At 55.3% G+C, this 114,715-nt stretch overlaps 29 protein-coding genes across 29 annotated transcripts; 13 read left to right on the top strand and 16 right to left on the bottom strand.

Annotated features, from left to right (window-relative positions):
* Nucleotides 1-1,685: 1,685 nt before the first annotated feature.
* On the bottom strand, nt 1,686-2,711 carry ISF_03949 (hypothetical protein; the record flags this gene model as incomplete). The annotated part of the gene is made up of 1 exon (XM_018847555.1): nt 1,686-2,711. One exon carries the CDS (start codon nt 2,709-2,711, stop codon nt 1,686-1,688), a length of 1,026 nt encoding a protein of 341 aa, XP_018705135.1.
* Nucleotides 2,712-13,494: 10,783 nt separating this feature from the next.
* ISF_03948 (Carbohydrate/purine kinase) lies at nt 13,495-13,728 on the bottom strand (the record flags this gene model as incomplete). Its single annotated transcript, XM_018847554.1, has 1 exon — nt 13,495-13,728. The coding sequence occupies one exon, from the start codon at nt 13,726-13,728 to the stop codon at nt 13,495-13,497; it is 234 nt and encodes a 77-aa protein (XP_018705134.1).
* A 112-nt stretch (nt 13,729-13,840) lies between these two features.
* On the bottom strand, nt 13,841-15,004 carry ISF_03947 (hypothetical protein; the record flags this gene model as incomplete). Its single annotated transcript, XM_018847553.1, has 5 exons — nt 13,841-13,958; nt 14,050-14,105; nt 14,198-14,356; nt 14,482-14,952; nt 14,990-15,004. 5 exons carry the CDS (start codon nt 15,002-15,004, stop codon nt 13,841-13,843), a joined length of 819 nt encoding a protein of 272 aa, XP_018705133.1.
* Nucleotides 15,005-15,904: 900 nt separating this feature from the next.
* Nucleotides 15,905-19,148, top strand: ISF_03946 (NAD+ kinase; the record flags this gene model as incomplete). Its single annotated transcript, XM_018847552.1, has 5 exons — nt 15,905-16,024; nt 16,097-17,336; nt 17,392-17,833; nt 18,247-18,875; nt 18,958-19,148. 5 exons carry the CDS (start codon nt 15,905-15,907, stop codon nt 19,146-19,148), a joined length of 2,622 nt encoding a protein of 873 aa, XP_018705132.1.
* A 268-nt stretch (nt 19,149-19,416) lies between these two features.
* ISF_03945 (glucose repressible protein Grg1) lies at nt 19,417-19,686 on the bottom strand (the record flags this gene model as incomplete). The annotated part of the gene is made up of 2 exons (XM_018847551.1): nt 19,417-19,504; nt 19,565-19,686. 2 exons carry the CDS (start codon nt 19,684-19,686, stop codon nt 19,417-19,419), a joined length of 210 nt encoding a protein of 69 aa, XP_018705131.1.
* A 3,289-nt stretch (nt 19,687-22,975) lies between these two features.
* Nucleotides 22,976-25,103, top strand: ISF_03944 (hypothetical protein; the record flags this gene model as incomplete). Its single annotated transcript, XM_018847550.1, has 4 exons — nt 22,976-23,256; nt 23,317-23,477; nt 23,537-23,913; nt 23,973-25,103. The coding sequence occupies 4 exons, from the start codon at nt 22,976-22,978 to the stop codon at nt 25,101-25,103; spliced, it is 1,950 nt and encodes a 649-aa protein (XP_018705130.1).
* Nucleotides 25,104-25,503: 400 nt separating this feature from the next.
* ISF_03943 (dolichyl pyrophosphate phosphatase) lies at nt 25,504-26,289 on the bottom strand (the record flags this gene model as incomplete). The annotated part of the gene is made up of 2 exons (XM_018847549.1): nt 25,504-26,148; nt 26,230-26,289. The coding sequence occupies 2 exons, from the start codon at nt 26,287-26,289 to the stop codon at nt 25,504-25,506; spliced, it is 705 nt and encodes a 234-aa protein (XP_018705129.1).
* A 746-nt stretch (nt 26,290-27,035) lies between these two features.
* Nucleotides 27,036-29,237, top strand: ISF_03942 (RING finger protein; the record flags this gene model as incomplete). The annotated part of the gene is made up of 2 exons (XM_018847548.1): nt 27,036-27,621; nt 27,682-29,237. 2 exons carry the CDS (start codon nt 27,036-27,038, stop codon nt 29,235-29,237), a joined length of 2,142 nt encoding a protein of 713 aa, XP_018705128.1.
* A 17,220-nt stretch (nt 29,238-46,457) lies between these two features.
* Nucleotides 46,458-48,342, top strand: ISF_03941 (acid phosphatase phoG-Penicillium chrysogenum; the record flags this gene model as incomplete). Its single annotated transcript, XM_018847547.1, has 3 exons — nt 46,458-47,272; nt 47,326-47,691; nt 47,745-48,342. 3 exons carry the CDS (start codon nt 46,458-46,460, stop codon nt 48,340-48,342), a joined length of 1,779 nt encoding a protein of 592 aa, XP_018705127.1.
* A 2,190-nt stretch (nt 48,343-50,532) lies between these two features.
* On the top strand, nt 50,533-51,471 carry ISF_03940 (hypothetical protein; the record flags this gene model as incomplete). Its single annotated transcript, XM_018847546.1, has 2 exons — nt 50,533-50,558; nt 50,655-51,471. 2 exons carry the CDS (start codon nt 50,533-50,535, stop codon nt 51,469-51,471), a joined length of 843 nt encoding a protein of 280 aa, XP_018705126.1.
* A 555-nt stretch (nt 51,472-52,026) lies between these two features.
* ISF_03939 (HAM-2, protein required for hyphal anastomosis) lies at nt 52,027-55,499 on the top strand (the record flags this gene model as incomplete). Its single annotated transcript, XM_018847545.1, has 4 exons — nt 52,027-54,021; nt 54,071-54,365; nt 54,428-54,557; nt 54,611-55,499. The coding sequence occupies 4 exons, from the start codon at nt 52,027-52,029 to the stop codon at nt 55,497-55,499; spliced, it is 3,309 nt and encodes a 1,102-aa protein (XP_018705125.1).
* Nucleotides 55,500-55,776: 277 nt separating this feature from the next.
* Nucleotides 55,777-57,029, bottom strand: ISF_03938 (hypothetical protein; the record flags this gene model as incomplete). The annotated part of the gene is made up of 2 exons (XM_018847544.1): nt 55,777-56,500; nt 56,563-57,029. 2 exons carry the CDS (start codon nt 57,027-57,029, stop codon nt 55,777-55,779), a joined length of 1,191 nt encoding a protein of 396 aa, XP_018705124.1.
* Nucleotides 57,030-61,552: 4,523 nt separating this feature from the next.
* On the top strand, nt 61,553-63,511 carry ISF_03937 (Phosphate transporter; the record flags this gene model as incomplete). The annotated part of the gene is made up of 3 exons (XM_018847543.1): nt 61,553-61,631; nt 61,703-63,157; nt 63,213-63,511. The coding sequence occupies 3 exons, from the start codon at nt 61,553-61,555 to the stop codon at nt 63,509-63,511; spliced, it is 1,833 nt and encodes a 610-aa protein (XP_018705123.1).
* A 162-nt stretch (nt 63,512-63,673) lies between these two features.
* ISF_03936 (FAD-dependent monooxygenase) lies at nt 63,674-65,053 on the bottom strand (the record flags this gene model as incomplete). The annotated part of the gene is made up of 1 exon (XM_018847542.1): nt 63,674-65,053. One exon carries the CDS (start codon nt 65,051-65,053, stop codon nt 63,674-63,676), a length of 1,380 nt encoding a protein of 459 aa, XP_018705122.1.
* A 1,133-nt stretch (nt 65,054-66,186) lies between these two features.
* On the top strand, nt 66,187-66,486 carry ISF_03935 (hypothetical protein; the record flags this gene model as incomplete). Its single annotated transcript, XM_018847541.1, has 1 exon — nt 66,187-66,486. The coding sequence occupies one exon, from the start codon at nt 66,187-66,189 to the stop codon at nt 66,484-66,486; it is 300 nt and encodes a 99-aa protein (XP_018705121.1).
* Nucleotides 66,487-67,023: 537 nt separating this feature from the next.
* Nucleotides 67,024-67,335, bottom strand: ISF_03934 (hypothetical protein; the record flags this gene model as incomplete). The annotated part of the gene is made up of 1 exon (XM_018847540.1): nt 67,024-67,335. The coding sequence occupies one exon, from the start codon at nt 67,333-67,335 to the stop codon at nt 67,024-67,026; it is 312 nt and encodes a 103-aa protein (XP_018705120.1).
* A 29-nt stretch (nt 67,336-67,364) lies between these two features.
* On the bottom strand, nt 67,365-68,380 carry ISF_03933 (Protein kinase-like domain protein; the record flags this gene model as incomplete). Its single annotated transcript, XM_018847539.1, has 4 exons — nt 67,365-67,772; nt 67,796-67,991; nt 68,066-68,208; nt 68,267-68,380. 4 exons carry the CDS (start codon nt 68,378-68,380, stop codon nt 67,365-67,367), a joined length of 861 nt encoding a protein of 286 aa, XP_018705119.1.
* Nucleotides 68,381-69,003: 623 nt separating this feature from the next.
* ISF_03932 (Fungal transcriptional regulatory protein) lies at nt 69,004-71,427 on the top strand (the record flags this gene model as incomplete). Its single annotated transcript, XM_018847538.1, has 3 exons — nt 69,004-70,439; nt 70,568-70,667; nt 70,726-71,427. The coding sequence occupies 3 exons, from the start codon at nt 69,004-69,006 to the stop codon at nt 71,425-71,427; spliced, it is 2,238 nt and encodes a 745-aa protein (XP_018705118.1).
* A 245-nt stretch (nt 71,428-71,672) lies between these two features.
* ISF_03931 (ABC transporter, transmembrane domain, type 1) lies at nt 71,673-75,410 on the top strand (the record flags this gene model as incomplete). The annotated part of the gene is made up of 8 exons (XM_018847537.1): nt 71,673-71,967; nt 72,619-73,239; nt 73,384-73,729; nt 73,917-74,182; nt 74,244-74,475; nt 74,524-74,714; nt 74,751-74,916; nt 75,155-75,410. The coding sequence occupies 8 exons, from the start codon at nt 71,673-71,675 to the stop codon at nt 75,408-75,410; spliced, it is 2,373 nt and encodes a 790-aa protein (XP_018705117.1).
* Nucleotides 75,411-75,748: 338 nt separating this feature from the next.
* Nucleotides 75,749-76,663, bottom strand: ISF_03930 (hypothetical protein; the record flags this gene model as incomplete). Its single annotated transcript, XM_018847536.1, has 1 exon — nt 75,749-76,663. The coding sequence occupies one exon, from the start codon at nt 76,661-76,663 to the stop codon at nt 75,749-75,751; it is 915 nt and encodes a 304-aa protein (XP_018705116.1).
* Nucleotides 76,664-77,527: 864 nt separating this feature from the next.
* Nucleotides 77,528-78,190, bottom strand: ISF_03929 (hypothetical protein; the record flags this gene model as incomplete). Its single annotated transcript, XM_018847535.1, has 1 exon — nt 77,528-78,190. The coding sequence occupies one exon, from the start codon at nt 78,188-78,190 to the stop codon at nt 77,528-77,530; it is 663 nt and encodes a 220-aa protein (XP_018705115.1).
* A 3,266-nt stretch (nt 78,191-81,456) lies between these two features.
* ISF_03928 (Carbohydrate-binding WSC) lies at nt 81,457-83,568 on the top strand (the record flags this gene model as incomplete). Its single annotated transcript, XM_018847534.1, has 3 exons — nt 81,457-81,739; nt 81,796-82,545; nt 83,330-83,568. 3 exons carry the CDS (start codon nt 81,457-81,459, stop codon nt 83,566-83,568), a joined length of 1,272 nt encoding a protein of 423 aa, XP_018705114.1.
* Nucleotides 83,569-85,105: 1,537 nt separating this feature from the next.
* ISF_03927 (serine family amino acid catabolism-related protein) lies at nt 85,106-86,177 on the bottom strand (the record flags this gene model as incomplete). The annotated part of the gene is made up of 2 exons (XM_018847533.1): nt 85,106-86,039; nt 86,089-86,177. The coding sequence occupies 2 exons, from the start codon at nt 86,175-86,177 to the stop codon at nt 85,106-85,108; spliced, it is 1,023 nt and encodes a 340-aa protein (XP_018705113.1).
* A 3,745-nt stretch (nt 86,178-89,922) lies between these two features.
* On the bottom strand, nt 89,923-90,777 carry ISF_03926 (ATPase, AAA+ type, core; the record flags this gene model as incomplete). The annotated part of the gene is made up of 1 exon (XM_018847532.1): nt 89,923-90,777. The coding sequence occupies one exon, from the start codon at nt 90,775-90,777 to the stop codon at nt 89,923-89,925; it is 855 nt and encodes a 284-aa protein (XP_018705112.1).
* A 1,170-nt stretch (nt 90,778-91,947) lies between these two features.
* On the top strand, nt 91,948-93,496 carry ISF_03925 (DNA polymerase delta subunit 2; the record flags this gene model as incomplete). Its single annotated transcript, XM_018847531.1, has 3 exons — nt 91,948-92,154; nt 92,234-93,185; nt 93,276-93,496. The coding sequence occupies 3 exons, from the start codon at nt 91,948-91,950 to the stop codon at nt 93,494-93,496; spliced, it is 1,380 nt and encodes a 459-aa protein (XP_018705111.1).
* A 246-nt stretch (nt 93,497-93,742) lies between these two features.
* Nucleotides 93,743-95,799, bottom strand: ISF_03924 (hypothetical protein; the record flags this gene model as incomplete). The annotated part of the gene is made up of 3 exons (XM_018847530.1): nt 93,743-94,420; nt 94,495-94,890; nt 94,933-95,799. The coding sequence occupies 3 exons, from the start codon at nt 95,797-95,799 to the stop codon at nt 93,743-93,745; spliced, it is 1,941 nt and encodes a 646-aa protein (XP_018705110.1).
* Nucleotides 95,800-96,432: 633 nt separating this feature from the next.
* ISF_03923 (Mis6 domain-containing protein) lies at nt 96,433-98,859 on the bottom strand (the record flags this gene model as incomplete). Its single annotated transcript, XM_018847529.1, has 7 exons — nt 96,433-97,391; nt 97,450-97,567; nt 97,629-97,892; nt 97,956-98,126; nt 98,179-98,302; nt 98,380-98,692; nt 98,805-98,859. The coding sequence occupies 7 exons, from the start codon at nt 98,857-98,859 to the stop codon at nt 96,433-96,435; spliced, it is 2,004 nt and encodes a 667-aa protein (XP_018705109.1).
* An 888-nt stretch (nt 98,860-99,747) lies between these two features.
* On the bottom strand, nt 99,748-104,420 carry ISF_03922 (tuberin; the record flags this gene model as incomplete). The annotated part of the gene is made up of 2 exons (XM_018847528.1): nt 99,748-99,864; nt 100,044-104,420. 2 exons carry the CDS (start codon nt 104,418-104,420, stop codon nt 99,748-99,750), a joined length of 4,494 nt encoding a protein of 1,497 aa, XP_018705108.1.
* A 1,996-nt stretch (nt 104,421-106,416) lies between these two features.
* Nucleotides 106,417-109,616, top strand: ISF_03921 (chromosome segregation protein Cse1; the record flags this gene model as incomplete). Its single annotated transcript, XM_018847527.1, has 6 exons — nt 106,417-106,486; nt 106,559-106,701; nt 106,782-106,949; nt 107,002-107,172; nt 107,234-108,933; nt 108,989-109,616. 6 exons carry the CDS (start codon nt 106,417-106,419, stop codon nt 109,614-109,616), a joined length of 2,880 nt encoding a protein of 959 aa, XP_018705107.1.
* Nucleotides 109,617-114,715: the final 5,099 nt, after the last annotated feature.

Raw genomic sequence — 114,715 nt, 5'->3', positions numbered from 1 at the left:
GGGGGGGGGGGGGGGGCGTGTCCCTTTTTCTCACGCGCGCAGTGGCCGTCGCCGGCTTTGTTCCCCCTCAATTGCGTGGCGCAGCGACAGAAGAGCATGCATGTCACTTGTGTATAAATAGGAAAACTACCAAGGCACACACGCAATATGCTGCTGCTGCTGCCGGCTGCCGTTCCCCCCAACAAAAAGCCTTGATTCGCCTACCCTGACCGATGAGACCGAGATCAGCTCTGAGCGTGAAGGAAAGGGGTGCAGGTATCCTTGCAAGAAAGTACCATAAACCCCCCCCCCCTTTTAACAAGTAACACATGTCTTCCAAAGTCCCCAAGAAGAAGAGCCAACTCTTTATCTTAGGTTGCACAACTTTTGACCACTCCAAAGTTGTACCGAGCCTAGCAGCAAGTTGAGAAACTTGTACTTTCGGCGTCATCGCCCCCCTCCCCTTCCAGGGCTGTCTGTGCCTGTATCAGACAGAGAGTTTTAAGAAGTCTCCTCATGATATCTGTCACATTAAGTTTTTGGTAGACTTTGACTTTTCAATTTAACCAAGTCTTTCTTTTTTTCTTTTCTTTTTCTTAATTACGGGGTTGAGCGGCTCAAATCCTATTCTTAACCAGCCAGTTCCAAGGGCCAAACCAGAAGCAAACTTCGAGTTCGCTTCCCCGATCACCTTGCCGCTACTATACAAGAAGAAAAAAACGAGCCGTTTTTTCCCTTGTCACAGGGCTGGTTTGAGAGAGGGCCGGCGGGGGCGTATGCGTCACTTTTGCTGCTTGGAGCTTCCCGACCAACTAACTTACTCAAAAAAGGCAAGTTCCTCGTGGTTCTTGTTATTGCTCATTAATAATAATAAAGAGGTTCCATCATCCATGGCAATGGTAGCCCATGGTTATTCGTATAAAAAGGCAGGGCCACTTTGCGGTACCTGGTTCTCTCGGCAGGGGACGGGGGTTCAGTACTGGCCCTATTCGCCCCCCTCCTCCTCCCTTTCTCTCACAACCCCAGGTTGGGTCCATATGATGGTGAGCAAGTCTTTCTGCGACCTGGAAGCGTGCTGAAGAGGAGAGACGGGGGGGAGACTCTTGCTAGTGAGCGAGACGGGAAGCTTGTGCACAATATTCTCTTATTTCTTGTCATCTTGAGCTGCGTAACAGCAAAGATGCCTCGCGTTTTTTGTTGCGTTACGGAGGGGCGTGTGAGTTCAATTTGGGGAAGGGGGTGCCGAAAGGAAAACGCCAGCCATCTCCAAATTGTTACTTGTACTAAGGAACTCTGTTAACAACATGCAGCCACAGTCCAATCACTCACACTGCAGCCGCTTCTCCCGTCGAATAGGCAGAGAGCCCCTTGCCGTCAACCGGTGCGAATCACTTGAAGTTTAGCATCCATCAGAAGAGTTAAGAGAACAATCGGGCCATAATCGCCCGTTTCCAGAATTTGGTATCTAATATTGCTCTCTAAACAACAGCAAAAGAATAACAACACAAAATAATTCTGTGGCTCCTGTTTTTCAGCCCTCAGTACATAAAACTCCGTTCCAAATCCCAAAATATGCTATGCAAGTGTCCCCCCCCCCCAAAAAGCAACGCTTGATATCCCAAAATTATCTGCCCCCGGCAATGCCGCCGAAGGAAAGTACTGTGCGTGTAAATAAAACAATTGAGAATAGAACGGTGGCTTTCGCTTCAAGCAGTGCCAGCTGCTTCCTCTTCCCCTTCAGCATCCAACTCGTCGTCCTCGTCCTCGGATTCGTCATCAGACTTGGGAGGCTCCCATGTCTCTTCAAGTTTCAAGCCCTTGCCGACAGGCTCAGGGTAGCGAAAGGTTGAGCCGAGGAGCGATGTCACAGTTGAGTGATAGTTGTTGAGCTGCGGGTCCTCCTGGTGTTTGTCAGGTGTGTCGTAGAGACCCATGCCTACCAGAATCTCGCCTTCTTCCTCTGCAGGTTCTACCTGAGGGAAGGCAGCCGGTCTTCCTTGAGTAGGCGGTTGTTGCTGTTGTGGTGGCTGAAGGAATGCCTCTGGCGTAGGAGGTGAGGTTCTGTTGAAGCCGTGCATGATGAAGTTGTTCCACTGAATGTTGCCGCCCTGCACTTGCCCGGATTCCATGCTGGATGGGAGAGAGTTAGGGAACATCTGACTCTCTTCATTCGGTGTGTACATGGCAGCGGGCTTTTGTGGCATCTCCCAGCCCTCCGTACCAAAGTACTGGTCATTCTCCAAAGGGGGAAAGGCGGCAGGAAGTGGTGAAAAGGTGGAAGCGGGAGACGTATTCGTTGAGTACGACTCGACCATGGGCGAGTAGTGAGGGCCGGCGCCAAAATACAAATCTTGATAGTCGGAATACATGTTTGGCGTGGAGAGAGGGTTGGTGTTGGGGGTATGTGCGAAGTTGGAAGGAAGAGCGAGGAGATGCGTAGAGGGATGCCAGCTCACTGGCCGGCCCTGGCTGAGCATGGCATCTTGTCTGGGAACAAACGGGTTCTGGGTTTGCGCGGGGTTGAGATAGTCCAGGACCTGCTGCTGTCGGCGATTGTTGCTGCTCTCATACATCATGGTCCTCCTTCTGGCGGCCAAGATGGCGGCTCGGGGGCTGTTGTTGGCGCTGGCTGGCTTCATAACACGCATGGCTGTGCCAGCTCGTTGTCCTGTAGACCCTCGCGAAAGTCGACGGCCGGCTGCTTGGCCCATATAGAAATCGTCGTGGTACATTTGCTGAGGATAGGCCGCAGTATTCTGCGTGGGCATCATCCCATAGACAGGATGCTGCATCATCTTGCCGTCTCGATGTTGTGATTGGTATTCTGGCTGATGGTGGGGGTGTACGTAGATGGGTGCCGAGAAGCGAAGTAAGAGCAGTTGGACGTGAAATCCCCGAGGCTCTGTCTGAATTGCAACTGCGTTTCTTTAGAGGGTATGTTGTTGAATGGTGCAAAAGACTTTGGTCGATGTGAAGAAATAAAAGCAAAGGTCGAGGAAGGAATGGATCCAGCGTGGGTTAAGTATGGTTGCAAGTTCATGGCCACGACAAGGAGCCAAATAGGGCGACATCGAAAGGGGCGTTATTAGTCCCATGGGGGTGTCGTACGGAACCACAGCGACAGGCAGGGGCGGGAGTTGGTGACTTGACGGCGTTCAAACAGGAAAGAGGTCGATCAAAGCCCAGCGTTAGGTTATAGAATGAAATGGTTAGGTTGAACTAGTGCAACGCCAGATCCAATTTGAAGACATGCAAAACGCATGTATGTACACCCCCCATCAGGCTTGCAGGCTTGCAGGCTTGCAGGCTTGCAGCAGGCCGTCCGTCTGGATCTTGATGTGGGCCACCCAGCCTTTGCGGCCAGGAGCAGGGATCTATTCGTAGTCTCTTTTTGCCTTTGTCGGACGGGCTTGTTGATGGCTTGACACCGCTGCTGCACCACACACACACACACACAGCATGATACACCACAGGCTGCGCCGACCGTGCTGCGCTAGCGGGCTTTCTGTGCCTGGAGCACGCTCGGCGGTTGGTGATGGATGTCTGCATGCATGCATCCTTGGAGTCGCCAAAACGTGTGAGTGGCTCGCCTGGGGAAAGACGCCGAGTCCATGAGTCGCCAGGGTGCTCCCTCTGGTAAGATTTCGTACTGAGCACCAAAGCGAGCTTACCGGCTGTCGCGTCTTTGTGCAAGGTATGGTCAGTTGGTCATTGCTTCCCTTTTCTTTGCTTTTTTGTTATGAGATTTCCTTCCGCATCTTAGCTGGAGCGTGGAAGCCTTCTCTCTTTCAAGTCCATTTCTCCTTCCACCTTCCGCGGCTCAACATTTCTTGTGCCTTTGCGTTCCCATGCAGTGGGGATGTTTTCCGAGCCGCCCCTCCAAGAGCCAAGGATTGCCGTCCATGCCTCCTAGTATAAGTTGGCTCGTGTGGGCGCTGAATGAGAGAAGGGGAGCTGCGTCATGGGGCAGTCGTGCAAGGGGTGTCTCATCAGATGGATTCCGGTGCAAAGACCTGTTTTAATGGATCAGAACCAGAAGGGATGGAGAAGAAATAGCCTCCATCTGAGCGGCGCCAATGTAGCCTGGCAACCTGGCTGGCGGAGAAGCAGGCAAGGATAACGCAGCGCCAGCCGAGTCTTAGCCATGTCGATGGCGTGTCGAGAAGGTGTGGCGAGCATGTGGAGCTTATTAGTCGCTTTTTCTTTTTTTGAAATCCTTTTTTAGCTGGCTTTGCTTTGCATCAGGACGGTAACACAGCCGCGCAGTTGCGAGCGGCATCGTGCTCCGAAATGCGTTGTGCGATGCAGTTTTGCACGGGGCCATGGGTATCATATCAAGGGTGTTCCTCTCATCACAGGCAGAAATTTCGCGTGACGCTCCAGCCACCGAATTGGTTCCGCTCGATGCGCGAATGCTAGACGATATCCGTATTTGACTTTGGAGCAGGGATCGGGGCTTAGGGGTAGAGAAGTCACGGCTATTGATGGATGGTTGCGGTGGCGGAGGTCGGGAATGCCAAAGATGAGTGATTGTAACCTTGGCGGATGTCAACTACAGCCTGGCCAAAATGATATTAGTGTCAGTGTCGAGTTGGCGGCAAGAAACGACAGCCCAGTCGGCTGTGAAGAAGCCTGGACCAGTAAGCAATATGGAAGGCTGATCCCCGCTCCAACCACTTGAAGCCAAGGCGAATCAAATAAAAGAGTCAAGGGATACTGGTACGGTAAAGTGGTTGCTGTGGGCACACTGCGGTGTTGGGATAGCGGTGACACAGACAGCGCGTCAGCCATTGGCGTGCTGCGGACGAGAGGCAAGAGGCCCGAATCTGGAGGGTGGCGTGGGGACGGGGGGCGTGAGCGCAGACCCTGTCGAAGTTTGGGAATTGAGGATTCAAACGCAACAAGGCTTGTGAGTGGAGAATCTCCAGCTCCCGAGAGAAAGGTTGAAGGGGACAAGCAAACCGGTGCTCCGTTGATGTCTTGAACTAAGAGCGGGTGCTGGTGGGGATGAAAGTTGGTCGTCGTTGCAGGGCCGCCGACATCTGCCCAGGGTAGTTAGGAGGTAACTGGAGTTTTCTCCGTATGCACATCACTTTCGCTCTCACCTTTCCTTCGGCTCAGTGCTGATAGACGTTGTTCTTCTCTGGTCCATTCGCTTGTACCTTCTTCCCCACAGCCTCGAAGCCCAGCAAGCCCAGGGCGTGGAGATGAGGTGGGCGTTGGCGTAGCAAACGAAAGAGGGCAAAAGCCAGCAGCAGGGCAAATGTCGGACCTAGGGCCGTGACGAAGCTGATCTCATCAGCTTTTTTCACACTCTTTTTTAGTGTCACTGGTGAGGAGAAGGTTGCTCCGTGCTGTGTACTGCGTACGGAGGAATTCGCTCGTGCCGATGTGGAACGGGGGTAGTAGAGAGTTCAGGCAGGACGAACCACAAGCCACGACGGCCGCATGGCGAGACAAGAGCGAATGTCATGGTTCAGTATTATGGGGAAAGCAAGAAGCTTTTCTTCATATTGGCAGTCGTTTCTCCACGGGTTACCCAACTTATGTGATGGGTAGGAGTGGGATGGAGTGTGGCGGCGAAAGGCAGCAGGAGGCACAGCTACTCCATCTGCAGTATCTCTGCATAGGAGGACGGGCGTCAGCCCATGACCATCATGACATCGATGACTGACGATAATGTTGATGGTGCTGGCTGACGTGATGGCGAGCGCATCCTTCGTGGTGGTAGCCATGACCGGTTTGACAGGCGATTTGAGACTGTTGGGGCAGGTTGGGAGGAGGGAAGAGGAAGCGGCGCGGGCTTGCTCGTGTGCAGATTGCACGCTTGTTGCTGGCCTCTCAGGTCATGCTAATAAGGTAATTTAGGCACTTGCCCGCCAAAACACTAACAACTTTGCTGGGCTGTCCAAGCTCCACTGTCCACCGCAACACACCGCAACAACAGGCCTGCCTGGCTCAGCGGCTCGGGCTCAGTGGCTCAGGTGGTCCAGCGCCTTGTGTTGCAGTGGGGCATCAGGCAGACGGCGACAGCGAGAAGCTTTTTTGTCAAGCCAGCCAGCAACAAGCAAAAAGCGGCGGCGCGAGCGATCAAGTCAGCTAGCAACACGCCATCGCCAAACAGCATACCTGGAGCGAGGTGTTTATAGATTTCCAGCCAGAGCTTGTTTTACTCTCTTATTAGTGGCCCCGCCCTCGTGACGGTCGCACCGCAAGTCGTGGTGCAGCACAGTTTTCTGGTGGACGTTTGATACCCCTCGGCGCTGCAACTCTGTGGCCTGAACTCTCCCTTCCTAATAACGGTGCGACTTGCAGGACTGCAGTAACTGCTGGCTAGTAGTACAGCGTCTACCACCCGCCAAAAATGGAATCCACCAGAGCCAGCATGTCCACGCCTTTGCGTCTCTGCTTTTTGTGTCATGTCATTATCCGTCCAAGGCTTACATGTGCCTCAGCGGTGCATCAATATTCCTTGGTTTATCGTTCTGCTCTTCTATCCGGTATTTTTCTTTTGCTAAATCTATTTACTGCCCGTGGCGGTCAGCTCCTCCTCCTTGCCTTGTTAGAGCCTCTCACAGCGGAAGTGGAGCCCCGCCGGCCGCGGCGCAGCGCGAAACCTTGCCAGTTCCCTTCCCTTTCCCTCCCTGCACAGCACCTTCACATTAGCTACGGATACATGGTTGCATGACATGCTGCCCTCTTTGTTTCATGCTCCCTACGAAGTAGACACTGCTCTGTGCAAGCTCTCGCGTCCTACCAGCACGCGCCACGATGTCTACCTACCTTAACGAATGTCCACCATGTGGCCCGCCACTTGACCACATACATGGTGCCGCAGAATGCCACTGTGTATCCGAAAATTGCTGCATGTTACAGCTAGACGAGCCAGCGCTCTCGGAGATATCCAAGCCGTGATATAGGTCGCCACCGCCGCCGCCGCCGGCATGGCCGTGTCACCACCCGCCGGCCTCAACACTTGTCACTCTGCAGGCTCCGAACCGGTACCCTCCAACTCAACCTTGTCCCTCCAAGTCGATGGTGAGGCGGATCCTCGCATCCAACCCCTGGATAGCGGTAGCGGAACAGCAAGTCCATAGTCGGGCGTCATCCCCCTTCAACCACGGCTACCCATCACGCCAGAGAGCAGAGCCATGCTCCTCATCCAAAAACGACTAGCAATGCAGCTCGTCGGCTCAGTCCGCAAACTACACCCTGCGGCACCACCCTGGCACAAGATTGTGATGCGGGTTTCGGTTGGTGGCGCTGTGGTCGCTCCTCGTGACAGAGGCTACGTGCGCTCTGCAGCAGCCGCCCCCTGGTCAACCCGAACATCAACTTTTCGGTAATCAGAGTCGCCATGTACGAATGCTGCAGCACGCCTCCATCCTGTACTAGTTGCATGCTGGGGGATGCTGTGTGGTGGAGGTTGGATGGTTCAGTTCAGCGCCGCCAACTGATGACATTCGGAATTGTTCAAGCGACACTAACTCGTCAGGCCTCCCCTCCCTCCTGGGCTCCGCCACGGACGCGAATAGCCCACCGCATTACCAGTATTCTCTCCAGCAAGTCGAGCGGGGCGACGCAAATAGCTCGCTGGTGGGCTGAGTTTTGCAAGCTTCTCACAAGTAATAAGGGACCCCCTACTCGTCGTCTCTGGTACTTCTTATCAAGCTGCCGCTTCTTGTGTGCGTTTTCGGAAGGGCCTACATGTGGTGCTACAGTGTAGTTACGTGTGTTGCCTACGGAGTACTGATCCAGCAAATAAGGTGAACGAGAAAACTCAAAGCACGCCGTTCGAGGCTGGCGCATGGGGCCGCCGAAAGCCGTGCCCTGCCTGCAATATTGGGCAACGCGGCTACAGTGCCTCAAATGAGTCCAAAGGTACCAGTAAGCAGGCATGTCTGGCTAATGATAAGCCCAGTTACAGGTGCTCTTAACATGCCTCCATCCAACTTCTTTCATACTTGCTGAAATGAGTTGTCGGTCGAGAAGTTAGCTCAAAATAACACCTCTCCTCGTGGCTTGGCGCTGCAGACGCAAGCAACCCCTCTAACTGATAGTACAACGCCCAATTCATGACACGGACAAAGGGACCATAAAAACAGCAATGCCGAGCTGCTACCTAGTCTCTACTACTAACATACTAACAGCGTGTGGCTTGCTTGCTTTTTGCATAGATGAATGCCATGCTTGTTACGAGTACGGAGCGCACAGGACGTTGCGATTTCGCTGGGCTGCAACACAAATCGAGATGAACCTGTACCATATCTGACTTGGACGCCCCCCTCCCCCCCTTCACAGGGGGAGCCGCGATGTGAGACCCGGTGTCCAAGCAAAACGGCAGAAAACCATCGTTACTCTTCTGTTCTGGTGCACGATATGGATTCGCAATGTCTGATCCGCCATCCAGCTCGGCAAAGTCCAAGCGAAAGCTCTCAGTTGGCCACCTCTTGAACCTGGCGGGTTTTACCAACAGTCGTCACATCCGAAATGTTTTGAAACAATTTCTGTACAGGTACGTGTAAGAAGAGAAACTCAATGTGCAAACTACGGCGGTGCTCGTTCCGCACCGGTACCTCTGCCTCATCTGGACAGGGGCCCTTTTTTTTTTTTCCTTTATTCCCTTCTAGTTCCACACCACCGGTCGAGTTGGCTGTCGCAGGAGCCGCTGGCACGCCCCTCTTCCACGACGGACGGCCCCCTGGTCGCGCGGGACTGACTTTGTTCTGTACCCAACCACCGCTCTCAGTTGCTGGTACTGAGGCATGAGGCCGGCTTACCGAGTGCAAATTGCGGGCTGGCCTGCGAGGTAGTCCCGCCTATTGGCGCCTCCCATGGGCATGTCAAGTGAGACGCTGTGGGATCACTTTGGATACGACATGGGCGAGGGTCCAAAGAAATGACGGGCCTCCTTTACAGTATACTAACGTAGCTGTACTCCGTACAAAGTATCAACGCTCGCTTTTTGCAGGATATCATTCTAACTTAGTTACCGCTTGTACCCTGTACGTGCAGGAATCTCGGCTGCCTCCCATCTGCTTGGACTGATACGATCAACATTCAGATGCACACTCATCAGAGGCACTAGTCTTGATCTGTCCCTGTCCACGGGGTGAAGACGAAGAGTGCTTGGCGGGTCGGAGGAAAAAAGATGACGAAGGCCAATATCAATCATCTCGGTCCCTAGACATGTTTGCGGCGCTGCCCAAGGTTTCACAGCTCGCGAAACTCACCAACACCGCCATTCTATTTTTCCGGGTTCTTCTTTCATCGTTGATGAAGGGGGTGTAGCGAGGTCTTGTCAAATGCGCCGCAAGATCCTCTTGTCTAACTATGGGTGGCTTCAACCTCCAACACGTCTCGTCGCCACAGGATGCTGTGAGACCATCCGCCCGTCTGCCTCTCGGGTAGCCTTGACTTTTGGCTCTGCTATCCCTTTCCCTGCTTCTTTTGTTGGGCCAGCTCACAGTGGACCTGTCGCCCAACTCCGTCACAAGTACCACTCACACGCAGGTCTTTTTTCTCATCTTTCCTTCCCCGCCGCCGCCGCCTTGCTAGTAGGCCTGAGACAGGCCTGGCGGCTCTACGAAGCATGTACAAAGTGACGACGCCACCAAGAGTGAAAAGCAGAGTCTGAACCAGGACTGCATAATCCCGGCCTCCTGGCTCGCTTTGTTCTCTTTCGCCCTGCCCCCACACGCCCCCCCTCCATGTTCTACCCCGACTCGGCTAAAACTCGACCTTCCGTTGTTACCGTTGCGTGGTTTGTGATACGACTTGACTCGTCATCAACCCATGATGTGCTCTCTGGCTCTCTGGCCATGCTGGGCATGTTCCCGCCCAGCAATAGTTAACCAGTGGTACCGAAGTCGCCGCCGAGGCAGTGATAGGCATCACTTGTTCAAACAGGCAAAGCTAAAGCAACCGATTCTACGACGTACAGCCTCAGCAACGAGCTCAACGCGGATTACATATCTGCCTTGCTGGACTCTTCCTGCAAGAAGGCTGGCTGCCAGGTATTTGGATTTGTGTGCCAGTATGCACCGCAACAGCATGACGGAGGATGAGCCTTGATGGAAACTCAATGCTCCATCATCGATAGGGCGCCTAATTTTAGTCACCCGCATTCTGTGCTCAGCCGAGTTGCAGGAGCTCGCCCGAAGAAGCAAGCTTCACGGCGCCACCGCACTGCCAACTCTTCGACCCTCATCGTGCTATTGATGAAGCAGACCAGAGCCGCCCTTTTCCCATGTGGTTGTTTGCCCAGCTGTGACGCCTTGCCCATGTTGTGGGCCGGTGTGAATGCCGGGGATGCCTCTGGCGACGATACCAAGTGTGTTGATCTTGAGAAGGATTCTCACTGCAGTTACATAGCTAACTAGCAGTACGTACGGATACCCACTACCTCAATGCTGGCATCCACGGCATCCTTGTCGACGGGCCTTGAGCTGCCACGCACACGCACCCGCCCGCACTCACTCACACATTCCTGAGTCGTCTGTCACAACACAACTCACTGATCAGGGACCTGCCCAGTTCAGAGTCGTTCCCACACAAGACCGGAGCCCAGCCAGCCCATGTCCCGGCCACGGACGATCCCCCGTCGGTACAGGTTCCCACACGAGCGGTAGCGGCCCCCCCGATGGCACCTCTGTCACTTTCTTCTCCATTTTGCTCGTTTCCACCCCGGTCGTCATCGTCGTCCGGGTCTCGTTCTGGGCATCGGCTGACAGTTGGAAATTTTCGGCTTGGCCCCAGCAGCGCTATTCGAAGTTGATGATCAATAGTCACATATTCGCACTTTGGCCCTCACCGCCCGCTCAACACTACAGGTAACTAGAGGCTGAGGCTGAATCCCACCAATCAACCCTGCCCCCCTGGTCTAATCTCCTAGACCAGGTTGTTGCCATGACACGTTTGGATGCTTTCTTTTTTTTTTCTCTTTAATGAGAAATACATTTCATCCATTAATTTCCATTCCCGGAAAGAGGGACCCCCGACTTTCGAACCCATACCGTTACGCAATGACCACAAAAGCTTCTTCGATGCTCTCACTCCCGTCTAGCGCCAACATTTCTAGTCACACGGCGTTGCTTTTTCTCAACGTGCATTGCATCGGGCTGCAGCGACGGCATGTGAAGTCTCCAACTTCTGTCTTTGTCACGGAACGCGAATCACAGGGCGCCCAGAACCAGAGGCGAATCGGGCTGTGTAACTCTGGGTTCAGCCTTGCGTCCAACGCGCAGCTTGAAACTGGCCAGCATCACACCTGATGCTGAGGGACTTGCATCTTGCCCATTATTAATTTAGTGCTAAGACATCTTTGAAGTTCCTGTCTTACCCACACCAATAAGAGGGACGGGCTCCCCTCCCCGACGTCACTCGCTCCTTTGCCGAATTTGATAATCATCAAGAACATCGTGGTAAAAAGCTACCAAACCTGGCTCAAATTGATTCAAGGAAAATAAACAGTCGCCCCTTCCTGACCGATACACGAAGAGACAACTGAGCGAGAGAGATTAGCCATGTGGCAGTCAGTCTGTTCATCTTCCATCCGATGGTGGGCGTGTGGTATATAATTGGGATTCATATGTATCAACCGTCATGTACCTTGCCCTTTTGCTTATTCGCAGACGGACTGTCTTGGGCGACAAAAGCTGCGCACTTCGGCCAGTGCACGAACAAAAGGATTGAAACCGTGTCATGTGGGCGCGCGGGCGAGAGCAATCACACTGCACCACCAGGCACGCAATAGGCATACGGCTCTTTTCTTCCTTTCCTTTTTTTTTTCTTTTTTTCTCAAAAAAATTGGCCTTTCGTTTTTCCAGCCTTACTGGGTACCCCCCCCCCCCCCATCAGCGACGATCCAGAAAGGAGACGGGCATAACAGGGATGGAAAATGCGCGCCTTCCAGACGGGATATGTCTAAAAGCGGGAACATGTTCAAGCCCAGTGGCCAGGGTCTCAACCAAAGGGCCTTGGGGCCTTGCTCACCACTTACTACTGGTACTGGTTAATAATACAGCACCAGATGGATGTCCTGGGGTACAATACGGAGAGCTGAGACAACACACCCGCGGGTCCATGTTCTGGCCAAGGAGCCGACAGCATTCTTTCTCTCTCTTTCCTCGATAGTTTGGGAACCACCATGCAACTAATTTGGCCGCTTGTCTTCCTGGGGTGCAGAGAACTCGGCTTTCCTCTGCGATCATGATATGGGGTACCTAACTACTTACTGAGTACATAGTAGTTAGCAGCATCCCCTTCGGAGCAGACCATGTGGTCAGAGACAGGATCGGCTGCGAATGCCCCTTTGCTGGCCTCTGCTGGCAAGTCTCTTTTGGCTGGTGCAGCTCACTTCCCAGCGTGCGGCGTTTTCCTGTTTGGCAAAAAAGGAACGAATGGGCCCTCGCAAATCATATCATCGTCCGCCCGCCCAAGGTGTGACCTGTACCTGTCGGCAGGTGCACTTTGTACATCGCTGACATGTCACTTTTTTCATACTTTCTTGGCCGTCGTTTGCCTTGCTGCTGCTCGTTTTGCCCAATTTTGCTTTGTCGCGACGCCACGATTCAGGTGGGAGAAAAATAGCGAGCGCACCAGATTGATCTTTTTTCTTCCTTCCGCGCAGCTTTCTCCGGCGGCCCTGGCAGAAACAAGGTTCCCCCCGGGGCGAAACAAGAGATGACTTGGAAAAGCAAGATCCCCGAAAGCTTTGGCTCTGGGGAGACACCGATGTCCCCTCGTCCGCGTCGCACCAATGAAAGATGGCCGAAACAGGAGTACGTACGTACAGCTCATTTTCGTTTCTCGCTCTCTTTACGATACAAGCCCGTACGGTCCGGCGCTCTACTTCGGCCAATACGATGAGTTTGCGAAGTTGGCCGAGACTACTCGACGAGAACGAGGCATCAAGATGACGGAGGTTTTGACTTTTGTCCCTGGCGTCCCTGATCACCAGGACTTGGCACAAGAAAACGCACCAGCGAAAAGAAAGCTACTGGGATTTGCGAAGTACATATTAACTGACATGTGGGCGCCCAAAAAACATGGCCGACTGGCATGCTGCTACCTGACACCACACTGAGTCACCAAAGTTGCGAAGCAAGCCCACAATGGCTGCAACTTGCGCCGGGTCACCACTCACCACTCACCACTCACCACATTCTCTCTCTTGTCTTGCGGGAAACCGTTTTGCTTTTCGCGCTGTCCAACAAACTTGGTCTCCCTTGTCTGTTTCACCCCTTTTCCAGCCCATTTCCATTTCGTACCATGTAGCACACAGGCCGCATACCTCTCCCCTCATCGCATCGCCTTTGGACGGGATCGCGACAAGAGAGCTTCCTTGAGAATGTCTCAAATTTTGGGCGTTTTACAGAGTGCCAAAGAAGAAACCACGGGGTGGAGAGAGGGGACGGACCGGGAAAAAGGGCGCACTTCCATCAACAAGGCAATCACATGGGAGGGGGTGTGTTTTATTTGTTTTTCCGCTGCCGCCGCTGCTGCAGCTGGCCATCACATCGTCGTCACAGGCCAGGGCGCTTCTTGCGTGCATGATTCAATATCGACGCCCAAGCCGGCAAACCCTTCGCGCTGCACTTTGAGCGTGGCCAGGTCAACGGCAAAGCGCACGCAGCGATGCGCGTCCCAGGCTGCATCATCCCCATCGCCACCCGCCGTCGTCAGTCCGAAGAGCATCCCGGCAATGAATGTGTCTCCCGCTCCCACCGAGCTGGTTGGTTTGTCCATGTTAGCCTGCTGCGATTTTGCATGTCTGGGTGGTCGTGTTCTTCTTTATGACAGACACCCCCTCCTCCGGGAATGCGGGCAAGAACAGGATGCTGGTGAAGCAAAAAGTGACCTACTCGACCACGGTAATTTGTTCGGGCTGTTGCTTGACAGGACAGTGAATCTGGTCCCCAGATACGTGAGATATTGCATAGGCGCCGCCAGCTCCCCAAGGGCACAGGGACAGGGATCTAATAAATTTAGCCACATGGTTAGATTCGGGAGGTGCTGCAGCAGGGGGGGGGCATTTCTTCTTCTAAAAAAAGGAAACACGGAACGCACGCTTGCCCTCTCGGCTCAGTCGTGAGACAAGCCATTGCGGAATCATATCCGTTATCCTGTAGGAACAAGTTAGTGATCAGCCTTGTCTCGCAAAGGGTAACCCGTTTAAATTGTCTGTTTCTCGCCAGACAGGATAGACAAAACATACCTCTGTCCACGCTTTGGAGTAGAAGACGACATCTACCTCGGCGGCCAGCTCACGCAGCCCCTCTCTGCCTGGCTTCTCGACCTCGACGCTGATTTTACATCCCGGTAAGACGCTTCGCAAGATGCGAATGCATTCCAGCGTGGTGTCCGGTATGCGGCCCTATAAGTTGCACGAGATTTGATCAGACGACGCCATACATCTCACTCCGTATTCCCGCGTCTTCCCTCGCACACGCGGCAAGTCGTATGTGTGTGTGTGTGTGTGTGTGAGTCGCCCTTACTTACCTCAAAGTGCCACCAAGACTTGCCCTCGGGTGGAAAGTCGCGGGCGATGATTTCGAACTCGGCGACCGTCATCTCCGCGAGCGGGTTGTAGTTGACCAGCGTGCGGCTACCTGTGCGGTCGCTCCGTATGATGTAGCTGCTCGCCGCCTCGGTGGCCTCGTCGCGGTAGACGCAATGCCGGAAGCTCACGGGCGTGGCGACGCGGCCAAACGAGCGCATTACCTGCTGCGTCGCCAGGCTGTCCTTCCTGGGCAAGCACGCCACCAGGTGCAGGCGGCGGCCGTCGCCAGGACGTACGATGAGCTGCTGGAGCACCTCTAGCGAGTTTGCGCCGTTGCCACCGCGTCTGACTTCCAGGCTTGACGCCCGCAGCTTGGTGTCCTCGTCTGGGTAGTGTGGCACGCTGTGAGCGAGAGAGAGAGAGAGAGGGTCAATGAGCGACGCCCTGAGGTCGTGCGTGGGAGGGGAGGACTTGCGTCAGGATGGTGTCCAGGTAGCAGGCGCCTACCATGACAATGTCCATGTTTGCGGGATCGGGATGGCCTTGCAGTGTCACCGGGTGCGACGGGGAGCTGAAGACAGCTTCTGGCCGTGCTTGGTTGGTTTGGGTGAAGTGCGGTGCGAGGCCATTGGCTCCATTAAATCCTTATGGCCACAATGCTGCGAAACAGCCACACAGGCTACGTAATTTCATCACACAAGAACGGCCAAAGGGTAGAGATTGAGAGCCCCAGGCTTGTCGTTCATTGTGTCTCTCTCTCTACCTTTCTCCTTTGTCGCTTCGAGAGCGTCGGTGTGACGTCACCTACCCTAGAGCTACCTACTGACATCATCATAGGCGGGTGGAAGCTGCTGTCTCCGGTACTGTGAGCAGTGAGCACGCATCCGAGTGAGTTGGGTGGTATTGCATGCGACTTTTACACGGCGTGGTTATCTATCATCTGAGGATCAAAAGCAATGGTGAGGGGTGAATGGTTGTCGGTCCCGGGTGCTGACGATGACGATGAGACTAATACACCCGCAAGTCCATATAGTGCAAGCGTTCCGTTCCGGTAAATGTCAACCGTGCTAGGAAGTTACAAGTCGCATCAATCAAAACATTGCCATCAGTTTACTGTTAGCACACCGTGAATTTCCGAACCTCTGGCAATAGTTAGTCAATCTAATCCCACGAATGCCCCGCGGCGGAAGAGAGCTTTTTTGGTGGGGTTCATCAAGGCGATACGGATAACCTCAGCAACCGGACTTTAGCATCCAGCTTAAACTGCGCCTGACAACAAAACATTCGAGCATCGACAGCAGAGATAGACAACAGATATCGGTGACATCTGCGCGATTGAATTACCTTGTCTCCAAGACATACTGAGCGACAGCGTGACAGCTTCGAGGAAGCCCATTGCTGGCCGCTGCGGATCCAGCCAAGATGGAGGCGGACCGAGCACCCTCAAATGAGGACGACAAGCTGAAGCCGGCCGACGAGCGGCACGGCACGGTCTTTGACGACTGCTCCGATGGCAGCGACGAGGACTGCAAGCCGGTAGAGGTGTGTATCTCTTGTTGACCTGGCCCTGTGTGCGGCGGCGCGATGCTAATGCCGCGAGCCCGGGGTATATAGGTCGTCTTTGATCCCGCGAACCCATATAGACGAAAATCGTCCCTCGTATCATCCGAGTACCCGCCGCGAGCGGCCATAGCCGTGCAGCGCAGACAGGGGATGGTGCAGCAGTACCTCGAGAGCCAGCGACACGGCAGCGAACCGGCGAAGTCATACCGGGCGCATCCGATCCTCGGCAGCGCCAGCCCCCAGATTGAGGGATTATCCACGCTCACGCCGCCACCGCCGTTGTCTGCCGCTCCCGGGAGCGCGTCGCCCGGCGGCCTCACGGAGCGTCGCCACTCCCGCGCGGTCGTCGACCCGACGAGCCTCGATAGCGGCGAGATCGGCCAGGCCGACCAGCAGGACTGGGCGCGCGAGATGCTGCGCAGCGCGTCCGAGGTCGACCTGCAGCAGCACCACAACCACCGCCAACAGCAGCCGCCGACGGGCGAGGCGCCGTCGCGCATGTTCACCAAGAAGCAGCTCAGCGACATGGCCTGGGGCGTGCGCGAGCTGAGCCGGCGGCTCAGCAGCATGCGCATCCGCGTGCGCGTCAAGTCGATCCTGATCCTGACCAAGCTGCACGACCAGGACCTGATCCCCACCACGCGGGAGCTGGCGGCGTGGCTGCTGAGCGCGCAGCGCAGCGTCCGGTACGTCGTGTACGTCCAGGACAAGCTGCGGGAGAGCAAGAAGTTTCACGCGGAGAGCCTCGTCGCCGACGTCGCGGCCGAGGACCCGAGCCTGGACGCGGACGAGGTCCGGAGGCGGCTGCGGTCGTGGGACGAGGACATGTGCCGCACGCGGCCGCACGTGTTCGACTTCGTCATCACGCTCGGCGGCGACGGCACGGTGCTGTACGCGAGCTGGCTGTTCCAGCGCATCGTGCCGCCGGTGCTGAGCTTCGCGCTCGGCAGCCTCGGCTTCCTGACCAAGTTTGACTTTGAGGAGTACGCGCCGACGCTGACGTCGGCGTTTACGAGGGGCGTCACGGTGAGCCTGCGGCTGCGGTTCGAGAGCACGGTGATGCGCAGCATCCGGCGGCGGAAGACGGTGGGCGGGCGGTTGGACGGGCTAAAGATTAGCGAGAACAGCACCACGACGAGCGAGGAGGAGGAGGACGAGGAGATGATGCACAAGAAGCGGGATCTGGTGGAGGAGCTGATTGGCGAGGAGAGGGAGGACGCGCACACGCACCGGCCGGACGGGACGTATGAGATTTTGAATGAAGTGGTCGTGGATCGGGGGCCAAACCCGAGTACGTTGTTTGATGGGAAAATTTGGCGTCTTAAGCTAACAAAAATTGTGCGCAGCCATGTCTTTCACGGAGCTGTTTGGCGACGACGAGCACTTCACGTCGATCCTGGCCGACGGCATCTGCGTGTCGACGCCGACGGGCTCGACGGCGTACAACCTGGCCGCCGGCGGGTCGCTGTGCCACCCGGAGAACCCGGTGATGCTGGTGACGTCGGTGTGCGCGCACACGCTGTCGTTCCGGCCGATCATCCTGCCGGACACGATCGTGCTGCGGGTGGGCGTGCCGTACGCGGCGCGGACGTCGTCGTGGGCGAGCTTCGACGGGCGCGAGCGCGTGGAGCTGAAGCCGGGCGACTACGTGACCATCAGCGCGAGCCGCTACCCGTTTGCTTCGGTGCAGGCGGAGGGAAGGCGCAGCGAGGACTGGGTGAATAGTATTAGTGGTAAGCTCGGGTGGAACACGCGGCAGAAGCAAAAGGAGTTCAAGGAGTGGAAGAAGTGAGGTTGGGCGGTTGCTGTACTCTCTCTGAACTTGGGTAGAGGCGAGGGGATGGATATCCAAAGATATAGAAGGGAATCTGTTGCGACAACGATAACAAGGGCAATGAAATTATTTCTACATGGGTAATGGCAATCTTGAAGGGTGCGTCGTTGGTCTGGCTGGGAGCCTGATGACGCCAGAAATACAAAAAGTGGTCTGACAACGCACTCCCTGGACAGCCGTCGAGTATTTCTCGACCTCTCCTGGTTTGCCTACTGCTTGACTAAAACCCGTAGCGATCAAGAGAAAACACCTTTTGCATCTCGTGCTCTGGGCATCGGGACCGCGATCGCCCGCGATGCTAGCTCCAATTAGCGTCCCGCGAACGAGATGACCCAAGCTCCCCCCCCCTGAATCTCTTCTCCATCAGACCGACCCCCGATCGCCTTCCTCCTCCATTCGCATCCCGCTTCAAAGTGTTCCTCACCGAGCGAATTGCGCCCGTATCTGCCCAACATGAGCTCGCCCACCACCGCCGGTGCCCCCGGCGCCTCCTCCCTGCCGCCCGACCTCTTCGACACCGCCACGCTCCTCTCCTCGCCTTTGCCGGCAGCATCGTCCTCTTCGCCTACCTCGCCTCCCGCCGCTTCCTCGCCCCCTCCACCTCCACCGCCCTGCGCTTCCTCTTCGTGTGGCACCTCGCCGACGCGCTGTGCCATTTCATCCTCGAAGGCAGCTTCCTGTACCACTGCTTCTTCTCCTTTGTCGAGTCTTCCACTCCCGGGCTGGTGCCCGGCGCGTTCAACTACCTGGGCCACGGCGCGGAGAGGACGTACGGCCCGCAGAGCGGGGGTGACAACGCGCTGGCGCAGCTGTGGATGGTGTACGCACGCGCGGATAGGCGCTGGGCGGGGGCGGACTTGGGCGTGGTGAGCTTGGAGCTGTTGACGGTGTTTTTTGATGGCCCGGTGGCGTTGTATGTGGCGTGGCTGATCGCGAGGAGGGACTCGAGGGCGAGCTTCTGGATGACTGTGCTGGCGACGTGCGAGCTGTACGGCGGTGAGTTGCGGGCGTCCCCTTTTGCTGTCCGCTGCGCTGTTCGTCGAGGCGCGGGGAACGACTGACGTTGATCTTGTTTTAGGCTTCATGACGTTTTGCCCCGAGTGGCTCGTCGGCAACGTGAACCTGGACGGCAGCAACTTCATGTACATGTGGGTGTACCTCGTCTTCTTCAACATGCTGTGGGTGTTCATCCCGCTGTACGCCCTGTGGTACTCGTACTGCGACTTTACCCACGCCTTTGCGGTTCGGACGGCGAAGAAGGGACAGTAAGGTGAGAGGGCACCCCTCGGCTGTTGGTTTAAGGGTTGGAGCACTTACAATGTGAGAAGCGGTTCTCACAACAGGAAAACCTGTCATGGGTGTGAACAAGGGTTGCCCACATCCCACAACAAGGAATCTTCAATCACGATTTGCACATGGAACTCGTTTGTGCCAAAAATAATTTTGTCATTTAGACTAAGGTAGGGTATTCATATATCTATAGCAATCGAGGACAAGTTCGTTCCTAGCAATCTCATTGATGTCTTAAGCATCCAGCTTAGATTTGCTGCTTGTGAGCCTCGCCCTTGGCACTGTGACCAGACTCGTCGATCTTGTCGCCGACGGCATCCTTGGCGGCATTCAGGCTGAAAGCGAACGTTAGCAAAGCTGCATTTGCTATCTCATAATCCAAGGATCTTGCTTACCGAGTGCCGACGTTGGCGTTGTTGTCCTTGGCAACCTCCTTGTTGGCTTCCTTGCTGGTGCCGGAAGTGGCCTTCTGGACCTGCTCGGAGACGTAGTTGGCACCCTGCTTGAGAGAATCCATTGTGATTGGGTTGTTTGGTGTGGTAGTGAGAGTTTGGGAGCTTTTCAAGTTTTGATTTGGTAGTAGTGGAAGAGAGCTGTGTGATGAAGGAAGATACGAGATGGGATCTGGAGCGTGAAGATGGGAATATATATAGACAGATGAAAATAGAAGTGGGCTTGAAAGGGGTTCGTGGCAATCTACCCCTCACGGGCAATTACGTATGTGCTTCTTTCTTGTTGGGTATGTTAATTCGCTCGTGATGCTCGCAACTGAGCAGTTTCTAGCCGCGCAAACGGGAACTGTCAAGTCCTGACGTCATGGGAATTCACAGAAAAGGCGGCCGAGCTGCAAGGGGGGAAAACAAATAAGCTCGTGATAATCCCACAAAATCCGCACTCATCAGCCAATGCCCACCACGGCAAGGCAATTTACCGATGCCGTGCCGGCTCGTTTTTGTCGCCATCTTGGAAATCCCCATCATCTTTTGGTGATGTAGCACTAAGCCACAGAAATGGGCGGGTGAGAACGCCACAGTGTGGCACAGAACCCACCAGCCCGTCGCTGGCTGCATTTCTACTCGCCTATCCAGAACTCATGACGGCTCACTGACGTATCCGCTACCTCACCAACAAACGCGTAGCCACGATGACGCTGCGCCATCGAGATGTCGCCGGACACTTGGCTCCGGACGGCGAAAGGGAGATATCTTTGTGTCACTCTCTTCTCAACTGTCAATGAGGCGTCCATGACGGTGTCCACGACATTGCGCCAAATTTGGGCTGCCCATGTGCCACTCTCGTTCGGGGACAGCGCGATGTCCGGTCGTTTATGGCATGACTAGGCCGTTTTGTTTGTTCAGGCAGTTCAGGCCATCGACTGCTTTCTTTTCGACGCGAACAATACCCTGGCGGCTGGGTTGCGGCATTGAGTCACGACATGCGCCCGCGACGCATTATCGTTATTACCTGCGATGCTGGCAAGCCAAACAGCCTGATTGGCTCCTAGCCGGGCCTCCGTGGCCTCTTCGACATGCGCCATGCGAACTGAGGGTACATGGTACTCTGTCAAGGATTCCGCCAGCGATTGCCGCAATAACACACTTTTCACGTGTAGCATCTGCATGACTGCCTCAGAAAGCGCTTCAGAAGCTCTGGGGTCCTTGATTATCGACTTATCGTGCGAGCCAAAAGTTGCAGCCCAAACTCTATCATTTGGCCTGCGCCCGCCTGCAAAGCGTATCAAACAGGGCACATCTTGAAAGAAAGACCGTCTCTCATTCTTTCATCTGCTCTATCAGTGAGACGCCGGCGACGCTCTCCAGCGTCATACGTCAAATCAAATTGGCTGGCGTCCAACGATTTTGCGCCATGACAGCCCAGCGGCCGCTAGCTGATACCCGCCGTGCCTCATGGCTTCCAAATCGCCTACACCCTTCCTCGCACAGATCTTCTTCCCCTTCGAACAGTTGACTAGCGAAACGGTAGTGCGGCAGGATCAAGGGCACACAGGCAGTCTGCCATCTCGAGACGATACAGTCTGATTCAGCCCAGCCAGCCATTGACGACGCTGCTTGGCATTGCTGGGTTGCTCAATGTGAGATGGCTAATTGTTGCAGCGCAACAATTTCCCCAGCGATTAATCTCTCAGATCAACTACCGATGGCGCCATGTCACGCTATTTATAATTTAGACGAAGCACATCAATCTTGCAATAGTTGATCGTCTTGTGCCTTGGTCCCTGTACCGTTCGCTGCGCCGCCGCCCTTGACTTGACACCCGCCACTTGGCTCGATCTGACAGGAACAAATCCGCAAAGAGCCTGGCAAGTTCTTGAAATGGAATTCCTCAGACCCTGGCGGCCAGGCCACAGTCGCATCGGCCAATCCAGTGTTAGTGCGCGCCACCATCTCCAAACCTCAAACTGAAATCGCCAGGGACCGTCACTCACCCGAAACTGTAGAGTGTAGCATCGCTGCTTCACAACTTGCCGCCACCCACTTTACCTCTCACGAAGCCGTTGTTACTGGTAGCAGTAGAAAAAGATGCATCGGACATTGCCGCGGCCGGGTCGACAAGGAAGAATTCCAGAAATCCGGAACTGGGATAACTGGGCGTTTTCTTCTTTCATGCATGGTGGCAAGTTGTAGTAATAATTTGGCATGCGGCGTTGTCAAGCGCCGCAGTGGCGCATCCAGTCTATGAGGGGTGACTTCTTGTGGCTTGCATGCAGGATACAGGAAGCCACCACCTGTCCTGTTCATTATTTCCAAGGGAAAAAAAGAAAAGAAAAAAGACAAAGGGCTGGATCGGGTGGTTCATTTGAAATTTTTTCATTTGCAATTTCGGCGCATTTCTTATTCCATGCTCTTTATGAAAGGCTGCCTGTTCGGTGATGGCGATGGATGGGGGGGGCCCAACATCGTCTTTCTTGGCTACCACCTTCCGTGACTCGCCGTGTTTCTTGGACTCCCCCGGGAAAGCCCCGACCATTTCCTGCACCTTGCGTGCTAACGAGCACGAAAAATGCCATGCCTCAAGTCAGTAAAAGTATATTGGAAAAAACGAAGGAAATACCCCATCTCATTGGTGTGGGGTGCGAGGGGGAGAGGGAGGGGGAGACGGAGAAGGCGAAAGGCGGCGCCTAGCGACGATGCAGGCAACAGGCTGGCCTTGGTGTGTTTTGGAGAAGCCATGTTCGGCCCGGCTGAATCTGATGCCGAAGCAGAGATAATCTCTGGGTAAGATTGGGCGACATGAAGGGCCAGAAAGGAAAAAGAAAGGGTGCCATCCGTTACCCTGAGGGCTTGCTTTGCCGTTTATGCGTGGTGGACCGGCCTCTCCATACTGGCAACGCGGGAGGCGACATTGATCCCCGCGTGTCCCTGATTCAAGGGTTGCGCCTCTTGATTCTTGTCACGTTTTGTCGAGGTTCCTCTGTCTAGTATTTCTCTCTTTTTCCCGTCTTGTTTGTTTCGCTCTTCCCCCGAAGTCTCATCTTTCACATATACGCAACAAGTCACTTGACACGAACCACATCACATCTCTAACGGGACAGTTCGTCGATTGCCTGAGTATACACCACCGAAGCAAACCATCAACGACGAACCGGGGAATACAGAGAGATACAGACCAACAGTCGCAAACGACCTGCTGTCGATGTCGGCCCATACCGAGTAATCATCTGGCCAGGCCAGCGTGCTCTCTCGCACTTCCTCCCCTCCCCTCGTTGACGACACTCGGCCGCGCCAGTTATTCATCCTAGCCTTGTACAATCCGAAAAGAACCAAAAAAAATAGAAAGACGAAATAATGAGCCCCAGAAGCCTTGCAGCGCTCGGTGCTCGGGCGCCGGCGGCGAAAGGAATCATTGGCAATGGTTCCTTCACCACCGACTGGACCGGCTTCCAGTTCCAAGCCAACTCGACCAACGCAGTCATCAACGAACTACGATTCGCCTCCTCCAAGACGATACGGCAGTCGACCATTATCCTCGCCAGCTTCAATGCCGTGGTAGGGCTCGTGCTTGCCGTGGGCATCTTCTTGGACTGCTATTGGGCTGCAAAGAGGGCCGATCCCCAGATGAGGTTCAGGTATGAATGCCCGACAACGTCAATGGGAAAGTGAGTTGCCGGACGCTAACAATTGGCAAGAAAATCAATGTATACGATAATTGGGCCCATGAATATCTTTCCATTCATCTTGGCGATTGGAATCATTGTTCAAGGGACCATTACCGCTGTTGAACAGGCCAAGGGCATGCAAGGGCTGTTGATCCTTGGCTGCCTCCCCATTTCACAAGTTATGCTGCCTAGTGAGTACTTTCATCCATTGGCTGGATGCGAACAAAGCTCGTTCGCTAACTCCCCATAGCCATCTTTATTGTGCCATATATACAATTCGTCTTTGGCATGGAGACTACCGTGCGTGCCTTTCGGCGACGGGCCTTTGACGGCTTCGGCAGATGGACTGTCTCGGTCTGCGTAGCCCTCGTCGTCGTTGCTCTCGCCGCCACATATGCAGTCACCCGTGTGGTTCAGCCGCCCAACTTTTGCTTTGCCTCGCTCTTCTGGTTTGTGCAAAGATATCGGGTCGAGTGCTTCGGCCTGTTTACCGCCATATCCGGCAGTCTGCTGCTCGGCAGTCTGATCACATTTGTCAGACTGTATAGAAGCTCGACAGGCAGCGTCATTGAGCGAATCGCGGCCTCACGCATGGTGTACTACATGGCCATCGGTGCCATTACAAATGTAAGAGACAAATACCACTCGACTTGTGGCCTCGGGAACTTGGACTAACGCCTCAACAGAGCATTGTGGTGCCATTCTTTGCAAGTCTTACGATACGCAACGACATGGAAGTGTCGCAACTGCGTGGCAATCTCTCCATGGCTGCCATGGTGGCTACAAATCTAACAGGCCTGACCAACGGCGGCCTTTACGTCTTTTTGCGGGCCTGCCAGAGCAGCAACATCGGTCGCAGGGGATACCTTGAGATGCTGGACCGCGAGAAGCGGAGACAGCTGTCTCGGAAGCAACTAATACGCAAGTCTCCCATGACGGAGACGTACGCAAACCAGATCGAGCAGCCCGTCTCCCCGCCTCCACGCGTATACCGGGCCTTTTCGCCCGGCGATGAAGACGCCGAGAGCTTGATCGCCGAGAGCCAAATCGGCCTGGCCAAGACGTCCAGCGAGACCGCATCGCAGCGAAACTATGCTAATGGCTCGCCGCGCAAGGTCGCCCACGTCCGCAAGGCGTCGTACAGCGTGTTCCCGCAGCAGCAGTCGGCGCCGGCGCTCAACCCCAAGCCGCTGTCCATCCTGCCTGCCGCCACGTACACGCCGCCGACGCTGCTCCAGCGCGGCCCGAGCGCCGAGGTCAACGACGAGGACATCCAGGCAATGGAGATTGACATCATGCGGCGCGACATATCCAGCCTGCTGCCGCCGCCGCGGCTCGTCCCCGGCGCCTTCGTGCCGGGCCACCAGCGGGACTCGTCCATGGCGTCTTCGGCCACGGTGCAGATCGGCCTGCGGCTGTCCAACGTCAACGACATGCCGCGCGTCGGCCCGCCCTCGTTCCTGCAAGAGCGGCTGCCCACGCCGCGGCCGACGTCGTCCGTCTACCCCAAGTCCATGATCGTCCCTGCGGCGAGGCCAACGTTGCAGCAGGAGGAAGAGGAAGCGGTGTCCCCGCGCGGTTCGGTGCTGATTGGCAGCACCGTCTGGCTCGACCCGACCAAGGAGCTGCCGCCGGCGCCGCTGCAGCCTGTCAAGAAAGACAAGGGCAAGGGCAAGGAGCGCGAGAGCCAGATGCTGCTCAGCCCGCTGGCGTACAGCCCGGACGGCCCGGGGAACAGCGTGACGATGGCGAGTCCGTCGGACAAGGACGCGCGGCTGTCCCCGGCGACGGAGAAGCGGCCGTCTGAATGGATTTGATCTGTCTGGTCTTTTACATAGTCTTTTGGACACGAGGATTGGGGAAATGAATAGGGTCTGTGAGACGTGTACTACACTGTATCAACTGGATTTCATAGACGGGATTTAACGGGCTAAAGGGGGGAGGTTCCGCGTGCTTGGATTTTTATATAGCGTTTTTTATGATTATATGATGTATATTTACGGTTACTTGGTTCTAAGTCGGCTTCGAACAAATCTAAGCATGGTTAATTTGCTACTGTACGCGGGGTATATCTATATAAACAGCAGAATAGCGTAGCAGCGATGTAATTTCTTGGCAGAGATGGCCAAAATTTGTACCGCCGTTCTTCCAACGCCGGGGTGTGCCCCCCCCCCCCCCCCCCCGCTTCGTGATGCCCATGGGCTTTTTTTTCCGATCTCATTGTGCCTTGGGGCCCTTCTTCTTGCTCTGCCTAGCCAGCCGCCTCTCCTCCCACCGGTCCCAGCCGGCGTCGGCCAGGTCCTCCTCGACCACCAAGTCCCTCACCCGCAGCGCCCTCGCCAGCGGCAGCTCCAGCGCCCACGCCAACCACCCCGACGCGCGCAGCGCCGCCGTCACCGCGAACCACGCCACCGCCGAGAGCGCGCCCAACGACGCGCCGACCAGCACCTGCCTCGGCGTGTGGTAGTCGAGGTAGACCCTGCTCCACGCCGTGGCCGCCGCGACCAGCAGTCCCGCCGCGCTGACCACCACGCGGGCGGCGGCCGCCACCTTTCCGGAAGAGTTGTTTGGTCGGTGGCGGATGAGAAGAAAGAGGGCGAGGGCGACGCTCCAGAAAAAGACAAACTGGGCGTGGGAGGAGGGCATGCCGTAGCCCTTGCCGAGGATGCGGCGGCGCGGGCGGTCCTCCTTGATGAGGCGCTTGAGGGCAAAGTTGAGCGCCTCGCAGGCGAGCTGGCCGGCGAAGAGGAGGGCGACCTCGACCTCGCGCGAGGCGAAGATGAGGGTGAGGTAGACGACGCCGAGGGCCTGCGGGAGGAGGGCGAGGTAGGCGCAGAGGAGGGAGAGGCGGTCGTTGGGGTCCTGCCGCGGGGGGATGTGTGGTCAGGCACGGATAGCGAACAGGAGAGGGGGAGGAGAGAGGGCGTAGGTGCTAAAACGTACGTAGTAGACGTGTGTGATGGAGAGCGACGCCAGCGGCGCGGCTGCTTCGTCGTAGCCCATGATGGTGAGAAGAGGATGTTTGACGGCGTCGAGTGTGTCGGTTAGATTCATGGCATGCTGCGTCTGTAAAGGGAGGGATCGGATCGGATCGGAAACGCTGCAAGTGCGTGCCACGAGAAATGGAGAGAGTCAAGAGTAGCCGGCAGTGTTTGCTGCCCGGACGGCTTGCACTGGTGATGGTGATGGTGATCCGCGGGTGGTGGAAACGGGAATCGCTGTGCCTTTATTACCAGGTACAGGTAGCAACAGACAGGCCAGCTGGGGCGGACATTCCCTTGTGGGAATGGCGGCGGGCGAAAAAGTGGTGCAACCTACAAACGCCAGCTAAACAGAACGATTTCTAACCAAGAAAAAGAGTCATACCGTTGTGCACCAAGGCGAAATCGATAAAGACCCCCAAGTACAAGTGGCATAGAAAATTTCCTTCTCCTTCTTTCATCATCATCATTATTACTATTACCATACACCACCGGCCGTTACTTTGACCCCGACTTCCCCTCCAGTCTCGCCGCCGTGATACAGCTGCCTCCGCACGCCATCAACCCCAGTCGCCACCACATTGCACAAAATCCTTCCTTCTTGCTAGTTACTAAGCGCGCAACCAAACCGCTATATTTTCTAGCTTTCTGCTTCGCGAGAAATAAGAGCACCGCAGAACTTTCAGATGACATTGTGATGCAAGAGGCGAGCTGAGAAAAACACACAAAGGATAATGACGCGTGCGCGCAGCAGCATACATGACGACCATGGATCCTACCGATGACAGCGACGACGTGCGTCGCATCGAGCTGGAGACGCTCGAGGCCATCTTCCCGGAGCTGCGTCGGCCGGAAAACTCGCCGTTCACTTTTGAGCTCGAGATTCCCGTCGAGCTGGCACAGCCCCTGACCGTCACCTTTCCCCCGGCTGGGAACGCCGTGGAGGAGCCGCACAACGGCCAGTCAGCGGCAGCAGCACCACCACCGGCCCTTGACTCTCTCCAGGTATCGCACCTCCCGCCCATATCGATCCTCGTCACCCTCCCGGATGGCTACCCGGAGTCGCAGCCCCCGCGCGTCGCGCTCAAGACGACGCTGCGCTGGCTCAGCGACGAGACGCTCGCCCGCCTGGAGCAGGACGCCCCGCGGCTCTGGGAGGAGGCGGGCCGCGACATGGTCGCCTACGCGTACATTGACCACGTTCAGCGCGGCACGGAGGACGTGTTTGGTACCATGGGGGAGGATGGCACCCTGGCTGTCGACGCGGAGCACAAGGTCGCCGTGTTAGATTACGACATCAAGGCGAAAAAGGCAGCGTTCGAAAGAGAAACATTTGAATGTGGCGTCTGCTTGGGTATGTTGGATTGCGGCCGTCGGGCCCCCGAGACTGAACTTGCGCTAACGACATGGACAGATCCGAAAAAGGGCACCAACTGCCACAAAATGCTGGACTGCGGGCACATCTTTTGCCTCCAGTGCCTCTGTGACTTTTACGGAGATGCTATTAAAAACGGTGAACTCCTCACTGTACGCTGCTTGACGCCAAACTGCGCCAAGGAACGAGCGTCAAAAGGCTCTACAGACACGGCTGGTCGTCCAGTTAAGAAGTTGAAGACGTACATCAGCCCGAGCGAATTACTGCAAATCGGCCTCTCGGAGGAGCTCGTCAAGAGATATGTCACCCTCAAGTACAAGACGCAGCTGGAATCCGACAAAAACACCATCTATTGCCCGCGACAGTGGTGCAACGGCGCCGCCCGCTCCAAGAAGCACAAGAAGCCCCAGGGCCTCGAACTCGTCGACCTCTCCGACGAGGAAGAGGACGACGATGACAGCGAGGACACGGTGGTCGAGGACGCCACCGCCGCCAAGAAGAAGAAGAAGAAGGAGAAGGCCGCTGCCAAGGCTAGATTCAACCCGGCGGACCTGCTGTGCGTCTGCGACGACTGCGGCCTCGCCTTTTGCAGCCGGTGCCTGCAGTCGTGGCACGGCGAGTTCGTGCGCTGCACAGGCAAGAAGACTACGCAGGAGCTTACGGAAGAGGAGCAGGCGTCCATAGCGTACTTGGAGCTGCACACGTCGCCGTGCCCGACGTGCTCGGCACCGGCGCAGAAGACGCACGGCTGCAACCACATGGCGTGCTCGCGCTGCGACACGCACTTTTGCTACCTATGTTCCGCGTGGCTCGACCCGACCAACCCGTACAAGCACTACAACATGCAGCCCAATGGAAAGGTCACGTCGTGCTACATGCGCCTGTGGGAGCTCGAGGGCGGTGACGGTGACGACGTCGGGCTCGGGTTCGATGGCGGGCAGGGACAAGGGCAGGCACCGGCTGCTGTGGAAGCGCCGGCGGAGGAGGAGATACTGGTCCTGCCTGCTGAAGAGGACGAGCAGGAAGAGGAAAGCGATGACGAGGGGTCGGTGCTTGGTGAGAATAACGGGAACGGTGCTCACCCGGCGGGAGAGCCGGCGCCTCGGGAGAGAGGGCCGGCCGTCGCGCGGGAAGCACCTCTTGTGCTGCGGGTCATGGACGAGCCGGCACAACGCCCAGCGAGGAACGACGTACCAGCGGCGCCTGCCCCGGGAGACGGGCGACGTGGGCGCGGCGGCGGTCGTGGCGGTGTCAATGACAGAGCAGCACGCCGAGGCGGCGGCGCCCGAGGCGGCGGCGCCCGCGGAGGAGGAGCAGCAGCGGCCCGAGGTCGAGGGCGCGGTGCTGCCGGACGCGGACGAGGGCAAGGCCGGCAGAATCAGCACGACGAGGGCCGCGCGAGACAGTTGCAAGCCCTCCGGGAACGAGAGAGACAAGAAGAGGAGTTGCAGATGGAGATCGGCGAGCTCAACCCGCAGCAGGAAGCGTGGGTCAGGCAGTTCGTGGCGATGGCGTTGGAGGACGCGGAGGACAACATACACGACTCGGACGAGGACGACATTGAAAATATGATCCACTGGAATATGATGAGGTAGAATCCGCGACGGGCCATGGCGAGCAGAGCGGGCTATTAGACGGACCCGTTGACGGGAGGCTGGGGCTGATGTAGAATGAATCCAGGATATTCACGATGGCAAGCGACACCAAGAAGCATACGGAATAGATAGTTGCTGATGCATTGCAATACGACATTGAACTGGAATACTGTAAGTTGAATCTAGATTGGATGATGGACCAAGCGGCATAGTCGAGCGGTTTGCATCTTGTAGCCAGCCACGCTCCTGGAGGCTGCTTAATATATAGACGAACCACACTGCATTTGGGGAAGCAATATATCCAGAGGGCGTATTTTCTCAGCCCCCAGAAATTACGAACATGCCCGGAATTCCTCGGTCTCATCATTCGGGCCCCTCTACGTTGTTGTTAAGGGAAGCGACACCGTGTCGACGATTCATTCCTAGGCCAAAAGAGAGATGAAGTTTGTTTTCGTCTCAGAGGCAAATCGATCAAGGCATTTTTTGCATCAAGCGATCAACCCATGTTTTTTAATCCACTTGAACTCATACCTACCTCGCCTACCTCCAGCGGAAAATAGGAGGGCAACAGCAGCAGGTGACGAGGAACGACTGGCTTGCAGACGAGAGAGGGAGAGGGGTGTTGCGTCATTTGCTTCCCTCCCCCTGAAAGTTCTCGGTCAAGTGGAATACGGGGAGGGGATGGCATCCGTGGGATTTGGATGGGGGTCAATATAGCGATTGCGTCGCCGTATTCTGCCGCCGCCGCTGTGTGTGTGTGTTTGTGGTGGTGGTGTCTCTGAGCAGACGAGGTGGGTGCCCAAACGTTGCATTTGGCATCTGCGAGATGGGAAGTAGCGTTCGCTGGTGCTGCGGCAGCCCTTGCTCTCCTGGCTCGAGGACTCGGAGAAGAAAGCAACGCCATTCTACGAAGAGACGCAAGGGAGAGAGAGTGTGTGCATGCTATTACTCGGTTAGATGGCTCTGCGCAAGGCGGGGGTTTTGGGAAGAGAGCTCAAATTGTGAAAAAAGTGAATACACATGCTCAGGTTATCAGATTCTAAAGCTCACGGAAAGCACGACAAGCTAAGCTGCGCAGCGAGAATGTCGGAGACATTGACCCTCCCTCCATCCGTTCTCTCGGTACCGTGATCCCCTCCAATGTAACGCCTGCGGTAGGGTGAAGAACATGTATGTTGCAGTACACATGTACTTGACTTTTTAGAAAGCAAGGGTCAAAACATGTTTCCGCCGCCTTCTCAGCCTTTTTTACAATCGGTGTGTTGATTGGCTCTCAACTTTCTTTTTCCTCGTTGGTGCGGGCGGACGAAGCCTGTTGCGGGCGGGGATCGACACGCGACAAACTCGGCAAGCACGAGAAGAAAAAGAAAGCATTGAGATTTTGATGGAATTAGGACTCAAGATACGAGAGAAGGTGAAGAGAGAAATCCGCCTAGGAGAGGAACAGAAAAAAAAAAGAAAAGAAGAGTAGAGACAGAAAAAGTAATGGCGGGGGAGACAATCATCATCATCAACATCATCATCGTGGATGGCCGTGGACCATGTGCCCAGGTCACGACCACAACCACACACCCTCTCAAGATACCCTTGTCCTTATTCCCTGTGTACTATTTTATTTGTTTATTTAGTTTTGCGTTTGCATTTCCTTTGTGTCTCTCACAACCGGCCTTCCCTATTGAGAAGCACAAATGAGCGCCAAAAGCCCTCTCGGGAGCAAGTCGCTTATTTTCTGACCGACTGAACAGCTGCGGACATCGGCGCGGCCGGGCAAGGGAAAGAAAAAATGGGCTCGACAACCTCGTTTGGGAGCGTTTTGGCTTACAAGTTACGGCGAAGAGGGGGGGAGGAGGGGGGCAAGATCGAAGAAGGACGGAGCGGGCTCCATCTCGATACTACGAGAGATCCCCGTACGGTTTGCTGACAGGTGAGCGGGAAGCGTCGTGGGAATTGTGTCATCCCCGGTAACTACTTGGGAAGGCTGGTGGGAAAAGCGGAAAAGAGATGGCTCTGGATGAAAGGAAAGGAAATAGCGAGAGCTGCATGTCTCACTATTCGCTCAGCAAACCACGCACCTTATTCTTTTCTTCCTCACCATAACATCTTGCTATCCTAAATCATCGCCACACCCCTCTTTTACCCCCTCCCCCTCTCCTTTGTATATGTACCTCTGAGGCCATTTACCTCTATACATCCAGTACATTGAAATTTCAAATCAGGTGCGCAACTTGACCCCTCCCTCCTGGGTTTGCCCCCCCCAACTCTTTCTTTCGTCTTCCCCAGGCTATCATGCAACACAATTATCGGCTAGGGGGGGGCCTGATATACCCTCCCGATGAAGATGTGTGGGCGGCTGTGCTCTTCCCCGGTGGGTGCATAAATAATGAACATTTTGCCATCTTTTTTTTTTCTGGAGAAAAAGAAGGAAAAGAAGAAGAAATAGCGTCGCAATCCATCACTAGGGGGGTCCTTGGAGGGCAAAATGCATCAAAAACTGTACTGGCATGCATGTACAGGTGACATGGGCACGTTTCTGCAGAGGCAAACTCAAGTTTGTCGGCTTTCGCCCCGTCTGCAACTGTAGTATCCCTAAGCCAGGGTTCATCGCCACAAGGCTGCCTACCATTGACAAGAGCCCATTGGTTCTGTTGATGAAGGAAACCATTGCTTGCATGTCATTCGCCTTTACCACTACATGAATGGTAGTGCGACGACGTCCCCTGTTGCTGCCCTTACAGGCTTGACCTGTCGGCCAAAGAGTAAACTACCAGTGCAAGAGAAGAAAGCTGCCTTGCGCGAGACGCGTCTCGACCTTGCTTCGGAGGACGGATCGAGTTATTGCTCCGACTTTGTTGCAGGGATTTGCTGGGGGGAAAGGGGGGGGGGGTAGCGTTCTGGTAGTTGCGCGCCACACCACTGACACCTGGAGATAATCTTGGAGTTGCTCAAGGCAAATAATAAGAATAATAAGAATAATATTGATGCCGAGTACGAAAAAAGTGGGCGAATAAATAAAGCCGTGTCTTTAACGAAGGAAGAACTAGAGAGGGGCAAGCGCAGAAAAAAAACTGTTAGATGGCGAATCTGTTCAAGTACTGCTGGTACCCTGGTCGAAGACCCTGGCAGTAAGTATACTTTTCATCTGCATCAACGTAAGGGCAGAAGCAGAGTGCGAGCTGCGGAATAGCGGATAGGTCGACAAAGTTAGTTATCCGGAACAACCTGGCCGCGCACAAGGCAGGTATATCTGTCGACCAAGGAAAGGAACACAACAAAATCATGCGCTTCTCTCTTGCGACGGGGGGGGGGGGGGGGGGGTTCCAACCTGCGGGTATCGACTGGCGCATCATACATCAAGTTCCTGGCTATTTCCTGCATTTCTCGCTACATGTATGGATGTAGCTATTTAGTTGGGTCGGTAGTTTATGTGGCCCTGTGCTTGGCAGGCCCTGTGAAGAGGAAAAGGCCAGGCGGGATTTACAGTTAGTTAACAAGTAACCAACTACGGAGGCGCCAGTGTCTGTTGGGGGAGAGCATAGCCTACGTGGATTAGAGAAAATAGTAATACAGATGATGGATTAACTGATATCGGAGTAAAGCCGGCATAGGCTACTTGTATCACGGGGTAGTCTCGACGGGACTGACATTTATTATTGTAACTAGGTCCATGCTCTCAGCATAACTTGTTCAAAACAGTTCAACTTGCACGGTTTCTTGTTCAGTAAACAAGTGCCATCGACACTAATAATAGACCATTGAACGATGCACACAGCATTCTACTGTAGTCGAGTCAGGCAAGCCCGACCAGATGACCAGCCCGCCATGCCGGCGAACTCGAACCTGTTCGCCGCAACTCTTCCCAGCGCTCCTTTGCAAGTTCCGACATTCCTTGCCATTGAGCACACCCCTTTAATGTTTCTCAGTGAATGGAGGGGGGTGCTGAAACCAGAGCAAGAAAGAAGGGTTAATAAAGACGCAGAAAGAAGGTAGAAAAAAAATAGTTACATAAATAAATAAATAAATAAATAGAAAGAAGAAAGAAGAAGAAGAAAAAAAATGGTAATCCAGTTGATTACGGCTTTGGCAAAGTTGGCTCGATGGCAATAGAGTTTTGAACTAGTTGGTTGGCTGTCGGGGGCCAAATCTTGCGCCACCAAAGATCCTTCAACGATGATGGCTGGCAGGAATCTGAATTGAACCCACTACGTTGCGCGCGTCTTTTTGGCTTCTTCATCATTTCAAGATTCTTCTTGGGTGAAGATTATGGGGGTGCACAGTTGAACTTGATCTAGGTCGTGTGTGGTGATGTATGCTGTGTACGTGGGTGTACTTGATGACTTCATCCTTTGATGAGTTCTGTCGGAAATAATGAGCAAAGCTTGCCCGCGTCGCCAAGGATGCCCAGGGTATGTTGCTGCCGATAACTGTATCAAGTCTTGCCCGCCATTCTCCCCCGCCATCTCACAGCAGGGTCGTCCTTGGTACTTTACCCATCCCGTTTCTTGTCATGACCAGATATGATCTGTCTTTTTTTTTCTCTTGTCGTCCGCGTCCGGTTCTCTTCGGCCCCGTCTCTCTCGGAGCTCGGTTTCCATTTCAAGATCCCCCCCCCGGCCGGGTGCCTGTCCTGTCCCGCCCACACAAGTTGGCTTTGCCCACACCGAGCAAGAGTTGAAAAAAAGTCTATTCCCAACCAGTTAATCCCGCCGGGGTTCACCTACCCTCTCTTCTCACCGATTGCAGAAAAAAAAAACCTTGATACCTCCTACAAGTTGAAGAAAAATCGAGGCACCCTTTCGGCGCGCCGCCTGTTGCCACCCCCCCCCCCCCTTTTCCTTCACCCCTGTATAAATGGCAGCCTGCCTAGGATCAGGGTACAACATCTACAGTATCACCCTGTCCCCTTCCCTCTTCGGCGCGCGCCACCCGCCCACACCTAAACTTGACTTCTTCGGCCCGTTGATCACGGTGTTGAAAGAACCGCGGGCTGCTGAAAGAATCTAGTTGACCAAGTTCTCGACTCCTTTCCCCAAGGCGGAACAGCGCTATCCCCTTTGCTACTTAATTGCCGCAAGGTTCATCGTATTCAGTCAAGAAGAAGAAGAAGAAGAAGAAGAAAAAAAAAGTCAAAAGGCGAGATCCACTGGCGAGCGAGGCTTCCCAGACCGGGAAACTCTGGGCTAGCAACGGCTCTTCTGTTATCCGCGCGGATTTTGGACTCGCCGAGCAGCAGATGTATTCCTGCCAACCGTGGTTACACTGCCTATGTGAGCAGCAATTTTTTGGTCTTCGCCTTGAGTGCTGAGTGGGAAAAGCGAGGGGTAGACTTGCACATATTACCAGCCGCGGTCGACCACCTTTGTTGTAGCCTCTCAACGCTGCCTGCCCTGCCTTGTCAAGAGCGAGAGCAAGGAGTAAGCAAGTCCATTTTTGCCTTGCTTTCTTACAAACCTCTTCTTTACCAGTGATAGCTCATCAAGCAGGTGGGCGAGAATCGACCCGCGACTGCCTTTTGTTTTCTTTCGAGCCGATGCTCCCTGTATAGGGTTCACCCACAAGCCAAAGCACCCCTGCTGTGTGACCAAGGTACGACAATTTCACTTCCTGCCCGCCGAGCGTGGCGAGATGCATGAGCACCAGAATTGAGAGCACGAGGTACCCCGGCTCTGCCATGGGTTTCACAAGGAGAAGGCTGCAACGCGCCCAACGCGCTTCAAGCTTCAACGGACCTGTGCGGCTGCAGCTCGCTCGAAACCGCACAGAGATCCTGTGGGCATGTATGCCGTGCGACCAAAGCAACAACATCCTCCCCTCACTCCCACCTAGAAACACACACACACACACACACACACACACACCTTCTTGGGAGGAATTACGTCTTGCGCTTCTCTTCGTGTCTCTCTCGTGTGGCGAGTTTCTTGCCCGCTTTCTGCCAACCTACTAGTTAGTTGTATTTTGCTATACTACCGAGCAAGTAAGTTGAACCGTGATGATGCTTAGTTGCTTCTTCAGGTGGAGTGTTTTTTTTTCTCACGCATCACGCGGCTCTCACCACCAGGCCGCCGCAAGCTTAATCAAGTTCTTTCGGTGTGCGAGTTCTTAGTCTTGTTTTCCTCGTGTCTCAGTTGGGCCTCTTGTCCGGAAGAGGCAGCTTACTAGTACCTTTGTCGCCACTATCACTATATCCATCTATTCACACTGTATATCGCGTCTCTGCTATTATCATGGGACGGGAAAGAAAGAGGGTGGGAGAGGTGAGAGTTCTCGGGGACCTTGGGGTCTGCTGTGCCCAAGCCACAGACGTAATTTGACCCCCGTGTTGGCGCAGTGGGATGGAAAAGACAAAGAGGTTGGGGCAAATCAAATACCTGCAGGCAAAGTCTATAGACCAAGTCTACTACTTCCGCGGCGGGGAGAAAAGACCATTCACGCGATCAGCAAATACGAGAAGGAGGCAGCTGCATAGATCTGGCAGTGGCACACTATCTGTGGGACATCAAGAGCGATCGACAACGCAAGCCCATCTCTTCTCTCCGTCTCTTGTCTATGGAAACTGATTACTGGTACGGCGAGATTAGCCTCATCTCTCCACTCTGATTGATATCGAGAAAACCCCGGACCTGAAAAGTTTCAACCCCAACTTTGACCTCTTGTCATTTCGTTCTTCAAACAGAATCTCCCCATGTGCGACTTGCCTTTTTTTCTTACTTCCGCTGAGACTTATCTTGCACATTTCGAATCTTTTTTCCTCTCGAATTTCCTATTCTCTCGTCCTCTCTCTCTCTGTTCATCAAGCAAGGCGCAGAGCGGTGCCCAAGCCATACGGTCGGGCCAACTTGCCCCTTGCGCAATGACCCTCGGGCAGAAAAATGAACGAAAACGAGCATTTTAAGTAGTTAAAAAAGTTCACGTACTTCTGTTCATCTCAAGCATGGAGAACGGGGGGGTGCATATGAACGCTCCGTATGGGTGCCCAGGGGTCGTGAGGCTGCAACCACCGGCCACTGTCGCCTTGGCCCGCTCGGAAATCACCCGACTGAACAAGGAGATGCGTTTTATTGTATTGGTAGTTTGCTGGCTGTGCACCTGCCGATTAGAGATATTGTGAGTTGCGTGGGTAACTCGGCCGGGCGACCGGTAGAGGCGCCGCTGCAACGAGTTGGGATGGGCTCCCACCAGAGCACGACTTGGATAGGCAAAGTAGCAGCAGAACTATTCCATACTTTTTGCATTGCTGTATCAGGCTGCTGCGTCAAGGTCACCTATCCCAGCTGCCGCGGTCCTCTCTCCATGCCCTCGCGACTGTCTTCATCATGTACATACCAATCGTCATCCCACTTCACCTGGTGCAAAACCGAAAGATTGCATCTTCCAGAGAGACCCCGACAGGTTCCGTTTGGTTGTATCCCCTAAGGCCCCCAGGAAAGAGTACTCGCCACCTGTCCCTCCTTTTCTCAGCAGAGAGCGTGGTATGCGACCACTGAATGCTACGCTGTTCCTGGCGGCTGCCCCTCGTCCAGACTTTTTTTTTTCTTCACCCGCATTGTACATGGAAGCACCCGCTTGCGACGGTGGAAAAGGCCAGACCTCTTGTAGGCCCGGTCGAGTTTTCCATCATCTGACGGATTCGTAACTGAAAATGCTCTACCACATGTTCCGACGGGGTGTGACACTAGGACCCAGGACCGAGTGACCATGCCGACGGAGGCACAGGATTATTGGACAAATTAATAAGGAGAAAGAGTATTGCAAGACCTTTGGAAAGATCCCGAGCGTCAATGCACCTACAACTTGCCAGGATCCTTCAGCTATATTGCAGAGGGACAATTACATGCCTCGCGCGATAGACCGCGGTTGTAAGTGCCAAGCCCCGGTAGTCGCAGAACGAACATGAAGGAGCCTTTGCTCTTCCGGGTTCTTGGCACGGATAGCAACGTCTGCTCGTTGTATGGCGCTCCAGATAATATTGTATAATGTGATGCCTTGTCGCTCCGCAGTCCTGCTTCTTTGCCTCTCCCTTTCCAAGGTCTCCGGCAACCTCCGTTAGCGGTCAGTGCCGGCTTCGCTTTCAAATACCCTGCATAGCTAAGAGTACAGGAATCAGTGAAAGCCTTGAGACATTGGGGGTACCTTAGGCCTGAAAGCCTGCGCTTGAAAGGATAGGAGATGAGCCCAACGGACAGCTTTACAGTACCAAGTAGTTAGCGGCTCGGTTCTCTGGGTTCCCTGCCCTACCACGGGGAGTTCCGCCTCTTCGTGGCAATGTTACCAAGATCATCTGGCCCAGGGCTTTCAAATGTACAGCGCGGAATTCGGGCGTCCAGTGCTCGCCCCGTGGTTTTACCTTCAACAGTCCAAAGCTAGGCATCGTCATGGAGATCGGCGTCACAGACCCAGGGAAAAGGAATCTCGGCCCTTTGCCTGTTCTGCAATTCTGGAGCGCGTTCCGGCCGAAATGTGACCCGACCCTGATCTATCAACTTCACTGACTACTGGCCCAGTTGGTCAGGTTCGCCGTCTGGGGAGGGGTGCGGTAGAGTTTGGTTGTGCATTATTTGAGGTCGACATATGGGATAATAAAGCCCAACCACAGTCATATGCAAACACTTCCTCCGCGCCTCTCAGCGCCGACTTTAGAAACTTTGGACTCAGACGGAGTGCGTTGGGTCTGTCTGTGTGTCTCAACGAGCCAACTGCCGGGGTAACCGAATCACTCGCCCAAAACTTGCGGGAGATGCATCTGCTCGGCACGCACCTGGCGCAAGCGATGGCAAGAACGGGAACCAAGTACGCGAAAGCTTTTCACTTTGCCCAGATGTGCCTCATTGCCTCCTGCTGCTGATCGATGTCGGCTGCAGTGTGAAGCGAGCATGACAGCCATCGCAGGAAAAAGGTCCTGGCAGAGAATCCGTTTTGGGGCATGTGGCCCGGCATATTGGGCGCTGTTAGCCTATACCATCCATGTTCCTTTGTCGATATGCCGCTTCCTGCAGGAAGTTAAGTCTACAGGCTAGGAGTCGCGAGTCTGTCTTGGACTCGTCTACCCCTGGGCCAAGGACTGGCCTCAAGGAATTGGCTATTTTAGGTAGCCCGAAAAGACGGTAACCGAAATCAAGCATGCCTCCCATCGCCCGATGAACTTGTCGTTTAGTAAACGTCTTTCGTCATGAGCCGAGGCGAGTAGTGCCTTCCTCGTGGGCAGTCGTCAAGACGAACGCCTCGAGTATTTTGGCCGCAGGGAAAGCAACCCGCCCGACCCTTTCCGCTAGACCCCGTTCCCCCGCGCACCGTTGCTTGCGCCACAAGCAAGCCATGTTCTGATTAGTGCGTAAAACGTGCCAAGCCATCCGCAAATGACGAGAGTGTCACAAGCAGACAGCCCTGCAGAGCAATCCAAAGCCGACGGGGCCGTACATATGAACCAGAACAAGCAGCTGCAAGTCGTGTGGGAAACGTGGTTTTCGTATACCTTCTCCACGACAGTGGCTTCCACTGGGATGGCCCGGAGAAGTCATATCCTTCTTGGCTAATTTATTTAGCTCGAGACACTCATCGATACAGGGAGGGGGTATATTGTACTTCCCTGGCTTGTTCAATAACCCTCCCTGCAATATCTGGTCGCACGGTCTGGACAAAGCCTGGCATTTTGCTTCTCCAACCTGCAAGTAAGCAACCCTACCTAATCCGTACTGAACGAAGATATGAATATTGCAACTTGCTGGCAAGGACGTGTGTAAATGCCGACCAATGGATGCCTGTTTCAGACCTCAATTTATTTTGCGAAAGAGCAAAGGGCCGACATGTTTTTGACAGTTGTCTCTCACTGCCCTGCACTCGGGGATAAAGTGGCATCGAGCCAGTCACAGCACATAGCTAAGCGCTCGCGACATCAGCCGTTGAAAGTGGCAGCCTCCATCTGCCCCCTACTCGGTGTGTCTCGGGGCTTCGTTTCTTCCGATCACACCTTTTTTCTATCTTGGGCTAGCCACACAGACAAATGAGCTCCGCGCTAATAAGTCAAACTTGGCCCAGTATCAAGGATGTTCTTTGCAGGATGCGATGATTGATTGGCCGACTGAAGACAAACTAGCGACTGCGTACGACTGGAGATGGCTAGATTGTTCCACATTGCCACGCCCGTACGTAGATGTTTACTGGGCAAATAAATGGGCGCCAAGCTCAAATGTGCGAGGCAAGGTGCGATCGTGCGTCAGACAGGCATTATTAGACTGAAGAGCGGAAGCCTGTTGAATTGCATCTATCTCCAGAAATGCGTTTGGAGACGCCTGGTTGTTAGAACGGCTGAGAAAACCAGGGGGCTGGTCGCGCGAAAATGTCAGTGTTCGAAAGACCCTCATGGAAGTGAGTTTGCAGAACAACTAGAAGGAAGCCCTTGCACTGTTTTGCCAGAAGCAACTTGTCGCGACATGAGGGGTGTCGTTTTGAGAAAGCAGAGCTAAATTGAGTGGTTGCTTGTGTAACTGCTGCCTTTTGAAGGCTTGCCCAGACCATTGATAGAGTTTGCTAGGTCAAGGGCGTATTGCTAGGCTGTGATCGTAAGCAAATTCTGTGCAAGGGTGGCAGCAACGTGCAGAGGACCGAACCGGTGTGACGGTGATAGTATAAGTAGTGATTGATTTGACATAACGATCTATTTCGTGCAGTCGTGGCCGAATCACTGGGTGTCGTTGGCGCCATCGTATTAGTCGGCACTGTCGGCCTGGTGAGCGCGTAACACTTAAAGTTTTGTCGTCCAAGAAAGGCTTTGCGGCCGCTGATGACGTTGGTCTCTGGATCATGGTGGTAGGATGATTAGCAGATCTCGGCTGACACTGACACCCTGGTTGGGTGGCCATTTCGGCTTGGAAGGCTGGCTGACGGGTAGAGGATAGGAGCAGACGGAATTGTACGCAGTCAGATCTCACAGAGCGCAAAGACGCCGATCGCTGCCTGATGCCTGATGGTTACATCGCAGAGGGAATGGCACCCCTCCCTGGGGAGCAACTGCCGTTCAGAGGTTGTATCGGTGGTAACTGTGGCGCCCCCCAAAAGCGATTTCTTGCTGTGAGGTAGCATAACATCGTTTACGATCGAAATTCGAAGGGCCTGGGGTACATCTTGCCGCGTACGAGTAATGATCAGAACGACAGACTCACACGACGGGCTCTAATCCAACAGCAGACTCGACAAAAGGCAAACTGCGCGATTAAGGTATTCGAGCGAAATCCGCAGCATTGCTAGCTTGGGGGATCCAAGCACCCGTCCGTGGTGCGCACCGAATCTGGACGGCCTACAAAACAGTACAGTGGTGAGCAGGTGGCATTGACAGAGCGGATGGCCTGGCAGATGGTCAAGGGAACAGATCAGGACGGCGACTGTTCCGGATGGCACAGTGGGGGGAGGGGGGACTTCTGATGGCGTGTTGATTGGTCTCCAGAACTTGACTCTAGGCCAACTGAACAGCCAAGTCCCAAAGTTGCGGATAGCATCTTCATCGGCTAGAAAGATACCAGCAAGGCCCTTTTGCTAGCGTGGTGGTTGCTGTGCGTACTACCCCTCCCCCCCACCAGAGAATTCGCGAGTCAAATTTGTCACCGTAATAAATGCGAAGTTAGTTAGCAGATTGGATAAACTGCACGGATCAGAACATTGAACGTGCCTTGTTTATAGTGGTAGGAAGGGACGGCTGGGTCGGGTTGACATGATGAGAGAATGAGAGAAGGGTAGATGTTCGATGACAAGCCCTCAGTGGGAGATGATGACAGTGTGCGAAAATCGCAGCGCGGATGCTCGGGGGAATAGTGCCACGGGTATGGTAGTTGCTGTTGATGGCGATGGGTCGAATCGGGGAGGGACGGGGAGGGGGAGCAGACGGCAGGGGCTGTGGCTTGACAAGGCGCAGCGGCGGAGGCGCAAAGTGTGTCTCTATTCGGTACCTTTCTTCTATAAGCGCCCGTCCTCGGTATTACAGGTAAGGTTAGCAGGTATTTACCCTATTCTTAGGACGCTGTACCAGCTTGAATGATTACTAGCGTTTCTTTCGGACACAAAATGGCGTAAAGTTGGGTAGTCCAGGCCGTATTTTATCTTTAGATTCGCTCCGGGAAAACCCCTCGAATCCTCCAAATTACTAACTATGGGCGGCGAACAATCAGCTCCGCTCGCAATACTACAGGTCATCGTAGACAGTGGGCTCGGTGGGCTTGATGGGCGGCGAGGCTACGATATCTGGCCAAGCGTGTGGCGCCACAGCAGATGCAGGCCGCAGGGGCGAGGACAGGGGACCAGCGCTACGCGGATTTTGTACCTGCCCTACAAGGCAGTTGGCAGTGCGAGCTGCGAGTTTGCGAGGCCTTGCCTTAATATGGATGCAGTACTGGAACTTTCAACGTGATTCTTGCTGGCATGCGCACAAGGATGAAAGCGTGGACGCACGGGCAACGGGGTTGAGCCAGTTGAGTCGCTGCAAGGCGTGAGAGGCTGGGCTGTGGTGTGGCTCCGCAACAGGTCAGCCACACCCCCCTCCCGAGGTAGGTACTTGGTTCGCAAGTCCCTTCTCTCATCTCCATGAACTTTTTAACCTTCAACCGCTCGTCCAGTCAGCGTCGGCCAGACGAGTTGTGGTTCGACTTAACCCCAAGCGAAGTGCAAGCCACCATCTGTCTCCTTTCCCTCCCACCCCGCCGCCAGTCATTCGTATGCCGCTTCGTTATAGCCGTTGAACCAGCCAAACCTACGTTCGCAATAAGCTGCGTGTGCCTTGCGCCCCTCGCTTGCCCCGTCCTAGCATTTTCCTTGGTTTGTTGTTTATATTCGTACCCAACTTTGGCATGACCTCCTCTCCACCGTCCTTGACTTGCTGATTAGTGACGATGACCCGGTGGCGCAGACCAAGCTAATTCGTTACCAAGACCTCGCTAGTATCCGCCAAATCGTGCGTGCTTGCGGAAGCCGCAACGAAACGAACAATGACTGGCATTTTCCATGAGAGGTTTTCCCATGACCATCTCACGGTGGAGTTGAACGGGGGCGACTACTGCGCGCGAGCGTCATTGGCAGCCTTGGGTAATGACCATCGGTGCCAGCATGCGGGTGGCAGTCGACTCTCACCAGTCCTCGTCTCTCCTGTTGTTTCAGGTACTCTGCATCTCTCGTGAGCAGGAAGATGCCCTGATTGGGGCTTGACCGCAGTTTCATTGGATACAGTGGTAGTAGTTGTTGACTCGTGACTTGGCAGAGCTACACAGTCACGGAATTCTCTCCCAGAGAGCATAACTACTGGGTACAGTAACGCGACCGGAACACCCCGAACAGCACCACTGACGGAATCGCAGAGCAAATTTAGTGCCCGCGGTGGCCCCAGGCCGATCCCAATAGTGATGGCGGAGCGGCTCTCGCCTTCAAGCTAACACTTCCCTGCCAACCTGCCTTCTCTACCGTCCCACTGGAGTAGGTACACAGTGTCCAGCCATGGGTCGAACTGTGCAGTCTTGATCAACCAGCCGACCTGCCCTGTTACTTACCTACCTACCTAGCAAGGCCTGGCATGTGCACGCTAGTAAGGGACGCTACCAAAAGTCCTGCAGCCTCTGTCAACAGGTATTGTCCATGAGTACGGAGTATGAGGGAACAAGTACGTACTTATGTATGTAGGTGGTGGTACCGCGATGCTGGCCCTGTCGGTAATGCTCTCCCCAGACATTCTCATCAGCAAGTGAAGTGGCTCCTCGCCAGACCAAAAACAATCTGGGTGGGCCGGGGCGGAATCCCACTGACGGTGGGCTCAGACTTCGGTTTCCCGCCAACACTTGCCCACGCCACCCGATTTATCGGAGCCGAGGAAAGCCTACTGGCGTTAGGTGTTGGAATCTTGAAGCCATAGTTAATGCTCTTGCCCCCTTGAATGGTCTCCCACCACATGGTACTGTACCGGATAGGTTGGGACTATTACAATCCGCGGCAGCCTTGAGAGCTCCCTCTTGCTCCCTAACCTTACATCGTCAGTCTGCATTGTCATTGATACCTAATCTTCCGCTGGCTCTATCCAAAATACCCCAACTCCTCAATCTGTAGAACTTTAACATGAATATGCTCCTATCTGGTGTTTTAAATCAAATGGTCATTTATTCGTGGTCTCTACTCCGTATTCCGTGTAGGCTGCACGTTAAGAGCCCTATGCGCCAGCTGGTGTGGCTGAGACCAGCAGCTGTCAGCTACTCGTTGCGTCTACACCTTGCGTGCGCAAACGGAAGCAATCCGCTGTCACAAACACTGCATCTAAAGCCAACAAGTTCACCAACCCAGATGATTTGGTGTTGCCATGATACGCCATCTGCATCATCGAGTTAATTAGATACAACAGACGCTTACACCAGACGATTCGGGTTGTACTAGCCTTCCCCTGGTCTGGAGGCTTACAACTCTTTGGGCTGATGTTTGTGAGACAACACCGAGCCTGCTCCCCCTCCAGGTTTCTCAATTCTGAGGAACAACGCTCCGATATCTTCTACTAGCCTATTTGCTAACGAAAACGAAACCATATAGGTGCATTGCGTGCCTCCTATTCAGATTACGTTTCGTTATGCTCGTCGACAAGGGAATCGATGCTAGTCAGGTAAGAGTCAGCATACTGGGAAGCTCCTGGGCAGATTGCCAGCGAACCCCTCCCGCCCACAATAAAAACCACAGACTTCGAATACATAGCGGCTCGAAGGTCTAAGACACTGACTGGCTTCTAGTTGCGAACGCAAAAGTCGGCCGTGCTCTGAAAAAGAGGGCTTTTACGAAGTCACGAATAATGACTGCTGGCCGGCAACCGGTTGCTTAGTGCTTGGCACACATGGCAAGGTCGCTGCCGTATTAATGAGAGTCAAGTCCAAGACGGCTGATATGTCTATTGCAGGCACTGCCCCTTTTCCTTTTCCCGAGTCAACCGCCACGATCCATCCCAGACACATGAACCAAAAACGACCAGTCAACTTGGCTATTACCGCTTCAGATGAAGTTGAAGATGAAGCACAGGGCCATGTGGCATAACTACCATGGCATGACAAACCGCTTTCGTTAATCAGGGCCGACTCGCTGGCCACGATGATACGTCGACTCCAAAAATAGAGTACATGAAAGCCGTGGCTCGGCATTCCGGACTCGTTATTGTGGTGCACACCACAGGGGAGAGGAGAGAGAGCGACAGGGAGCGACAGAGACCAGCCATTCGCCCGCCATTCAGAAGCCCCGTGGCGTTCAATCGCCGCCCCCACTCTGCAGCGGCCGTCTTCGCCTCCGCTCATCTCCACCGTCCAGTCCACCTCCATTAGCAATAGCGCCAGCTCCTTCGCCAGAACGCTTTTTCTCACGAGCCAGCTGACATGCTTCGACCGCCGCCTGACTGATGGTCACCAAAATCACTCGCGATTTCCTAACACAAGCGTTGCGGTCGGCTCAGTAGCCGACAAGGCACGTCGATCCATGTCACTTGTAATCATTCGGTCTCGCGGTCGACTGGCCATCTCGCCGTCAAAACACTCACGCATCGCCACTCCGTGGCCGCAGATTATCCCGCAGATGCCCTCCTCTTCGTGCACCTCGTGTGCAGCAACTAGCTTTATTGTGTGCCTAGCTGCAGCTCTTCCGCCTGCCATGTCCGCCACTGTCCAGTTCCTCCCACACTAATCTGTACGAAGCAGCCAACGTTGCTGCCGTCTTCGAGAAAACCAACCGAGCATTGCCATCGACAATGACCGTTCATGCACCTCGTTCAACCGTGCAGCAAACAAAGATTCTCTCTTTCCAGACCTTGGCTGTGCAACTCGCCTCGATTTAGCACTCTTCACAGTCATAAGCATTGTCGATAACCCAGGTGCAAGAGATAGCCCAGGGTGCACCTATTCTTTCACCTTTCTCATCTGCACAGTGCGCTCACGTCTTCTTAGCATTGCCCCAGTAATTGTTACCCACAAGGCCCCGGTCTCGACGCCATCTGTCCTGGTGAGAGCGATTAGTTCGTTCCTCATAGCCCGACAGCGCTAATTGTGGCCCTGTTCATCCTTGTCCTTGCGAAGCCACCCTCAAGATAGGCGCTGCTCCAGCATCAATCACCCGGAGAGTGTGACCAAGAGATGTCAAGCAAGTCCCGACAGCCATCACAGATATCGCTTGCACAGGCAGGGGGGGTCCCTACGACGCGCCCCTTCTCCAGACTGTCTATTCGTCGGCCCAAATCAAGGTAGCCCACCGCTGGCCACTTACGTTCATGCTCTCTTTGCTCACGGTTCAATTTGGCTGAGGCTCCTGCTGCTGAGCAAAACTGTATGATGCTAACGCGCTGTCTCGTTTCACCGACATGCACGCTGGTCTCTGTTTGTGCCATGGATTCACGCGCCGTCCTCTCCTTCGACCGAGTAGTGCGCCCAGGATGGGGGTTCCTTCAAATGAGCAGCTTGGCCGCGTGCTGGACTTTTGCTCGCACTGGGGACGGGGTACGAAGCACGCACTTCGCTCCTCGCTTTGCCTCCTAGGTACAAGGCCCGATTATTTTTCATGGCCTAATTACCATCGTGGCCGGTACAAGCACGAGATCTACCTCCACCACACCCCCTTCCCACCCCCCATCTGATTTGTATGGGTGGTGTCCTTGTAGGGGTACTCTGCACCATTGTACTCCGTTCAAACAAAAGTACACGACCGTGGCCTCCCCCACCGACTAACTGGACAAGGGGCTCCCACCAAGTTGTTCTGCTATGATTAGAGCAACTGGCACGAGTAGAGAGTTCATTAGCTCCCGTTCCTGGGCGTCAATACCGTCCGTCCCCTCCAACCTCGATCTCCGCCACCCGGACACACTGCCGGCCTTTTTGTTGGACACGCCCCTTCACCATCTGCCGTATGTCGCTGCTCTTGGAAGGATACTGGGGTCCATCGGGCTCCATCCATGCAGCGAGATTCTACAAGTATACAAGACCATCCTCTTCGCCCCCAACTTCTCTCTTCCTTGTCTTCATTGCTTCTTTTTATCATTTTATCCAAGATCTGCTTGTCGATTATTTAAAGGCTCTCTGTACAAGCTCCTTCCTCTCACCCACCGAGACTCTAGCCTTTGCCTGACTTTTTTTCATCTCTCCTCTTCTCTTCACCAGTTTAGTCTACCAGGGCGGCCTCGCACACTTCGCAGTACCGTATTCGAGATATGCGCCAATGATGACCGCAACAGCTTATCCTCCAACTATGACTGACTTGAGAGGAGATCCCTCTCACGCAAGTATTTGGCCCAATTACGGGGCATCCCACATCCCTGGACGACTTGGTAGCTCCATCGACGCTGCCTTCCCTTCGCCCGGCGTTCGAACTCGTGCTGGCCAGGACCACTACTCATACGGACGCTATTCTCAAGATGACGGATCTTCTTTCGACCGGCCTCAGCCTACAACACTGTCTTCGCACCAGAGTTACCCTCCTCTAAAGAGATCGTTTTCCCAAGCCGAATCCCAGCCCTATCAAGAAATTGTCCAGGACCTTCGCGACGACACTTCCCGGCTGACTGTCAGCCAAGACCACAAACTTCTCTCTTTCCGCCGCTCCCAGGAGAAGAGTACAGTGGTTGATCAGCATGGCCGCGTGCAACAACTTGAGCTCTCCGCTCAGCTGCACGGAATGTTCTTTCTCTCTGAGATGCCTTCGAATGGCGGCGAGGGCGGGGCTCTTCAACCGGAGCTGACTTGCTACCGGCGCAACCTCTTCCAGATCAGTGGTTCCTTTGTCACGCCACGGGGTCCCATCTCCGTTGTTAACGAAGCCAACGAGACTGTGCCCGTCACCAGCATGGAAGTCACCATCTCGGCAATCGAGTCTGTCGACGGCAACCCAGTTCGCCTGATTGTGATTCCTTGGAAGACGCCGCCCCCCAACTCGCCTGAACAGGCACAGACACCCGATCAGGAGCCTCCAGCTCTGCCCTTGATTCCTTTCCAAGACAGCAACCCCAGCGCTGAAGGCGAATACGCCGTCTACCCAGTTGGCTGGCGCCGTCTGCAGTTTCGCATGTGAGCTATTCTCCCTTGCAACCAACAAATAGAGGATGCTAACTCAAAAACAGTGCCACCGCCAACAACGGCCGTCGCAAAGAGCTGCAGCAGCACTTTGTCCTCCACCTTAGGGTCCATGGAACTCTTGCCGACAATAGCAAAGTGATTTTGACTGAATCTGTAACATCGCCCATCGTGGTTCGCGGTCGCAGCCCGCGTAACTTTCAGGCGCGCAAAGAAATTCCCCTCCTCGGATCAAGCGCTGGCTCTCGTGGCCAGGCTCTCGTTGAGACTGGCGTGGGTGTTATCGCAAGTGCCCTTTCTGTCAAGTCGGAAATAAAGCGCGGGGGAAGTCTGGATATGCAGGTTCCTAGATCTGCATTCACATTCAGTCCACCAAAGTCCGCCGCTAGCCAGCCGACCGCACTCAGATCAAAGTACGTGGATTGCTACATGCTGTGAATCGATAGATAATTAACAAATGTTGCAGTTCTTACCCGACATGGAACCAGCAAACTGATTCTTTGAGCCAACTCCCGACGACAACTACGATGGGCATGCCAAGTGTCTCGACTTTTGCGAACGACAACTCGGAACTTCCCATGGCTTCGACCTTAGCACCCCCCGTCTCCCTGTCACAGTACGCGCCGACTGCCGGGCCACTTCCCACAGAGCATGTTCCACGATATGTCGACAATGGCAGGTCAACAAAAAGTCCCAGGCACCAAGGACAGTCTTCCGTACATGGGTCCATCTCCGCCCCAGACAGCGCCTCTGACTACCGCTACGGATCGTACCGTGGCTCCATCACGAGCGATGCGAGCACGCTGGGCTATGGCTCCGAGAGCACGACCGCCCCCAGTCAACGAGACTATTACCCGTCATCAAGTGGTGCCTGGAACTCTAGCACAGCGGAATCTAATGCCAACCTGAACTACGCCGGCGCTTCCCATGGCAGTTCTCATCCACGGCCGTATGCCTTTGACAGATCTGCGAAGCAGGAGGCGACGCTCCCTAATGCTCTCTACACTCCTGGCGCCAAAGGCGCCTTTGAGTCCATGAACAACTACTCGTGGAGCACGAATTAGGCGTCTGCCTAGAACCACATTGGTGTTCCTTCCGGCCTGAGCTTTGCCCTATATAGCTCCAGGCCTTTTCCTTGCGGTAGCTGCGGACATTTTTTGTCGTGGTCTTGGGCGGAAGGCCCTGAACGATCTGGTTCAGTCTTTTCTTTTACATTGAAATCGGGCGGCTGGGAGCTCTGTTTTTTTCCCTGGGATATCCATGGCGCGGCATGTGCTTGTTGGGAGGATTGCACGCATTCTTTCCCTTTGTTTCATTCTTTCCCTTTGTTTCATTCTTTCCCTTTGTTTCATTCTTTTCTTATCTGGCCATTTCGGACCTGTACAGTTGGGAGGATTGACTGCGAATTCGGCTATGATATTGTCACGTTGCGCATTCTGGCGATCAGACATACGAGAACCAGGACGGCGCATGAGGCAGGATTACACTGGGTACCTGGGGAGGCTGTTTTCATTTGCTATATCCGGAGTTGGCTGGCACTGATATCAACTTTCTGCTATTATGTTTCATACAGTATATATATATATCTTCATTCACCTGCCACTTCCTTTTTGAGACACTGATTATCATATTTCGTCGGCGCTATGGGCGTGCTGTTTTTCACTTTTGATGACGTTGTGTCTCCTGGCACAAGGAAGGCCATCGATGCAGAATGCGCCGCGGGTCTTGGCGATGACGAATACTCAACAATCCTCTAGATACATCCCGCGTGGGTATACCGTTGTTTACACACTCCCCACGTGTTGCTATGGTGCCAAGACAGCCGGAAAGAAGGAGGCCAGGTACTCTCGCATGCGCCGACTCTATCCGCCCCGGCTTGAGCCGTCACTTGAGTCCTTTATGTCCATGTCCTATATTCGTATATGTCACTTGCTAAGCGCTTTTACGTACTTCGTAATATCTCTCATATGAAAACCCCGGCGAAAGCCATATTAATCGAAGATGGAGAAGGAGAAAATCATGCAAATATCCACATGGCGGCAGCGGGGGGTGGCGCCGGGCGCTTTTTTTACGATGCAATGCGACACGGTGCAGCGTTGCTTTCTTGGCCCCCAAACTGGGTCTGCCAATCGCTGTTCCCATGGTTCTTTAATTCTCTGTCGTTCTTTTCTTGGGATGGCAGTGCTGTGGCTATGGGCTCGCTCGGGGGCAAGTCAACCTGGGCAGGACTCTACAAAACAGAGAGACAAGTTGGCCACGCGGCGCGATGGTCTCTTCTGCATAGCAGCCGGAATTTCAGCACCTTTGCTCAGACTGATATAGTTACCCTGATGTATTGCTGCCAAGACGGGCCGCGTAGCCTTTTGAACCTTCCAAAACTTCCTTGTTTGGATAGTCCATAACTGGGCCCATTATTAGCGAGCTTCGACGGCCGATAGCAGCAGCCTAATAATAGCTCGCAGCTAGCATTTCCTCAAGTATTGATTACTTAGTAGGATGAAGTCGCTGTATCAGTATGGGGTTTCTTTGGCTTCCCTTTGATATTACACTGTTGTTGGGTTAGCACTACAAGCTGCTGGGTTGTCAGTGAACTTTATCAAAATGTAGACAGTAGAAAAGAGAAACAGATAGTCCCATAACCATAGCCCAGTGGTTTGAAAAGGATATTAAACGAGAAAGAACGGAAAATTGTACTCGAATTGGAAGAGAACTTAGAAATACTTGCTACCCTGTATGCTTAGCTAGGCTATGTGTGGGTTGGCAAGTAAGCTCCTAACAAGCAACAAGGAAACTACATTGAAGTGGCCTGAGAAGACGGGAAATTGATTATTAATTTTGTACGAAAAAATGAAGCACAATGAATCTGTAGACTACAAGTTCAAGTGCAGAGAACTTTTGGACTTTTGGACTATTTTACAGCACCGTGTGGTTTCTCTTATCTTGTTACAGTTACCAGGACAATGTGCTGGCGGATTGGTGGGGCAAGACTACAGAAAAAAAAGTTGCGACACAACTGCACTTGACTTCACCACTGCTGCATCGACATCAACATATCGATCCACGCCGCTCCCGCCTCGACTCATAGATAATCATACGACTGCGGCTATCCCAGAGAGTCTGAAATATACAGCTCTCGACGTGCCTGGGCTCATCACGAGAAGGGAGAGCCACAATCGCTCCGCCGAGAGAGCCCACGGCCCTCGAGACTTGAGACGCGCTGCCCTCGCCTTACACTCATCCGTCATCTAGGCACCATGTTTGAACTTCCAGAGGCAAAAAGGTTAGTAGGACATGTTCGAAAGCCCACGGTGTCGCGAATACTCGGAGCTTTCCCCCAAGAAACCCAATGCACTGCTAACTTCTGGCCTGGCAACAGAGTTCGACGCGAGGATTTAGGCGACTCTGACCAGTCGGACGTGGACGAAGATAATGCGGCTGGGAATGATGCGGCGATGCAAAGCCGAGTGAATGCGCAAATCGCTGCGGCACTGGGCCTCGACGATGACGACGAGCCACCGGTTTCCGCGGAGCCGATTGAACACAACACCGACAACTCTACGCAAAGGACAAATGCTGCCCAAGTCGATGGAGATGCTGATCCTGATAAGGAACAAGGCTACGAATTCAACCTCTTCAGCACAGCCGGCCCTGGCGGCTCAACCAAGACGGCCAAGGTGATACTGGAGGACCCAGCTGCACCTCTAGGCGACGGCGCATTTGTACGGCCACGGCCTCTGTCGTTCTTCACAACCAAGACGGTGTCGGCAAAAGAAAAGGAGCAGTACAGCTACGCGGCCGTCACGGGCGCCGAGATTGTACGCTGGTCCACGCAACCGTCGTGGGGCATGGCGATGCCCTGGAAGGTCATTTCGATTAAAGCGACGCGCACGAAAAAGGTCGGCGACGACTCCACCGAGGTATTGATGGAGAATGCGGACCAAGTTGACAAGAGGAAGAGGCCCGGCAAGAAGCAGCGGGTCTTGCAGCGGCAACGCAAGCGTTCAAGGGCGCAGGTCATGGAAGAGGCCACCAAGAAGCAGGTCGAGAAGGAGGAGCATCTGAAAGATAAGAAGAAGAGGCTAAATAGGATAAAGAAGCTGAGGAAGCGCGCCAAGGATAAGGAGAAGAAGCTGGCGGCTGGTGGTGAGACGGCTGGGGCGGATACTACCAGTGAATCTGAAGGCGACGACTAGATATACCCGCTTGGGAGCTCGAGGGACAAACATGTAAATACATTATGATTTCACGATTCTAAAGAGGATTATCTGAAAAAAGAAGTGAAAATGTTGCGATAACCTGCACCTGGCGTGTTGACCTTTCAATGTAGCTCAACACTACCAGCCAATGAGCTCCTGCCGTGGCACTGCGCCATGTCGCCCTAATCTGGATAGCTTCGGGTCCGCAAACTTAATTTCTATCAAACACGCGACAACATTGAAGCAACGACCAAAACCCCGACACGAACTAGCGGCATTATCGAACAGAACACAGTATCTACAGATTAAGGGAACCCTTCAACATCATCGGACGAGAACTGCTCCCGTGCAGCTACGCTTGATGGAGCATTAAGGTGTTGTGGACAATCCGCAGGTCCGTTCTCGCTGAGCAATCGGACCTACCGGCCGACGAGAGACAAAGGGATCTGGTGACGAGAGAAACCGCTGCAATCATCCGATAGACATATTGGGAATCTCTCGGGCGCGCCTGCGTCTGTAACCGGCCCCGAAAGCGAAGCTCCATCCCCAACCATGAGCGCTCTCGACGCCGCCAAGGATGACGGGACTGTCCAGATCCCAGTCGCGACCGGTCAAGGTCCCACGACCTCTGTGACCGAAGTACCGGCCGACGACGAAGCTACAAAGGCTGATATCGAGATGGACGTCAAGGATATGGGCCAGGTGGCTGGCGGGAAACTGGGCACGGAGACGACAGAGAAGCTACCCCTCGCGCCACCACCCGCTGCCACGCGGCCGATCTTGCAGCGCAATGCTCTGCAGCGCGCAGCACTGGAAATTCCAGGAGGCTCCGCGACACCGACGCCGATGCCGCAGGCGCCCGCGCCACCCCTGCCGACCGACTCGCTCTCGCTCGCGCAGCTGCGCAAGATTGTCAGCGAGGTGAACCGGCCCGAGCAACCGGCCTACGACTTTACCTACGCAGACATGGGCCCACACGCGGAGGAGATTGATGAGTGGTTCATGTATCAGTTCTGGCAGTGGGTTCGCCTCAGCTCTGCGCAAAAAGCGTTTGAGTGGCACTGGAGTCAAGAGACGGCCGCCGCAGAGGGCGGCTACGAGGTCGCCTGGGAGGACGCCGACCACGAAACCCGCACGCGGTTCGTGCGCGCCGCGATTGCGGGCGTGCAATCCAACGATGCGGCGCTGCGCTCGGCCTCGATCGGGAAGCTGGTGTATTTGGTGCTTGGCCGCTGGGGGGACACGGCTGTGCCGCACGCCGCGGCCGAGGAGGAGGGGGAAGGGCGGGACGGGGATGGTGCGACGAAGGGAAAGGGGACCGGAAGGTCTATCGCGAGTCTAATGCAGCTGCAAGCGATCAAGGCCGGCGTCGAGTGCCTCGCGTCGCTGGAGGGCCTGCCAGTTGTGTGGGAGGCCCTGCGGCACGCCTTTGAGCTGCAATGGTCTGGGGACGCGCCAAGTGGGCAGGCGGGCGCCGCGCAGGGCAACAGTAGCCAGCAGGAGCCGCACGATGAGCTGATGAACCTCATGACCATCATGTACATTGCACTGCAGGAGGTTCTCAGCGACCCTGAGGACATGTCCGCGTCGTACGGAAAGCTCCTCGAGCTGCAGCCTCCGCTTACTGAATTCATGATGACGGCAACGACGAAGTTGCGATGGGACGAGCAGAATGCGCTCCCGCAAACGCAGATACTGCTGCTCTTTTGGAAGTCGATTCTTCTCGTGTTTGGCGGTACTAAGGACTTGCAGCGTGTCAAGAAGGCCATCAGCGAGCTCAGCGAGAACCAAGGCAAGGAGACGATTACGGCCTCGCCGCTAGACTACCACGTTTTCCGCCAAGAAATCACCTCCAAGTACCCATCATACGTCCCGCCTAGGCCGGCGATTCCCCTCGAGGAAGATAACACCTCCCTGCTTCCGCCGCTTCCCCAACACCCGGCCCGGAACAACGGCGCTAACGGTATCCTTCCCGCACCGGCAAGTGCACAAAACGGTGGCGGCGCAAGTATCCTGCACCAGCCAGTGCACATTGCCACGCCGGCCCCTTCACCGCCACCGTCTCCAGGCGTCGGCGGCAAGGGCGGAAAGAAGCAAAACTACCAGACAAACCAAAACTTCCCGTTCATGTACCCGCCTCTCGACGCGACCAGTAATAGCGCCGGTGGAAAGGGGCTCGCGGCGCTCGACGATAGGATCAACCGCCGGTGGGAGGGCAGCCATATCCCCGCATCCATCCTGGAGGCGGGCGAGCTCTTCTCGACGCGTGTGCGGATGACGAGGGCCACTCGGCAGCTCTGGGACGAGAGGGAGGCGTTTCTCAAATTTGAGCGTGGCTGGGAGGCGGACGAGGACAACGATGATGTGGAGGAGCTGGACCTCAGCGAGCTCACGGAGGAGGAGAGAGAGCTGATCAAGGAGGTGAAGGGCGCGGATAAGGAGCCGCGTAGGCCGGCCGCACCGGCGGAAGCTGTTGATTTCGGTCCTCGGAAACAGGAGATGAGCGACAGAGACAAGAAGCGCCTTGAGGCAGTAGAGAGCTTCTACGTGAGTCAACAACTGACGTGTTGATGAAGGGGTGCTAATCATGAGACAGCACCAAGCATTGCCTCATTTGCAATCCTTGGTCATTGTTTTGCTGCGACCAGTCTTTGCTAATGTTGCGGCCATCGTGGCGCAACAAGGCCCGCAAGGCCCTCATATGAACCAGGGCATGCCGGGCCGCAACGGACCTGGAATGAACGGCGGGCCTAATCCTGACAACGGGAGACCGCCGGCGGACGCCCCCGAGCTGTCGCCGGAGGAAGTGGATGCTGCCCGAACAAGAGAGATCACGACCAAGGCCATGTCTGGCATTCTGGTCCTGTTACTCAAGTGGCTTAGACTCTCACGTAAGTATCCTGAATAAGGCAAAATGAACGTGAAGAGCAACTCAAGATCTAACATGAGATAGATATTTTACGGTTCGAGTACATGACTCAACTTTTGTTGGATTCCAACTATATCCCGCTTGTGCTCAAGCTGTTTGCCCATCAAGACGTACAGCAGGTTGTCGACAGCAAATTAGACCGCCTAGAGAATAGGTATACTGCCTCTACTTCCAGATAAAGCCATCCTCTCTAATAACTCGTGACAGCTTTTTCCAATTCTGCAACCTTCGATCTCGGTTCAAGGATAGGACAGATAGTGACCTTGACAACGAAGATGAAGACGATGAAGCTGAGGACCAGGCAAACAGCGCGCCCGAGCATGAAAGCGAGGCAGAAGAAAGCGACGACAGTGCCGCACCGCCGCCGATTAAGAAGTACCGCTCGCCGCCAGCCGAGGTGTCGACGAGCGAACAGCCAGCAGAGCCGCCGGGCCGTTCGGCCGCCGTGGAGGATGGCGGCAACCAGGGGGGCAGTATGCGGCCCGAGGTCGACGAGCTCGGGTATCCGGTGCACGACCTCCCCACGGAGCCCATCACCGACTTTTCCTGGCGCAACTTCTTCTCGCTCATCAACTACCTGCGGTTGATGCAAAAAGTGTGCAAAGGAAAAGCGCACCGGAACCTGCTCCTGGTCCAATACAAGTCGTCGACGATTCTGCGGCGGGCGCTCCGCGTACCGCAGCCCGCGCTGCGGCTGTACACTCTCAAGCTGTTCAAGAACCAGGTACCATACTGCGGGCGCAAGTGGCGGCAGAGCAACATGCGCGTCATCACGGCCGTCTACCTCCACTGCCGGCCGGAGCTGCGCGACGAGTGGCTGGCGGGCAGCGACGTGGACGCCGAGGTGGACTCTGCGCTGCCTCTGGAGCAGGCGCTGCGAGGGCTGACGCACTGGTTCAACGTGAGGAGGTACCCGGACAAGACGCTGCTGGCGCCGGGCGGTGATGCGGTGGGCGAGGGCAAGGAGGCGGCGCGGAAGGATAGGCGCGGGAGCATTGCTCAGCAGGACTTTTTCACGCGTGAGCTGGAGAGGCTGGACTTGGACTGGGCGGAGGTGAGCGGCGACGAGTCGATGGGCGAGATGGAGAACTGGTAGTCTGAATAATCACGACAGTGTTGAGAGAAGGAGAGACTCATTAGCGTAGGATTTCGTGTGTTGATTGGAATGAATGATAGCGGGTAGTATTATCAGCTATTGATGAATAAAGTGAAAAAAAAAAGAGCGCGTCGTGAAGGGGGGTATCATCCAGTGACCCGTGTCCATGCCATTTCCATTAAAACCAGGAACCAAAGAAAACAACAAAAATTCTGTGTACCCAATGCTGTACATTTGTGTGTGCGTGTCTACATTATACGCTTTTCTCCCCGCTTCTTTACGGGCGGTCATAGATGCCGTCGTCGTAACGGTAGCTCGGGGCCGGATACCGTGGGGCCGACATCTGGTGACTCGGCCGCTCCGCGCGGCGCGGCTCGTACGGGTCGTCCGCGGGATACGGCAGTGCCGTCGCCGCCGCCGGTGCCGGTGTAGGACTGTGTGCTTCGGCGCTGCCAGCAGCGGGGCGGTACTGGAGGTAGTCGTCACCCGCGTGGCCGAAGCGATCACCGGCATGCGCGTATGACTCGCCGGCATGCGCGTATGGATCGCCGGCATGCGCGTACGGGTCGCCGGCACTGGTGTACGTGTACGTCGTCGGCGCGGTGTGGCCGGTGGCCATGGGGCTGTTTTGTGCAGCGGCGCCCTCCGCGCCGTCGTAGCCGGTCTCGTACTTGTTGTGGTCGTGCTCGTGACCGATGGCGGTGGCCTGCGAGTCGCGGTTGGCGGCGGCGGCGACGTCGATGGGCTGGGCGTGCTGGGGCAGGTTGTTGGGGTCGTGCTGGGGAAGGGGCTGCTGTCCGCGGTCGCGGCCGAAGATGCGGCCGAGGAAGCCGCGGCGACGAGGAGACTCGGGCTGGTCAGGGCCGGGCTGGTAGTTGTCGTAGGGCCCCTGGGCGTACGGCATCTGCATCGGCGGGGGTGGCGAGTTGGCGAGGCGCTTCTCGCGCTGGTGGTTACGGCCGAGGGCGAGCTCGATAAAGATGGAGAAGATGTAGAAGAAGCTGGGAGTATCGGGGTTAGCACGGGCGCCAGCAAAAGGAAGGGGGCGATTTGTTGAACGTACATGGCAATGATGGCAATGGCCAGGCAGGCCGTCTCGAGCTTGCACGCGCTCCGGTAGCTCGGGATCTTGGTGAAGCCGCCGCCGGCGTCGAGCGTGTCGCCGGCCTTGCCCTTGCCGAAGACGGTGGTGACCTCGCCGGTGCAGCTGCCGGCGCCGTCCTTGTTAGCAACGGCGACGAAGATGTAGGCGCAGAGGAAGGCAAAGTCGAGGCACATGGCGGCGAAGGAGGTGAGGGTGCGGCCGGCGAGGCAGCAGAGCAGCAGCAGGCCGAGCAGGGCGTAGGCGGCGGCGACGCCGACGATGCCCTCGACGGCGCGGACCTTGGTGGGCGTCGGCAGGTTGTGGTTGGAGAGGGCGGCGAGCAGGTACGAGTAGATGCCGAGGATGATGACGGAGCAGAGCAGCTGGACGGAGCGGATCAGCCACTGGAGCGTCTTGAGGCCGAGCGCGGTGCCGCCTCGAGACATGGTGGCGGGTGGTGGTCGGTAGTGGTGGTAAGCGGGACTCGATTGATGGAGAGATGGGTTGTAAAGATGCCTGATGCCTTGGGGGGGAGAGGATGAATAGAGGAGCAGATTGTAGTTGGGATCTTGATTTGGATCGCGATTTAAAAGGGAATAAGAGGTGAAATGTCGCGCAAAGTCTAAGCAAGGATGAAAAGCAAACGGGGATCATAGAGTTTTGAATATGTATAGAAGCCGGGCTGGCTTACTCCAAACAGTAAGCAGGTTGTAAGGCGTTTAGCAAGTTCTTGCACTGCCCGTCGAGCGGTTGGGATGTGGAGACGGTGATCCCTGCATGGCCGTGTTGACGTAGACCTTTGTCCCTCTGAATCCGAAACCCGAGCGGCTGTTGTTTTCCGCGTTCTCTATTCCCATCCATTCATCTGTAACTGAAAATACTACACTCACAAATATCTTGTACAATCCTCAGAGTTGACAGAAATGTCATATTGGTGAGTTACTGATCGGCCATGTCTTTCAAGCAGCCCAAACAAGTTGGCCATGTCTCACTGTTACTATTTCTAGAAGATGACGACGATGGAGACAAGTGGGTCCCTCGCTGCACCCGGCGCTGAAGCCGCTGGAAGAAAGGCCCTAAAAGCTTCGCTCAGAGGACCTGGTGGCTGCGTCCCGCGTGGCTGGGTTTGGTGGCTGAGCACAAGGAACATTGTGGGCGCATGATGGACTTGGTCTTTTTTGCCACACTTCAGAGTTGCGTTTGTCAGTACAAAGTTGCAAATTGGATTCGTCGGGCCATCGCGTGCAGCGTCAAAGCAAGGTCGCCAATCGAGAAGCCAAGACTGGTCTGAGTGCAAGACTGCTATTGACCGTGAAGAAGAGGGCCGGAAGCTAGTCTTGTCAGGGGCAGAAACCATCTCAACGCCTCCTTACCTTGGCGCCCATCGATCGCATTCTTACCATCCTATGCTGTCAACCTGAGCAGCTACTTCATAGCCGCAGAAGCCGACTAGTAGCCGCCAGTGCAAAATGATGGTCTAACAGGCAGTTTACAACAGCTTTCAGATCAATTCACATCGTCTCCAGCAGCCGGGCAGTCGCATGCCGACAGGGACAAGATGCGTTTGCAACTATGCTTTCGACGGCGATGCTCGTCACACTCGTCCAATATCTTGCCGATTTCCCGACATGCACCGTCCAACAGCTCAGGATGAAGTCTTTAATCGCATTCGTCAGTGAAGCCGGAGAGTGCAGATCTAATGCCCGGCAGTGCGGCTGCGACGGGCTGCACTGTTGAGCCATCCGCAGCGCTCGAGGAGGCACTTCGACTGCCTCGCTTTCTCTCCCTGTGTTGGAAACGCTTTCCACCCGCAACAGTTGGTCCGAGTTCGCCATCATTGCGACCTATTCATTTTCCGACCGCCAGTCCAGTTTGTTTATTTTTGGGTGCGGTCGAGGCAACCAGAGTATTTCGAAGGCGATGGCGGTCAAAAGTCTTCGGGTTTCCGGTAAGGTCGTCAGGGCCGCTTGAATCGGGTATGAGAAGCGACTGCCTCAGGGGCTCCCTTGAAGCCGCGGTGGAGTAAGCGGAATATGGAGCCTCTGCAAACACCTCAACTTTTCTTCCTGCATCAACAAATCACTATCAGTGGCGCCGTCTTTGACCATGTACGTAGTCACGGTTTTATCCAGAGCTCCTCAGCACGCTTGGAGTGAGACAACGAGCTGTTCCAACAGTGCACCCCAGTTGCTTGACAAACATATTCGAAAAACAGGTCAACTTGCAACCACACCGCAGTTTTCAGCCGGGATGTCCAATCTTGAGCCCGGGAACCCTCTCATAGCGGGAAGCACTGATCCTGAAAGTAACTGCTGCGCGATCCTCCAACAATGCTCGCGGTTTCGCTGTGGTCAGTGCTTTGACAAAGGGTTTGGGCATATATCTGGTGTGATCTGTGTGAGGCACATTGAACCTGTGCAAGATCCCGCTTCCACAGCATTTGTACTCCTCGGCCGAACTGGAGCTAGAGATGGCACTGACTCTTCCAGCAGAAAATGTCGGTCGTTTCTGGTTCGGTGAAGGCCCGTGGCCGTTTCTTTAAGGCGAATTCGACGGTGTCTTCACAGTTCTTTTCAGTGAAAAGCTCAATACTGTGGCAAGGGCTGAAGAGCTCACTCCTTTGTGCTGAGTGCGACAACTACCGACAAAACGCGTAAAATATATCTGCACCCTGGCAACGCTCTCAGGGGTGTTCACGAAACCTTTGTAGGGACGCACGGGACTGGCATTGAAATTTTTGAATGTCAGCATTAATTGGGTGGCGTGCGGATTTTCTCGAAACACTTGAAAGTGTTGATCAATCGAGCGTACACGTGGGTGGGTGTGAGCTGCGCCTAGCAGCAAACTAGCAAATGCTAAAGCCCAAGAAGCAGTTTTCTCAAGCTTATTGGAAACCTTATGACCTTGGCTGGGCAGGGGGGATTTCCACTGATTTTCCGCGGCTGTCTTGGCAAGACTCGACTGGACTTTGTGCAGAGTTTCTCTGGATCAGACAAGGCGGACCAGCCTGACATCAACCTCAACGTGTTCGAGATGCACACAAGCACAGATGCACGGAAACAGCCGGCTCTGTTGGTGTCGCATGGCCGGCTCCGTATCTGGTCTTTGACAACAAAGCGGCTCCCCGACCACTGGTTCGTTGCAAGCCGATGACAAGCGACTAGGCTGGGTGTGGTTGGCTGGTCTGTGGTAGCAGCGAATCATGGGTTTCGATGTTTTGAGGGGTTTTGTAGTCGATGCTGCTGTGTAACGGCGGCGGCTGGGATGCAACCCCACAGCCAGCAGTGTTCGATGAGCTTACTGCAGAAGCCGTTCAAGCCCTGTCAACGCCCAGCAAGCCAAGACGACGCGCTGGCGGCGCAATCGGTAGAGCGGCATGGGGGTCTTCATGAATGAAGAAGGGCTAAAAAAAAGAGTCAAAGAAGAGGGTTCAGAAGGGCTGAGTTATGAGCACTCAGAGGAAGCGGCAACGTAGAGGAAAAGAATGGACGGGCGCTGTCGGAGCTGTCGCTGCGAAGAAGGACGAGAAACATGCCCCCGAGCTGCCCTTGGATTAATTGGGCATTATATCGCTTGAGGCGTGAAGAGTGCAACACTACTATCGTGAGGGGGGGTTTGGTTGTGTCGTGGAAAGGTCGTGTTCTGTCTACATTCTAGACCGAAAGAACAAGTCGGCTTCGGTATTCTTTTTGTATGTCACACGCGACAGTGCATACGAAACGAAAAGCGCTCAAAAATGGCGTTGTGGTCATTGGCTGGCTGCCTCCGCGGCGTACATGCGGCTGTCGCGTGCCTCTTGGCAGCCAGATCACTAGAATCCGAAGCGCTGGGAAGCAGGCGGCTTGCCAAGTGCGAGCGAGTTGGGCTGCCGAGCCGGTATCTCTTTCCTGTACCGAAGGCTGGCTTGGCGACTGCATGCGTCTTCTGGACCGACCGACTCGAGATTTGAATTTGAAATCTCAGAACCTGCTCTGTCTATCCCTTCAATTCTGGAGCAAATGAGATAACACGACCCAAAAATTCAGCTCGCCCTGTTTTATCAGGCCTAGAACCGGGAAAAGGCTGCGAGAGCGAGTCGGGCGACGGGTGCGAATCCTGCCAATCACGTCGAGCACGCGCACATGGAGAGTGTCCGAGGATGTCAGCAAGCGGTCATTGTTGCTTGGGCGAGTCCAGAAAATCCAGAAGCTGGAGACGGGGCCTCTCTGCTTGGCACAGGCTAGAAGCACGAGAAAAGAACTCTGTTCAGGCAAGAGGGCCGACCGACGTGTGGATTTGGGGGTTGCGCCACGGGTTGATGGGCTGGAAGGCCCGCGCAGCCTCAACAGCCTCAAGAAGAACAAGGGGGGGGGATCTCAACCTACGAGGCGCAAGGGACGATCCCACGTGTGTGATCCAAGATGGATGAATGGCCGTCTCTGGGGTAATAAGTGGTGCTTGCCAAGCATTTAAGCTTAAAGAAACCGTATTGGTGGCTTCGTTAGTTCCACATCCGGGCCAGTCAAGCGTGGAGTATTCCGGGCTCGCCAACCGCCACCGGTGCCTATCGCATGAAATACTTGAGTGACTATTCCTCTCGGTGTCCGTTTTCTGAAAGCGGTAGGGGTTCTAAGAGCCTGTCATGTCGTGCACATGCGACAGACTTCTCGTTATGGGGGGGGTTTGCTATTGAAACGCCACATGGCTCCGGCGTCTGGTCTGGTCTCTCTGTCACTCTGCTTGCTCAGCTCAATGGACGGATGGGCATGGGTCGTCTCCTGCAGGTTGCGGGCGCCCGGCTCTGCCCTGCCCGTCATTCACTCACTATAAAGACGAATCCATTCCCAAACACTCAGGGATTTTTTTTCCCTTGTCTGTTCGTGTCAAGGTTAACCAGGCTACTCTCTGCAGACAGCATCAACCTCCTCCTCCTCAGCCACCAAAAAGTTTACTCTTCTGGTCCGAGTTGGAACCAACACAACCGTCAAACATGGTTCTGCACGAGTACACTTACGTCTTTGCCATTGGCACCTGCTTTGCTCTCCTTGAGGCTTTCAACAACGGTGCCAGTATGCTATGCCCTGCCTGCCCTCCTCCACGCCTTATTGTCCTTCCATCACTAACCAAAACCCCCTTCTAGACGATGTCGCCAACGCCTGGGCTACCAGTGTTTCCTCCCGATCCATCTCATACCGCGCTGCCATGGTCCTCTGCCTAGTCTTTGAGATGCTCGGTGCCGTCGCCGTCGGTGCCCGCAGCGCCACCACCATCAAGAACGGCATTATCCCTGTCTCGGCCTTCCAGAACGATGCTGGTGTCCAGCTCCTCGCCTTTGCCTGTGCTTCCGCCGGTGCCTCCACTTGGGTCATGTGGTGCACGCGCAATTCTGCCCACGTCTCTTCCACCTACTCCCTCATCTCTTCCCTTGCCGGTGTCGGTGTCGCGACTGTCGGCGCCGGCGGCGTCCAGTGGGGATGGAACAAGGGCTCTGGTCTCGGTGCCATCTTCGCCGGTCTCGGCATGGCCCCCGCCATCTCGGCCGTCTTTGCCGCCGTTATCTTCATGCTCATCAAGGTCACCGTCCACATGCGCAAGAACCCCGTCCCCTGGGCCGTCTGGACCTCTCCCTTCTTCTTCCTCATCGCCGGTACCATCTGCACCCTGTCCATTGTCTACAAGGGCTCTCCCCGCCTGGGTCTCGCCAACAAGCCCGCCTGGTACATCATCGCCGTCACTCTCGGCGTCGGCTTTGGCCTCTTCTTCCTGTCCGCCCTCTTCTTCGTGCCCTACGTCCACGCCAAGGTCGTCAAGAAGGACTACACCCTGCGCATCTGGCACGTCGTCTACGGCCCAATGCTCTTCTGGCGCCCGGCCCCCCCTGATGCCGAGGAGGCCAAGGTCCCCAACTACCACGTCATCCAGCACGACACCCCCGAGACGGAGAGCGAGACCGACGTCCGCCCGCCCAGCGACAACCTCAAGGGCCGGGATGACGCCGTCTTTGGCAGCAAGGAGGTCAACAACGCCGCCGGCAGCAAGAAGCTCATCCTCGCCGAGTGCAACCAGGAAGGCTACCAGCGCCTGATGCGCGAGGCCCTCGAGGCTCACCACGCCCGTCTCCGCCAGGGCCGCGGCCCTCTCGCCTGGGCCATGCGCACCCTGCACAACAACCGCATGGGCGCCGGGTCCATCCACGAGACTGCCAACCTCATCACCTTCTTCAAGCGCATCCCGGCCCTGATTGTCTGCGCCCTCCTCTACGGTGCCCACTACGACATCCACACTGCTCAGGTCGGTATCGAGGGCACTCCCGAGGGCCAGCGCATGGCTCGCGTCTACGACCACGCCACCAAGTACCCCAACGAGGTTGAGTACCTGTACTCCTTCGTCCAAGTCATCACCGCCTGCACTGCCTCTTTCGCTCACGGCGCCAACGATGTCGGCAACGCCGTCGGTGTCTGGGCTGTCATGTACGCTGCTTGGTCCACCGGCAAGGCTGCTGGCGCCAAGGCCCCCGTTCCTCTGTGGCAGATTGCCGTCATGGCTCTGACTATCTGCTTCGGCTTCATCACCTACGGTTACAACATCATGAAGGGTAAGCTGTCCACCATCTCCTGTCCTAGCGCAAATTATACTAACCGCTTCAATAGTCATGGGTAACAAGATCACCTACCACTCTCCCAGCCGTGGTTCGTCGATGGAGATGGGCGCTGCCATCACGGTCCTCATCTTCTCGCAGTACTCCCTTCCCGTGTCCACCTCGATGTGCATCACCGGTGCCACCGTCGGCGTCGGTCTGTGCAACGGCACCCTCAAGGCGGTCAACTGGAAGCGTGTCTTCCTCCTGGTCTTCTCGTGGATCATGACCGTTCCCATTGCCGGTCTCATCGGTGGCTGCCTGATGGGCCTCATGCTCAACGCCCCTCACTTTGGTAGCACCCGGGCTTAAATTGACCTGGCGAAACGTTGGGCATCCGGCTTCGGCCTCACATTGTACATGGAGTTTTTATGACTTGCAAATACCACAGAAAAGATTGATTAGAGAATTTGTTATTACATAGTACACGCGTAATATTATACAGGATGAAATTTCATTTATATTCTTCACTTTTCACTTTTCAGGCCGCTCCTCCATCTCCCCGCGCTGACGATGAATCTGCGCGGCCATCCTGCGCTTCAGCGGCGGCACGTTGTTGACCAGCCGTAACCCGGCGCGCATGCCCATCATCGCCAGCCAGCCCGTCCACCCGGGCCTGTATATCGCGTCGCTCTCGTCGAAGCGCTCCAGCGACTTTTCCACGCGCTCCCACGCGTACCCGTGCATCTCCGCCTCGTACCCCGCCACCGCCTCCACGACACCAAGCTCGCCCGCCGCGGCGCGTGTAAGCCGCTCGCCGAGGATGCGCGCGTCCAGAAGTGCCGTGTTGGCGCCGACGCCCAGCCCCGGCGTCATCGTGTGCACCGCGTCGCCGATCAGCGTGACCTGCGAGCTCGCCCACGCCGGGGACACGCGCTCGCTGGTGCGCACCGCCAGCGCGAAGCCGGTGGTCGGGTCGGACAGCTCAAACAGCCTGCGCAGGTTCGGATGCCACGCGGCGGTGCGCTCCAGGAGCAGCTCCCGGATCGCCTCCCCCGGCAGGGCGAGCACGTCATCGGGGAGGCGCGCGCGCGGGGCGCCGAAGCCGAGGAGCACGTAGTCGCGCGTGTTGTCGAACAGCGCGCCGGGCCATGCGGCGAGCAGGTGGGCGTCGGAGGAGCCGACGGCGCCCGGGAGGGGCCCGTGGTCGGCGTCCCAGGGAAACTCCATGACGTGCAGGATGGCGGTGTCGCCGTGGGCAGCGTGCACCATGGTGACGCCGCGCAGCATCTGCGGGGTCAGCAGGGCCCGTGTTTCCGCGGTGAGGGGCACCTTGACGCCGAGGCCGCGCAGGCCCGAGTCCCGGACGACGGCGTGCGGGAGGTACTGCCTGCGTACGGGGGAGTTGGTCCCGTCCGCGCCGACGAGCGCGTCGCCGACCGCGGAGGACCCGTCCTCGAAGTGCGCGGTCACCGTGCCGTCCGCGTTGTTCTCATAACGGGTGAAGCGCTTGTCGAACTGGACGACGTCTTCGAGCCCGGTGAGGAGGAGCTGGCGGAGGGTCATGCGGCTGACCGAGTACTCGGCGGCGACCCCGTCGGCGGCGGGGGAAGCGAAGCCGGAGATGCTGAGGAGCTCGGAGAGGTGCTCGGTGAACATGTTGAGGTGGTCGGGGGTGGCGGCGGCGGTGGCGCGGAAGAGGGAGAACAGGGAAGGGGGGATGCAGGCGGAGAGGCTGCGGGCGCCTTCGGGGGAGATGCCGACGCGGTAGCCCTGCAGGCCGTCGCGGCGGGTGCGGTCGCGCTCGAAGACGGTGACGGAGATGGGGACGGCGGTGGAGGAGGACTGGAGGAGGCAGTGGGCGAGGGCGAGGCCGCCGGTGCCGGCGCCGATGATGAGGACGCGGAGGGTCATGGGTGGTGAATGTCAATTAAATGTGAAAAAAATAAAAAATAAAATAGACTAAGATAGGGAGGTGGTTTGGAGCAGAGATTATGACGGTAAGAGTTGATACACATACGGGGAGCAGACGACAGTAATTTATACATGTTTTGAAAAGATATTTCTCTTCCAAGTAGAAAAGGGACGGCTCCGGACGGGGCGGAGGTGGTGATCCACAAGTCGCCGTTCTCATCGGCGCTAAATCGCAAAGCTAACCCAAAAGGGACACTGCTGTCGTGGCCTGGAAAATCATTTCGCATTTCAGCCCTACGCAAGTCTGTTCAAGCCTTTTTTTTCTTTGTTCCATCGAATTTGTTGACTTTTTTGACTCATACGGGTTTATCCTGACATGTGAAATTGACTTAGCTGACGACGCCTTTGGCGTTTCCCTTCATGCCCAACCCTTCAACAGCCAAGCTCACCTGCCCCTCCCCCCCCCCGGCAACCTCTCCCGGTCTTCCTGTCGCACAATTACCCTGCAGGCCTGCCCAACCAACGCAGTGGTGCAAATGTGTCACGACATGGAGTTGTTTTTCTCGTTTCAGCCTCACTTTTGCTCCGTTATTGGTTAGTTGGCGTCCCCCCTCCGCTGACCAATGTCGTGTTTGGAGTACCTGGTGGCAAGACGGTGAGCGGCAAAAGTAGGCAACATAGCTTTGCCTTGTGTTGCTTGCCTTCTTTGCATGACGCCCAATTTGGGGGGGGGGTCTTTTTATAGGGAAAAAAATTTCCGGGCCTCTCACAACAGATTTGGTTCCAAAATTTGCTCGCCTCACCAGAGACACCGCCATGGAGAAGGAAGAGTTTTTTTTTTTCTTTCCATCTCTTCGGGGTCAAGTTGCACGGCGTCAGGCGTTGGGTTAGAAGATGTATATATAAGGAAGCCAAGCTGTTGGACATGTCCTTGAGGGGGGGGACAAAGAGAGGAGTTGAAGACAAAAATACACTCATCAACATTTCCAAAACTTTATTCTCTCTCTCATTTGAGGAAGCAGGTAAGGGAAAGCATCCCCAGGATCATTCGCCCCCTTCCCCCCCGTACTAAAGCCGCTGTTAAGCCATCATCCCCAGACCCAACAACAAAGAACCCCCAGCCAAGCCTTGCCATGGCCGAGATGGCCCGGCTCAACGAGCTGACGGCGCAGATCGCACAGATGCACCAGCAGATGGACTACTGGCGGGGCCAGGAGCGCCGCACCGCCGCGATGCTCGAGGCGGCCATGGCCGACATGGCCGGCTACACGCGGCGCGGCCGGCTGCCGGACCCGGTCGTCTCGGCCGCCGTCAACAACCACTCCATCGCGCTCAACCGGATCCGCGCCAACATGGAGAGCCTCCAGCGGCGCAGGACGGCCGCCGAGGGCGAGCACAGGGCGCTGGCGCAGAGGATTCGGGGGCGGGGGTAATTAGAAGTCGAGAGGAGCGGGCTGTGCAGGGTTCTGCCAACTTTCTTCCGAGTACAATAAAGGCGGTCATGTCTTTCGTCCAAGGTCAAAACGCCCAGGGATGTACATGTTTGGAAAAGTTGTGCGACGTGGGAAGTAGTCGGGTAGATGACAAGTCACACTGGGATAAGTGTCAACGGGCAACTGGTGCATGTAAATATTATCCATCAGTACATATCGCAATCATTCTCTACTACGCAGCTTCATCAAGTAGGTCATTGCCTCTGCCCTAGTAATCATCACTTCACACCGGAGACCCACTGCCGGGGTCCGTCGCCGGTACTGTCGGCGTCTTCGACCAGCGGGCCGTTCCCGGACTTAAGCGCCGAGCCGCCTTTGGACGCCGGCTCACCATCAAGTCGAGTTTTGTTCTAGCGTCAACCTCTCATATGAACCGAAAAGCTAGCCGTCAGAGTCGCTGCCAGCAGCCGGGCCAAGACACCCTCATCTGACCGCCGCTTCTGCTTGCAGCGACGCGATGCCGCTGCTGGATGGGTCTTACTGGCCCAGCGGAAGCTGTATTGTCGAACGGTTCCCGATCCATCGGCGAAATCCATTCGAAATGTAGCCATCGAGAAACAGTGCCGGATACCGCAGCCAGGCAGCGGCGTCGAGCTCGACCTTGTTGGCCTCCCAGTACTTGACAAGCTCGTTGTCGGCCAGGGACTCTCCATCTCTCTGGGCCCGTTCGTCGCGAGCTCGTCGTCGAGCCGAATCGCGGCCTCCGGGCTCCCCGCCCCCGCCGCCGGCTGCCCCACGTGCCTGGTGACGTCTTGGACGAGTTGGAGGATCCATGGGGCTGGTGCGCATAGTTGCCGTGGGAGGATCTCGCTCCACGCCTAGTTCGTGAGGCCCCTGAGGTTGCCGTCCCCGTTGATCATGACCGTGTTCATATCGAGCGAGCCCTTGCTGAGCATAAACCCGCCCTCATCCTGCCAAAAGGGGCTTTGAAAGGATTCGCTTAGGGACACGACGATCAAAGAGCCCATCTTGGCAAAGAATTCCTCAGAAAGTTGCGCTCGCTCCTCGGGCTTGAAGCTGCGCAGGACGGCGGGGTGTACCTCGTTGGGGTTGGTGACGTGCTGAGAAGCAGACTCTCGCACGGTGTTGCAGGACTCCTGATCCTTGCGAGGCAGGCCATCGCGGTCGGTGAAGTAGTTGTTCGAGCGGGAGAGGTGACGGCCGACATACTCAGAGACTCCGTCAGGCTCTGGGTACTGCGACCCGGTCTGGGGAAACTTGGAGGCCTGGAGCTCGTGAACACGCTAACAAGCTGCGAGGCGAGGCGCAAACGCTGCTCAAAATCCAAACCTTCCAGTATTTCGTCATCGCGCGGCTTTCCGGGGATGCGGGTGGTGATGATGAAGAAGCACTGCGTCGTCGTGGAGTCGTCCGTTAGCTGCTCGTCTTTGCCGTGCGCGATAACTCGAGGGACGGGGATACTTGGGTGCTTCTTCTCAATATACCTTTCATGAGTGTGAGTCACGGCGTGGAGCTTGTTACGGCGGAAAGAGCACCTACTGCTTGGGAGGTTACGTACGCGAGTGTTGCCGCTTCGCTGCGAATCATGTCCCAGTGTCGGTCGGCTATCGTCGGTACGGGGATGCGAACCACCAAGTCCTTATCGTTATCGTAGGGGTTATCGTAGGGAAATCTAGAGTAGATGCAGACAAATAGTTCCAACTCGTAATTTGGACGAGACGCAATAGACCTTGCTATCACAGTAGCGGTTGACCAGTACCTGGACCCGTTCGAGGGTGATGGAGGCGGCGAAGCGGCCGGTACGGGCCTGGATATCGCGGTCATTCCAAGGAGTCTCGTAGGAGGGCTTAGGAGGTATAAATTCGGATGCCATGGTGAATGCGTTTGGAAAATGGTTTTTGTCTGTTGAGGAAGATTGAGTTGAGTCTCCGGGGAGGTCCTTATACCTTGCTCTGACCACGTCACAAGACATGTGGTACCTCAGCTGGACAGGGCGGCTGCAAAGGCATACGTCACAACTCAAAAGCTCTTGGCGATATGATACAGTGTTTCTGGGGCGCTCAGATATATCTAGTCATTGTTTCTGGGTTGAAGTTTCACACACCGAATGTTGGTCGAGAGACACAGGCCTACATACATAGCTCCTAACTCGGTCTGCAACAGGGAGTGAGCGCACGAACAAGGACGGCTGCGGTACGAGCGTTAAGAAACAAAAAAAAAAAAAAGCAAGTCTTTTGAAATTGAATATTAAAATAGAAATCTAGGAACAAAAAGTTGGCTGATAGCTAACAATTACAGCAGCTGCTGGTTACGGTGGAGAAGGCAACCAACCACAACTCAGCTGGTAGTCAACGGACCTGGCGAGAGGCGCTTTCCTCCTTCATCAACGCCATCGCCATCGCCATCATGACCACCCAATCCCGTCCATCAATCCGCGCCAAATGAATCCACCTCTCATGCCGCCGCCATGGTAAACGTCGCTGGTAGGAGCAAAGGATGCGTCCCCTGCCGGCGGCGCAAGGTCAAGGTCAGTCAGCTCCAACCTTCACGCCCTGTCCTCCCCCCCCCTCCGCCTCATCACGCCAGACTAACCGCGGGCGAAACCAGTGCGACCTGAGCCTGCCACAGTGTCAGCGTTGCCTCGACCTGCGCATCGCCTGTCCTGGACCACGCGTCGGTGCCTTTTTTGTGCACTGCTCCCAACAACAACAACAGCAGCAGCAGCAGCTGTCGGCGGCACTCACCCGCATCCCGCCCCCTGCCACGTCCTGTCGCGCCGCCGCCTGGGACCGGCTCTTCCTCGCCCACTTTGTCGAGTCCTTCGGCCTTCCCGGGGGCGCCGTCGTCGGAGGACCCCCCACCTGGCTCGAGACGCTGCCCTCCTTCCTCGGCCGCGGCCGCGACGGCGCCCTGGCCACGGCGTCGATCCGCTCCGCCTCCATGCTGAGCTACGGCACCTGGGCATGCGACGAGGTCATCCGTGCCGACTCGTACCGGTGGTACGCCACCGCCCTCGCTCAGCTGGGCCGCTCCATCAATGACAGCCGACAGCAACCGCTCGAGACGGCCCTCTGCGCGGCGGTCATGCTCATCCACTTTGAGACGTGGGCCGGCACCGCGCCTGACGCCTGGGTGCAGCACGTCCGCGGCGCGGCCGCCCTGCTCCGCGCGGCCGGCCCGGAGGCCGTGGGGACGGACAGTGGTGGTGGGTTTGTGCGGGCGGTATTTAGCCACCTCCGCTTTCAGGTCTTCCTCGCGTCGATGCAGGACGGCACGCTGCACGCGTTTGCGCGGCCGCCGTGGCTGGAGGCGCCGTTTCGCGAGCAGAGAGGGACGCTGTTTGACGAGCTGGTAGACGCCCTGTTTGCGGTGCAGCGGTGTCTATTCACAGTTCAGCAGCAAGTCGAAACCCTCGATTTATCTTTCAATATTTCTGATATTTCTACAGTCGTGGGATCCTTGGTGGAGGATGCGGCAGGACAGCTGTCTGCGTGGAACGAAAAGTACATTCCGTTGCTGCGACCTGCTCCTCATGTCGGCAATCCTCGAGGGGATGAGTTGATCGTCAAGTTGAGCTCGAAGACAGGACCTGGCCTTCCGGAAGCAGCTCTCCTGTCCCTCTTCCACGCCGGCCGGGTCATTGTCTCTCAGCTGGCGTCCGCCACCGGCGTGACCGACGTACCCGACACCGCGGCCGAGGACTCCCGCGTCATCTTGGAGGCAGCCAGCTCCGACGCGCAAGGCCACTCCCCGCCGAGCAGCAAGCTCCGACCGTTCATGCTCCTCCCGGGGCTCAAGATTGCCAGCGTCTGGAGTCCCTTGCCAGAGATGCGGGCGGAAGCTCGCGCGCTGCTGCTGGACGAGCAGATCTTGGCAAGCCCCATGGCAGATATTGCGCTGACGTCGGAGGGCTACTTCTCACGGCTGGCGACGTCGGTTCTGGAGAGTATCGAAAGAATAAAAGAATAAAAGAATATAGTATAAAAAGATAGAGAGGATAGTAAACAATAAAAAAAAATAAAAGAATAAATAAGGTTACTGCTTGACCTTCTACCAACAGGCTCATAAAAAACCCTGATGAGAAAGGAAAGGTAAAGAGTTCGCTCGGGAGTTCAGGCCAGGAGCTGCAGCCTACTAATGCTCTCGAGGAGCAAGATAGAGTACGGCGCAATGAGACACAAAGAAAATAGGTGAGAAACTTTGATAAACACTGCATAGTCATTGCTCAGGACTGTCATCACTATCATCACTATCATCACTATCATCACTATCATCACTATCATCACTATCATCACTATCATCACTATCATCACTATCATCACTATCATCACTATCATCACTATCATCACTATCATCACTATCATCACTATCATCACTATCATCACTATCATCACTATCATCACTATCATCACTATCATCACTATCATCACTATCATCACTATCATCACTATCATCACTATCATCACTATCATCACTATCATCACTATCATCACTATCATCACTATCATCACTATCATCACTATCATCACTATCATCACTATCATCACTATCATCACTATCATCACTATCATCACTATCATCACTATCATCACTATCATCACTATCATCACTATCATCACTATCATCACTATCATCACTATCATCACTATCATCACTATCATCACTATCATCACTATCATCACTATCATCACTATCATCACTATCATCACTATCATCACTATCATCACTATCATCACTATCATCACTATCATCACTATCATCACTATCATCACTATCATCACTATCATCGCTCTCATCAGTATGGGCAGTATAATTAGTACCATTAGTACCATTAGTATCATGAGTATTGTTAGTATCATCGCCATCACTATTATCGCTGGCATAGCGTTGGCCTCGACGGCAGCTTTGCGAGCGCAATAGAGCCTCTAGTGGTGCCTCTAGCGGTGGTGCCTCGCACAGTCAAAATTGACTACCTTTGCAAAAGCAGCGTTTCCAGATTCATACTACAGGATATCTCTATAAACCAACTGCGTACGTTATTAGTCTCTCGAGAGGGACAAGGAAAAAAAATGCATCTTCACGCATTTGAAGCCTGTCGAGGTCTGCCACATCCTTGGCTGGTGCCAACGACAAGTTCAAGCTCAACCACGATACGCTTGTCCGAAATGGCTAGGAACAGGTTCTTACCGAAGCCTTTGGAAGGTCACCAAATCTTCCGAGACAAAGACGGCCGTTGCGTCATGAGTGGTCACCGAGCCGAGTTTGAATTGAAGCTTCATGAGGCACTCAAAATGCGGGCTGTTCTTGACGCGCAATGGCATTGCCTGAACATATGGGCCATGTCGGGAGCTGCAGTGGACTTTGCACTCGCGAAGCCGGAAGATTTTGAGCCAGACTATTGTGGCGATCCCTTAGAAGAAGGTGTTTTTCTTACGTCTGAGCAAAAAATGGACATCGAGGGTTTGCTCCAAAGGTGGAAGAGGACTGGGACCCAAAGATCTTAGGGTGTCAAAACGTGCCTTTCTCATCTGCCACTGTAGAAATCCACTCAAGCGATCAAGTCCATCGAACGGATCCTCAAAGACCCTTCTCTTTTTGCGGTCATAGCTCTGGTGCTTGAAGGGAATATAGGCATGTTGCATCTCGAAGCCATAGTGTCGGTGGTACTTCCTCTCCCGAACAATGTAGCCCTCGAGGCCTCGCAGGACCGCCCCGCGCCCGATTGCAGCCCATCTTGACATCTCGTTAGCATCAGTTCGCCCATACAATTGACCATTTCATCGCTACTTAGGCTCCAGAAACCGGCGTAGTAAAGCGGATGCCATTTTCTGAACACCATTGCAGAATAGACTCCGCAAGGTAAGGGGAGGATCCGAAGCCACCCACCAGCGCGATGGTGTCAATATCTACCACTCCTTCTTCCTCGGCACGTTCCACTTGGTAGGCAATCACCATGAGGATCTTTTGTACCACAGGTTCAAAAACCCTTTTCAAATCTTTTTGCGTCAGCAGAACTGAGCAGGAGCGCCTCTCATAATACTTTTCGGTGTTGCGGTTGCGTTTCAGGTTTGGAATGTGCAGAGGAATCCGGTACGGCCTGTTGTTCGGTAGGCTTCCTCATTGCGCGCGTCAACCGGGCCGGCGAGATTGAGCAGGACTGGCTGCCGCAGTTTCGACGCGATGCGGCGGCCCTGCGCGCGCTGTTCAGGCCTCCTCCCAAGATGAAGCGGGCGGCTTGCGGCCATTTCTTCTGCAGTTCGAGATTGGAGGCATGCTCCTCCTCGGCGCCGTCCTCGAGGTCGGTCAACCTCCTCCGTAGCTTCAAGCCATCGCCAATTAACCCTGCCACACCAGATCGCGAGCTTCACGGCTTCTCTGGGCGCGCCGCTCATCCTACACCCGGCTGGACGAGCTGCGTGGGCTTCGCGCTGGTGTTTGCCATCTTCATCTCGCAGACGAGCTTGGGCAGACGTCTTGGCAAGTCGATCGGTAGCTACATCACGCACAACGACAGACGCATCGGCTTTTTGCGAGACATGCTCAACAATGTCAAGAGTGTCAAGGCGAGCACCATGGAGGATCTGTTTCAAGACAAAATCACCGCGGCTCGCAATGATGAGCTTGGAGTGTTGCGTTACTACCTGACAACCTCGTTTGCCATGTTTACCGCCATCAACCAAACGACGCCGTACCTTGCAGCTTGCGCCTCCTTTTTGACATATGCCATGGCCGGTAAGACGCTGACTGCCGATGTCGTTTTTCCATGTCTCACGTACTTCCAGCTTCTGTACCAGCCCGTCACTCTCGCTTCGCTCACTCTTTCACGCTAATTTTCTGTCAAGCCCTCACTTGGTCGTGTGCGAGATTTGCTTATAGCGTCTGAGTCACAAGTCAATTCCAAAGATTCCTCTGACAGCTCGTCTGCCGCCACCACTTTTGACTGTGCCTCGTTTGAATGGCCCTGCCAGGGAGATGCCACCCCAACCTCGCTCCAAGTCGGAAGCCTCGATATTCCCCGCGGCAAGACAACGATCGTAATTGGACCTAATGGGTCCGGAAAATCGTCGCTACTACAATCAATACTCGGTGAGATGATAATTTCCAACGGCTCATGTGTCGTCAATGGCTCCGTGGCATATTGCTCTCAAGACCCATGGATTCTCTCAGGCGACCTCGGCGACAGCATCGTCTTCAACAGTACTAGAGGATTTGATCGTCAAAGGTATCAACCCGTGGTTCGCGGCTGCGGACTGGATAATGATTTTTCAAAGCTGCCTGGTGGGGTTGAGCACGCTGCGGTTGGCGAGGCTGGAACAAATCTGAACCCTCCCACCACGACATCAATCACCCACCAACCCAACACCGCCGCCCGATTTTTCGGCTGACGCTAGCAACACCCCTCTCGATAGCTTCTGGCAAGAAGAAGAGCGTGCCCGCGGCGCAGTCCGCTTCTCAGTCCTGGACTTCTACATACGTCAGTCCGGTGGCACTGCGCACGCTGTCGCCGTCGCGTTCATGACCTGTATGCTCACTGCCGCCAAGGTGGTCTCGCAATACTGGTTCGTGTGGTGGATCGCCGACACGTTTAGCCTCGCACAGAGCCAGTACATGGGCATCTTCCTTGGGCTGACACTGTTCCAAGGCTTCGTCCACCGCCGTGGTCGGGATAACGCTCGTGGGCAGTAGCTTGCGGGCTGCGAGACGAGTACATGAACAGATTTTGAACAATTTACTAGGTGCTCCTCTGTGGTTCTTTCAGCAGAACCCAACGGGACGTATTCTGAATCGCATGTCGCGAGACTTGGATTCGATGGACAGCAGACTGATGAACGCCATCGACCGACTGCTTGCTGCGGGGACCACAATGCTGGCTTCAGTAACGATTGTAGCGTCGTATGGCGTCTATTTATTTGGTGCTGTTGTCCCACTCCTGATCATTGTCGGCTGGTGTCTCCAACGATTCAGAGTGTAAGTCCCAACTGATCGATAATTCCAACTACCACTAATCATCCGCAGTGCCGCGCGAGAACTTCAAAGCCTCGACTCTGTCCTGCAGTCTCCTGCGCTCTCCATTGCCAGCGAGTCTCTGCGCGCAACTTCCTCCGCTCGCGCTTACGGGGCTATCCCATTCCTCGTCCGCCGCCATGGTCGCGCCCTCGATCGTCTCGCCTCCTCCAAAAATATCCCGCTCCTCGCTCGACACCTGGGTCACCTTTCGCTCCGAAAATAGCCGCGCGCTACAGTTCTACTCGTTCTCGCGCAGCTCACCGTGCACGGCGTGTTTCCCCATGTCAGCGCCAGTCTCGCGCTTGGCACGGCGACGACCCTTGCGCGCAACGTCTACCTGCTCGCCTGGGCTGCCACGGATCTGGACATTCAGCTCAACTCGGTAGAGCGCCTGCAGACTTAGTATGAGGGCATCCCGTGTGAAGATAGGCGGCGCCCCGGGGATGAGGCGCAGGAGCGCGAAAATGAACTGGGGAGTTGGCCCGAGAATAACACCATCAGCATGGAAAATGCGTATCTCAAGTACAAAACGCGTGAGACCCCAGCTCTGGATGGTATCGACCTTTGGATTAAGCAAGGGGGAAAAAGTTGGCCTTGTCGGCCGAACCGGTATGATTTTACTTCCGACGACGCCCTGCAGCGGCGCGTGGCAGGACCTGCCCGCATCCACCACCGTCATCACGATTGCGCACCGTGCCAGCTCCCTGGCTTGGATGGACCGCGTGCTTGTCATGGACGCCGGCAGGCTCGTCGAGGACGGCAGGCCGCGGGATCTGCTCTCAGACGGTGCCAAGGGGTATTACCGAGCCGCCATTGAAAAGGACGGGCCCAAGGCGATCCAAGCGGCGCTGCAAGTGGCCGTTGAATGGGACAATAAACGCAACAGCGCGATATGAGGCATCCACCAATGTATTAATTAATACAGCCTCCACCCTAGCTACTAAAGCCGCTCATCTTGTTCCTCGGAGCGAGAGTGGGTAGTTCGTAGTCAATGGAATGGCGCTGGACGCAGTACGACGTGATGTTCTGTTATCGGTGGCACTTGGACTTCTTCGCTCGTAGCCAGACTACCGTTAGGGTGCAGGGGTCGACTATGCGAAAAGCAGCGTTCTTTAATTAATAAATGCCAATATCTCGAATCTCGCAATGGCGGTAATCTAAAAACACATGAAAAGAAGAGCTAATGCAGGCCGTGACGTTACTTCAGAAAATGTCGTGAAAAATGCTTTCCGATTTACGCAGTCGGCGTCCCGACCCAATGTCCCGTCTCCTTGATCCTCTGGACCGCGCGCTCCAGGTCGCCCATGCTCCCAGCGTGCTTGCTCTGGCGTATGCTCAGCGGCAGCATGGGATACACCGTGGCCATGCCGTAGGCGACAGTGCCGAACAGCGCCCTGCTCGCCGCCGACGGCTCCAGCTCGTACTCGCGCGCCAGCCTTTCCGGCAGCACGTTGGCCGTGACGAGCCGCGCGAGCGGCGACAGCGCCGTGAGCCCCAGCGGCAGGTTCACCGGCCACAGCAGGTCCCGCGCCAGGCTGCGCGCCTCGTCCGTAACCTTAAGCGTAGCGATGTTGTGGTCCCAGTACGCCCAGAAATCGTCCAGGGTCTCGGGCCACATCTCGGCGGGCATGCGCAGGCTCGTGCCGTAGACGGCGGACTGCTTGAACAGCCGCTCCTGGGCGGCGCGCGGCAGCGGACCGAACACGAGATCGTGTATGACGACGAAGGCGACGAAAAGCGTGGCGGCGGTCCACTTGTGCAACTCCGGATCGTTGGCGTCGTAGTTTTCCCCGCGGACGGGCGCGTGGTACCGGTGGACCACGGAGAAGATGGCCTCCTGCTGCTCGCGGGTGCCGTAGACAGCGGCGTTCATGAAGCGCAGCGTCGTCTTCAGCCGGTTGGCGACGCGACTCGCAAAGTTCGAGCGCTTGTAGGTGCCGATGGCGAGGCCCGGGTGCGCCCACTGGCACAGGATGGCGAACTGCCCGCCGAGGACGTAGATGTCGTCGAGGAGGAGCTCGCGCAGCAGCGTGGGCTCCTCGATGGTCTCATAGATGTGAGGCTTCTTGTACTTTGTCGTCTCGGCAACCGGGGTGGCTGCTGTGACGGCGGTGGTGCGGGCGCGCAGGGCCGTGTCGACGGCAGTCATGGTGGCGGGTGGGCGGAAGTAAGCGGGACTCTTGGTGATAAGACACGGCCGGCCGGCGCCTCGTGGGTTAGGTAGCGTGCTGTGCAAGTGGGTTGGGAAAAACCTGGGGAAGTGGAAACCCGATGCTCATTTATATACTAGTAATTAGTTGCTCTCCATTCGACCACGCATAATATAGCCACCTTGTATTACGGCGCATGATTCGTTCGGTTATGAGAGGTTTTGCCGAAGACCATCGCCAACGGCTTTCCGGGGGAACGCGTGCCCCGCCTTTGACGGGACTCTTGAAAGTTGGGTGGCGTTTTGACATGTGCTCGAGCGGTCCGGTCAAAAAAGCAGACGTTAACTGTTTCTTCGAGTAAGGCGAGGGGCCTATTCTGTAACACGCCGGGTGCGCGGACTCGACCATTGTTCCGTGACATATAGCCGAAGGGATCTGCTTCGCTTGTCAAGTGGTCCAACCTGCACCAACATTGGATGCGCATCCGCTCAGCGTCCGGGTCCTTGTCCGAATGGGCTTCCATCGCCGGGTTTTCCTGGCAGCACTGCAACGCACATGCCCTCCGCATCGGTTGAAGTCGATTCAACGGCGCCGATGAAGTCCTCCGCCACCGCTTCCATCTCCTTCCCCTCCAACACATTATGACCAGAGCCTTGAGCCACGCTTCAGTACAAAACAAAGACATGTGATGGACTCGGCTGGCTCGGCTGGTTGCTTCTCTCGATCCAGAACTACATAGTAGGTTTTCTATACATGGGGAATATGTTTATGAATGAGTTATGTGCAATGCAGTGAAAAAAGATGAAAAGGCCTCGTTATGTTCGTTATGTTCGTTATGTTCATTATATTCCAATGCCGTCCTCTTAGCCCAGTTCCGCCCGGTTCTCGGGTGTACCAATGGCATTTGACTGCGAAGACTGACCAGACTGGCCAGACTGGCTAGGTTGCTGTCCCGGGCTGGGGGCGCCGGGAGTGCTCGAGCTTGGAGCGACAGAAGCCGCAGGACCAAGCGACGAAGCCAGCCCCGGTGATGGTTGACCCCAGCTCGAAGCCGCCCAACTCACATGGCCCGACTGATGCGGGTCGTACGGACTTTGTGAATGCTGAGGCGACCGTTGGTATTGCTGGTAAGCCGTGCTCGGGTCGTAAGGGGCACCTCCTCCGTCGGGGTGAAATCCGAATGGCGAGCCCTGGCCGAGCGGAGGACTCTGCTGGTGCCGAAGCATGGGCTGGGCGGCGGCAGCTGTGCCAGGACTGTTCCCAGCAGAGCTCTGCTTGCGGCTGCGCACGAAGAAAATGATGGTTGCCGCAATGATAGCAAGGCCGCCGACGCCGCCAACAACGGCACCAACAATAACGCCGATGTTGGGGGAGCTTTTCCCACCACCGCCATGGTCCGCAGTGCCGCTATCTGTGCTGGTTGCTGACGTTGTAGTCGTGGACGATTCGCTCTCTGAGGTTGTTTTCAAGGACGGGTTCGTCGCGTATAATGTTTTTCCTTCCGTGTTCGCCGCACAAGCCCACATACTAAGTGATGTTGAAGATATTAGCAGGGTGTGAAGCACACAACTGGGCGCAGTAACTGTGTTGCTGCATGCGCCTGTTAGCGGCCTGACTGGTTGCGCCATGAATGTAGTGTAAGACTTGCCAACATGCCATTTGAGGCTCAGTCTTTAACTTGGTCGGATGGCAACTTCCTCGCCGGGACTCGTTAAGGTTGTAGCAGCCCGTGTGAATGCTGCTGCAGGTGGTGCCAACATCGCAGCAGGCAGCAAACTTGGAGCCATATACGCACGTAGCATTGTCATTATCGCATGTGAACGCGTCGCCTAGAGTTGTCAGTCTCTTTCTCGCGGATGAACGGCAGGCGCAACACACCATCAGACCAGAATGCACAGGTATTCGAATTTCTCTCATAGACATTGGCGCGACCAGCCAACCCCCGTGGGTCCAGGATAGGAGAGTCTGTAATTCGCGGCGAAATATCTAGGAGACTTCTCGAAGGGACAGCAGCCTGTGTCGACTCGACACTGTTGGGTGAATCTGGCGCGGAGGATGCCGCAATGTGCTGGAGTGCGAAGAGCAAGGGGGTCAATGCAGCCCGACGTGACCACATTGCAGGGACGCTACGATGTGTGTGTCGATCCTTAGACGATGATGTAAGTCGTGACAAGTCGTGCAGTTGTCGGCAAGATTTGCAACTCTGCGCGCCCAAGGCTGCGGGATTTTCGGGTGTTTCGCTCTTCGCTTGCTTTCGACACTCACATAGAGAAGAAATCTAAAGTGAAGGAGACCTGGACAAGGCTGTTGTGTGCAAAGGAGCCTGCAGTAGGGCCGCCCTCCCAGCATCTTCCGAGCCTGCCATGAGCCTGACAAACGAAGACGAACGACGCTTTACCTGTTTGGGCCAAGTGGCAGGTGCACTGTCTTGGGGCTGCCAGCCTGACGCGATTTTGGCCAATCAGCATGAAGGCAAGTCAGCGCCCAACAAAAGGGTTTCCAGTGAGCGAGAAATAGCAGTTCAGTGAGTAGAACTGAAAATGCTGTACGGATAGAATTCGCAAGAAATGGCGTATCAGGTGGTAGGTGAAGGACGGAAATGCTAATACTAGACAGTTTTTGGAATCTTTGGGATTAGGAGCTCTGAAAAAATGCAAAAGCTCTGAAGCGTTGCAATTCTGTTAAGAACATAGCCCCTCGTGACAGCGTCCATCCTGGTGTCAGCTTTGAATTTTCATCCTGTCTTTCCACGAGTTTGCGCACAGCTGAGTCCCCCATCCGCCCAAACTCGATGCTGCTTTTGCCATTCCATGATTTCTCCTGCAACAGCTCGCTCATGCATGCGCATATGGAGGAGAAAACGCGAAAGCTGTCGCCCCCTCTGCGACCGGCAGATGCGATGCGAATGAATGCACCATTGATTAATTTGCCTTGCCCTGCCAGCCCCGGCCAGCAGCAGCCAGCAGACAGGAGGGGACCTTGAGCGGGTCTGCAGCAGTGACTCGCATGATAATCTGTCTCCTTTTTAGCTCTCAGTGGCAGTTTGGACGGTGATCTGGTAGTATTTTCTGCGCGGGCCTGGGTTCAACGCTCCGCCGTCGATGCAAGTAGGGTGCAATATGAGGTCTCTGACGATATTTGGAGAGACAGGACAGCAGCGACGTCGAGTGAAGCCAGTTTTCAAGGATGGTAAGTCAGTATTCGACTTTTGGAAGCAGTACTGTACTCTCGTTCCTCCGACGAGTCTCGGCACAGCATGTCAGCAGCTCTGGGGCAGTGCAGTTCGTTGTGCATGTATGTAGAAAGCCCAGCTGCCAAGTTGCCGAGACGGGCGAGTTTGTCCAAGAAGACGTTCGTTGCTGACGGTCAAGGCAAGGGCAAGACAGGGGCGAGGCAAGGTCGCCTCATTTGGATTCGTCGAATGAACTTTTGCAAGCCATTGGTAATAGTATTGGGGCGATGCATGGCCGTTGATGTTGCATCGAATACATAGACTGCCTGTTTGGTAGTGGATGCGAGACAGTTCGCATGCTGTGGGCGGAGGTCTAGTAGGAGTAGATTGCAGCGCTGAGGAGCGAATGCATTGCCGTGAGCTAATATTGGCGTCCGACCACCCAATGTGTTGATCTTGTCAGGTGGCAGCGCGTCAGCTCGGTCGGCCGGCGTGCAGCGGCGGCGGTGGCGGCGTGGCGGGACGGATCTGAGCTATTGCAATCTAGGTCCCTATCGATGCAGACGGGATGGACCCGCGTTGCAGGGGTCGGCTCAGTCGGCGGTGAATTTGAGCGAATTCTCAGCATTGCAATATATTGCTTTCAGCTGGAAGGAGCTGGAGGATTACATAGGATGTAGCTGGTAGCCAAAGAGATGGCAATTCAAGGCATGGTGAGGAGGGAAAAATGTGGCAAACAGGTTGAGGGGGGAGCTCCTAGCAAGCTGATGCGACCAAGACGTGCAGCCAACGGCAAGAGGTTGCACTGCAACACAAGGCACACCGAAGGGAATTCAAGCTAAACACGCGATATTTCTATGGTAATTGTGGAATTTTCTTGGTAGTTGGAATTTCTCACCTGCAATTTTCTCGCCTTGATAGTACCTAGGTACTTCCAAGCAACAATGCATTGTGATTGCGTGAGGATGTGCTCAGAAAAACCTGAGGTCCCTGAGGTCCATGAGGTCCCTGAGGTCCACTATGGTACCTGACAGGGGTACAGTTCCTCAACCCAGAGACAAACAGCGACTTCTTCAGCCAAACAACATCATCAGCCCTCATGCACTTCATTTAATCCATCAGCTTGGCTTTGCCATAAGCTCAGCCCACCCGTCCATTTCCCCGCCCGATCCGGGATCAGAACTTGGCATCAGCACCCGTTTCAGCCGACGCCCCGTCCGTTCACCTCCATCACCCCTCCGCTATGCTCTGACGACAAGCTCTGAGTCCGTGCTGCCTCATATGAATGGAGGAAGTGGCGCCTGAATATGCAACCAGACATGCAGATGGCTATTGTTGCTCTGCACCGGCGCCCACGCGTCGCGCACAGGCAGCTTCGACTGCAATCTCACTGCTGACTTCATCAATATGCATGCAGACTCCAAACACCACCTTCCATATCCGTGTTGCTGCTCACCTTCTCGCAGCGCTTGCCCATCTACATAAAGACCCAATGCCTCTCGCTTCCTCCTCAGATTCGTCTTCCACACCGATCCAAGCACATTCACCACTCATAGCTCGGTCGCCGTGACGCCTCTTCCTCTCAATTCTTGCTCTGCTCTTCCTTGCACATCTGGCAGAATGACAAAGTCTCTGGCTCTGGCCTTGCTGGGTCTGGCCGGTTTGGCCGCGTCTCAGTCGCCAACTCCCACGCCGACCCCGACGCCTACTCCTTCGCCTACTCCCCCTCCCGCTCCAACCCACAAGAGTGCGCTCGGCGGCTACAACCTGCAGTCTTGCTGGGCAGAAGGCAGTGTCCGAGCCTTGTCAGGCGCATTTACAGCCGACGATGCCATGACGCTCGAGAAGTGCATGGCATTCTGCCATGGTTACAACTACTGGGGCACGGAATACGGCCGCGAATGTGAATCCTCTCTCCTTCCACACCAACCAGCTCGTACCCTGACTAACGTGCTCTAGGCTACTGCGGCAACTCGCTTGGCGCCGGCTCCGCGGCCGTGCCGATCGACCAGTGCAACATGGTCTGCGGCGGTGACCCGTCCGAGTACTGCGGTGCCGGCAACCGACTCGAGCTATACTCGACCACGGTCAGCATCACCACTCCGACGGGCACGCTCGCGCACAAGCCAACCATTGCGCCGTACACCATGGTCGGGTGCTGGGCCGAGGGCGCCACCAACCGCGCCCTCAACAACGGCGGCACCTCGTCCCCGAGCATGACCAACGAGAAGTGCGCCGACTTCTGCAAGGCCTACCGCTACTTCGGCACCGAGTATGGCAGCGAGTGCCACTGCGGCAGCTACCTCGCCGACGACAGCAAGGCCGCGCCGCTCGCCGACTGCAACATGCTCTGCGCCGGCGACCAATTCGAGTACTGCGGCGCCAGCAACCGCCTTGAGCTCTACATGAACCCCAACATCGCCGGCGGTGCCCCGGAGCAGCCCCCGGCCGCGGGCGACTTTTCCCTGGTCGGCTGCCAGACCGAGGGCAACAACACGCGCGCGCTGGCCGGTGCATCCACGGCGGCGGACAACATGACCAACGAGGTTTGCGCGACCTTCTGCAAGGACTACGAGTACTTTGGCACCGAGTACGGTCGGGAGTGCTACTGCGGCAACGCGTTGGCGACGTCGTCGGCTGCTTCGCCCAAGACTGACTGCGGTATGCTGTGCGGAGGCAGCAACGTGCAGTACTGCGGCGGCTCGAACCGTCTGTCGGTATACAAGAAGAAGGCGCCCGTGGCGCCGTCCCCGTCCCCATCCCCGTCCCCATCCCCGTCCCCGTCGCCGGTCCCGCCCCCACCACCTCCGGCTGGAAGAGGCACCCCGCCAGCGAGCTAAGGAGGGATGAAGAGGATTTTGTGCATATAAATGCTACATGTACGTAGGCATAGACCGTCACATTTAAATGATTATTTTCGCTTCCATCTGAGACCTGAGAAAAGGTGAAAATGTTATTGCTAGTCGTTGCTGTTCAAGATCGCTGTGTTCATAGGACGACCCGTTGGGTTGACCCACGCACGTTCCCAACGCGTCGCGAACTTGCGGTTCACATCAACCACGCTTCAACACCAAAGGCCGCAACGACAACGTCGCGCAAACCCGGTAAATAGAAAAAATGACCGACACTATGGAAGACGACAGAGACGTAAGAACAGCCCCTCTACAGAGCTTGCCAGGTTTTACGCGCGGGAACTCGCAACAGCTGGCTAATGTTCGCCGTGGACAACAGCGCCTCAAGTCGGCGCTCTGGTACGCCGTCGGGCAAATCGTCGACGAGGAGTGTCTCCGACGCAACCGCAACGCGACTCCCCAATTCATCGGCGCCCTCACCTTCCTTTTTTTTTTTTTTTTTTCCTCGCTTCGCTCGACGTCTTCCTGTGCCCTTCCTCGTCTGCATCCGAGGCAGTTTGTGTTTTTTCTTTTTTCTTGGATACGGGGAACAGGAAGGAGAAGAGTTACGACTGTTGTGCTAACGGCGGTCACGGTCTTAGAAAACGTCGCGATCGACTTGGAGTCGTTCGCCAACCACGCGGGGCGGAGCACCGTCACCACGGAGGACGTGCTGCTGCTGGCGCGCAAGAACCCGGACCTGCAGCGGCTGATGCAGGGGTACGTGGACGAGCGCAAGGCGGCGCGCGGGCAGCATCGCCCGGCCGCCGCGTCCAGGGGCCGAGGACGGGGAGGGCGACGAGGGCCAAGGGGCGGTGCGACGAGGTTATCGGGGCGGTGAGCGCGGCGCAGCAGTTGGGCTGTGTTCCTTGTCCTCTTTTCTTTTTACGATGATGAATACGATGATACCATTTTTGAAACATTTGATACATTTGATACGGTTTTTTGGTGAGATGAACATATGAACATGTGCAAACGGAATGCTTGTCTCGGATGCATGCCGCGGGATCGCGGGTAGCTATCAAGCGCCGCCGTGATAAGGAGTCTGAGTCAGAGCGTCCGAGACGCAAACAATCAAAGGGCTGCGAGTCGTTATCTACATATCTCGTGTTTCTATTTCTGGTGCAACCAACAAGATACCGCTTACTTCCCCTTTGTCGTCCTGGGATACGAATTTAGTTCAGCCGTCTTGCATCGCAAGCGGTGACGGCGGCTCTGAGTCACCTTCTCTCGAGGCACGCATGCTATCTGCTTCCGGCGCATGCGTTATCAGCGTCATACACAAGTCTTTATCTCGAACCCGGTCCAACTTGATCGCGTTTATTAAAAACAACAAAAAACAAAAGATACCCGGATGCAACACGATTTAGCATTTCCAAGCACGAGCATCGCCACCCGCACTCTCGGCTTGAACCGATAACACCCCTCCCCCCTCCCTCCCCTTCCGGCGATCTTGCTATCTCGTTCCCTCCTCCCCGGCGTTACCTAGATACCAACAGGGACACGTACGCAAAAAAGTGGTGTTCAAGGTTAAATATTACGCTGTCTGCCGATATTGAAAGAGGCTTGCGCCGTCATCAACGACGGACACAAAAGCCACCCATCCTAGATTCCCTTTTCATCAAGAGAATATTTGGATCGGCAGCTTACAACACATTTCTACGCGGTCTTCACCTTTATTAACTAAATAGAAGAAGAAATTCCAAAAGGAAAAAAAAATCTTGCGAGGCCATGTTTCAGACCCCGCGAAAGTCTCTCGTTGTGGTCTATTCCTCCATCAGACCATGTCCTCTCTCTCTATGGGGGTATCTCTATATCGTAACTCGTAAAACAAATGGGTATCTTTTGTGTATCCTCCGGTCCTCCGTGTCGTAAATGCCAGAAAGAAGTGCTTCTGAGGGTCCAGCCCTGCAGATGAAGATGCTGAGTGAGTATGGAAACATTGGTCCCAGAAATGCTCGTAGTAGTTAAACCGCGACATTTAAATCCAAGACTCTGAAACGGTCTTTGTCCGCATTAATACCTAAGATGAAAGCAAAAACAAAAGCAATGTAAAACGCCTGCCAGTGATTTTTTGTGTCTCGCAGACACACAAAAAAGATGCGGAGAAACAAGAAAACAGGAAATCTTTCTCTAAAAGTTCTTTCCAAACCGGGGGAAGTTTTGGTGCTGTTGGGAGCACAAAGTGAGACGGTTGTCGTCGGGTGTTGCGCGATGCCTTGCGGCTCCGAATAAATGTCGTCCGAGATAATCTCTTGTCATTAGTTGAAATATTCAAAAAGAGGTCGCAGTTGCTGAGAGATTTGTCGTCGAAATGTCGTGAAGATGGCCGAGCCCTTGAACGATAATGTATATCATGGATGCTGAGCATGTGTCCCTTAGACCTTGATAGCGGAGTGAGGGCCGTACTCCTGAACGTAGCGGTCGAGGAGCTGCAGAGAGACACCGGAGCCGCCGCAGACGATCAGGACAACGTTCTTCTCAGCCCACTCGGCGTCAGAGAGGCCCTTTCCGATGGAAGCACGGAGGTCGCCGCGGTAAGCAGCAGCCAGAGCGGCACCACAGGAGACCTCGACGAGGAGGCGGGCGTCGTCGGCAAAGCGGACGCAGGCCATGGCGGCGTCGGCATCGGAGACGACCATGCTGTGGGTGTTGGGGTAGTGTGCCCACTTCCACGTCTGGGCTGAGACGCGGGAACAGCCGAGGGATACGGCGATGGAGGTGATCTCGGGGAGGGTGAGGTGCTCGTTGGCGTTGAGGGAGGCGTTGAGGGAGTCGGCGCCAGCGGTCTCGACGCCGACGACATGGGGCTTGCTGCCGGACCAGGGGAAGGTCTCGATGCCCTGCATGAGGCCGTTGAAGAGGCCGCCACCGCCTACGGAGCAAACGATGGCGTCCATGGGCACGTCCATCTGGTCGCGTAGCTCGGGGATGAGGCTGGCGGCGCCGTCCCAGATATCGGGGTGATCAAAGGGCGGGACGAAAACGCCATCCGGATCGTTGGCGACGAGCTCTTGCTTGACGTACTGCTCGGCAGCGAAGAGGTTCTTGCCCACCTGCTCGACACGGGCGCCGAGGGCGATGAGCTTGTTCTTCATAAAGTCAGATGTGGTGAGGGGGACAACGACAGTGCAGGGCCGGTCAAGGGCGAGGGCCGAGGTAGCGCAGGCGAGGCCAGCGTTGCCACCAGAGGCGCAGTAAAAGTGCACATTGCCGGGGTGGTGGGCGACGGCGCGGGTCATGAGGTTGCCAATGCCGCGGGACTTGAAGGAGCCCGAAGGCTGGAGGTTGTCGAGCTTGAGGTAGATGTTGCTGAGGCTTGTTAGCGGGTTTGTAAGTCGACGGCGGGACAAGAGCTTACCAGCCAACGGCACGAGAAACAGCAGTGCTGTAGACGCAGGGCGTCTTGACCCAAGGAAGGGTAGTAGTCTCACCACCGAGAGATCCCATGATGATTTTGATGTGTGTATGTATGTGTGTTTGAGGGAGAGGGAGAGGGAGGTGTATACGGGCGTTGAGGAGAGCACGTATTAGTGTTGAAACTCGGTTGACGAGTGTGAGAAGACCAGAGGACCAGTATAGCCTTTTCCAAGGGGAGGTTGAAGATTGAGAGAGGTTAACAGAGGGAATGTAGGAGGAGAGGAAGGAGAGAGGAAACCGGGGAAATGGAGAATAAGTAGGTCTAGAATGTTGGGGAGGCGGCCGTTTGCTGGTGGTCAGAGAGAGCGAGAGAGGCGGATGGCGGATTGAGGAAGGGAAAAAAAGGCAGGGGCGGGCGGCGGTGCGAGAGGTGTGCGGTTACGAAGGAAGGAAAATAGTGTACAGTTTGTATAGTGCTACTACGCAAAAGGTACTTGACGGCATACGGCGAAGAGATCCGTGGGAAGCCGACCCGGGCAAAGGGGGGGTGTGATTAACGGGCCGCGGTACCTGCCTTCGTCCTGGGATTGTCATGGTGTGGCCATTAAAGTGGCCATCAGGTGGAGAATGAAACAAGACGACGGGAGAATAGAGTTGGGTTGTTATTATTACCATTATCAGTATCTTTTTGTCCTGTTGGCTGGATCGCTGCAGCAGGTTGTAGTTGGCTGTGTTGTGGGCCTTTCATTGGACGAGAGGGTGTGTCACTACGCATGCTATCTCTGCAAATCTGAAGCACATCTCGCAGCTGACTACAGCTGATTACGACGAAAGTACGGAAAGAAGGCTCCCTGCAATTCAGTCATTATCATATCACTGTCTGTGCCCACAGCCAGTGCAAGACTCGGAGTCAAACCTTTGTGGCTCCGTTTATTACACCGTACCAATACACTCAAGGTTGGCTAACTGGCAACGCGCTAGAATTTCGCGATGTAAGTTTTTTCGCCTCCCTCGCCTCGCATACCACTGAAATGATTTCTACAGCCTTATTCGCCGCTAGAAGATAAAAATTGCACACCTCCCTCCGCGTGATTCCCTTTGGTTGGCCTCGTTTGAGCTGGGCTGGCGGTCCGGTACCAAAAATTGGGTTGGTGTTTTAGAGCGCGGACCGAAGCTAGGCCTTTCTTGGTAATACATGTCAGACAGGCAAATCGGTGATGCTTTGACGAAAACGCAAGACAACGATTGATGCAGCATCAGTCACAGGGGAATTTCCCAGATCATTGCCGCGTTATCGGAGCACGGCGACCGTGGATTCTCCTCCCGAAACTATATCTTCAAGGGCATTGGATTCGAAAACGGCACTTCTATGCCTCCATATGCGACACGGGCGGACTCCCTTGGGCCTGGAAACTCGCACCGATCAGGTGACCGGCCAACAATGCTCTTTTCTTCCTGTCCGACAGCCAACCCGTTTCCGAGTATACCAGAGATAGGACGTGGTAATCGTACCTGTGCTTCTTCCCCAGAGGCGGTAAGGCGATGCACAAGCCCTTGTCCCATTCCTCCCGCGACGCCGACAAACGGACCCGTGTGAGTCCCGCGTGATCTTGTGATGCCGGGGAACGGAGAGTCTAGGAACACAGGCGTCTCACAAGCCAGACCTATTTCCCGATTGTTGAGAATAATAACTCGCGGGCGTATTACTCCAACTTCTCCTCACACATGTCAGCTCATGGCAGCCGTCTCTCAGCAGCACAAGCATCCATCACATCAAAACCAAGCACATCTTGTGTTTGGCCTGTGACATGGTCGCCCGTACACCCGTCTGTCTACTCCGCGCTCACGACTCCCCCACCTGCCCCGGAAACTGCAGCGGATTAGTCCAAATAAAGAACCCAAGCAAACCAGATCTCAGCTATTGACCCGTCCAAAACATTATTCCAAAAAAAAAATTGCTCTCCCTGGTTCCGCTTGGCGGTGGAGAAGACGCCCGTTGGCCCCGTCGATTTTGGTTACGTATTACGTTGTTATAGGGTAACAGCATTGACAAGTCTGATCCACCCCCTGCAAGACTTGTGTTTTGCTCGCGTCTAATAGCTACTTGGCTTTTTTTCTTGTCTTTTGACAAGCCGTCCTTATTAATACGCACACACACACACCTCTTGTACCGGGGGTGCGGGCGGACCAGTGCCTGTGTGCGTGTCACTGGGCTACGCTCCTAATTGCTGCTGGTTGGCTGCAAGAGAAGGAAACAGTGTCGACATGGCGAATGCGACTTGCATCATAGGCAGCCGGGCCATTGCGCCTCATCGGCGGGCTGCGACGCCATACAATTCCTGCCCGTCATCAGCTCCGTCTTAGGAGGAATCATTGCTCTTCACAGTTCATTGTGACTGCATACGTACGAAGTAGTGCCATCATCATCAGCTGCCGCCTCTGGCTGGCAGTCTCTGACCGGTGGCATGTTTGGCTCAGTCAGCTTCGTACAGCCACACCCAATCCCCGGTCTGTCCTCGTGAACCAAAACTACGGTCTCGGCCGCCATTGCTTGTTCCTTCTGCGAGTCGAGCGTAAATCGGAGCCCCAGGCTATGCATCGTCACTCTCATTGTTCCCCCAACAAGTCTCACTTCTCGCCGTGGGGGAAATTGCGCTGCATCGTGCAGTTGGCGGTGGACACAACCAAGATTCCATTTGCTAACAACCAGCCCATCTCGCACGCGCTCCATCCAGGTCTCCCCTCCATTACCATGACGAATTGCACAAGCACCCCGCCAATCCAATAAATCCCAAGACTAATAAGTCGTGTAAGTTACCAATTGGCATTGCGTTGGGCGGATGTCGGCGGGGACTCGCAAGCAAAGCAAGACAGCGACCGGCCCCATCCGGAGCTGGAGAACCACGACCGATGTGGATTCCACCTTTCTGGGAAATCCAGTGCTAAAAAAAAAGTGTGCTAAGAAGGATGTGTAAAAAGAAGGGGTCATTGGCGAACAAGAGGTTGGAAGGTTAAAAGAGAATATGCCGACTTTTGTCCGAGCCCAGACGGCCGGGGCGTGTCTGCGCCATGACACGGACAAAGGCACCCGCCCGCCCGTTTTTCTTCCCACATGCCGGCGACCACAACCTCTCCGCTCCTTTACGTCGGCAGTTGCGTAATAATTCTTGTGCCATTATGACCTACCATCAAGGTTTCCTGTTTTGATATTGCAGATCGAAGCCGTTGTGAAGATACGCCACGAGCAAGATCCGGAACGATGGGTTACCAAGGACCAATCACATGCAGCCCACTCACGGCTGAGGGCGAAGGATGCTCGACCATATCAGTAAAGGCAAGATGCCGATCCCGCGTCCAGTTGAAGTGGACGGGATGTATGTCAATTGATGTATGTATGTAGTCATGTTTCGTGCCCGTTTTGTTGAAGTACAGGGTGTCATATAGAAAGAAGGAAGAAAAAAGACGTAAGAAAGCAAGCAGAATCGCACCGCACGCATCATGCTACATGTTGAAAAACGCCAAAACCCAAAATCTGGAGAGCGTGTGTGAGCGGGCAGCGTTGAGGTCTGCCGCTCCGCTGCTCAAGATGCCAAAATGCTCACCCAGAAAAAGCACCGCCCGTTGAATGATGTATGCCGTCTATTGCATGCCCGTCCATGCTCCGAAACCCCGTGTTAAAATGAGTCGGATACTCCTCTGAAATGCTGAATGCTAAAGTTAGGTGTTTCTAATGTTAAAGTCTAGAAACGTCGTAGTCATGATGCGTCATCCAAGTCGAATGTGTATGTGTTGAAGAAGACAGAAAGAGAAGAAGAGACAAAAACAAGGACGAGAATTAGTGAGTCTTGGGTTTAGACTCATCTCCGTATCCGCCGATGCTCATGCCGCCAAAGCCGTACGTCTTGCCCTCCGGGCCGCGGTTGATCCCGCTGCGTGGTCCGCGCGCCTTCAGATCGTCGCGGAGCCACGTCAGGACAAGCTCTCCGAGCCGCGAGTTCCCCGAGGCTGCGACGGTGCCGTCAATCTGCGCGAGCATCTTGTCCGCATCCCCCCACTCCTTGACAGTGCCGAGGTGCATGTGCACGAGGTGCGTGGGCCAGCCGGCGAGGTTGTCGAGGATGTGGGTGGCGTAGAGCACGGTGCACGGGCGCATCTCCGTCTCGCGCTTGAGCCAGGCGAGGAAGGCGGCGCGGCTGAGGACGTCGAGGTCGACGGTGATCTCGTCGAGGAAGAGGACGGTCCAGGGGCGCAGCAGGCCCATGGCGAGCTGGACGCGGCGGCGCTCGCCGTCGGACACGGCGTGCATGCGCCAGCGGCGGTCGACGTCGAGCATTTCGACGAGCTCGTCGCGGCGCTCCGGGTAGGCGTCGCCGCCGACGCTGCGCAGGAGCTCGTCGACGCCCATGTCGGTGCGCACGATCGGGTTCAGCACCCACTCCAGGCCCAGGTAGGTGACGCCCTCGAGGCCCTCGTGGAAGGGGTCGACGCCGCCGACGGAGATGGTGCCGGCGGGGCAGAGGCGCTTGCCGGCGAGGAGACGCAGGAGGGTTGTCTTGCCGGCGCCGTTGGCGCCGATGAGCAGCGTGCGCGACTGGGGCGGCAGGTCGAGGGTGATGTTGCTGACGCCGGTCGAGTAGTCGGGGAAGGTGTAGGAGAGGTCGGTGACCTTGATGGACGGCGCGTTCGGCATGGCGGTGGCGATGGCGGTGGCGGTGGAGGATAAGAGTACGGAGAGGGAGGGGGGGGGGGGAGGTTGATAAAGACGGCTGCGTCGATGTGGAAGAAATTTCGCCAGCCGGACCATCGTAAGCCTTGTCGATGGTGGGGTCCCTGGAAAACGCGGGGCACTCGGAATGGCTGCACACGATGGTGAGGCAGGGAGTCACGGATGGATGCGTGAAGAAGGATAAAGAGTAGGAGAAGAAAGAGAAATAGGAATATTATTACCAAGTAAATATTCAACTAAAATTCCGTAGATTTCTTTCGACAGCACCTTCAACTGGACACGACACCCACACACACTGACATACACACACGCGCATGGCTGGTTCAAGTGCTCTTTTGTAACCACAGGGATGAGCTGGCCGACGTGTACCTCAACGTCCAGCCGCAGCCGCTGTTGGATCTTGCGGGTTGATTGCGTCTTTGCACGGTTCGCATGGACCGTTTTCGTGTAGTTATGGTTCTGACAGCAGACCGGATGGTACGAACGATGACGATGGCCTGGGGGGTGAGTTGAGTAATGTTTAGTAGTCCCGGGTCTTGTTCAGCGTCCTATCCTTATTATCTTCGTCTATTCCACATCTTCTACGGGATAGCTGCACATGTGCCACGCGATAAGAGTCAGCTGTTTTTAAATAGTAGAGGTAGCTATACGATACCAGGGACTCTGTATCCAGCGCCAGCAACCCGCCACCCCCACAGCACCACTTAACGCGCCAAAGTCGTCGCGTAAAACGCGGGTACCGGAGCTTCTTTTCTCTAATACAGTCGCTGCCATTCGTTCTGTAACCACCACTTCATATAACGTCAATTGTCTAACTCGCTCTCTTTTTCTATCATCTCCTATTACTCTACCAACCCCATCTCTTCTCCATATACACCACAGATACGCAAACACCCGCGTCATGGTGACCCTCGAGGAGGTGTCTGGGAGCTTGCTCCAAAAACCATCGTGAGCTGTTCCCATTCCCTGCGCCGCTGCTTGCACGACCAAACTTGTTCAACGACCCATCCCTAACAAGGCGACTTCTCCAGAGACACGCCCCTCTCGGTTCCGCCCCGCGACGATTCGTCATACAAGCCCCTCGCCACGTTTGCCCTCGACAGGCAGCGCTCCTATCAGCAGCAGTATGGCGACATGTACTTCCTGCGCCTCACCAAGATCAAGCCCGCCGTCGAGCAGGTCGCGGCGGCCGCTTGGAATGGCACCACCATCGGCGGCGAGGAGGCCCGCAAGGTCGACCGCGTACTCGACGTCCGCCAGGGCGAGCTGTGCTGGGTCGCCGGTACCGTCTACATGGACATGGCCCTTAAGCCCAACATTCTCGAAGACGTGTCAAAAGATGTGAGTTGGATGCTTTTCGATCGTATATACTTTGATAACAAGCAATTATGTGTCCTGGAATGCTAACACAGCATCTCAGCGCTGGCTGTCTGCGCCGATCTCGACACAAAAATACTACTCCGACGACGGCACCGACCAGGTCACCCTCGAGGACGATTCGGGCCGCATCCGCCTCGTCGGCGACATCCTCAAGACGGTCCCGCTTGTGACAGGCTGCATCATTGCCGTCATGGGTACAGAAAACACGAGCGGCGAGTTCGAGGTGCTGGACCTCAAGGTTCCCGATCTACCGCCCCAGCCCGAGCGCTGGGCGCTCTCCGGCCGCAGCGCCAAGAGCAACGGCGAGCACAAGGAGGAGGACACGGAAATGACAGACGGCGGCGACTCGCCCGGCAACAGCCACAAGCAAATAGCCATCGTCTCGGGCCTGTCGTTTTCCGGCGTCGAGGCCTCGGCCGGCGTCGAGGTCGGCCTACTGCTCGAGTACCTCCTCGGTGAGAGCCTCAGCGCCGGCATGCAGGCGCAAGCCTCGCGCATCAGCCGCCTCATCATCGCCGGCGACTCCATAAGCACCGCGGCGGCGGCCGCGGCCGAGGAGGACAGCAAGAAGGCGGCGGCTTCGGGCAAAAAGTACGGCTACGACGCGAGCGCGTACAACGCGCTGCCGTCGCAGCTCTTTGACCAGTTCGTCAGCGAGCTGCTGCCCTCGCTGCCCGTCACGCTGCTGCCCGGCGCGCGCGACCCGGCCAATGCGAGCTACCCGCAGCAGCCGCTGCACACGGCGCTGTTCCCGTCGGCGCGCGCCTTCAGCGCTGACCCCTCGGCCGCGGACGGCTCCGATGCCGCGACGGGGTGGTTCGACAGCGTCACGAACCCCTGGGAGGGCGAGATCGAGGGCTGGCGCGTGCTGGGAACGGGAGGCCAAAACGTGGACGACGTCTTCAAGTACGTCGACAGCGATGACAGGCTGGGCATGATGGAGGCCATGTGCCGGTGGCGGTGCTGCGCGCCGACCGCGCCGGACACACTGTGTAAGTTCTTTTTCCCTTTTTCTGTCCCCAATTTCTCCCGGTTAAGCTTTTATGTATTTGAGTTGGTCTAACATGACATCTTTCTGGCAGGGAGCTACCCGTTCCAGGACGACGACCCGTTTGTGCTCAAGGCCTGCCCGCACCTGTACTTTGTCGGCAACCAGCCCGAGTTTGGCACGCGCCTGATCCACGGGCCGGACGGGCAAAGCGTGCGCCTGGTAGCGGTGCCATCGTTTTCTGCGTCCAAGGAGGTTGTACTGGTGGACATGGAGACGCTGGAGGTGACAAAGGTCAAAATCGAGATGTCGTAGGGAGACCGAACTGGTTCTTTGAAGCGTGGGCAATGAATTTCGAAGCGGGTTATTAGGAAGCCCGGGTAAAGATTCAAATGGGGTCATGATTTAGCTATGATGGTTTAGAATGAAAAGAAGATTCATCCCATTTTCCGGGTTCCATAAACGCCGCCTCCAAAATTCAACCAAATCCAGCCCAATAAAGTGAAGCCAATAAAGCACAAATCCGCAAGCCCAAGATAAGCAGCATGCCGTAGAAACTCCTTAATCCTGGTAATCCTCGTCATCCTCATCATCATCCTGCACCACAATCTCCTCTTCCTCGAACCCCTCCTCCTCCTCAACCGCCCCGTCCTGGTCCTCCCCTCCGTCCTGGTCCTCCCCCTCCTCCGTCAGCGCCGCCTGCGGGAGCCCCCGTTGACCGTAGACCGGGTCGCGGCATGCAGCCTCCAACCTGTCGCGCAGCGCCCCGAACGTGGCCTGCATCTCCGCGATGCGCGCCGCGCGCCCGCTCTGCATCGGCTCGTCGCCCGCCCACGGGTCCTTGAACCCGAACTCGCGCACCAGCCTGTCGACCTGGAAGTGCGCCATGTCCAGCTCGGTCGCGAAACCGCCCTCCTCCCGTTCCGCCGCGCGCAGACGCCGGGACGGCTGCGGCGGCGGCAGCAGTCGCACCGTCACCTTGTCGCACGACAGGTCGCGGACGGCCCGCATCAGCGGCGCCTCCTCCGCGAACCAGTCCAGGAACGTGAACCCGCCCCCGCCGCCGGCATCACCGCCGCCGTGGTTGGCCTCCCAGACGGGGACGACGCGCAGCTCCACGCTCGCCAGGCGGGTGCGCAGCTTCTCGCCCTCCGGCCGCCACTCGTACGCGTCCGAGAAGACGCGGAGCGCCTGCGCGGCGCGCTCCTGCGCGGCCTCGTCGAAGCGGTTGTGCTCCGCCTCCACCGCGATGCGCCGCACGTAGCGCACGTAGCGGTCCAAGTTGATGTCGGAGTTTTCCAGTCCGAGAAGACGCGGAGCGCCTGCGCGGCGCGCTCCTGCGCGGCCTCGTCGAAGCGGTTGTGCTCCGCCTCCACCGCGATGCGCCGCACGTAGCGCACGTAGCGGTCCAAGTTGATGTCGGAGTTTTCCAGCGGCCTCCCCCGCGCCGGGCCCCGGCGGCCCCCTCGGCGGCGGGCGGCGGGCCCGCCGGACTCGGGCTCCTCCTCGACGTCGCTGGCCTGGTGCGGGCTGTCGTCGGAGCCCAGGGCCGCGACGTCGGCGACGCGGTTGGTCGGGTTGCCGTCGCGGAGCAGGTACAGGAACTCGTTTTCGCCGTAGAGCACGGCGGCACCCTCGCGCTGCGCCCGCTTGCTGCAGCGCAGCACAACAGGCGAGAGGGCCAGGCCCTGGTTGCGGTACACCAGCTCCTAGCTGGCGTGCACGCGGATGGGCTCGTTGCCCGGGCGGACGAGGAGGTGGCGGAAGATTTGGCGCCGGACCGGAGGGGGGAGGGCGAAGAAGCCGTTGACAGCAACGGACGCGGGGCCGGGGTCCTGGTCGACGACAGCCACGGATGGGGGACCGGGGGGCGCCGGGGGAACCGGGTCGGTGAGGCCTGCCAGTAGCAGGACGTTGTTGTCGGCCTGGGCGATTTCCGCGTGGGAGTACTCAATGGACGGGATGGGGTCCTCGCTCGACGGGACCGGGGTCGGGGACGGGGTCGGTGGCAGGGCCCCCCTCCCCGCATCCTGTCGGGGTCTTACTCGACGCTGTCGTTTCGGTGTCGGCTCCTCGTCCTCCTCCTCGCGCTCCTCCTCCTCGTCTTCCCTCTTCTTGTCCCGGCGACGCTTCCTGCGCGCCTCCCGCGCCGCCTCCTCGTCCGGCGACAGCTTCGCCCGGAACAGGTAGTCCTCTTTGTACCCCCACTGCGGCTTGTCGTCGTCCGGGTCCGGGATCCCCGGCGGCGGCGCGATAGCCGGCGCGCGGGCGAGCAGCTCCCTGCGCGGCGTGCGCTCGTATGTGCGCAGGTTCCGGCGGACGGACGGCGGGAGGCGGCGCAGCTGCTCGGCGGACAGCGTCTCGACGTCGCGGTCGCGCGGGTAGACGAAGGTGAGGTCGACCTTTTGCGTGCGGACGCGGAGCTCCAGGTTGTCAAAGTCCGCGGCGGCAGAGCCCTCGCGGTAAGAGCGCAGGGTCGTGTCGATCACGGGGTCGTAGGGGCGCGACAGGGTCCGGGGGGTCTGGAATTCCCAGGCGCGCTGCTCGGTGTTGCGGAGGAACCGCGGGGGGAGGTTGAGGTTTCGGAAGCGTCGCGGTTGTGCGCGCGGGGGGTCCATAGTGTTAGTAAAGAGGTGAAGGGGGTAAGTAGTGGTTAGACAGGCTTAGATAGTAGTCGTAGGTGAATGAGGCTCGACGAGTTGGCTTGATGGTGATGTAGGATGGAAGTTGACCGCCCGAGGTTGGGAAGAGGCGGTCAATAAATAGCTGAAACTCTGAGAGGGAGTGATTGGGAAACGGAGTGATTGGGAAACGGAGTGATTTGAGGAGTGATTGGAAAATGAAGGGCAAAAATAATATTGGTCGATCGGGGGAAAAATGACAATGTCATGGAGTGACGGCAAGGTGAGAGTCGATACGCAGCTTTATTGGCAACCGCTTCGATTGAAAACAACAGCATGAAACAAATAATAAATGAATTTTCGTTTAGTGTGGGAATTGGCTGCAAAACAAAAAAGGGAGAATTAATGACTTCGCAGCCTACAATCTGAGTCTTTCACGGCGTGCGATCTGGGTGCCAACACACAAGTGTGTTGGCCGTTCATGGCCAACAAACACTTGCTAGCCGCGGCCAAGCAGGCCCGAGCGGCCACACTCCCGCATCGACACTGATCGAAACTTGTAGAATCTTCATCATCATTAGATCATAATCAACTACCAACTCCCCATCCATCCAGTCCCCTGTCCCTTCCTCACGCCTCCTTGCCCGCTGCCCAGCTCTCGATCGCCTTTGCCGCCGACGGCATGCTCGCCTTGAGCAGCTCCTCGACGCCCGGCATGCCCTTTGCGCGCAGCGCCTCCAGGACGCTGGCCCTGTACCCGTTGAACCCGAGCCTGATGCCCCCGGACGTCGCCAGCCTCCGCAGGCTCTCCTGCGAGGCGGGCCCCGCGTGGCGCGTCTCCACGGCCTCGTCGGCCGCGATCCGGCGGACCTCGAGCGCGCGCAGCGCCTCGCTGCTTTGCAGGCACAGCACCGGCGAGTACGAAAGCGACAGCGCCGCCGCCAGCGTCACCACGCCGCGGTCCGCCGCCGCCGCGTAGCGCCCCAGCCGCTCCCGCGCCGCCGCCGGCAGCATGCACCCCTGCTCGACGTCGCCGCGCTCCACGCCGAACGCGTGCATCCGCCACAGCAGATTGACGATGTCGAGCAGGTTGCCGTTGTAGCGGTTGACCTCGTCCTGCGAGTAGGAGGAGGCGTCGACGGTCGTGCCGGCGCCGGCGCGCACCTTCATGGCCGTCTCGAAGCCGCGCTTGTACGAGGCCATGATGCGGCAAAGTCGCGCCACCGTCGCCAGTGACTGGCTGAGGACGAGCAGGTAGATGAGCGCTGACGGCGGCAGCTGGATGCGCACGCGGCTCCGCAGCGCCTCGTCGGTCAGCAGCGCTAGGTTCTGCTCGTACAGGGCGAGGATGGCCGACTCGCTCGACAGCGTCGGGCCGGTCTGCAGCAGGGCGAGGGCGAGCGTGCCGGCGTGCTGCACGGTGCTGGTGATGGTGCGGCTGGCGTGCGCTGGGATGTTCTTGCTCGACCGCAGCACCGAGGTCCAGTGATGCACCAGGTTGGTGTACATGTTGAGCAGCTCGAGCTGCGTGGCAGGCTTGTTGTCAGCGACGGCAGCTTCGAACGGCTGGAAAATGTGCTTGTATAATTCTAGTCGCGTCAGCCTAGGGGCTCGTGTACAAGCAGACAGGATGGATGGATGGCTTACCGTCAAAGTCATGGAGGGGCGTGTAGACTAGAATCTGGAAGATGCACGTCTTGGAACCCTCGCCATTCCAGAGTTGAAAGAAGTGGGCAAAAAAGTTGAGCACGGTAGCAGGCAAGTTCTACGGCATGAGTCAATAAACAGCACGATGATTGACCAACAGGCTCGAGCTTCCGTCTTACCTTGATCTGCACGACAAAGTCCCGGACAACGTCCATCATCTCCCAGAGCGTCGTCTCGTCCGCATCGCCGTCAACAACCTCCTGCAAGGCCGCGTTCAGCCAGTTGGCCACGCGCATGTACGACTCGGCGCTCGGCCGCAGCAACAGCAGCTTCTGGAGGAGTGGGTCGGCCAGCACCGCGACCAGCTGGTTGGGCAGCTCGAGCTTGTCCATCTTGTCCACGAAGCTCTGCACATTTTCGATTTCCTCCAGCGTAACGGAGTCCTGATTGCATAATTCGTGTTATTCTTGGGATACCGTCAAGAGGTAGAATTTGCTTCGACCTACCTCGGTGGCGTGCGTAGTGTGAACAGACGGCAGGGCTGTTTTCCTTTGCCCGCGTCCGACTGACTTGTGCACACGAAAAGCGTCTCGCGGGCGCGACATGCGCTCCTGCGTCTGCTGTAGATGTGCTTCTTGCAGCTCGTCCATTCTTTCCCGCCATGACGGATCCGGATGCTTCTCATGGTTAGCCCGTCCTGTCCCTCTCTACACGCGCCAGTACACACACCTTGAAGGCAGAGGCACGCCCGCGTACCGCCTCGCCGACGATGATTTCCGGATAGTAATCCTTGTACACGCGCAGCAACCCGACCAGTGTCGGGTCATTCCCCGTCTGCCGCGACAAATTCAATCTACCCCCCTCAAGTCGTTAGTTTTCCCACAATCCCCGCCCACAACCCCCCCCCCCTGGCGTCCAGATCAGGCTTACAAATTTTGAATCCGAAACGGCCGCACGTGCTTCCTCCGCGTGATCAGCGCCAGCAGGTGCGCCAGCTGCGGCCGGATCGCCGCCGTGTCCAACAGGTTGAACAGCACCGGGTACGCGCGCGACAGCACGCCCGGCTCTTCCAGCGCGTGGTGCACGCCCAGGCTCGCCTGGTCCAGCTGGCTCGGCGTCGTCACCAGCGCGAGCAGCTCGTCCAGCGCGGCGGGCAGCAGGCCGCGCTCGTACGCGAGCGACGCGAGGCTGTTGACGGACGGACGGACGAGCGTCGCGCGCGCCTTGGGGGGGAGCTTGGAGGCTGTTTTTTGAGAGAGTTGCGCGCGTCAGCAAAAGAGGAGCTTCTCTGGAGAACGGGGTAAGACCGAGTCCATCTTGAGATGGACAGCGCAGGGGTTGGGTGCGTCTCGTACCGGCAACAATGTCCGCGATCAGGTTGGTGATCTCATCGTCTCCAGCGGCGGGCATCGTGGCACACTGCCCGCCACAGCGGGTTAACTCTTGGTCTGATCGGTAAATAAACTGTTGGAGCTTGTTCTGCTCATCACAATTTTTTTCATTCAAGGCGGCTGGGGGATTTTTCGGTTCCCGGGCGTTGGAGGTTGATGCGCGTGTAGACTGTGGTCGCTTCAGCGGCAAACAAGACGCGTTCGAGCAGAAGCAGCCTGGTTGGCGACTAATAAATTTACTGGGCCACCATCTCCCACCAACACCCCTCCACACATTTCCCGGGTTACCCTAAAGCGATAAACACCAACCCAAATGCTGGAAATACCAGGCATTGCGGCCTGATCGATTGAATAGTGTAACGGTAATCATAACATCTTGTCTTCTTTCATCTTATCGTCATAGTCTCAGTGCTAATTGCTGTTAGCGCACTCCGCGTATGGTGACATACGATGCTTATCGCAAACATACAGTGTTGCATATAACAAGAAGGAAAACGTTAAATCATCCAGCAATTTAGGAATCGCAAAGACCAGTCTTATTGCCAGCCATCCATATTCCCGCTACTGAATGAACCCCTCCTCCTTGCAGTTAAGCTAAGTGGTATAATATGCAAAACGCAAAGCTGTGAGCACGATTCTAACACGACAACACCCAAGATCATCGTACATTAGCCGCTAAAATTCGACATTCAAATCACAGTACGCCCCCAAACTTTTGTTTTCTTGTCATGCGAGCCGCAAGCAAATTCCGTCCGACCATTTCCAGTTTGCCTCATCAATACAAAAGAAAACAAAAGAAATAACAAAAGGAGCAAGATTAAAAAGCTTCAATCATGAGGCCCATTTAGTAAAATCCACAGAGTCCACGATAGAACAGGCAGGATTGGCCAAAGGCCCAACCTCCGTGTCATTCGTAGTCGTCGATGTTGACAACACAGACGACCGGTGCGAAGTCTGCTCGCTGGCGCTTGTAAAAAAAGTCGCCACGCTGGTTCGGCGAAGGCTGTTCAGGCTGTCCCGCACGCTACTGCTCGGTCGTGAGTTATCTCCGGGCCCGAGCCCTGGTCCGCCTGACAAGGACGTTCCCGGAGAAGGTGTCACAGCCATACTCTTGGTTCCATAGCGCTCCCGCAGACGATTAATTTCCCGGAGACGACTTGTCCAAGATGAGATGTGCTCTCCGCCTTCCTGGCTATGCCACACCATGGCGAACATAGTCGCATTGAGAGCCAGCAGCCGAATGAACCCGGGTAGAGCCCTCAAAGACACCATCTTGGTTTCCGACGCTGGTGAAATCGGCGGGAAGCCTGGCTTGCTCATCACCTTGACCATGTAGAACGGTTGGCCCACGTCTGTCTCGGGCTTGGTCTCTCGTCGGACGATAAACGACGCTCGCGAGGCCGGCGTGATGACAATATTGACAAAGTTAAATTGGCTAGGAAACGTGTCAAACTTGAACGGATTGCCAGAGTCGTTGAAAATGATGTTGACAAAGTCATTGCCAATGTGCCGCTTCTTCATCGTACAAGATGGATCTCGCTCCAGGTTGGTTGGCATTTGCGTCGTGACGTGAAACACAATCTCCGTCACTCTATCACGCCAGCAGAATGTGTACTCGCCATCCGAATCATACTCGCGATCTAGTCCCTGAGTATTAAATGTTGCGCCTTTCAGCCTGGTGAGAGTGCCTAGGTTGTTCAGGAACTCAATGTAATCGCTGCTTCCAGACATATTGGCCAGAATTTCAGCTTCGTCAGTCTGACCCTCGCCAATGTAAATCACGCCGACTTTGTGGCCATCGAGACTGGAGCTTCGATCAAAGACCCGAATAGCTCGATCAACGGCATCGTCGTCAGGTAATGCAATAGGTCGTGCGCCGTCGAATCCCTGCGGGATAGGTGACAGGAGCTGCACTAGGATATGGTTCGGCAGGATGGCCTGGCTCGTGCCCTGGCCCTCCCTGGCAATATCCAAGTGATTCTCGATCTGGTGCAGTGGCGGAGGGCGATACGCTTCGCGAATCGTGTAGGCCGAGGTACCCGACGGCTGTCTTTTGACAACATGGGCCCAGCCCGTGAGCGTGGCCTGCTTGACCGTTACGATGCTATTTCCGATGAGCCATCGCTTCTTTCCAATCCGGCCAAACCGATCCTCAGTAAAGTACGGATCTTTGGCGGATTCATCCGCGTCGGCATACGTCACACGCTGCATAAAGTCGACCGAAGTCACAGCTTGCTCCTCAACCTGTTGGGCTGGACCGTCCACATCGGTGAACAACTTTCTAACAATCCATGATACATGGTTGGCTCTGTCAGGAAGCTTAAGAGCCAAGAACCAGAATATTATGGCATGATAGGCAATGGCGTGTACGTATTGTGGCAGGTCGTCTGACACAGGGCCGTGACTATTCTCTTTCTCTGGGTGGCCAGATTGCGGAGTTGCGGGTGTTGATGCCTCGCTGGCTCTGCTGCTTCGGTTGGAGTGTCGCTTCTCTCTCGCGTAATCAAGGTATCGAAAGCAGATTCCAAAAACGGTGCGGAACTCTTCTTCTCTAAAGTTGACATAAACATTGTGCATTCGGCTCAAACAGGAGAGAAACTCCAGAATGTGAACGGAGACATGGGGCTGCGTGATGATCTGCGCCATTTGTGTCAATATTTGAACCAAGGACTTGCTCATGGATAGCGGAAGCTCGTGACAGCAGATAGATAGCGCATGGATGCATGCTTTTGCAGAGCGTTCCCATCCTGAAATGCCCTGCGCAAAAGTCTTGACGATTTCGTCTTCTTCAGATTTTTGAAAGTATTCGTGGTAGCTCAGAATCATGGTCAAACTCTGATAGAGACAAATGGCTACATCGGCCTTCCTGAGACCATGAACGTTTGGGGGATCGGGAAGTACATTTGTTCGCAAGTGGTCACACAGTACCTTGCGTAGCTCTTGTACTTGCGGAATTGCACTCTGGAAGATGGCATGATTGCTCAACTGGAGTGGCAAGTGCACCAAAACAAAGCTGTAGATTTCCCAATTTGAGCCTTGGAGTATCGCAAGGACCCCATTCAGCCATACAGCAATGTCTAGTGCTTGAGTCGTGGCCGCCGTGGATGAACCTGAGCAAGACGAATCCGCGGACTCATCCTGCTCAACGTGAGACACCAAAATGGGACTGATTGCGGCGGGCGCTTCACAGGGCAAAGCTTTTGGGTCTGGATACTGCCAAAGCTGTCGGTGTTTGGCAGTTACCCTGACACTCGTACCGCTAGCCGCTCGAACAGGTATGCCTCTTTCGCTGTGGCTAAAAGAGACGCCTCTGGCAGGACGAACTGGGGTTGCGTGATCGTTTCGAGAAAGCCGCATAGTTTCCGCGGCCTCTTCGCTCTTCTTCTTCGTTAGAGCCGCTTCTGTGCGGCATATTGAAGACGCCAGAAAATCAACATCCAAGTCGCTAGTTACGTATATTCTGTAGGCCCAATCTGCGCGAAGTCTGAACAGTAGCTTCATGGTAGATAAACGCGCATCGATTTCACAGTGGTCGGATTTGACAATTCTGACCAGAACTTTGAAGAGCGTTACGCTTTTTTCATGATGGGAATTCATCAGTTGCAAGAACATGCTGACATAGGCTCGCGCAACAGTATTGGATGGCGACTCTTCAGACAACATCTCGCGCTTTTCGACATCGTCGATACTGGGGATAATCGGGGCGGTGCCTATGACAGGAGACGTAACCCTGTCATTTGGAACTATACCTTTGAGGGTACCCATGATGTAATTGAATAGTCCCATATCGCAAGATTTGACAACGGAAACAATGAGCCTCATGATGGCGTTGAGAACGGGAATATCGGTTTCCTCTGCAACATCTTGGATGATTCGCTTGGTCAGGCGGGGTATAAAGTTCTGCTCTGCTCCATCACCGACCAGTTCCACAACATCATATGCATCCATAATTGTGCTCAAGGCGATGAGACGAGTCTTGGAAGGGCGTTTGCGATTAAGAAAGAAAGCATCCAGTACTAAGGAAATGTTTTCCTCCCAGTCCAAGTCGGAAGGTGAGCAACATCTGAACTCTTGAAAATAATTGAGTACTGTTATAGCAGTAGCATCAGAAAGCAGCTCTGGGGCTTGAGTGAAGAAGTTGACGATTGTCTGGCGGGGTATGTAGTTTGTTGTCTTTTGGTTCATTAAAAGATCGAGGCGTGCAATTAGAGTTGTCAACTCCGTGATAAGGAATTCCCCAGCGGACTCTTCTTTGGCTGTCTTATCACCAACAACTGCGACGACCCTCTTGTAACACTCGGCACAGACGCGCAGTGCGATAGACCAGTCTTCGTCGATAATGAGCTTATGCATTTGACCAGATCCGTCATCGAATAGAGTATTGAGCAGCTGTATGATGGATCCATACACTCTGATGGAAGTCGATGCCTTGAGGGCCGTCGCTAGGCCATCTACAAGCAAGGCGTATGGGACACTTGGGTATCCTTTATCTGTGCTCTTAGCCAGAAGTTTTTGAAGTACCGAAAGTGCCCCGCGTATCTCCCTGCTGGTATCCTTGTCGTTGGAAGACTCTGGAGAAAGATTGCGGAGAATGTCGAGCAGGATGCGCACAGTAGCTTGGCCATTGTGAGACTTGAAGAGATTGGACAATGTATGCCAAGAGCCCTTATGGAGGCCAGGGACGAGGCAGAAAATGGAGCCCAAGACCTGGATACATTCTTTGAGTTTGTCGCCGGGAATGGAGCCAAATGTAACGATGACATCGAGAATGGAAATACAAGACTTGAGATCGTCTTCGACGCTGGTGCTCATACAGATGTTGAGAAGCATATCGATGAGTTTGGAGACGATGGCTTCGCTAGCTGTGTTGTAGCCGAACTTCAAGACATCATGGATAAAGGAAAAGAGCTGTGACAGGTTGTGGTCTTCGCCTGACGCGGCTGCCCGTTTGGATGGTTTGGAGCTTCTGGCAGCATTTTTGCGGGCGAGCCTAGCAGCATTGTATGCTTGCTGAAGCCACTCTATTAATAATGGAATGGTTTCATAGTCAAAGCCGGCCAATTTGCGGCCGCCGTTGGTCAGGTCAACCAAGGCGGCCAGTTGTAGGTGAAAATCATCTGGGTGGGCAGGGGCGGTCACTGTCTGGAAATATTCCTGTCGTTCGAGGTCTGTTGAGGCTGTATGCTTGACACACTCTGTCAGAAGCCCCCAACCAGCAACCCGGACAGCGGGGGGCTTGTGCTCGTCGACCAAGTCCTTGGCTGCGTACCAAATGTCGAGAACGGGATTCAAAGGGTATTCGGAAATCGCGAATCGCAGGGTGTCTGCGGCGGAGATGCACTCTGCGGGGATACCAGATCTGAGAAGTTCAAGGGCATCCATATGGTTGGTGGCGAGACCGCGAGAGTGTATGGGCGTGGCATTTATAAACTCGGTCTTTGGTTGAGGAGCAGCGGGGGAGGGGATGTGTGGCGGCGAGCGAGTGCTCCTGGAGCTAGTGAGGCCACGGAGCACGTTGCTGAGGCCGCTAGGGCGGGCCGAGTCTGACGACGGTGCATCATTGTCGGGCTGTCGAGACATGTGCTCGTCGTATTAGGCGCAACGTGATGGAGAGGAACCCTGGAAAGAAGAGGGATGTTAGCTGTGTGGCCAATCTGGGAAGACGGAGAAATGGGTTACACAGCGACCAATTGCCGACGTCTGGGTGTACACGACGAAGAGAGCAGACACAAGAGCAAGCTTCAGGTTGCTCCCCACATCGTGTATAGCAATGGCTGCATAAGTAGACACGAGCTGGATTCTGCGCAAAGTGCATTGGGTACCTGTGCAGGTGGGCAGCTATACGACGGCGGGAATGCGTACCGGTTGGCGGCCTTGATGGTTCAAAGGCCGACAATGACTTTGGATTGTAGGACTGGCGGCATGGAGGAGTGGGCTGTACAAAGAAGCAGCGATCGGGATGCTAGACTGGAACGAGAGTCAAATGCTGAGGAGCGGTACAGCGGGCGAGGCGAGGGATTGGCGGCAAAAGGCAGGAGAGAAGAAGTGAGAACGAGCTGCCGCTATCAGACTAGCTGCGATGCTGGAGAGCTATAGGAGGACCATCGGCGGGGGCGGGGTGGTAGAGGAGAAGAGGGGAGGAGACGAGTGGCAGCTGTTCCGCTATGTAAAGGTAAAAAGAAACAAGGAAGAAAGGGTCAAACAGAACGGAACGCAAAACGACGAGATGGAAGTGGAAGTGGAAGTGGAAGTGGAAGTTGATGTGGCGTGGTGATGGGAGCAGGTGACGGACAAGATGGTTTCTGACTAAGGCGGCGATGGGCAATGGTCGGAGTGGGCACATGGAGAAAAATGAAGCAGAGCTTTTTATCTGGAAGCAGAGCTTAAAGCGGCGAACTGTGGCGCTGTGGCGGGTGACGGCGGCTGTAGTGGGGGATCTGGGAAGCCAGGGACAACAGTTTCAACGGCAGCTGAGAGACAGAAGGCAGGGGTCTGACGCCTTTTGTACCTTGGCAAAAAAGAAAAAAAAAAAAGGGTTAGTGAACGCACGGCTGTTATCATCAATCATTTTAAACGTAATGTTTTAATCTGATACAGGTATGTAAGTACTTGGCTTGCAAGCTCATAAATTTTGGTAAGTGCCAGATACGACGCTTGCACTGTTTTTAAGTGTGGCGCTCGGTGTAAGGTGACTGTTGAGCGCCCAAGCGGACCGCGTATTGAATTTCAGGAACGGGAATGACAGCTGTCAACGGCAAGAGAAAGGGGGCTGAAGTACGGATAATTGAGAGAGAAAAAACTCGATCGTGTTTAATTTTAGTGCATTTGCCGACGGTAGCCTTGCATCTATGTCTCGCGTCGGAATTATTGCGCGTATGCCTACACAATGTATTTCCAAGACACCCTTGCCACTACAACGAGAAAAGACGAAAAACACTGAGAAAACAAATGCGAGCTTTTCGTCTGCATGTCTCGTAAGTCGTGGTTGACTAGCCACTATGCTCTCTATTAGTACGGTATTGTGGTTCGGCGTGGATTAATTTGTAAGGTACTTCGCATGCCTACTCCGTCCTATCTATGTGTGCCAACGCTCTTGCGATGAACAGCGTTGCAACGAAGTCAACAGTAAAGTAAATCATGTAGAATCGTATATTGCCACCTGAATTCTTGGAAATGCCTCTCCGGATACCTTACGTCCAGCGTTATAGGTCATCCAGGGCGGGGTAGATACGCATCTGCAGAGTGCGTGCGAGGCCGAGTTTGTAGATTAGTCGAAGCATCAAAACATCACTACAATTTTTCAAGGAAATCCTGATAACACACTACGTAAATAATTATCAGCGATTTCTTCTCCCTCCTCCGCCATCAGAAAACAGTCGCACAAAGCTCTCGCTATACAGGTACACGAGAGCTTGGGCCAGCTCCAGCTCGCTCGTCCACTCGCGCTCCCCACCCAAGCCAGCTTGCGTTGTCCCGCAACCACGAAAAGTCCACAACAGTCTCCCATCCCAGCTTCTTCCCCCAACATCACATCCTCACCGTCACCCTGGCTGCTGCCCGCACAAGCTTGTTCAAAATGGCGGCCGACATGGATCAGATTGCACAGCTGCTTAATGCCACTCTCGATCCCGCCCAGCACAGAAAAGGTGCCCATCCCGCCAGCTTCCATCCTGTGCCCCGCCTGCCTCTCTGTTCGTCCAGCTAACAAACAAACGCAGCCGAGTCGGCCTTGAAGCAGGAGGCTTCCAAGCCCCAATACTCGCTGTCCCTTCTCACCATTGTCAGCAACGAATCTGTCCCTGCCAATACGAGACTTGCCGCTGCCCTCGCCTTCAAGAATTTTATCCGCACAAGCTATGTCGTACGTCTGCCGTCTCAGCACGCGAACTACCGCTCCCCTCGACCAGCCACGACACGACGCGCCAAGCTGACATGCTTTAGGACGAGGAAGGAAACTACAAAATCTCGGCATCTGAGGTCCAGACCATAAAAGAGCGTCTGGTAGGCCTCATGATTGCTTGCCCCCCCAATGTGCAGGCACAGCTTGGCGAAGCAATTAGCGTCATCGCAGACTCCGACTTTTGGAGGCGGTGGGACACCCTCACACAGGTAGCTTGCGTTGCGCCCTCGTCTACAACAGCCAGCTTACTCTTCACCACAGGATCTCGTCAGCCGATTCTCTGCTACCGACCCGAAGATCAATGTCGGCGTTCTCGAGGTCGCACACTCCATTTTCAACAGATGGCGCCCGCTAGGAAAGACCGACGAGCTCTATATTGAGATCAATCATGTGCTGGGGACATTCGGCCAACCCCTTTTCCAGCTCCTTGTAGTGCGTATTGTGAACTTTCATACTTGTCGTGTCTACTGCTCGCTAACAAACCCCTATGCAGACTACAGACAGCAAGATCCAAGAGCATGCCAACGACAAGCAGGCCCTTCGTGGCTGGTTCGAGACCCTCGATCTCCAGATCAAAATCATGCACGACCTGTCGAGCCATGATCTTCCCCCCATCTTTGAAGACAACCTCTCCAGCATAGCCGAACTATTGCACAAGTACCTCACATACACCAACCCGCTACTAGATACCGACGACGAATCTGAAGTTAGCATTGCCGATGTGGTTAAGGCCAACATCTGCGAGATTCTTGTTCTCTACACCTTTAAATACGACGACGAATTCTCCCAATACTGCCAACCATTCATCACCAGCGCCTGGAACTTGCTCTCGGCTACTGGCACCGAGACAAAATACGACATTATTGTCAGCAAAGCCCTGCACTTCCTCACCGCCGTCACTGCCACTACCCAATATTCCGGCCTATTCAACAGCGAGGATGTTATCACGCAAATCGTTGAAAAGGTCATCCTACCAAATGTCACTCTTCGTGAATCCGACGTCGAGCTGTTCGAAGACGAGCCGATCGAGTACATTCGTCGCGACCTAGAAGGCTCCGACAACGACTCACGTAGACGCTCCGCCACCGACTTCCTTCGCAAGCTACAGGAGAAGTTTGAGAGTCTTGTGACTACGGCAGTCTCAAAATACATTAGCCACTACCTTAACCTTGGAAAGACGGACTGGAAGGCCAAGGATACCGCCATCTACCTGTTCTTGTCCATTGCTGCCAAGGGAGCTGTCACCGCCGCGCAGGGCGTCAAGACAGTAAACCCCCTGGTTAATATTGTCCAGTTCTTTGAGCAGCACGTTGCCGCGGATCTTGTCGCCGCCGACGACTCGGAGCCGATCCCCAAGGTTGACGCAATCAAGTTTCTCTACACATTCCGAAGCCAGCTCAACAAAGAACAGTGGAAAGAAGCCATTCGTCCTCTGGTACAGAATCTCAACTCTTCCAACTATGTCGTTTACACGTACGCCGCTATTGCTGTTGAGCGGGTGCTCTTCTTAACTGATGACAACGGCAACCACACATTCAACCGCGAGGATATTGAACCCCTTTCCAAGGACTTGCTAGATCACCTCTTCAAACTCATCGAGAAGGACCCCAGCCCCGCCAAGCTTCAGGAGAACGAATTTCTGATGCGCTGCGTCATGCGTATTCTCATCGTCATCAAGGATGGTGCCGCCGCAGTTCTTGACAGTGCCCTTACTCACCTCATCGCCATTACAAACATTATGAAGCAGAACCCTAGTAACCCTCGTTTCTACTACTATCACTTTGAGGCGATGGGGGCCTTGGTTCGCTACTGCGCCGCCACCAGTGCTCCTGCTCTCAACGCCAAGCTTTGGGGTCCATTCCAGGAGATTCTCTCCGAAGACGTGACTGAATTTATGCCTTACGTTTTCCAGATTCTCGCCCAACTCCTCGAATCGAGCCCGGCTGCGACTATCTCGGACAATTACAAAGGTCTTTTGCAGCCACTACTTGCGGCTCCCCTCTGGGAGACCAGAGGCAACATCCCCGCCTGTACCAGGCTTTTGTCTGCTGTTATTCCCAAAGCTTCTGCCGATATCGTGGCCAACAAGCAGATGGAGCCACTTCTGGGTATCTTTCAGAACCTGCTTAGCAGCAAGAAGTTTGAGCTCAATGCTTTTGACATTCTAGATGCCATTGTCAAAGCATTCGAACCGTGAGCAAAGCTAAGATGGTTGCAGTTCGATGGTTATTCTAACGTTACATCATAGGGCCGTCCTCGACCAGTACTTTGGTACGATTCTGCAACTCATCTATACAAAACTACAGGGAAACCCAGGCCAAGCGCTAAAGCTTCGCTTCGTTCGCTTCTTCCACCTTGTCAGCTCACGTCTCGAGGCCGGCTACGGCACCGACTTCTTCATCAAACACTCGGACAAGCTGGACGAGAAGGCCTTCGCTCAGGTCTACCCACCATTTGTGCTTGCCGAGACAGAGAAACTCGCCCGGCCAATTGACCGTAAGCTGGCTGTCATCTCGCTGACCAAGACGCTCTGCGATTCGACTGTATTCGCGCAAAAGTTTATCAAGGGGTGGGGCAACACCTGCCGCATTCTGCTGTCGCTGCTCGCCAACCCCGCTGCCGTGGCTGCCGGCGGCGGTGATGAGATTCTCGTCGAGTCCTCCGTTGATGACATTGGTTTCGGCACCTCATACACGCCACTTAACACCTGCAAGCCCCAAGCGCGAGACGACTCTCCCGAGATTCAAAATGTGCCCGGATGGGTTAAGGAATACATGGCCAACGCAAATCAGCGTCACAACGGCGCCCTGCAACGTTTTATCATGGAGCGCGTTTCTCCGGAGCAGCAGCCGGCGATTGCGCAGTACCTTGCCTAGAGGGGTGCTGTGAGAAATGAAAGAATAGGGGAAGTTGGTAAGGTAGGAGGGAAGGAAACAGAGGGAGACATTTAGAAAAACAACAGGAGCACTGGGTGAGAGATGGAGGGAACCCAAAAATACCAAGGGCATTTTCATGTGCAAGCGATTTTATGTAATGCTACGGGGACAAGGCATATATGTGAGATGCGGAGGCGTTTTCTGGTTGCAGTAGGATGTACACACATAGTACGAAAACGTGAATCTCGACATGTAGACGATTTTGAAAGCCAGATGCGACAAAATAAGAAAAAAACAAAGGAAAAGCAAGTAAACAAAGATGGAGAAACATGAAGTCAGGCCAACTTTAGACACGTAATCTAGATAAGTGTTTACATATTAATCATACACTGTGAGGGAGGTTATTCTCGTTCACAAAAAGGCACGTTGAACAATGAAGTCTCCTGAAATTCCAGCTATACACGATGCATTTGGTATACTATCCGAGGTATATTTTGAGAAGAGAATAACAATAGACAGCTTTCCGATATTTTATAAAAATATACATAACAAAATAATAATAGAAAGAAGAAGTTCATCTATAATAATAGAATGACATCGCGAGAGCCGGGATCGAGAAAATAGTTGGCTTGCGATGGAAAGATCCGAATCAAGAAAGCGCAAAGGCTGTCCGGGATGGAAGAACAAAAACGTGGCAACGCGAGTCTTAAAGTATAAATCTGTTCGTTGCAATGGTGCAGAAAGGGAAAAAGGGACTTGTTCTTGGCGTCGTCAATGTCATAATTAGAGAGCAAGAATAGCAAAATGGAGGGCATGGCGGGAGAAAAAAGAATATCGGCAAAGTGAAAATCAGGTAGCGCAACGAATTGCTGGTGGAGAGCAGCGCCGTCGAGGGAAAATTGGACGTCATTTCTGCCGTTCGTGAAGCTTTTCGTAGCCAAGCAAGTGTAAAAGAGACGGTTGGCGAATGAGACTCGGGGAGGCGACTTTGACTCGAGATCAATGGCTGTCTGGTCTATAGGAAACCACCCTCGGACGAGACGACGTTGACGCTGCCTCGCCACCCGCATTTTTGATCTTCTCGATCCCTAGCAGCCTGGCTGCTCCCACGAATCGAGAGATTGGTTCGTGGGGTGGAGGAGTTCATGTCGACTTCGCTGCTTCGCCGGCTACTGGCGCCACTAGCGTTTGTCTGCACGAGCAAGAGGCTACTCGTGCTTGAGAGTCGTTTGGTAATGTCATTAAGACTGAGTCTCTTGGAGCTGGAGCCAGACGTACGTTTCTCGGCGGCCGACTTGCGGGGCTCCTCCTGAATTTTGCCAGGTACACTGGGAACATCATAGTTGGCTGCTGCAGGAATGAGATGAGGTGTGCTTTGGGTACGCTGCGTACCAGGTCGGCTCTTGGCATGAGCGGTGTGAGGGCGCGCCGGCGGAGCAGTGACAATTGCAGCCGGGGCTGTATCGGCATGGAAGCTGAGGTGGTTTCGAGAAGCCGAGGGTCTGTGGCTAGATTGACCTTGACCCCGACCGTTTCTGCCAGCTATGAAATCCAAGGCCCTTTGCGCTGATGGCGATATCAAATTTGCTTGACCGGATCGCCCCTGTGTGTCTTCTCTGGCATCTCCCCCCCGAGAGCGATCGGATTGTGTCTCTGAAGAGTCATCGTCATCAAATCTGCTCTCAAGGGGCAGACGGTTCCTCCTATCGGCAGCCTCTTTCTGTAGTCGTCGTTGCTCAGCGTCCCGCATCAATGCATCAAATCTGGCAATTGAGCTCAGCTTTTCTTGTCCGGGGATATCCGGGATCGCGAAAGGGACATGGCCCAGCTTGAACGCACGATCGAGAATAGTCTCGCCCGGGGCTGGAGGCGCGTTCACATCTGGCATCTCACCGTAAAAACCATGGCTGCTCATGCTATCACGCATGTGAGCCGGTGAGTTGATAGGCGAGCGGCCGTGGGCCGAGCTAGACGCCCACCCGTCTCTAGACTCGCCATTCAATTCCCCGGAAGGACCAATATCTGTCGGCAGTACAGTTGTATACAATTGGCCGGGAATTGGGTAGTTTTTGGTGGATGGAGAGGAGAGATCGCTGCGTTTTGAGCGTAAACTAGGTGACTGGGAACTAAAGGTCACCGGACGTTCTCTAGGACATGTTGAATATGTTGCTGTAGAGCTCTTGTGCTGCAAGCGGTTGCCACTGCTCCCAGGTCTTGGAAAGTAGTCGGGCACGTCTCGGCTGCGCGTGGCGAAAGGGCTGCTGAAGACAGGAGATACGGGGCTTTCCGAGTTGGACACAGACTTTTTGGACAGGACAAATCGAGCCCAGTCCTCAAGGGTATGCTGTTTATCTTCCGTAGCGGCGCGGAACCAAAGAGCAGTTGCACCTGAGTCTTTACTCGAAGATACCAGGCCAGCTGCTCGGCTCGAGCGACGCTTGCGCTCCTTGTCGGAGAGAGTGATGACGAGAGTCGGCTGAGCGACGGTCTGTTTTCGGTGCGAGACATTTTGAACTTGGCAGTCGGTGATCAAGGATGCGCTCCATTGTTGAATGGGCTCGGTGTCGTCCTGGGAGAAGGTCAAACAAGGAGTCAAGTGAGAGGCGGAGGCGAGGCAGCGTACCTTGTGTTTGTATACAGAGAGAAAATATTCGTCGCTAACGGAGTTGGGCAAAATTTTGGGCAGAGCAGGATTGCCATTATGTCCGCTGGGACCATTACTGCGGAGGACTGTTGTTTTTCGACTAACGAGTACGTATCGTACCTAAGAAGAGGAAGATGTCAGTCAATAAGCAGTGTTTGGGCGAGCGGCGAGCGGCGAGCGGGGAGTGAAAAGCTACCTTCCAGCTAGCTCTGCCAAGAATCTGGCTGCGGTCGGGAGGGACGAGCAGGAAGCCGCGAAAAGTGTCCATCGTGTTGTCTGGCATAGGGCCGAGCCAGGCCGCAGGGAAGTGGTTGGCGCGGCGTGGGGAGCGAATGCTAAGAGATCATGCTGGAGAAGGCGGGGAGTCGGGCGACGCAGAGGCCACAGCTGGGTTCGAAAAGCCGGTGTCAAGTCGGGTCGAGTCGAGTCGAGCGAAAAATAGGCAGTCTTGGTACTTGTCGGACAATGGGAGGCGGCTGGCAATCAGGAATTGTACGGGTGCAACGTAGCGTTTGCAGAGGTGGTGAAGCAAGTACGGCGAGCACGAGTGTAGGAATTGGAGGAGACCGGTTTGAGAGTGATCGGCTAGAGGAAAATGAACTGTCGAGGCAAAGATGCAGATGCGAAAACGGATTCAAAGCTTGCGAGAGCTAAAACGAAAATGACAAAAAATGCGGTGGTGGTGCGTGCAGCAGAATCGAGGCAGGAGAAAGGGATGCAACTGAGAAGAAGTTGCTTTGAGGAGATGGAATGGTTGAAAGAGGCGAGGGCGCTTGACAGAGATGCAGGAGAAGGTACCGTGTACCTCGCTAGGTGCCTGTAGGACGGATGGAGGAAACCAGGGCTTGGTATCGAGGTGAGAAGGCGCTAAGTTACAGGTACTCGATTGCCTTCTGTCTGGGCATTGGCGTAGGAGGAAGGTACCAAGGTATCGTGCATGTACCTGGCTACCAAGATTTATTAGTTGGACGAGGCCGGGTTTAGCGGCACAAAACAAGGGCCTGCAGCATCACGGAGCCAGCGTCTTGGTGTCTTTGTACCTGAGTTACAGGCTGAGAGTGACTTGATGACTTGGACTTGGACCTGGACCAGACGCCCAGACAGCTCATCTCCCGCCTGGTGCGGGGTGTTGGTGGATGTTCGTGATGACGGCAGATGGAAGATTGACAAGAGTTTCTGGTAACAATGGGTAGGTATTATCCACTGAGCGTGTTGGCCACGCACATTGGCTGCAAGCTCCCTTGCCTTGCCTGGTTCGTGCCTGAGAACAAAGAAATGAACATTTTCGCTAGAAACAAGGCGGAACGAGGCCAGAAAATAGGCCAGAAAATAGGCCAGAAAATAGACCAGAAAATAGACCAGAAAAGCAGACCCAAGGTACACCAGTAGAAGCTCAGAAGAACAGCCAAAACCATCACGTTGTCGGGACGTGGAGCCGCTGTGGGTGCACATGGGCCGTACCGATAAAAGTTCCCTTCCATCAAAGAACCTCGCTCTGGCCTCTGGGACAGGCAACGAGGGGGAGGCAACCTACCTGGACTGAATAAAGTTTGCGAGTCGTTTCTGGTCCCAGGAGGATATTTGGCTCTCTACTAGTAATTCAGATACTTGGCAACATTCAATCATCAGGCTCTTGTAGTTAAATCCGGCCCCGGCCAAGTATATGCCACAATCAATATTGCCGTTTGAGATAAGAAGTTCTGCTGCGCCCGCCACTGAATTGCCTATCAATCTTATTACCTACTTAACATACATACGGATACCTGGTAGTCATGTATACCAGTACATTCACATCTAGGCCGAGCCGATCTACGAGTAACTGCGGCTGTAGTGGCAGAGGTAGTGGCATGATATGGCTGCAGAGGTCATCACGACCAAACCTATGTATGTACCTGCTCGTGCAAAGTTCCATACCATCAATGTCCCAGGTGTCCAGTTATTGACAGCACCACTTACTCCCGTGATGTCCCTTCCACCGTCGTTCCTGTCGGCAACTCGCCCGGCTCTGCAATTAATCAATTATTGCTTCATCGTTCTACCTTCTTTTTGTGTACTTGTGCGAAGCAACTGGATTGTGGCTCCCCTCTAACTTGCCCAAGACACGGCATGTATTGCTGCCCAGTCCAATGGTCCACAGTGCCCGTCACCCAGCGGCGAGTGCCCACCAAACTGGCTTCTAGCTCCCAAAACTGCCCAACCCGCTTCTTCTTTTCACTTGGAAACCTCGGCCATTGCTTCTTTTTGCGACCACAGTACACAGACATTGACCCATCGACATCACTCGACCAACCATCAGACTCCATTACGTCGTCCTTGTCCTCTCCAATGGCACCCTTCCTCCCACACTAAATTGACCTTTCGCAATGCCCATCTTGCCCCAGCAGCACCGTTTCAGCCTTCGCATTGACCTCAGGCCCGCCGCCGCCTTCTCGATGGTTCAAATGCCAACAGAAGC

Source organism: Cordyceps fumosorosea, assembly GCF_001636725.1.
Source record: "Cordyceps fumosorosea ARSEF 2679 chromosome Unknown scaffold_8, whole genome shotgun sequence".
NCBI classification, from domain to species: Eukaryota; Fungi; Ascomycota; class Sordariomycetes; order Hypocreales; family Cordycipitaceae; genus Cordyceps; species Cordyceps fumosorosea.
The sequence above is the reverse complement of the archived record's forward strand: the minus strand, read 5'-3'. Positions and strand labels throughout refer to the sequence as shown.